The sequence below is a fragment of the Durio zibethinus genome, chromosome 20 (genome assembly GCF_047325235.1).
Source record: "Durio zibethinus cultivar Kanyao isolate XHJ-2024 chromosome 20, ASM4732523v1, whole genome shotgun sequence".
Classification (NCBI taxonomy): Eukaryota; Viridiplantae; Streptophyta; class Magnoliopsida; order Malvales; family Malvaceae; genus Durio; species Durio zibethinus.
This window is the reverse complement of record NC_143181.1, coordinates 4,705,941-4,846,440: the sequence shown is the minus strand read 5'-3', so window position 1 is coordinate 4,846,440 and position 140,500 is coordinate 4,705,941. Positions and strand designations below refer to the sequence as shown.

General features: G+C 32.4%; 16 protein-coding genes and 2 pseudogenes across 30 annotated transcripts in view; 11 read left to right on the top strand and 7 right to left on the bottom strand.

The window, feature by feature from the left end:
• Positions 1–2,246, top strand: part of LOC111315596 (aspartic proteinase-like protein 1) — a 5,098-nt gene extending 2,852 nt beyond the window's left edge. The window contains exons 8-10 of the mRNA XM_022917438.2: positions 430–490; positions 603–674; positions 1,773–2,246. Coding sequence (XP_022773173.2) covers positions 430–490; positions 603–674; positions 1,773–1,999 — 360 coding nt within the window. The 3' untranslated portion in view covers positions 2,000–2,246. The remainder of the gene's footprint in view (positions 1–429; positions 491–602; positions 675–1,772) is intronic.
• A 7,291-nt stretch (positions 2,247–9,537) lies between these two features.
• On the top strand, positions 9,538–10,963 carry LOC111314959 (Heavy metal transport/detoxification superfamily protein). 2 transcript variants are annotated; one of them, XM_089749386.1, is made up of 2 exons: positions 9,538–10,128; positions 10,261–10,963. In XM_089749386.1, the coding sequence occupies exons 1-2, from the start codon at positions 9,975–9,977 to the stop codon at positions 10,575–10,577; spliced, it is 471 nt and encodes a 156-aa protein (XP_089605512.1). In that variant the 5' UTR covers positions 9,538–9,974; the 3' UTR covers positions 10,578–10,963. The 2 variants fall into 2 exon arrangements, with proteins under 2 accessions (XP_089605512.1, XP_022772313.1); XM_022916578.2 differs by having other exon boundaries at positions 9,555–10,128; positions 10,282–10,963.
• A 3,078-nt stretch (positions 10,964–14,041) lies between these two features.
• On the top strand, positions 14,042–17,493 carry AGL104 (AGAMOUS-like 104). Its single transcript, XM_022916576.2, has 12 exons — positions 14,042–14,346; positions 15,216–15,269; positions 15,371–15,403; positions 15,522–15,540; positions 15,721–15,782; positions 15,915–15,942; positions 16,040–16,101; positions 16,210–16,309; positions 16,402–16,452; positions 16,559–16,665; positions 16,787–16,976; positions 17,099–17,493. Exons 1-12 carry the CDS (start codon positions 14,162–14,164, stop codon positions 17,246–17,248), a joined length of 1,041 nt encoding a protein of 346 aa, XP_022772311.2. The 5' UTR covers positions 14,042–14,161; the 3' UTR covers positions 17,249–17,493.
• Positions 17,494–24,433: 6,940 nt separating this feature from the next.
• Positions 24,434–25,327, bottom strand: LOC111315593 (uncharacterized). The gene is made up of 2 exons (XM_022917437.2): positions 25,165–25,327; positions 24,434–24,846 (listed from the first exon to the last, which is right to left on the bottom strand). The coding sequence occupies exons 1-2, from the start codon at positions 25,255–25,257 to the stop codon at positions 24,712–24,714; spliced, it is 228 nt and encodes a 75-aa protein (XP_022773172.2). The 5' UTR covers positions 25,258–25,327; the 3' UTR covers positions 24,434–24,711.
• A 5,230-nt stretch (positions 25,328–30,557) lies between these two features.
• LOC111315133 (uncharacterized) lies at positions 30,558–34,253 on the top strand. The gene is made up of 2 exons (XM_022916726.2): positions 30,558–30,694; positions 33,531–34,253. The coding sequence occupies exon 2, from the start codon at positions 33,583–33,585 to the stop codon at positions 34,108–34,110; it is 528 nt and encodes a 175-aa protein (XP_022772461.2). The 5' UTR covers positions 30,558–30,694; positions 33,531–33,582; the 3' UTR covers positions 34,111–34,253.
• Positions 34,242–47,892, bottom strand: LOC111315592 (acetyl-CoA carboxylase 1-like). 2 transcript variants are annotated; one of them, XM_022917436.2, is made up of 32 exons: positions 47,428–47,892; positions 46,285–46,663; positions 45,672–45,878; positions 45,427–45,588; positions 45,156–45,248; positions 44,969–45,064; positions 44,647–44,820; positions 44,156–44,249; positions 43,872–44,059; positions 43,709–43,759; positions 43,587–43,626; positions 43,361–43,485; positions 43,159–43,275; positions 43,013–43,087; positions 42,878–42,934; positions 42,643–42,747; positions 42,391–42,477; positions 42,066–42,257; positions 41,805–41,993; positions 41,103–41,213; positions 40,912–40,998; positions 40,632–40,808; positions 40,305–40,382; positions 40,080–40,202; positions 39,625–39,894; positions 39,200–39,540; positions 38,626–38,863; positions 38,178–38,530; positions 37,856–38,069; positions 37,188–37,364; positions 34,845–36,998; positions 34,242–34,756 (listed from the first exon to the last, which is right to left on the bottom strand). In XM_022917436.2, the coding sequence occupies exons 2-32, from the start codon at positions 46,660–46,662 to the stop codon at positions 34,700–34,702; spliced, it is 6,810 nt and encodes a 2,269-aa protein (XP_022773171.2). In that variant the 5' UTR covers position 46,663; positions 47,428–47,892; the 3' UTR covers positions 34,242–34,699. The 2 variants fall into 2 exon arrangements, with proteins under 2 accessions (XP_022773171.2, XP_089605530.1); XM_089749404.1 differs by having other exon boundaries at positions 47,725–47,882.
• A 12,153-nt stretch (positions 47,893–60,045) lies between these two features.
• LOC111314957 (FCS-Like Zinc finger 5-like) lies at positions 60,046–61,736 on the bottom strand. The gene is made up of 2 exons (XM_022916575.2): positions 61,171–61,736; positions 60,046–60,381 (listed from the first exon to the last, which is right to left on the bottom strand). Exons 1-2 carry the CDS (start codon positions 61,566–61,568, stop codon positions 60,222–60,224), a joined length of 558 nt encoding a protein of 185 aa, XP_022772310.2. The 5' UTR covers positions 61,569–61,736; the 3' UTR covers positions 60,046–60,221.
• A 5,696-nt stretch (positions 61,737–67,432) lies between these two features.
• Positions 67,433–68,806, top strand: LOC111314956 (protein DOWNSTREAM OF FLC-like). Its single transcript, XM_022916574.2, has 2 exons — positions 67,433–67,714; positions 68,305–68,806. Exons 1-2 carry the CDS (start codon positions 67,561–67,563, stop codon positions 68,628–68,630), a joined length of 480 nt encoding a protein of 159 aa, XP_022772309.1. The 5' UTR covers positions 67,433–67,560; the 3' UTR covers positions 68,631–68,806.
• Positions 68,807–71,161: 2,355 nt separating this feature from the next.
• Positions 71,162–75,370, top strand: LOC111315590 (2,3-bisphosphoglycerate-dependent phosphoglycerate mutase 1). The gene is made up of 10 exons (XM_022917431.2): positions 71,162–71,292; positions 71,389–71,573; positions 72,294–72,556; positions 72,845–73,068; positions 73,293–73,411; positions 73,549–73,705; positions 73,852–73,953; positions 74,054–74,173; positions 74,981–75,044; positions 75,140–75,370. The coding sequence occupies exons 3-9, from the start codon at positions 72,295–72,297 to the stop codon at positions 75,023–75,025; spliced, it is 1,029 nt and encodes a 342-aa protein (XP_022773166.1). The 5' UTR covers positions 71,162–71,292; positions 71,389–71,573; position 72,294; the 3' UTR covers positions 75,026–75,044; positions 75,140–75,370.
• Positions 75,371–76,767: 1,397 nt separating this feature from the next.
• Positions 76,768–81,068, bottom strand: LOC111315591 (uncharacterized). 4 transcript variants are annotated; one of them, XM_022917434.2, is made up of 6 exons: positions 80,746–81,068; positions 79,557–79,648; positions 79,252–79,428; positions 78,744–78,842; positions 78,027–78,269; positions 76,768–77,406 (listed from the first exon to the last, which is right to left on the bottom strand). In XM_022917434.2, exons 2-6 carry the CDS (start codon positions 79,629–79,631, stop codon positions 76,978–76,980), a joined length of 1,023 nt encoding a protein of 340 aa, XP_022773169.2. In that variant the 5' UTR covers positions 79,632–79,648; positions 80,746–81,068; the 3' UTR covers positions 76,768–76,977. The 4 variants fall into 4 exon arrangements, with proteins under 4 accessions (XP_022773169.2, XP_022773170.2, XP_089605528.1 ...); XM_022917435.2 differs by having other exon boundaries at positions 79,557–79,669; positions 80,746–81,013; XM_089749402.1 differs by having other exon boundaries at positions 79,557–80,665; positions 80,746–80,921.
• A 651-nt stretch (positions 81,069–81,719) lies between these two features.
• Positions 81,720–90,033, bottom strand: LOC111315589 (uncharacterized). 2 transcript variants are annotated; one of them, XM_022917429.2, is made up of 9 exons: positions 89,626–90,033; positions 87,416–88,876; positions 86,273–86,461; positions 85,939–86,034; positions 85,687–85,849; positions 85,211–85,343; positions 83,344–85,110; positions 82,413–83,209; positions 81,720–82,296 (listed from the first exon to the last, which is right to left on the bottom strand). In XM_022917429.2, exons 2-8 carry the CDS (start codon positions 88,773–88,775, stop codon positions 82,757–82,759), a joined length of 4,161 nt encoding a protein of 1,386 aa, XP_022773164.2. In that variant the 5' UTR covers positions 88,776–88,876; positions 89,626–90,033; the 3' UTR covers positions 81,720–82,296; positions 82,413–82,756. The 2 variants fall into 2 exon arrangements, with proteins under 2 accessions (XP_022773164.2, XP_022773162.2); XM_022917427.2 differs by having other exon boundaries at positions 89,929–90,033.
• Positions 90,034–94,889: 4,856 nt separating this feature from the next.
• LOC111315587 (uncharacterized) lies at positions 94,890–99,299 on the top strand. Of its 6 annotated transcripts, none has more exons than XR_016330720.1 (5): positions 94,899–95,258; positions 95,715–95,960; positions 96,493–96,579; positions 97,862–98,058; positions 98,561–99,299. XR_016330720.1 is itself a non-coding variant. In XM_089749400.1 (3 exons), exons 1-2 carry the CDS (start codon positions 95,169–95,171, stop codon positions 95,937–95,939), a joined length of 315 nt encoding a protein of 104 aa, XP_089605526.1. In that variant the 5' UTR covers positions 94,890–95,168; the 3' UTR covers positions 95,940–95,960; positions 97,862–99,299. The 6 variants fall into 6 exon arrangements, 2 of the variants coding, with proteins under 2 accessions (XP_089605526.1, XP_089605525.1); XR_016330719.1 differs by having other exon boundaries at positions 98,182–99,299; XR_016330722.1 differs by having other exon boundaries at positions 94,890–95,258; positions 97,862–99,299.
• LOC111315588 (putative beta-D-xylosidase 7) lies at positions 97,204–100,825 on the bottom strand. The gene is made up of 6 exons (XM_089749401.1): positions 100,280–100,825; positions 99,606–99,905; positions 99,301–99,470; positions 99,092–99,189; positions 98,162–98,926; positions 97,204–98,044 (listed from the first exon to the last, which is right to left on the bottom strand). The coding sequence occupies exons 1-6, from the start codon at positions 100,688–100,690 to the stop codon at positions 97,455–97,457; spliced, it is 2,334 nt and encodes a 777-aa protein (XP_089605527.1). The 5' UTR covers positions 100,691–100,825; the 3' UTR covers positions 97,204–97,454.
• A 907-nt stretch (positions 100,826–101,732) lies between these two features.
• On the bottom strand, positions 101,733–105,877 carry LOC111314954 (putative beta-D-xylosidase 7). Its single transcript, XM_022916573.2, has 6 exons — positions 105,469–105,877; positions 105,070–105,369; positions 104,546–104,715; positions 104,311–104,408; positions 102,620–103,381; positions 101,733–102,489 (listed from the first exon to the last, which is right to left on the bottom strand). Exons 1-6 carry the CDS (start codon positions 105,865–105,867, stop codon positions 101,900–101,902), a joined length of 2,319 nt encoding a protein of 772 aa, XP_022772308.2. The 5' UTR covers positions 105,868–105,877; the 3' UTR covers positions 101,733–101,899.
• A 6,864-nt stretch (positions 105,878–112,741) lies between these two features.
• Positions 112,742–118,947, top strand: LOC111315586 (putative WD repeat-containing protein C2A9.03). Of its 3 annotated transcripts, none has more exons than XM_022917425.2 (10): positions 112,742–113,059; positions 113,196–113,349; positions 113,460–113,627; positions 113,747–113,833; positions 117,245–117,379; positions 117,472–117,582; positions 117,673–117,764; positions 117,850–117,955; positions 118,048–118,134; positions 118,220–118,947. In XM_022917425.2, exons 2-10 carry the CDS (start codon positions 113,200–113,202, stop codon positions 118,631–118,633), a joined length of 1,350 nt encoding a protein of 449 aa, XP_022773160.2. In that variant the 5' UTR covers positions 112,742–113,059; positions 113,196–113,199; the 3' UTR covers positions 118,634–118,947. The 3 variants fall into 3 exon arrangements, with proteins under 3 accessions (XP_022773160.2, XP_022773159.2, XP_089605524.1); XM_022917424.2 differs by having other exon boundaries at positions 117,245–117,388; XM_089749398.1 differs by lacking the exons at positions 112,742–113,059; positions 113,196–113,349; positions 113,460–113,627; positions 113,747–113,833 and adding an exon at positions 113,849–115,363.
• A 348-nt stretch (positions 118,948–119,295) lies between these two features.
• Positions 119,296–120,115, top strand: LOC111314953 (putative WD repeat-containing protein C2A9.03; annotated as a pseudogene).
• Positions 120,116–122,221: 2,106 nt separating this feature from the next.
• On the top strand, positions 122,222–122,732 carry LOC149513069 (uncharacterized). Its single transcript, XM_089749321.1, has 3 exons — positions 122,222–122,233; positions 122,357–122,562; positions 122,615–122,732. The coding sequence occupies exons 1-3, from the start codon at positions 122,222–122,224 to the stop codon at positions 122,730–122,732; spliced, it is 336 nt and encodes a 111-aa protein (XP_089605447.1).
• Positions 122,733–127,552: 4,820 nt separating this feature from the next.
• LOC111315585 (ethylene-responsive transcription factor RAP2-4 pseudogene) lies at positions 127,553–129,547 on the top strand (annotated as a pseudogene). Its single transcript, XR_016330718.1, has one exon. The product of XR_016330718.1 is annotated as an ethylene-responsive transcription factor RAP2-4 pseudogene (transcript).
• Positions 129,548–140,500: the final 10,953 nt, after the last annotated feature.

Below are 140,500 nucleotides of genomic sequence, written 5' to 3'. Positions count from 1 at the left end.
TCCGACATAAATTGTGCATGTGTCAAATTTTGTTACAATTCCTTTGTATGAGGGATATGTCCCCTTTCTGAGTTTGTACTTCTTCCTTATGATTATTATACGATGGGAACAGAAAACTTACTTAAACTTCTTTTTGATGCAGAATAACAAACGTTAAGTGTAACAGAATTTCCCCTAGACGCTTCCTATTACTTCTTACCTTTTAGAAAAATTTTTTTCTTACTTCCAGATTTGTTTTACTGTAATTAGGGTGGTTTTTCTCTAAAATCTCCTTGGACATTATCGACAAATTCATCTAATTCATGTTGCTTCCATTCATTTATTATTATCTTTCAGATTTTTGGTTTCCAAGCACACTCTAGGGTCTGGGCTAGTCCTAACATTCTAAGTTTTGAAGGAAGTATAAATTGTCTTGACATTGTTGTGCAGGGTTTTACAGTGTTCTGTTTAACTGTATTACGCGGAAGCGATGACTTTGGTATCATTGGACGTGAGTCTACTCTCTGTCTTTCCATATTCACCTGTATTTCTTTATGGCTTTGCTATCTTCATGCCTCTGTGTGTGTATTTTTAATGACACTGGATCAACAAATGTGTTGCAGAAAACTTCATGACAGGCCATCGCATTGTTTTTGATCGAGAAAATCTGAAGTTGGGTTGGTCACATTCCAACTGTAAGTAATAGAGTAGATCTTTCCACCCTTTCTATTAGCTATTTCATTTGTCCTTTTCTTTTTTAATGGCTTCTTGTTTATCTTGGGTTTACATGTCTAGATCTAGATTGAAGAATTTCTTTGTTACTAGGCATAAGAGTTGAAATTAGTGAGATTTCATCAATCATGTTCTGGAAGAGAAATCGGCTTTCCCTCCCTTGTAGTTTTTAAGATACTAAAGCTCTTGTAACGACCAAAGCAGCATCTTGTGGAGCAATACATTCTTCTTCTCGTCCAATGATTGATGAATAAACTCCTGATCAATTCTCTGCCTTCATATCCTTTCTTGCTTGTGAACCACTTGTACCATGCCCCACTCCAATCTCTGCAGGATAAACAAATGATTGCGGGGCTTGTTCTTTGGCATTAAAAATAGAGGGTTATAGTCAGTTCTAGTCAGGATAGATCGTGCACTTAATTGTACTACAACTGATTATTGATGAGTAATGCCCATGTTATATCTATTTAATTTATTATTTGGAAAAAATGGTGGCCTACTACTAAGTGACTTATTTTTATGATGTTTGTCATTTTCTGCATTAAGGTTATTAACGTATCTCAGTCTCAGAAAATATTGAACTGAAATTTCATATTAGAGGTGTTATTTGTTACTGGAAAATTAAGTTGGAATAGGATTTATGGCAGACATTGTAAAATATCAGTAACGATCCCACAGTTTTCATTCATCTAAGAAATTGATGGTGCTAAGTAACAGACTTGAATTGTGGATACATATACATGTATTTATATACATAAACATATACATAAATATATATATTTCTGTATAATGTTACATTTTAAAGGTAGCAATAACTTTAATTATACAGGAGCAGTGCAAATCATTGCTTTTTGTGATTCCTGTATTTTAATATTTTTTATACTTTCCTATTTTACATTATTTCCTCAATAATCATGTATTGATCATATTTTCTGGTAAGAAGCAACATTAGAGTTTGTCTACAGTTTTCCCTCTTAAGCTCTCAATATGCTAAAGCAAGTAAATGTTCTTTGTTCAACTTCATTATTATGTCCTGAAGTAATCCCAAATTGCATCGGCAGGTCAAGATGTGAGTGACAGATCAAGCGAACATCTCACGCCATCTCCCAATGGTGAATCTCCAATACAATTGCCGACCAATGAGCAACAGAGCACCAATAATACACCAGCAGTTGCTCCGACAGTTGCAGGAAGGGCTTCCACAAAACCTTCTGTGGCTTCACCACTGCAAATTCCCACCGTTCTTTGCCTACTGAGTTCATTGCTACTGCTAAGGTGTTTACTTTAACCATTAGTATTTCTCTCTTGTAAATCCTCCCAATTCTTGTCAGCTTTACCAAATTGCGAACATTGTTCACTTTTTTTTTTCTTCTTTTAAATTTATCAAGCGGGGTTGGTAGTAAGAGCAATATTTTGTTCAGGTAAATCTACTTCAGGCTTATGTTTGCTTTCATTAGTATTAGTTTACTGATGCTGAGTGTACACGTAATTGCTGCGAAATTCTTCTGATCCAATCCATCTTTGTCTTTTTGGAATTTGTTTTTAGTTGAGGTTGTAGGTTTAAAGTTGTATTAAAATGAAAAAATCTAGTAAATTTAATCCATGATATGGGGAGTTGTTTTTAATATCTTGTAAAATCTTTTCTTTTGAATAGAGTATTTAATAATCGTCCAGGAGCATGTTTTGTCTCCAAATATGACCAAACAATCGTCAAAAAAAAAAAAGTTTAGGATGTGGGCCGACTCTTCCAGGGTTAGGCAAATCGTAGATTTTAAAGAAAATTTATATTATATTTACAGATTGTTCATTAAGATAAATTATTAAAAATTATTATAGCAAAAATCGAATTTAAACCTATTCAATTCTTACAAATTTAACCACGGATTGATAATACAGGAAATAATAATTTGAGGTTGGCATTATCGACTCTGTTTCTTGTCAAAAGCAGATGTGGTCCCTTTGATTTTAACATTAAACTTACTCCCAAAAAGCTGGCTATGGATAACCCATAGTGTAATTATCAAAATTAATGCAGGAAAAGAAAAGGAAATTGAGCATGGTGACTTTGAAATGGTGTTACCACCGAAGAACACTATCAGAAACCCTGACCCATTTCTTTTCTTTGGTAACCGGAACAGAGTAATAATCAGACAAGAGAAATGAAATTATGAATCTTTCATGTCAGCTTCAGCATGTCTGAGCTACTGTCCTTCCTCCACAAAATCGAGCTTTTAAATGGTAAGGAATTGTGGAAAAAGCTGCCAAGAAAATAAAGTTGTAAAGACAAATGGTAAGGTTGGATTATAGGTGTGGATAAAAACAGAAAATTTGTCCTTTTTCATTATCGACTTCTATGAGACTGTCATTTCAATTATTGAATTTTCTTGCAGTGTGGGTCCTTCTAGTTCATCATACCAAAATGAAAGGCCACCATTTCTCAATTATTGGGGGGAATATGGGGAAAAATTGGACTTATTTTGGCTTCATCTGACAGACAATGGTAATATCGTGTACTTGTTATATTAATTTCGCTTTTTTCATTAAAATCTTGACTCCTAGGATCTTAGAAAGTCATCCCATTATAAATATGATTAAGATTTTTTTATAAAGTTGAAATAAAAATAAATAGATATTAAGATTTAAATTTTATATTTTTAAATATTAATTTTTATACTATTTTTTTTTTGGCCTCTAGATAGCCTTTGGTGGTGGCATGTGTTCTAGGGACATGCTCTCCCTGACCTTCTCAACACAAGGAAAACTACTAAGGGATGTTTAAAGTTTTACAAATAATATTAAAATGACATGAATAACTACATCCACTTAATCAAAACAGGAATTGTATAAAGGTTTGATTTCAAAAAAAATGATTCTACGTCTAAAGAGAATCAAATGTAAAAGATTGATCATACAAACAATCATTGTCATACTTAAAGAAGTCAATTATTTTAGACTCTCAAAAAAAGTAATTGATCGTCATTGGTATGGAGTCGGTTACTTTGATAAACAAATGCTAAACTTAGATTTCATATAAAATAATAATCAATTGTCATCTTTAAGTAATCAACTGCTATAATTAGAAATCAATGAAATCGAATCAAACTCTAACACAAGCGATTGCTATTATTTGATAATTTTCTAAAAAATAGTTTGAGATTATAGCAATCAACTATTAACAAAAAGGAGTCAATTGCTCTATAAGATGTCATAATTGGAACTTTTTTGAAAATTAAAAGGAATCAATTGCTTATTCCTATATGGAGCAGTGAATTGCTCATGTGTCAAACACTTTTTTAAAATTGAAAAAAATCTATTGGTTTAAGGAAGAGTTGAATGCCCTGTTTTGAATAGTATTTTTAAAATTGGAATTATAAAGGAGCAGTCGATTACCTTCTTGGTGGAGTTGATTGCTTTACGAGAAAAATTATAATTTCTTGAAATATTAAAAATGATTTCTCTTGGAATAAAAAAATCAATCAATTTAATAAACCAATTTGTCTTTAATTATTCAAAAAGAAATCTTTTCAATAAAAATTACAACTTTAAAATTAAATCCCTATAAATGGAAATTGTTATGAGTTTATTTAACATAATTTGAATGTACTTTTCTTCTTGTCTTTAACATTATTTGTTACAGAAAATCTTGTTAAAGACAAAATATTTTCATTTTTTATCAAAGAGTGTTTAGTGATTTGGTTTTTTTAATGCAAAGTAAATCAAACATAGATTTCATTGTATCTTAAATGCTATTTAATTCAACCTCTTTTACAAATTATAATTGGTAGAGACAAAATAAATCTTAAGAAAATTGACATTTGCAACATATCTTGAAACCATTTTTATTTGTAATTGAAAGTTCCATTTGTTTTATTCAACTTGCAAAAAAGAAAGGCTAAAAGAAAATCTCAAGTTCAAACATGAAGTACATATTGTTTTGTATTTTTTGAGCCTTGTATTTGTTGGGATATGGTTCACATGTGAGTAAAAAATCTTACATCATTAGGAAATCTGAATGAGATATCTTATATATGCATGAAAAACCCAAGAACCTAATAGTTTATGTTTTTTGGCTCAAGTGATGTCTAATATGTATGTATAAACTTTCTGGTATGCTCTCATAGGCTCCAAATGTGGTTTATCTCCTTAACAAGTAGTATCAGAATAAGAGTTATTTTGAGAAATCGATACAAAAGCAAACCAAGACAAAAGTAAATTTTGTTTGAGATCGTGGAGGGTGATACCTATTCCATGATAAAATTGACAGTATCAAATTATTCAATTTGAAAACCTATGATGAAAGATCATTTATACTGTAAAGATTTGTATGAGCTGGTATTAGGTGATTCGATTAAATCAACAGATATGAAAGATAAAAGCTAGAAAAAGTTAGATAGAAAAGTGCTGGCTACAATAAAAAAATAAGTTGATATCAGTGTGTTCCATCATGTAACGCAAGAGACAGATACCCACACTATTTGAGAAAATTTTGATAGCAATGTGTGAGAGAAAAATAGGTATGAATAAAGTTATACTTGTTAAAAAGCTTGTAAATTTACAATACATGGATGGACGATCTATTACAGAACATTTGAGTGATTTTTGAAATATATTTAATTGGATGACTACTATGAAACTTAAGATGGATGATGAAATAAAGGCGTTATTTTTTTGGTTCATTGTCAGACAGCTAGAATACCCTAGTTATGATTGTTCTTAATTCAACTCCTGATTACAATGTGACATTAAAGATGATAAAAGACAATATGCTTAATGAAAAAGTAAGGTAAAAAGATGTAAACCTTGAGAATCAAGCTCTAGTCATAGAGAATAGGGGTGAAAACATTTATAGAGATCAGAACTCAAAATATTGTAGTAAGTCTAAACATAGATCCATGTCCAGAGATAAAATGAAATGTTTTCATTGTGGTAAAGCAAGTCATATAAAACAACACTGTAAAATTTTAAAGCAAGAACGAAAAGATGAGAAAGATAAGAGTTCAAATGATAGTAATGTTACAACAATAAATTCAAATAATGATTTAATTACTTTAATTTATACACATAGTGATTATAATCATGTTGGTGATCTCAACATTGAGTGGATAGTTGATACACGAGAAGCATATCATTGTGTTCCTAAGAGGGACTTGTTTATAACTTACAAAATAAAAGATTTTAGTTGCACTAAGATGAAAAACAAGAATGTTTCACAGATTGTTGAGATTGATGATATTGTTGTACAAACTAGTATAGGCTGCATATTGACTTTGAGAGATGTCAATATATTTCGGATATGATAATGAACTTGCTTGCTATTAATGTCCTTGATAAGGAAAGAGATGATAGTCAATAAAAAAATGGACAGTGAAAGCTTCTCAAAGGATCTATGGTAGTTGTAAGAGAAAAACTATGTTACACAATGTATAAGACAAGGATGCAATTAAACGATAACCAGATAAATATCGTTGAAGATGATGTTTCAACAAACTTATGGTACATGAGACTAGCACACATAAGTGAGAAAGGGTTAAAAGTTTTAGCAAGACAGTCTCTTATTCCCTTGACCAAAAGTATGTCTCTCGATTCATGTAATCATTGTTTGTTTGGTAAGCATTGTGGAGTTTCTTTTCGTAAGAGTTTTCAGAAAAAAAAAATTAGAATTAATTTATTCAAACGTATGTGATCCCATTGAGATTGACTCATTAGGTAATAGTAGATATTTTATTATTTTTATTGATAATGCTTCATGTAAGACTTAGATGTATATATTGAAAAACAAAAGCCAGGTATTATAGTATTTTTAAAAATTTCATGCCATGGTGAAAAGGATGACAAGATTACCCTTAAAGTATATTCAGATTGATAATAATGAGAAATACACATCCAAAGCTTTAAAGAGTACTGTTCAAAGTATGAGATGATAGAACCTAAAACACCATAGCATAATAGTGTAGCTGAAAGGATAAACTGTACCATTGTGAAAAAAATTAGATATTTGTTAAGGATGGCAAAATTACCAAAGCTATTCTGGGGTGAAGTAATCTACATAACTTATTATTTGTTTAACAAATCACCATCAGTTCCTTTGGGCTTTAACATTCCAAAAAGAGTGTGGATAAGAAAAGATGGTTTATACTCTCATTTGAAAATTTTTGGGTATAAAGCATTCATGCATGTGCCGAAAGAGTAGAGGTCAAAGCTTGATATTAAAGCTACATAGTGTGTATTTATAGGATATGATGATAAGGAATTTGGTTACAGAGTATAGAATCTAGTGAAAAAAAGATAATAAAAAACAGAGATATGATCTTTCATGAAAAAAAATATAGCAGGCCTTAAAAAAAATGAGAAAACTACACGGATTACTGTTGAGTGTGATGTTTTAACACCGACAAAGATTCCACAAGAAAAAGCCACAAATGATGAAAATGAGCAAAAAATAAAACTTAAGGATATGAATAAACCAGTCACAATTAATGATGAGCCAGATGCAATCAATTTTCAGTAAGCGAAGCAATCTGTTGGAGAGATAACCACACTTAGAGCCTATGAGAGTAGAGTATACCAGAATGTTCATACATACATATTGAACACCGCTTGAGCTCAAAAGCTTAAGCTATTAGGTTCTTGATTCCTTCATGCATATATAGATCATCTCATTTAGATTTTCTAATGATGTGAAATTTTTTACTCACATGTGAACCATATCCAACAATTTCTCTCGTTCACTTGTGAGTTCTAATCAAGTTTCACATCGGTTCTTCCATGCGAGTAAGTCCTATCAACACCTTATTTGGGCTAGGCAACTTCCTCCTTTGGGCTAAGCAACCTCACATTTTTAGTGCGCTTTTAGGCCAAAGTCCAACATTCAATCTAGTTGCCCGGTTTGTCTTAGTGATCCCTTAAATTTACACTTCAGATTGACTCAAAACATCGTCCACTTGGGTGTTTTGCTTTATATATATTATCATAGACTTGCTACATCTAAGTCGAACTTTTTAATACCGATGTTTGAGCACATGGAGTTGATGGATGTGGTCAACCTTTAGTCTGCCAACAATCTCCCCCCAGCAACACCATTGGGACTCAAACTTACCGTAACCTTAGCTCTGATACCATTTGTTAGACCTGAAGCAATAAACACAACAATGTAGAAGCAATATATTGCAATAAACCCACAACAATAGACAATAATCAACAATAAAAAAATACAAAAAAAATAAAAGCACACTAAGATTTTTGTGAAAAATCTTTCAGTGTAAAGAAAAAAATCACAGACCACCAGAAAAAACTTCACTATCAAATAATAGATATAAAAAGTTCTTCTCTAACTAAAACTAAAGCTAATCAACAACTAAAAAGAGACAATCGAAAAAATTTCACTAAATAAACGACTCAATAAATACACACTAAATTTATTCTTAGAGAGCTTCAAACATGATCTTCACTGTTTAGAATGTAGAATTTTGAATTATAAACCTACTGATAAAATTTCAGCTCAATCGATCACGCATTGACTTTCATTCAACTAATTCTTTTTTTTCATTTTTTTTCTATTTTTTTGGTTTTTTTTTCTTGGTTTGCGACATCAATTTAAAATAATTTTTTTTATTAAGTAACTAAGGTTTCGTGTAAAAAAAAAAACCAAAGCCTATAATCTTTTGATTTGATTAGTTCATACCCAATTATATGAGAGTACCTTATTTTCTTAAAAGTATTATCTAACATAAAGTACATAAAACAAAATTTTGCACCATTAAGTGAGGAAAGCTTCCTCGCAAGATGCAGATATGCTACTGGTTAACAGGCTAAGGATTAACAATAATAATTTAGTGACCTTGGGAGACAACTTCACTTTCAAGAACTCGAATTTATGGCCATGGTTTACTGATTGAAATTGCATGACAATCTGGGCCTTATCCCAACAACTTCGAAAGGAAGAAATTGATCAGGATAATGCTACTCCATAATTCGTTTAAAAAATTATAGGAAATGTATGGACGCCTTCATTTTCACACGGAGGGGGAGCTTTTTCGCTTTAGAGTTGGATTAAGAAAGGTAGTAATTTAAATGTTCACCCTTCAAAGCTCGCTGCCATGTGAGAGGACAGTGAAATCCATTTTCAGTTTTGTTTGTTCTTTCCTTTATGTTTTTTATCCTTTTACGCTTAGTTGTTGACTATTTTTTCTACAATCCCACCGCCCAATCAAACCCCCAATCAACCAAGCAATTTCATAAGTGGACAATTGCTAGTGACCGGATTGTGTAATTTCTCTGCAACGTGGCCATGGATCATCCCCTAGGAATCTTCTAAGTCCACTTGTCACTCCAGATCTTCTCACAATTGGCAGCTGTCACAAACCCATATCTTGAGCATTAAAAAATTTAATTTCGTTGAAAAATTAAACACCTAAAATTTTTCTTAATCTTTTTTTTTTCAACTTTTGATGCATCTCTTTCTAGCTTTAGTGGTTGGTCTCTTTAATAAAATGTTTATCGATAAAGTGTGAAACTTTTATTATTAGTAGTTAAAGTTTAAATCCTTTTAATTTCAAATAAAAAACGTTTACTGGTTTACTCTCTTCTTAATTAATAACCCATTTTGGAGACAAATCAAACATTTACTTGAACCCCTTTAATCCATTTTCAGGCTTTCACACAACTTTTTCTCAGAAAACGTAACGAGATATGGCCGATAAAAGAAGAGGTTTACTATTAAGGATTTGATTTTTGATCCTATATAAATATATATATATATATATATATATATATATAATAAAATCAACTAAACGGTGAACGTTAAAGAGAAGACATTTGAAGCATTTCACTTTTGTGTATGTTCCTCTATAAGAGCAAAGAGTCAACGGAAGGGAGAGAGAATCTGATGTGTGTCCCAAAGGAAATTTCATGGAGTTTCTAAGAAGAACCCACTTTCCAATATCTTATACTAGTAAAATTAAAGCAAAATCCCCCTAATTATATTAAGATTTTTTTTTAACTTATCTTTCAAAGCCTTCTACTTTTGTCACGCTTGACACTATAAATCCATACAAGCTAGCCATGGCCATGACGACCAAGAGTGAGTAGCTTCTTACTTCCACCCTAGCCTTTACGCTTCTCTCTTTGCATTTATTTTATGTCCATTTGAGACGAAACAAGTGTGAAGTAGTCATTTTCTTCAACCTAAGACAGACCTATCTTAGTTCTTTGGATCAAAATCATTCAAACCCTTCCGACCCTTGCCTTCTCAAAGTCAACTCAAAATGGGAGTCGATGGCACCTTGGAATACATCTCTGATTTGCTTAGCGTCGTGAAGAAGAAAAAGAAGAAGCAAACTCAAACTGTAGCTCTTAAAATCAGGATGGACTGTGAAGGTTGTGCCCGTAAGGTCAAGAAAGTCCTCTCCGGAGTAAAAGGTAATAAACCAAACTATCACTTATATCATATGATTGATGAACAAAAATGTTTAGTCCAATGATAGTTTGGGTTCGAATTTCTTGAACTCAAACTAAATATAGTAAAATTTTCTTTTATGTTTTGCTTGGAAGTTTTCAAAAAATTTTTTATAGGGGCTAAGTCTGTGGAGGTGGACTTGAAGCAACAAAAAGCAACCGTGACGGGTAACGTGGAGGCAAAGAAAGTCCTGGCCGCGGCTCAGTCGACGAAGAAGAAGGTGGAGTTGTGGCCTTATGTCCCGTACACTATGGTGGCAAATCCTTACGTGGCTCAAGCTTATGACAAGAAGGCACCTCCCAATCATGTCAGGGCGGTTCCTGTCACTTCCACCATCACTGAAACCATCATGGACGACAGCTACACCAACATGTTCAGTGATGAAAACCCTAATGCTTGCTCCATCATGTAAACAAGAAGAAATTAATAATAATAATAATAATACTAATAATAATAATAATTAGAGGATTGTACAGTTTTACAACATTTGCAACATAATCTTGCTGTTTATTTGATGCCTCTGTGTGCTTATCCTTTTGCACGAGGGCAACAGGTTTTTTTTTTTTTCTAGTTTTTTTTCCCCTGTTCATTGAAACTTATCATTCACCAATAAGGAAGAATTATGAGAAAATAAATTGGAGCCGGACATGTTTGGCAAAGCTGGCAAGATTTGATTATGGAAACCACACTGGGATTTACGAAATAGGTTTTCTTTATTGGTTATTTGCTATTTTCATATCCTGTTTGCAGAAATATGGTATACTTAGATAATAATATAAATAACCTTTCTTTGATCCATTACTATTCGATATATATTCCAAGTAATTAATTATGAAATTTTTCTTTTTGTTTTTTTTTTTTTTTTGGCTAAAAATGAAATTTTAAATAATTCATTAGATTGTTGGCAACGAAAGTCTAAATTTTTTAATACATATATTTTATATATTATGAATATAATACTAAGTTCTTTATTTCTTTAAAAAAGAGTGACACATTCATCCCTAATTTTTTTAGAGGAAACGGATTATTCTATTTCAATTGCATAATTTGAAAGATTTTTAGTGTACCAAAAAATTTATAGTTTTTTTTTTTTTTAAATTGATAATTAAAACACGTGAATATGTAAGTATAATTGCTAATTATAAGGAGATGTTCAATTATACACTTCTTTTTGTGCAAGTGGCAAGTACAAATTAAGTCATATATTTCGTGTTTCTATTTAAAACCCATTTCCACCATTCCACTTTAGGCATATCCTTATAAAATTATTTCAAAACTTTGCGTTGGTTCTCAAAAATTTTCCTTTAAAGCTGAGATTTAATCAATTAATTTTTGGTACACATATAGAGACCATTTGAGTTTGCGATATAATCTTCTTTTATCTTATAAATACTTCAATTTAATGTAATATCTACTAATTGAAATCTTAAGTTTTAACTGCTTAAACATCATATCGTATATAATAGTACTTAAGAACTTCGCTAACTCAATTCTAATCAAGTAAGATTTCATTAATTTCTATACATAATAAATCTGAAATGAAATTTATTAACTAAGTTGGTAATTGATGTTCTTCTATTTGCAAATTATATTTGTATTTTAATAAACTGTCATGTTATCACACCAAGTTTCCAGTCTTATGTAAAAATTATAGTGATTAAAAATATTTAAGGGGATATCAAAAACTTTATTTTGAATCAAATCTTCTCTCTTTCTCTTATTTATATTAAAATTTTACTCTCACGATGTAAAAAAAAAATAGATAAAATGACTTCTATGCATTGCATTTAATAGTAATTCGTAGTGGAATTAGGTTGGGTAACTTGAAGAGCACGTATCATCTCTTAAAAATTATTACACATACGGATAAATTTCTAAAGAGATAAAAGCTGAAAAGCAAGCAGGATTAGGAATTTCCCCAAAGAATATTATAAATTAACCGTAGCCCAATTGCCTCCTAGAACACCGGAATTCAAGCACAAGGAATGAATTTCAGGACCGACCAGGTTGACAATTTTGAGATTCATAAATTCACCTCCATCCGGTCATATCCAAAATATTTTACTGCTCCTTGTCGCGGGATATACTAAGGATATAGTATTAAATTTCACCGACTTATTGAGTAATAGGTTGAATTTGTAACCATATGACTGTTATAATAAACAGTAATTAAATAATGAATGTCATGAGATTCCACAAAGTTAGTTGCTGCTTGAGCACAATGCTGCATCTGCATGTGTTTAAGACTTGAAATACTTTTTTTTTTTTTTTAAATTCTCGGTTAATGGTTTGAAATTTTTAACTTATAGAGAAGTGTTAATGGTTTTTGCAGAAATAATTTTGTAGCTTTATGCTTAATTTGGATCATTGGATGGGTTCAACTCACCTGTCATTGTTCACTTGGGCCCCTAAAACATCATTGAATCCTTAGATAAAACCTTATTATATATGGTTATATAGCATGTAGAATGATTTTTTTTTTTATAAGATAGTTATTCTTGAATAGAGCTTTTCTTTTACCAAAAGCACTAACCTTTTAACCCATTTTACCATAAATTTTTTTTTTTTTTTATGTTATTCAAGGGATATAAAGTAAGAATCAATTATATTAACCAATCAATCAATACCATAACATGGAAACAATCCCTTGCATGCTTTTTGCTGCCAACTGGCAATTAGGAGATTGACATTTGGCAGATTGTGATTGGTTCGGTGTTAACATTTGGGCTTAATTTGGACTTAATAGTAGGATGGATATGGGATGTGTATCAGTTTTTGAGCTTTTGGACTGGGCTTTAAATTTGTTCCTAACAATTTTAAAAATGGGTATTTGTGTTTAAATTTTTTGAATGAAAATTATTATTTTTATCATATAATTTAATTTAATATTAATTTTTTGCAAACGAATTAAAAAAAAATTGATTCAACGGAAAGCGGGGAATCATTAATTCCTAGTGTTGGATTAAACTGTGCTTTTAAGCTGATACGCCCATTTATCTTCGTTGGGCCAAAGTGCAAAATACTTATCGTTGGGTTTTAGGAAGACGAAAGCCATTACAAGTCTTTTTTTTTTTTTTTTTTGGGTCATATTTGATATATAATATTATTAATAAAATAAAATTATAATTATTTTATATTATATTTAATTTATATATAAAGAAAGAGATAAAGATTGTAAGGAGAATTAATATTCTCTTCGCATAAAATTATTCATTTCTCTCAAAATAGAGAAGATTATTTTTAATCTATAAGATTAAACTTATATATTCAATTATCCCTTAAAAATTATATCAATAATTTAAATTATATAAACTTTAAATAAAAATAATTTTGATAAATAAATAAATTAGTATATTTTAATTTTTACATACATTAAATACAAAATAAAATGATATTATTTAATCTAATCTTATTTTTAATATCATCTTATCTTATCCTAATGTAATTTTATGAATCAAACATGATTTTTAATCACTACATTAAGAAATTGAAGATTATAAGACGAATGATTTTAAGACTAGAGGCATGACATGAACATTGACATGCACGAACATGGTTTATATATTATAAAGGCTGAATAACACCAAAATTCGCCGTGACCAACAGCCTCAAACACTAAGGTTAATCATTGCAAAGCAGAAAAAAAATGTGCCACCTTTTAATCAGCCATTGAATTATTTCCTTTCAATCTATGACCCCTTCCCTCTCTATAAATCCTTTAATATCTCACTCTTAAATCTCTCCTCTCCCATCCATTTTTAACCATTTCCCCCTCCCTCTCTCTTTCTCTCACACATCTAACCACACCCTTCTTTTCAGGCATCTCTTGTCCATGCATTGACAATATATAGGCAAATAGCAATTCATCATCTCTTAGATTTTCTTGTTCTAAAAATAATAAAACTAGAGTGTCTTTTGATTCCAAATTTTCAAAAAAAAAAATTTTTTTTTTTCCATTTTTACATATAAAATATTTAGGTGACAGAAGATCAAGAGATGGGGCGTGTTAAACTGGAGATTAAGAGAATAGAAAACAACACCAATCGGCAGGTTACCTTTTCCAAGCGTAGGAATGGGTTGATTAAGAAGGCTTATGAACTTTCCATCCTTTGTGACATTGATATTGCTCTTATCATGTTCTCTCCTTCAGGCCGAATTAGCCATTTTTCTGGCGGGAGAAGGTGACATTGATATTGCTCTTATCCTGTCTTCTTCATGTTCTATCAGATATGTTGGCTATTACCATTTCTTCATGTTCCACAAATTTTTGTTTATTTATAACTATATATACTTTGCTAGATTTTCTTGAAAATGATTACTCTTCAATAATATTTGAATGATCTCCACACCAATTCATGAAATATTATTATCAAGTAATTCCATTTTTTTTAGTTATTTGTTAAATTAGATATTGCGATTTTTTTAAGAAATATAGACAATGTACTACAACAAATAATACTTCTTTTCCTTCATTAATTATTTTTTTAAAAAAAGTTAATGAACGCCTGAATTGCTTGTAGTTGAGTTCTAATTAATTAGCAGAGACAAACTCACCTACACATATTTGCTTTCCAAAACAATAACATTAACTATTAGTATTGAAAATAATCCCAATGGAACCAAGATTTCAATTAATTAATTCATGAACCATTTTTAAAAGATGAAATCCAACAATTTTGATTTTAAATCTCATGATTTATTATTTTTTTATTCATATGTTGCGACCTCTTTTATAAAAAAAAAAAATTTCTCAATCCACTTGAGGCTAAGTGCATGCGAGAAAAAATTCATGCATGCTGATGCTCTAATAAACTCAATTAATTAGCTTTTTTTTCACATAACTTTTAACTGTTAAAAGCCTGTAAGTAGGACCTTTGACTGCAATATTGAACACCTTGTCTTCTCAAAGATAGGATAGAAAGTAGTAGCTCATGTTAGCTTACATTTTTCATGTTTTCCGTTTTCAAATTTGTTGAACTATAAGCATGTAGAAAATTTTTTTTCCCAAGGAAAATTAGTACAAGTCTTTAACCTTTTCCATCAAAACCAGGATCGAGGATGTCTTTACGCGATACATTAATCTCCCAGATCGAGAAAGAGAACAGTACTGCTCTTAACCATTTTATAGTATTATACTTATTCTGCTGGTTGTTTTCCATTTGACATGTTGATTTGGTAACATCTCCATCAATTTATCTGTTGCAGTGCTCTAATTTTTCCTGAACAAATCAGACATCCGTATGTCCTTAAAACCCTTTTTTCTTACAGTTCAATTTTTTCTTAAAACTAGTAATTCACTGTTTTTTTTTATGAAAATGACTCACCTTATAATACTTATTCAATGTTTCTGTCGCAGTGACATCCAAAACAAAGAGGTAAGAAAATGACTCACCTTATAATATGGTGTCAAATTTTCTTCATCTGCTTTTATAGAAAAAAAATTTAAGAGAGGGGAGAAAAAGGAGGGAAATGCATGGAGAAAGATAATATGTTCCATGAAAATGAAAATTATGAAATGTCTCTTCATGGAATTCTTGTATTTTGTATTTATGCAGTATTTGCTCAGGATTCTCCAGCAGCTAAGAAGTGAAAATGATATTGCTCTTCAACTTGCCAAGTTTGTCTGCCTTCTTCTCTCTATCTTTGAGTTAATTTCCATTAATTTTTTATTTGTAGGATTTTTTTTAATTAAATTATCTAATGGAGAAAAGTTTTTCTTTTCTTTTCTTGGATTTGTTCCCCAAAACAGTCCAACATCTTGTAACTCTGATTTTAAGGTATCATAAACATTTCTGTCTCTTATAATCTTAATGTGTGTTTTCTTCTTCTTTTTTTTTTTTTTTTTATTTATGTTTGTTAATGTTTTCATTGCAGGAAATCCAACAGGAAATTGTTAGGTTACAGCAACAGCTTCAAATGGCAGAGGAACAGTTAAGGTATTTCAGAGTTTTTTTTTTTAAAAAAAAAAAACCTACAACTAAAAACAGAACTGAAGAAGATTAACATATCAAGTTTGGGTTAAGTTACCGATTCTTCAAATACAGGGCATATGAACCTGACCCTCTCAGGTTCACATCCATGGGGGAGCTTGAATCCTGTGAGAAACATCTTGTTGAAACATTAGCAAATGTTGTGCAAAGAAAGGTTGGAATTTCACTTTATTATTATTTTTTAGCTTCTGTAAAATTTTCTTCTTTCTGTTTTTTATATGAAATCCCCGTACCTTTGCTTTACAGGAATACATACTGAGCAACCATTTATCTTCATATGATCCATCTCCTATACAGGTAATTTTTCTCGCAGTAAAACAAATGAAAACTTTGGTAACTTCAAATTTCAGACTTGAAATCAACAATGTGAAAATTATGAATTTTATTGGATTGAATTTGACAGCAAGGACTGCCTCCATCTTTCGAAAATGAGGTTGTGAATTGGCTGCCTGATAGTGGTCAAAACCAATCACAAATCTTTGATGCTTCAGCATCTTTAAATCCTCTCAGGTACAGTGCATTTTCAGTTCTAATTCTGTTATTCTTGCTTTTATTTGAGTCTGGAATAAGAAGTAAACCCACATCCCAATTTGTATACTATACTTATCAGTATATCTTGTAATAAATTTAGGGATCTCTCATCTACTGTCTACGATCCATTGCTGCAAGGAAGCATCTCAAACGTGGATCCACACAGCATAGGAGATCAGTGCCATGTCTCAAATCCAAGTGGCGAAAATTTCCCACTCTGGCCTCAGCCTTTTGCTTCTACAGGGCTACAATCCAGCCCTCTGCCACAAACCTTATATGCCCATCTTCAGGTTTCCTTTCTAATTGCTAAATGTTCATTAATTTCTTGCCAAATACAGATCATGTGAAAAGCTCCTTAATATATAAATACTTCAACTTATCAATATCTAATTATATTTGTTGGAATTAGCAGCATGGTATGGTGGGTCAGGAAATGCCAGAAATGATGCCAAATGATCAGCGGATGGAAATTCCAGGGAACAGTAGTTCACATGGTCAGAGAGCAGACAATGAAGGGTCAAATTATAATGAGAACAGAGTTCCTCAACTCAATGGGCAATGACGCAATGCCTTGGCTCCATTCCCTTGATGTGCTAACCTAAAACGACCTCACCTTAATTCCTGTTGTAATATTCTAAACCTAGGCTAAGCTTCCTTGAGATAGAAGCATCCTATGTAAATGTACCATTGAACACACCAATTTTTTTTTCTTAAATATATTTTGCATATTATATTTTCTAGATATATAATTGAAAAAAATTTTCATTCATTAAGATAATATAACAGTTGGTAGAATCATTATTTGATGAAAAAAAATTGAATTCGAGATTTACCTTAATTGATTCATGTAATCATTTTTTAAGTTTCATCTATCATGTTTAAAATTTAAATTTCGCATTTACACCTTTTTTTTTAATCTTTAAATTGTCAACTCCTTTGTAAAAAAGAAAAAAAAAATAAACAAAACTATGAAATCTAAAAGGGTTTGTTTCAATTGCATATTTACTCTTTATATATTTTTTTAATTTTTAAATTTTACTACCAATGCGTGTGATTTTTATTCTATTCTAAGCTCAATTCAACTCAAAACATTATTCTATTATATACATAATAATATATTAGTTCTTTTTATTATAAAATTCTGGTTTAAGGCTCACTGATCACCATTATTGTATCTATATTAATTAAACATCTTATTAGTCCCTTGTCTTTTCTAAAAAAGAAAAAAAGAACTAAACGTTTCAAGTTAAAATTTTCAAACATCAAAATAGAAGGAAAAAAATCATTGCAAGGTTATTGCAACAATTTAAATAAATAATCGATATATACGGTTATATAAATAAGTTTATATTTAGTATATTATCACATTTTAAATATTATCGGTGAATCGGATGATGTTATTTTATTAATTAATAATTTTTTTAAATTAATTTTTTATATATTTATTTTAAAAGTTAATATTTATTCATTAATAAGTTGATATCATTTGACTCATTAACAACATCAAATATAAAACCTATATAAAATAAAATCCTTCTTTCTATTTTTCAATATTATTAATAAAGATATGGTTAATGGCTGGGTGCTAAATGATTAAAAAAAAACCATTAAAAATCTAATTTTCTGCATGTTCAAATGCATTGATTAAATCATATGAAAATAGTTAAATAAATGGGTTAAATACACATTTGTTCTCTCAATTAAATCATTTCCATCACATTGGTTCTTAAAAAATAAAAATCAAGACAACCATATACGAATGCATATAATACATATCAACCATAATATTTAGAGCCACATTGTGATTGATTTCCACATTTATAATCTAATAAGATGAGATTTAAACCTAAAAGTTTAAAAAGGTTCTAATTTCTTTTTTACCATTGAGATAATTAAAACCTTCTAATCAAGAAATGATATACTAAATTTGAAGAAAAGAAATATTAATAAAACTAAATTTACCTTTAATTACATGACAAATCTAAATAAATTAGGTATAATAACGAAGCTAGAATTAACATTGTTTGAATGAATGTCAAGATTAAGAAATTAAGATTAATTTTACTTGATAGAAATTATGGAAAAAGATAAAGATTAAAAATTTATTAATTTAATGGCGATATTGATTGTTAATGATTATAATTTCTCTCATAAAATTTACTTATTTTTTATCTTTTATTATTATTCATTCTTCTTAAGCCATTTATCCATGGGTGCACTTTTTGGAGGCTCGTTTCAAACTCTTTTACTAAAATCTAAACTATAAAGACTATAGCATATAAAAACTAGTGGACCAAACTCTTTTCTCTACCTAAATTAAACTAATGGTCAGAAAATTAGAGTGAAGATAATCAATAATAAACCTTAAGATTAATTCCTAGCTTTTGCCCTAAAAGATACTATTAATGGCCTCCTTCAAAATAACCATTTTCTGCCCCATCAATTAAAATTAAAATTTGAACCATAATTATCGACTGAGTATTTGTTTAAAAGGTAATGACATGTGATGCAGTTATGAAAGATTAACTTAGTTGTCTGGATTTTAAATCAATTCATGGTTAATGACTGATTAGTAGGATAAGAACATAATAAATTATTTTGGACCTCCCGAAAACATTAGAGGGCTTTAATTTCTTTTCCAAAAAAGGAATATTCAAATTTAAGCTAAAATAAAGTTAGGATCGAAAAAAATCATACATTAATCTTCTGTTCATTTACAGTGGAAGGATTGTAATTATCATTTTTTTAGAATGTATAGAAAATAATTCAAATGTCATAATATAATATAATAATAAAATACTCAAAACGATACAAATAATTTTTTTGAATATAAAATAATTGAAAATTGTATTTAACCGATTTTAACGGTTAACATATAAAAAAAGGTTTTAATATCGTATTATGTTACACAATAATCATAAAAAGACAACAATAATTTAATGTTCAATTGGATTGGAGAGAGTAAAAGTTTTAGTATAATAAATGTTCTCTCGTTTATTCCAACTTTCTTATTGATGGTTATCAAAGACTTATTATAAAGAGAATGATAAAAGCGAGTTTTGAAATTGGATAATTTATATAAATTATATGATTGATCTTCACAAACACGTGTAAATTTAAGAACTAATTATAAATAAAGAAAATAATTTGTATTAATTTTGAAAGAAATCGATCGTCAATAGCTAAGAAATACTAGTACGGGAAAAGAAAAGAAAGCTTAGAATACCCTAAACTTATTTTCGTTTAGAAGTTCAATAAATAATGCTCTTTCGAAATGTGTATATGTCATGCACTTTAAGAGAGAGTAAATAAGGTATTTTAATCTTATATTGGATATGAAAAAAAAGTTTATTGAAATATAAAAGAGTTCACATCATCTCTTTATTGTGAGTTATTTTTTGTGAGATAAAATCTTAAAATTAAGATAAGATTAGAGCGAAAAATAGTGTGAACCATGACAATTAAGTTGATCTGAAATGTCCGATGAGTGCATGTCTAGATTTTGGAATCGCATGAGCTTGGAGGTTAAATCTTAATCTATGACAAGTGATATCAAAATAGACCTTAAACTGTTTTACCCAAGCCTCGAAAGAGGTAAGCAGGGTGATCAGTCTCCGTAATTAGAGCTTCACAAAGTTGGGTAGGGGAGACAAGATACTTTAATCTCATATCAAACATAAAAATGGGGTTACTGAGATATAAAAAGGTTCACACTTTTTTGTAAGATTTTTTTTATGGAACAAAATTATGAGATTAAAATGGAGTCAAAACAGACAATATCTCACAAGAATATCAACTTTAGATTGATTTAGGATGTCAGATGATTATATACCCAAATCTTTAAATTGCGTGAGTCTAAAAGTTGAGTCTCAATCCATGACATATACAACATAATATTATTTATTTATTTCTTCTATGAGGAACATCTTATAAATTTGCTGATGATTTTTTTTTTTTTTGAAATGAACTTTGCTGTTGCTGATGATTTTAGAATATAGCATATTGTTTCTAAAATTGATGTTCTCTGTCCAAAATGCCCTCAAAGTAAAGAACTCTGCCAAATGACTTCAAAGTTCTACAGTGGCTTCAAGCAAAAGTGGCAAAATTACAGGTCGAATGTGAAATTTTCCCTGCATAGCAAACACTTGCCGAAGCCCAACGTTTCTCTTCTCCTGTAAAAGCAAGCAACCTTCTCCAATTGTGCACCACTCACTACTCAGATAAGCCTCTCTCTTCTAGTTAGTTGGGTCTATTACATTTTCCCTTTTATTTATGGCTAAGCCATTGGTAACTGACGAGGAGAGGTCTCGTCAAGAGCAGCAGCGGCCAAATCATATGCGTAGGCTCTGCATCTTGCCTGACCTTGAATTGCTCTTTTTGCCTTCTAAACATAATTATTTTCATTTCTATTTTTCATTTTTTAAAAAACAAACCCTTTTTAGTTCTCCTTTAGATTTTTTTTTTTTTTTTTGCATTGGTTTGATAATAAAAATACTTGCACTGATGATGAAGCAGATGAAGAGAATGGAGATGATGGAGATTCTGACGATGAACTTGATTAATTCATAATTAACTCTTAATTCATACAGTTCCTTAAATCAAAATTAATTTAATTCTTCTGCTTATGGCTTTGCATGGTGCCATACGTGAAACAGAAACAGGATAAAACGAACCGTCTTGCTCAGATCTTTATTAACCAGGAACTAGCAATTGTAATGAACCGTTTATTTCTCTACCCCACCAAATATTCCAATTTTCCTTTTTAAATCTTTTTCACTTTTCATCTATGTTATTTTACTTCTAATTATGACATGTTTCCTTTGTTTTTTGGATTTCTATTTCTTCCTAACTGGTTCTCTTCAAATAGGAAGGAGCTAATATTTTTAAACAAATAATTTGTTACTTGAGCCTGAAGCCAAAAAAAAAAGTTTTAACTCAAAACCCTCTTCGTTTTTTCACAGGAGCTTCGACGCGATATCCTTCTAATTTGGTGTAGAGCTGCAAATCTTGTAGAAGAAACTGGAGTCTGTCCTTCAAACCCTAAACCTACTATCCTAGCCTACTTCGCTCTAACAGGGAGATCCGGCCGAGACCTTGATTGAAACCTTTCTGTCATTGGTTAAAAGTTAATCCACAACAAGGAAGAGATACAACTTGATTGAAACATTAAAAAGGCCACGAAATCTTGCATTCATGGGCACATTTTCTTGGAGGCACTGTAACGTTCGCAAGGCTAGTTGGATATGTTTTCTAGGTGTCTATATTAGAGAAAAATTGCTATGCTGGATCTGATATTTTTCATGATTTCTGGCATTAAATTCTTATTGTAATTAACTGATTTGGCATGTTGCGATATATGCCTTGCTTGAAGTATATTAAACCCCTAACAGCTCTGGTGTTTGATGTGCAGTTTGGATGGCACTGAGATCAAGGCCGAAGAGGCCCTCTGCTGGGATTGTGTTAAAAAAGGGATAAGATAAGGGAAGAAGTTGTTGATTTCAGTTTGTCTCGGTTTAAAGTTTCTGTTCACTCAGTGTTTCGAATTCTTAGAACAGGATTTTAGATTACAAGGCAATCATTTCCTGGATAAATTAAGGTGTTGATCATCTCTCTTGTTTTTGGTATAAAATGTATTTTTAGAGACAGCTATTTACAAATAAAAAGTCATTATTAGGTGAAGTTTCCTCCTATAAGTGACCATGGTTCTCTCTATGGAATGTTTCTTACTGCACATTGATAATATTCGAATGGCAATGTTCAATCTTTTTATCAAGCCAAGCTACCATCCACATGATAAATAAATAAATAAATAAGAAAAGAAAAGAAAAGAACCTTCATATTAAAAGCAATATCTGTCACTGCTGAAGTTTTAAGAAATAATAATGACCACTTAAAACCTCCAAAAGGAATCCGAAATCAATCCTCTAACTCTTATAACTAATAAAACATGATAAAATTCACATTATGCAACGAAAATGAGTTAATCGATGTTATAATACCAAAGAGGAGGAATCCACTTGCACTAATGTAACTTTTATATTTTTTTTAGATCATTGAATCAAAATTACTAAATTTAAAAAATTTATTTTGATTCAAATAAATTATAAATTTAATTTTAATCATAATATCCAAAATAAGTATAAGAGTTACACTAATCTATACCTTACTATTAATTTGGGGTTTATTAAGTGTATTTGTAAATTTGGGATTTCAAACTCTCAAGTTTTTGTAAGGTGTCTTTGATTTTAACCATAACACAAATGGATCTTTAAATCTTGGGTTTGGGTCTTGGACATGGATAAAAAGAAAATTTTATCTCCTATAAGTAAAAACCCTTCATTAATTGATTGTAGAAAACACTATGCCGGGAAATGATGTTTCCCCTCACGATTATGCCATATTTCTCAATTTTATATACGCATACCAGAGACAACTGCCCTAGGGATACATCTTATAATACTTAGTCAAGGACATGAACCCTATGACATTCCCCAATTTCAATTTGTTCAATACTCAAGAGTTGCTTTTGTCATATCTCAAAAAAAAAAAAAAAAAAAAGAAAGCTGCTTTGTCTAGCCATTCTACCAAACCTTTTGCCCTCTAGTTTGGCTTCTCTCTGGGCGTGGAGCAATTTTGCAAACCTATTAGCTACAATATTAAAAAGGAAAATTAACAAGCCCTCATGCCAGATGCAATTTTGCAGGACAGGTAAGTACACCTCAAGATTCAAAAGGAAGAGACTTCTAACGAACTGACAAGGTAATTGATTATTTACAGTTCATGAACTTACCTATATTAAAATTCAGGGACAAGGAGTATAACAAACTTCTCATATTAATAAGGTTTAGAGTACACTTTATTCATATTACAATACCGTTGCAGTTAAGTGCATAACCCCTTCAAAAAAAAAAGACAAGATCTACAATCCAGGTTTTTATACACAATTGCATCACCAAATGCTGTAACAAGCACATGACATAATGTTTCTGCTTAATTCCTTGGATTGTTCTGCTTCACTAATTAGGGTCTGAGAGGAAGAATTCTGATAGGTGTCAATGAAAACAGGTACAGCTTATATAAAAATCTATTTCATCACCTCTTCTTTCTTGCCTGAATCCTAGGTCCGCCTATATTTCTTTTTGATAATTGAAGTTTGGATTTGAACCCTGGTCGCTGAAATGAAGAGTCCAGCACTCTACCAACAGCCTCGTCTGTTCGTAGGACCGCCTATATTTCATCACCTCTTATTTCTTGCCCTGAATCCTAGAATCGCCTATGTCTCATCACCTCTTATTTCTGGCCCTGAATCCTAGAACCACCTGCTAGCTGCCAATCAGCCTAATCCTGATACTCCAACCTCATTCATCTACCACCTGCTTTTTGTGTGTATGGACACCTTCATACTTTTGCAGAACAAGAAAATGAAATGAGATTTCTTTGAAACTAAAATGTGGTGCTTAGATCTGTTAGACATCTGATGGCAGTTGAATACCATCGGATATGCTTGCCAAAAGCCATTCAACATTTCAAGTATGAATTAAGGAAACTAAGCAGCTGGCTTGCTGAATTAGCATTGGATCCGGAGGAAAGTTGTAACTATAAATTCCTACAAATGCATTAAGATCATTTGGCATGATTAACTTCATATGAAGCTAGGAATAACGATCCAAAATACAATATCCCAAAACCAGAGTCTATAATGAACACAGCAATCAAAAGCTGTATCAGACAAAGAGTACCAAAAGAATTCATCAAAAACATGGCAATAATCAATTAATACTGATAGTTTAAGTATTAACAAAGTTAGCACACCAAACCAAACAAAGGGAAAACGGTAAAATGACTTAAGATACACTATCAACGATGTAACCAAGAACCAGAAATACTTGTTTGTTTCCATAGGACCAATATTTCCTTCTCTTGAAGAAACGGAGCCAAAAGACTTGAAATTTGAGGGGCATCAGAGCCTTTAAACAGTATGTCCTGCTCAAATCAACATTACATGGTCTTTCCTTGAAACTAACCTTAATATTGAGAGTTATCAAACACCCAAGGCTCGTGCAAGAAAAGCTCCCGTCCATTCATTTGCACCGTCCCGGCAGCTATATCTTCGGCACGTTTCCTAGCTGCCTCAGCTTTCTTAGCTGATGCATCTGCATCCTGAAAATCACATGAATTACAAATTTAAAAAACCTGATTCATACAATCGGACAAACAATAAAAAAATTAAGGACATTGAACCTTTATTTTCCAAAGGCTGTGGCCACCAAAAAGATTTCAGATTTCAATGGTAAATGGAAATAATTCATTGCTTAATTATATTAGCTTTGAGGGAAAAATGCGATTTAATTGAAATTAAGTGAAAATTTAATAAGAAAGAGACAACTATATAAAACCCTAATTTACATAAATCGTTAGAAAGAAAAATCAACGAATAATATAAAAAAAAAAAAAGAGGGACAGAAAAAAAAGAGAGACCTTTTGGCGCTTCCAAGCGAGGAACTGGGATTCCGTAATTGGATTGGTCCTTGATTGTTCGTTCTGTTGCTTTTGTTCGTCTTCTGCTCCCATTTTTTCTTTTCTTTTCTTTTCTCTTCTTTTTCTTCTCTCCAAAAACACAACCCAAAACTTGCGTTTAGTAACTTTAGTTGCTGAGAAGAGGTACGTTAGCTGGCTTGGTTTCAAACGACAGCGTTCCGTAAAATATATTACGTACGTACTTTGTGTTAATTTTATTTTTTTTTCAAACAATAATCTATTTAATTTTTTTACCAAAAAATAAAAAATCTCTTTCTGTTTAAATTGATCAATGTATTAATTCAACTGAAAAACATAAGATTTTAATTTGATTTTTGTGAAAGCTATTTTGATAGTAAAAACATCAATAAATCATATGAATGCAAGAAAATATATTATTATTAAAAAAATTAGGGGGCATGCATAGATTTACAGACCTAAGAAAAGTCATGTATGGGCAAGTTCACTGAACTTTATCATTTAAAAAAAAAAAATTATAATAAAATTTTCGTAATTAAACTTGCGAAAAAATCATTATCGAAACTTGTTCAACGAAGGATCTGTAAATACATTAATAAAACATCAAAAGAACGAGGATGCCTCCGTATTCCGAGTTCCTTCTAGTTCCAGGCGGACGTGACGATCACTTCGTTCTACTTCCCAAATGAGTGAAACAATCGGCGTATTAGAATATTCAAAAGCCTACGTTATTAGCATATATGGGTAAAAATTAAAATTTGTTTAATTTTCTCCTGTTGTCGTAAAACCCGTCCAAATTCTACTTGTCAATATATTATATTATATTATATGCTTTTATTTCCTGCATTATTGAGTTCTTGATATCTTCTCTTGAACAAAATTTATCGATTAATTTTTTGAGCGGGCACCACCATCCTCAACGCCATCAAAGCAACGTACTGTCGATAAAAGCACCGAAGCAAAACTTTTTTAAAAAGAACTTCGACTATGCCACTTGGTTGTTGGTGAGGTTCCTTATGCATAGACAAGAGGTGACAGCCAACACTTGACTATCCCTGATTCAGGTCCAAAAACAATCCAGAGCGTTTGTAAGGCTATCAAATGTGTTGTTGGGGGTCCCGTATCTTAACTCAATGGACGCCCTGGTGGCCGCATCGCTCCCAGGAAGTGAAGGCCAAGGTAAGCCTGATATTCTCTTCGGTGACTATGGATTCACTGGCAAACTGGCTCGTACATGGTTTTAAGAGACCAGATCAGCTTCCAATGAACTATGGAGATATCCCAATTAGGATCCACTATTTCCATTCGGTTTTGGACTTGAGACAAAGTCCCACCACACAACATATTAATAAGCAACATGAGTTATAGCTGAGACAAGTCAATTTTCGAACGGGCAAAAATTCCCAATACCATAAAGTCACGAAGTTAAGGTTGTTATGGGTCAACTGTTAATGTAACGATCTATATTCAATGAATGAAAACTGATCATTTACAGTTTGCCAAAACTTTCTCAACAAAAAAATGCAATGGCTCTAAGATTAATTCTTTTCATTTCTTCCAATACAAAAGTTTGATTTTGTTAATCAAAATTCTGCTAATTCCACTCGTTTCAAAAGACACAATTAGTGACTTCTTGCTTGGTCGAACATCTGCTGGATGTGATGTTTATTTATGAACAGAAGGAATTGCATGGAATCGAAAAGTGAGAAAGGCCACCTGTGGACGGTAATAGGTAATGCATAGTGAATATTCGTTTGTTGATTATGAATCCAATTCTGTGCATAGTTAAGACAAATACAGACAATCTTCTCCTATAAATGCACGTGGATATGCACATGCACCAAATGCATCGACAATCTTCTCCTATAAATGTGCTACTTCACTCAGCTTTAAAGTATCATCCATCTTCGAGAAAAGAATAGCAACAGATCTTGCAACTAGATGAAATGTGCTTCAACGTCAAAAGAGAACTCACGGTAGAAGAACTGCAAGAGATACAAACTAGAAAGAAAGCAAAGCATAAGTAGAATGAGAGATGGAAGAGAGAAGAAAAGAAAGAGAACGAGCAGAAGAATAGTTATCAACTACGACATGAGATGAAGAGAAAAGAAGAAGAGCAGAAGAAGAGGATGAAGAAACAAGAAGAAGAGCAGAAGAATAGTTATCAATTACAACAGGAGATGAAGAGAAAACAAAGAGAGAGGAAAGAGAAACTTAATCACAAGGTGAAGAAAACATGATCAATTGATCGTGAGTCCTGCAGTTTTCTTGAATTTTTTTTTTTTTTACTTCACTAGCCTGTAATCATTTTTTTTCTGATAAAATCGTTCATTCTATATACTCATTCGTTTTGCAAATTAAGCTAATATAGTATTTTTGGAATAAAAGAAAAATAAAAAAAAGACAAAAAAAAATGCCTTGTTACTCTCCCACTATATTATTATTTCCTTATACATACATATATATATATATATATATATATTTAAAGTTATCAAACCAACAAATAATAAGTTTAATTGATTAAAATCCGTCTTTCTCAACGAAAAAATTTTGAATTTGAATCATGTCGATGATCTTTTGTATGAGTTATTTTTAATACACAACTTATAGTCATTTATCTTAATTTATCATATACACATATTATTTTAATATAAAAAATTGAGTAATCTATCTACTTCTAAATTTTTTCCTACAAAAAAAAAAATTATCAAAATTGAAATCTTGCCAATTTTTTTTTATTTGATAATGATGAATTTATTGCCAAAAGCTTATATTATAACTAAAGTTAATAATTAATTTGACGTATCAAATTAATCTAATAATTTTTTTGTCAACGAAAATTATTCTAATTTTTTTAAAACTAAATTTTGGGTTTTTATTTGTTTTTCTATATTAGGTTTAATTTAATTATTATTCAAATCACGAGGCCATAATTTTTTTGACCGAAATATATAAAAGTGATCAGTCCGAAAATAGGATAGTAATATGCCAACTTAATAAGCATAAATATTTTTGAATAAAATTATTGTAAATTGGGACTCTTTTGTGGATTAATTACTTAATGAGGATATCTTTTATATAATTAATGAAGAAATCTTAATATGTTACAAGCTAGATTTAATTATAAATAATAAGAATATTTTTTAATTAATGTGCCAAACAACTAATTAGAATGAGCTGCTTACGGTTCTTTTTCTTAAAAAAAAAATAAAATATTGCATCCATGCACACCATGAAATAAGTAAGGAAATGGTTTCAATCCGACAAAACTTAGAGATGAAGCTTTCTAAATAAAGTAAGTGAAGTTTTAATAAAAACAATTCAATTAAAATTTTAATAAAAAATTTAAATAAATAATTTAATAGAATTCAATAAAAAAGTCAATAATATATATATATAAAAAACTATTAAAAATATCATTTATAATTCAAATTTAATTAATATTTATTCTATAATAAAAATTCTATCAAAATTTTTATTAAAAATAATTATCTAAAAATATATCAAATAAATTTATTTAAATTTTTTTCAAAATATGTAATTCGATTCCTGTTTTAAATTTTAAATTTTATTTAATCATTTTTAATTAATAAAAAATTTCATAAATTTTACTAAAAATAATTATCTAAAAATATATCAATTAAAATTATTAAAAAATTTTAAATTTACACACTTAATTTATGTAATTCAATTTTTGCTTTAAATTTTAAATTTTATTAAATCATTTTTAATTAGTAAAATACTTTATAAATTTTACTTAAAAACTTTTATGTAATTCTTTCTCATTTCAATCTACCCAACCAAACATGTTATTACTTGGGTACAGTCAAGACGGCATTATCCCTCCAAACGTAGCGGTCACGTATGAAAAAAACAAAATCAACAAATTTCCTTTCCCTTGTCCTTTCCATTTCCTTCCTACTGTCGGTATGCACACAAAACTAACCCTTTTCTTACAACATATGATTCGTGTAGTCAATATTTATTGTCTATGTCTATGCTACTTTAATAATTGGGGAGAAAATACAAGGAATTAATGTTTGTAAAAAAAAAAAAAATGCTCCTTTCTAACAATTGGTACGACAAATTTTAATAAAACAAGATTTCTTCATATTTATTTGGAATATTTTATAAATTATGGATATTTTTGGTTAAAAAATTATAATTAGATAAAATAAAATAATATTATATTAAATAATATTATTTTATTTTATATTTGATATTTGTAAAAATTAAAATAAAATAATTTATTTATTAATTAAAATTTTATTTTTAAAATTTATATAACTTAAATTATTAATGTAGACATTAAATTATGTCCAAAATTTTCGGATAAATCAAATTGGCTCTCTATTTTTATTTTATAATTAAATATTAAAATGCAATAATATTAAATAATAATATGATAATAATTAATTAATCAAAAAAAAAAAAAAAGAAAAAGACAGTGGTGCCATGCGCTGCCAAAACCCACCCGCTGCCAAGACCCACACTTGCCCCTGAGCACCCATTCCCTAGTCCTCACAAAATACACCCCAACACCAGCCCCTTCAGAGAACAGACCGTACCACCAGGCATCAAATTAGAGCACTGGCCAACCCTCGTGCACGCCAAAGCCACGCACCAGGCTTTCCTCGGGGCACCAGCGCATGCTCCAGGCACTACACCAGAAGACTCGGCCTTCCACCCAGCCAAAGCCTCGCCCAGGCACCCGCGACAGCCCCAGCCTTTCAAATGGGTTCCAGCCCCCTTCATCCTTCCACCTAGTCCTAGGCTCCCAACAACAAACCAGAAAAGCCACACAACCCTGCAGCACGAGAGGCACAATCCCAGGCCCCGGACACCCAGCGAAGATACCCCCAGAGCCCTCGGCACCCTTCATTCGCACCAACATCAAGCACCAAATTGCACCCTCACCAAAATCCCAACCAGTCTCGGACAGACACCGTCACAGGCACACCCGTGCAACCCAGCCCCAGGAACCAACAGCGCCCAAGCCACCTTGTAAAGAAAAAATAAATAGTCAGGTTCTACGAAACAAAAAACAACAAAAAGAAAATGTTTTCGTCAGAACTTCAAAACCCTATCTACGCTGGTTGAGGCTGCTTTCCACAAAAAGGAGGACGGATTTGAGCTCAAAAGGTTGAAAATAATTTTAAAGAATTTCAGGGAATTTTTTGGCTATCGGCGAGGATCATCGGCGACACTGCAACATCGGCCGGCACAGTGTTGACTATCGCAATCTGGGCAGAGGGGCAGCCAGCGAGGGGCTCTTCATTTCAGAGATTTTAGAGAGAGAGTTCAAAAAATGAATAAAAAATATTTTTTGGGGTTTTTGTAAAAAATCCAAAACGACGTCGATACAAAGCCCAAATCCGCGTTTTGACCCGACAATCAGGCCACTCCCCTCAGCACCAATCTTAGCCGATCCAGATGAATAGCCAGTGAATTGATTTCAAATCGGCTAGAACCTGTAAACTGCCCCAAACTGCCGTAAGTCAACCCAGATCAGGTGAATCAATCAGAGCTGTTTCGTTGGTTCGATTCAAGTAAAAAACAACTTTTTTTAATTTTCTTTCTGAATTATTTTTTTATATTATTTTTATTATTATTAATATTTATGAGTATAAAATTATTTTTAAAAATTTGTTAGGATAAATATTTATTATTTTTATAATAATAATTAGTAAAAAAAATAATAAATAATAAAAAATATAATTAAAATTTTTGATAATTTCATTAAAATTTAAGATAAATTTTATAATAATAATAATAATAATGACGACGATGATGTTGACCATCGCAATCTGGGCGGAGGGGCAGCCAGGGGCCTACGTTTTAGGGAGAGTTCAAAAAATGAATAAAAAATTTTTTTGGGGTTTTAATAAAAAATCTAAAACGACGTCGATTCAAAGCTTAGATCCGCGTTTTGACTCGACAACCAGATCACTCCCCTCAGCTCCAATCTTAGGCCGATCCAGATGAACAGTTGGTGAATTGATTTCAAATCGGTTAGAACCCTGTGAACTGCCCCAAACTGTCGTAAATCCACCCAGATCAAGTGAATCAATCAGGAACTGTTTCGTTGGTTCGATTCAAGTAAAAAAATATTTTTTTTTATTTTCTTTCTAAATTATTTTTTATATATTATTTTTGTTATTATTAATATTTATGAGTATAAAATTATTTTTAAAAATTTGTTAGGATAAATATTTATTATTTTTATAATAATAATTAGTGAAAACAAAAAGATAAATAAAAATAAATAATGAAAAATATAGTTAAAATCTTTGATACTTTCATTAAAATTTGATGAGGATATTTTTTAAATTTTTTAAAAAAATAAGAAAACTAATAAAAAATTAGTAAAAATATAATAAAAAAAATATTTTTATCTGATAATGAAATTTAAAATTATTTTAAGTAATGATACTTACATAATTTTTAGGTGAAAAGATTTTTTTAAAAATATTATCAATGTATTGAAACATTTATTAAAAAAATTTAATATAATAAAAATTCTCTTTTTTTATCAATAAAGCAAAAATTAACTAAAAAGTTATTAAATAATAAAAATAAAATTAACTAATTTGTTAAAAATAAAATAAAAATGGGAAAAAAATTTTTTATCTAAAAACGATATTTTAAAAATATTTCAAGTAGTAATGCTTTACGAAATTTTTAGGTGAGAATATTTTTGAAAATATTATCAATATATTAAAATATTTATAGCAAATTTTTAATATGATAAAAATTTCTCTTTTCTTTAAAAGTTTAAATAAAAAATCAATAAATCAATAAAGTTTTTAAAAATAAAATAAAATATATGCATCAACATATTATTATTTGTATTACATGTATGATTTTGTTTTTACAAAATGTAAATACGAGCCATCGATGATGAGATCCTAAAATATTTCGATAAATGATACCTAAGAAATCTTTAGGTGAGAAAAAGTTCTTTTAATGTTATCAACGTATTAGAACATTTTAAGAATTATTTCAATAAAACGATTATAATTTATTTTTTTCGAACAAAATAATAATAATAAAAATCAAAATTTCAATAAACAAAAGAAATCCAAGAAATTATTTTCAAACACCAAAATTAAAATTGTTTTTTTATCAAAATTAAAAGATAACATATAATTAATTAATATTACTTTAAACAGACGTTATAGAAGTACTAATCTTTCTCAACACGTAATCGATTTTCAAAACTATTTCACAGACCTTAAAATTTTTTTTAATAAATTTTAATTAATTTTAATATTCTATTAAAATGATACATTTTAATAAATGGTCAATTATAGTTAATAAAAAAAATTAGCAATGAATCTGAATTTTTTTTAAAATTTATCAAGTAGCTCAAAAACTGTTACGAAAATTTATATAATTTTTAAAAGTATAATAAGACATACATTTAATCTCGTAAGTTAAAAATAATTTTTAATATTTTGAAAGAATTGAATCATTTGATACAAAGAAAATAATTAATTTTCATTGTAATTTTATCATTTTTTTATATACAAATTAAATATAATATAAAATAATTATCATTTTATCGTATCTATTATATTATATATCAATCATGACCTCAAATTATTTTTAATGAACGATTTGTCAAGTTTTTTTCCATTTTAAATAGGATTAGCTTGGTTAGGAGTCGAGTGAGTTATAGTCTTAATCAATTGTACCCAAAAAAAAATGGAGGAATTTTCAAGGAAGAAGAACACGAAATTATATATGGAGAGAGTATATAGTAATCAATGTATATTGTCTATATCCATTCTATTAATTTATTTTCAAGGAAGAACAACACGAAATTCATATAGAGAGAGAGAGAGTATATAATAATCAATGTCTATTGTCTATATCCATTCTGTTAATTTATTTATGAACCATTAGTAATAAGGGAGACAACACAAGGAAGATTTGTAAAAAAAAAAAAAAAAAAAAATGCCCATCTTACATTTGATTATATATTTCTTTGATATACCTCATAAATTATAAATTATTATTACTTTTAATGAACAAAAAAAAAAAAAAAAACCCTTCTCCTATCCTATCTTACATTTGCATATATATTTCTTTGATATACCTCATAAATTATGCATTATTATTACTTTTAATGAACAGTCTTTTTTTTTTAAGTCGGTTAATTCTTTTAGGAGGAGAGTGAGTCAAGGTACTCTCGACCACAAAAAAATTGCATGAATCTTCGAGGAAAAACGCGAAATGTAATCATATATCAATGGATGTCGACATTCAGTGGACTAACAGTTCTTTTTTCTTTTTTTCTTTACTTTCAAGAAACAAATTAATGGTCTGGTCATTTATATATTCAGGTGGTCATCCACAAAGTACAAGAATGACATATCAATTCATCTTTGAAAAGATATGTTGCTAATTTTTCAACCCAAGCTATCTATCAAGGTGATATTTGAATTGACGAAACAAGATCATCAGCAGAAAGCGAAGGAAAAAGCCAAAGAAGAGAAGAAAAAGAAGAAACGAGAAGAATGCGAGAGGAGGAAAGTGGAAGAGAAGAAGAGAAAAGAACAACAGAGAAAGAAGATGGAAGAGAGGAGAAAGACAGAAGAGAAAGTCAAGGAGATGAAGAAGAAACTGGTAGTGAAAGAGCAGAAGAAGAAACAAACCAAGCTGTCTATCAAGGTGATATCTGAACTGAAGAAACAAGATCAGCAGCAGAAAGAGAAGGAGGCCAAAGAAGAGAAGAAAAAGAAGAAGAAAAGAGAAGAATGCGAGAGAAGGAAAGTGGAAGAGAAGAAGAGAAAAGAACAAGAGAGAAAGATGGAAGAGAGGAGAAAGACAGAAGAGAAAGTCAAGGAGATGAAGAAGAAACTGGCAGTGAAAGAGCAGAAGAAGAAACAAACCAAGCTGTCTATCAATATTACATTTCTATGAATCTGCCAAGCATTTGTTAGGTTGAATTTCTGGTTGGCCTTTGAATCTGTAAGAACAAAATACTCAAATTCTCAACATGACAAAATATATCAATATTATATGTCAACTGGATGAAAGATGAATGCGGCATAGGCAACAATAGGAACATGTACCTGCTTAATTTATTGTCTATGATAAAAAATGTCACAGCCAAATCAGCAATAAAATATAGCACACTACCCTCAGAAGCCTAATGAATTTGCATTCACAAGCAGAATAATTATAGTTTCCTACAAGTTATTACAAAAACAATTAATGGTATATGCAAAGTTTCATGAGATCTGCAGCAAACCCATCAAACTGGCCTACCAATGCGAAATGAATCTAACACTATCAACTTGGACCAGCTAAATTTACAATTGCAAAAGCTACAAACTAGGCCGAGGAGTCTGCCATCACCTCAACTTCTCATGAAGCTTCATGTAGCTGACAGAATCATAAATAGTAGGTGAATTGTTGCAGAGTTCCACGCCAGGTAAGGTATCAAGTTAAGTAGCACAAGAGTGAGAAAATTGTAGGATCTTATTCGTATTAATTACCAGCTTCTTAATCAACCGATCACCTTACGAAGTTCATTAACAATTTCTTTTCTGCTTGATGGCTCCATCTGCATTGGATTAAAACAATCATCTAAAGGTTCCTAGATATATAGACAAAATGCCGTAAAAGCAAGAAAGGATAGTCGGATGGTTTACCTTGCTTAGAAGGGCTGCAAGACCCTGAGGTAGAGCTTGCATATCTGAAGCTGAATTGCCAATATTTGTAAGCTGAAGCAATACCTTTTGGACTCGCAGCTCTTGTAGCTTCTCACTGTAATTTCTCAGATCATCCTTCCATGAAAAGAAAGCTTCATCATTAACCCAAGCATCCTCTCTTCCCTTTGCAACATTGGAATCTAAAAACCATTTCTTGATAAAGTCTATTGCAGATTTATGAGACAGTTGTACACCAGCAGCATCTTTTACAATTTTGACCAGAGAACTCTCAGCAAGTCTCCGGCGCAGTCTTCTATAGAAGAAAGACCGTGACCGATCCCAGTCCACTACTTCTTTTATTACCCCTTTTGCAGCCATCCTCAGAGAAGTATCATGAAGTTCTGCAAATTTAGTGGCTATCTGGGTGTATACTGGCAAAAGCTGCTTCTCACGGGATCTTATTTGCAGCTGCAGAGAATCCACTTTTGCATGGGCTCCACTGCTCTTGGCTTCCTGAAGTTTGGCCTTCAGACTTATAAGTTGTTGATCAAGCCTGCCCATGCACTCTAGTAGCTCCTTCGTCCTAAACTTAATTTCAATCATTCCTTCAGGCTCAAGGACATTACCCCTAGCAGTGCGCTCAGCATACATTTCAATATGATCTGAATTGATCCGGCTGTCCACAACAACCCATGCCCCACCACGAAGCTCACCCATCATGGGAATGTACACAAAAACAGGTTGTTTGTATGTTCTAAGATTCTCAACGATGGTTGATCCAGCCTGAAGGATACCCTCAAAAAGATCCCTTTGCCCACCCGAAAAGCCTCTCCAATTGGCAAGAATGAAAAGTGGAAGCTCTTCCCTATTGAAATCCATTATTGCTTGAGCCGTCTTTGTAGCAGAATCTGGAAACCATACCTGTCCAGCTTGAGGGACAACCCTCTCATGGGAATCAAGTTGTCCGGGGTCAGCAGGGATAACCTGCATCACCGTCTGTGTCTCAACAGCAACTATTCCTACAGGGATTCCTCCAAGCTTTGCCCTTCCTGTCACAACTGTTCTTGCCCAACCTTCCAGTGTCTCCACAAAGCTATCCCTGTCGAAAATACCTCCCTTCCAGTTCCCACTGCCATCTAAAGCACCACAAATAGCGGCACGAGGATCACATGAATTTTCCGGGAGGTACTCCACAGGCCTTTCTGGAGGATCTGATGAATTTAAAATGGGAAGTGGACCACCTATATGAGGAGGAATGCAACTTAGCCAGTTTAAAATAGCTGACACCCCTTCGAGATCATCGGAGACAGTGAGATGGACAACCCCATTAGTTGCCATGATTTTAGGTCCACCAAGTTGCATGTGGGAGCTGTACACCTCACGACCAAGAAGTTTGTTCAATGCAGAGAAACCAGTCAAAATAATGGGTTGATCAAGTCTTTGTATGCATCGCATGCCAAGACGAGCAAGATAAGCACCAATTCCCACAGTTCTACCAGTCACAAATGTTAGGGTAAAGGTTTCCTTGTATGCTCTAGAGTATGCACCAGCAATGGCCCCACTACCTGTTAAGTTCTCAACCCCCAAACCATCCTCCTTACCAACAATAGTATCTATCACCCACCTGCTCTCTCCACACGCCAGCTTCATCTCATGTGCAATGACAGATGATCCAATCCGGGCATAATCCTCTGGAGTTAAGTAAACGTACTGAAAACCACGCTCGGGGCTGGATTCATCAGACCAACCAACTTTAAAGCAGGCTTTGACTTCCTCAGCTACCCCGATACGGGCACCAGAGTTAGCAGCCAAATAAATTAGAGGCAGTTTCTTAGTGCAAGCAAGATCAGTTACAGCAAGAAAGAATGCATCCTCTCTTGGTCCAAAAGAACCAGCTTTGAAGGTCACATCATTCGCAACTATCAAAATTGTTCTTCCAGAAGGGTACTCAGGAGTAGACATTTCCATACACCAGGCTACCATGCCAACATCATTGAGTCCAGGCTGGCGCTCAACAGGAACAAGGGGAGTACCCCAGTTACCTTTTTGGTCAGCAAATACAAGCTCCATGACCTTAGGAAGAAGTTTATCTTTGGATCTTTTAATACCTGGGAACTGGGATGCCCATGACCGTTGCAAGGCTGTCTCAAATGCCTGCAATTAGCATCATAGTCAGTAATATAGCTTTTATCAGCTATGGATTGTTGAGCATAAATCAAATGCCTGCAATTAGCATCATAGTCAGTAATATAGCTTTTATCAGCTATGGATTGTTGAGCATAAAAAAGGAAAAGAACAAGCAAAGTAGCCAATACGGCTGTATGCCCTTAGCACTGTGCTTACCAATGGGAAGTCGTAGCAGTAAGTGGTATTGTTTTTCCTTGCCATTAGACGTTTGCGGTCAAGAACACCCAAAGGCTGATAGTGAGCATTAACTGGTATACCATGCAGAGGACCGCTTACAGAGAGTGAATGGTATACAACTCTGTGTTTGCTAGTATCTTCTAGTTCTCGGTATATCTGAAAGAACGCAGCCATGTTATTTCATTTTACCAATATTCGTCCAAATTCCATTTTCGTTGAACTTCAGGTTTAGACTGGTTCTAGCTCGATAGTTATTTATAGTTCACACACTATACAGCTAGATATCTTTTGGCTACATTTATGCATTCTGTTAATCGATTTAGGGAAAAAAGTGATATTTTTTTCTGAAACTACATATCTCAGTATGTAACTAAACCAGCAAAAGCACTACATAAAAAAAAAAAAAAAAAAAAAAAAAAAAAAAACCCAAAAGACAAACAAGAAACGCTTATTCCTCTGAATTTAACCATTTTTGGTTGTCATCAAGATTTGTCCAGTATGGTGTATGAAGTCTCTGCGAACTAAAAATGTTGCTGGTTGGAGAAAAAATTTTCCTTTTTTTTTTTCTCACTTCCAGAGGAAAGCACTACAGCTAGATCCTGGTGGAGAATTTTTGAAGCACTACCATTTACCAGATAGAAACTTACATGTATGGTGCAGGTCTGGCCAGTCACATTCGTCACCACAACTCTCCAAGCACCATTTGCTTGTCCAGAAGATGCCATCCAGAGCTTCACTTCCCACTCACAAACACCTAATTTATGCATTCTTACACCAACAAATGCATGAATATCCTCAGCCAGTTCTTCTAAGATTGACTCTACTGCAGCTTCTTCTTGTCCAGCATCTAGGTCAACTCTCCTGGTGAAATATCTCAAATGTAAGAAGATATATAATATGTTCACCGGCCATGCAGAAGGGAGAGGAGGAAAAAAAGAACAACAAATTTGAGAATACAGGCTTAATTACTTGGGATAAGGCACCAGATCATTTATATGTTGCTCTCGTAAGATACAAAGAAACATATGTGCGTGGTCAGATTTTAGACTAGCATTGTGCACGTTAAGTTCCAACTCCTCCATTGCAGCCATTAAGGACCTCAAAATGCTCCTTGAAGTAAAAGACATAGCCCATTGACTATGCATCATTTCAACATCATGTCCCCGATAAGCTGTCAGCCCATCATCTGTCATGGGTTGCCTGACAAGCGTTCTGAGGAACATCCTCTGGATTGGCAGTGGCTTGTCCACAACAGTGTATAAGTGCCATTGACGGTCACGTGAAGGTGTATACGGTATATTCTGGTAACCTTTAAGCTTATCCTGGATTAAGAGTTTATAACTATTAGATCAAACGTGCATAGTAATTTTTTTCTCTTAGAAAACAAACAAAGGAGCAGAAGTTAAAAATAACAGACCAATTGCAGGAATATGGATAGAGGAGGTTCTAGATGACGCAATAGAGGTTCTTCCTCGTAATAAAGCTTTTCGGTTGACCAATGAAATGAGTGCCTCATTGGTGTTCGCCCTTCATCTCTCTGTATGATACAGCTGATGACTCCAACACCTGCAGAACGTAGACTTGACCCTACCTCTTTATCTTTAAGTATTTTTGCTAACTTATTAATTCTCTCTTGAGCTTGATCCTCATCGCCACTGCAAAGAGCAAAAGTAGAATGCTGGATAAGAAAATCTATGATTCTGTACCTACATTCAGTTAGAAGCTTTTGTCTTCAGAAAACATTTTTATGAAAATAAAAAAAAGGATCAATCCAGTGTGGGATTATCAAAAGTTTGAATCTATATAAAACCAAAATTCATCCCATCCTAGTATTATCAGAGTGGATTAACATATATACACTTGCCTTTGGATTTTATTAAGTTGTATAATTTTATGTACTACAAAATGACGATGAAAGCTCAACCTTACACAAGAAGAATTGTCAGTTCAGCTACAGATTTCAACACAAGCAAAAGTTCAGAAGACTATACCTATCCTGAAGTAAACTCATCTGATTGTTGATGCCCACCAGTGCAATATGCATCATATTACCAAAGGTAATTGGTTCTAGAGATTCATTTGAAGTTGCTTCATGAATGTTATGAGTTGTTTCCCTCAATGTTGCATTGATAATTGCAGGCAAAAATTGGAGAGATTTAATTATAACCATGGCTCCCCATTTCCTCTCACTACGTTTCTCAACTAATGGTTTATGAGACATTTGTTCTTCAGACACATTCTTTCTCTCAATATGCTCTTCTAAGAACTCCCAGGAAGCAATAAGACCAGATCTATGCCACTGCATCCGGACACTCCCCTTTACAAGATAGGGCTGATGAAAATTACAAACAGTTAAACGAGTACGTGATAGTTCCAAAACACCATAAGATAAAGGTTGTGAGTTAAGCCCCAATACCTGGTATAGCCTCCGAACATAAGTCTCAACAACCCGCCTCTGAAGGGTGTGATCACTATGATCAAACAGACCTACAAGAGCATCTTCAACAGCTAAAGGAACACCAACGAGATCCTCCATTCTTTCGTTAATGGCACTTTTCCTCTTGGGAGTGTCCATAGTTTCGCCATCCTCAGTAAACATTTCTAATTCAGAAAGGTTTCTAGCAATGGTGGAGCGAAGTTCACTTAATTTGGTTTGTTCCAGTAATTGACTTGCCTTCAGTGCCAGCTACATACACAAATTCAAAAGTAAGCCTCCAAGAGAAACCATCAAATATCCTCCTCCAAGGCAGAATTAAGTGAATTTTGGAAAGCCAAAATGATGAATACAAAGAACAAGATATTAAAAAACTAATCATTGTAAACTTATTACTTAGTAAATGCTCAAATGAGTAACCTAGTGCAATAGCAAACCTCGGAATAACTTGTATGGTTTAGTGCAGAGAATCTGATTAGCTGATCTCTATATGCAGCAGGGTTGGGATATACCAGTTGTTCCAAGAGTCTGAGTATAAGTTTATTTTTACTCTTGACACCCTGGAAGCCAAAAAACTTGCACATCATAAGTACGGAATAATTTACAATAGGAAAAAAAAATAACAAACAATACAAAACAAGCTGGTGTTACAAGTCTGATACCTGATGAGATAGCACAATGTCCACAACCTTCAAAAGATCTTTCTTATACTGTAGTCGAAGACGTTCAATCACATCAGCCTGTGATATCGCATTGAAAAGACTGGTTTAAACATGCAAACAAACTAACAAACATTCGAAAATATGAAGATGCAACTGGACTTAGAATTGCAAATATGATGTTCATGATTTATGCATCACATTGATGTCTTTAAGACTTTGAAAAAGGGCAAATTGGATTGATCTTGTCAATACAAATAATCATGACAAAGATATATACACTACTGTATTACATTATGATGAACGTGTGTTCCTTTAAGACAAAGTTACCTGGATGTTGTCACTGAATAACTCTTCAACAGATAGATACTCTTCAAAAAGGGACCGCACAATAACACGGGCATGGCTCTCTCTTCCACCCTCATAAGACTTCACAAGACTCATCAATGGCTCGATAAGCCTTTCCAGGGATCCTCTTTCTTTCTCAGGACAGGAGGATAGATGGGACTGCAACCAAAGTTGGTGCCCATAGTGTTTAACTTTCCAGAGGAACAAAAATAGAAACAAAAGGTGGACTTCAGAATAAGGATTTTGGGGTAAGAGGACTCACTTCTAGGACTCCTTTTAATAACTTGGCAGGAAAGTCAATATTCTGGGAGCTTGAAATCACTTCAAACCCCTTATACTTTGATTCCAGCTGATACAATGGCAATAGTAACAGTAAAATCAGATCAAAAGATACAAGTATAAAGCCACTATCCGGGGCACCAAAGCAGCGATAAAATCCAGATATATATTTACCTCGTTTTTAAGATTTTTGGGGAGCCTGGTTGCCAGAACAGACACACATTCTTGCCATTGGAGGAAAGGCAGCTCAGGACTGTCAAGACAATTTAGCAGGCTTTGAACTACCTGTAACACATGTAAAACCAATTGTTATCATGAGTCAAATTTCCAAAATATCCAAGAAAGGCTCAGACCTTGAAGCTGAGCCTTTGTTATGTGTTCTGTACGGGAAAAAGAATGATCTCCAAGACAAGCATTTATCCCTTCCTTGAACGTTTTAACTCTTTCTTTGTTCTTTTTATGGACATTATTAAGACCATTAGACCGTTTACAATCTTTGCTAATATCTTTTAATATTTAATTGTTCTTATGTTTAGTAAACATTGTTGAAAGCAAATAACTATAGTTTGAAATTAAATTTTATATTTTTCAGCAAACATTCTTAAAAGTATTGATAGATATTATAGCATATCAATTATTGAGATAAAAATTTTCATTTTGAGTTATATAGTTTCTTTTAAGTTTCAATATATATATATAACAGTTGCAAAAACTTGAAAGAGTTAAAAGTTAAAACATACACCTATTGTTTTATTGCTACTTAATTAAGCACGCTTCTTAAGTTTAGAAAGGGAAAACCACTAAGAAGAGGTTTGCTGGTTCCTGGTGCAATTTAATCCTTATGACGAGCTTACTATGGGGTAGAGAAATACTTACTTCATCAATATTATGCTCATAACCAGCAAGAATCATTCGGGCTGCATTTAAACTTGCCGCACATCTTTGATGAACTTTGCCAGAAATCGCAGTGGGAGGCCCCAATACAGGGAAGCTCCCATGGAATGGTTCAGCTTTCCTAACAGCTGAAGGATCATCCAGATCAAGCCTAGCAATAAGCTCACCAGCCTACAGGATCAATGACTTCCTAAGTTTCACAAAAATATAACATTTATGTTTCTCATATAGAAAATGATTTACCTGCATTGCTTGACCTTCAGACATTTTGATTTGAATAACTCCTGAAGCAGGTGAAAGAAGAGGCATACACATTTTCATAACCTCAACCTCTGCATATGGTGTGTCAGCATCTACATGACTACCATCAGAAACCAAAAACCTCAACAGCTTGCATGGTGTTTCTGCCACTAATTTTGATGGGTCATGATCATTCTGGATAAAGAAAATTAACATAAATAACCTCACGGCTTAATCTTGCGGGTGAAAGGAAAAGGGTGGGGTTCTTCTTTCACTTTGAGCTGGAAGGAGGGAGTTAGAGCATATGAAAGAAAGGAGTAAGTGACACCTGTAGCAGGCAAGTCCTTCCATCAATTAAAAGGCGAGTACCAGCAGCTTCTTCCTCTGCATAAATGATATGACTGTTTCCATCCAACTGTAATAAATAGAAACTAAGCATTATGGAGAGCCAGAAAACAGAGAAAAACAGTTATAATCGCAAGCCAGCAATAAGAGGTTCTAATAACTGAAAAAGAAATAAACAACATAAGCAAAACATGTAAAACAATAATTCTGAATATTTTAGGGGAAAAATGTTTGCCTGCATCAATAAACCACCATCACGTAATGTATGTATCTCTGCCTCAATCTCTGAGTCATTCATTCTCAAACTATAACTTCCTGGTCCCCCCCTAACCAAGTCAATCTGGGAACATTTTTTTCAAAATGTTAACACAGAATTCTTCAACATGATAGCCAAAATCTCAAGAAGTTCTTGAGAATGATAAACAAGACCCTTAAAATGGTGGTAAAGTGACATTATCAAAAACTGATACCGTGTATTTGCCTCCTTCAATGTTCAAGGACACTTGAGAATGCACAAGTGATATGTGCTGCAATCAAGATCGACAGACTTCAGTATCTTAACAAAGATCCTCATAAAGAAAGGCAAATCGGGCTTAGCAGTGTACCTTAGGAGGGATTTGACCCTTTTCAAGATAACCAACATAATCTGAAACCATAGCTGCACTGCTGGCTGATGCTTTCTGAGATAAACAGAGTGTAAAACACTTTTTTTTTTTACCAGTAAAATGAATTCTAATATATGAGCACTTACATAGAGAGCTCCTCCAACAACTGAGAGATACCAAGGAGGCCTTTCTGCTCTAACTCGCATAGCAATTCTACTGTCCAACCAACCTGTGTGGATTTTATTTTCTCTGTAATCTGAAGCCTGTAAGCCATTTTAGCAGTTAGTAGTTGGTATTCGTAAAGTCATAAATTTCTATAAAAAAGGATGGTTCAAGTGATAAACCTACATGTAAAAGGTCAATTGTGTAATCAACATTTGTACGAATTTCTCCACGGATTTGAATTTCTTTCAAGCCAAGAACCATATTTGCTATAGCTAGCACTCTAGATTCCCCAAAAGCGAAGACATGTCCTGAGAAAAAATGATTTTTGTGACAAATAATTTATATGCATAGAGGATGTCTTCTCTAAATACATTCATAGAAAACAGAAATTTATTAGTGTAATACTTACCAAATTGAGAATCTGAAAATTCGTGAATGCCTCCTCCTGACTGCAAATTATTATTGCAATCATTATTTTTATAAGTTTAAGGTTCTATCAAGCAATAATTTTGCCCAAAAGTAAAGGTTTACCTTAACAGAGAAGTAAGCCCACACATTTGGCTTGCTTTTAAAACTCAACTCCTGTACAAAGTCATGTAACTCAGTACAATCATAAGAAATGAAAAGAAAAGGAAGTGAAAAAGAGAAATGAGATAGGTGAAGTACAATTTTTTAAGAACCTAGTTAGTCCAACCTGAACTTTTCCACTGGTAGGTTTAAAACCATCATCTGGATCCTCACTTGTCACACGCACAGCTACACAGTGACCTTTCGGCCCTGTTGACTCTGCCTTGTCAAAATCGAAACTAGTGGCAACAACAGATGTTTTTCTCCAAGAATCATAACCTCCACCATGTTCCATTCCATAGAATCGGCGTATTTCTAACCAAATGAAGCAAACAAACACAAATATCAATTACATGAATCAGATGACTAAGTAAACAAGGTCTGGAGAAATAACGGATGCTGACATCATACCAGGAATTTGCCAGAGAGGAATACCCATCCCGACTGCAACTTGGGCAGATGGTAGATTTACTTCAGCAATCCACTCAGTGACAGGGTGCTCCACCTATTGGAATTAATTTTTAAATATTGTCAATATAAAGAATATGCAGAGGGAAAATCTGTTTGCCGTGTAAAATCACAAGATTCCTCCTAACAGGTTCACACCAAAACAAGGCAAGAAACCACCAATCATGTCGTAGAAATGTTAAATCTCCATATACTTTATGGTTGTAAACCGAATACTTTTTAAAATGGTCCAGTCAGCCCAATACTGTTTCTTAACTACCAGCTAGAATTTGTATTTTACATCACCTTCAAATGCAGATACGATTAATATATTGCACAACAGCACCAAGTGGATAAAACATATTGAAAAAGAGAGCACAAATATGATTACATGAATGCCAAAGCTTAATCCATATGACATGTTCTAGAGCTGAGGTAGAACCTTTATGTCATACCTGTAACCGAGGGTTGAGCTCTAGAAAGTAGTACTCGCCAGTGTCCATACTGTACAGATATTCAACAGTAGCCGCTCCAACATAATTAACACATTTAGCCAACCTTCTAGCTGCCTGCTCCAGCTTTTTGACTGTCTCCAATGGAGCTACAGTAATTGGACCTTCCTCGATAATCTATGTCACATAAAGGACCATAATGTTAGATCTTGTAGGGAAACTTTCCTCAAATATAATGCAACTTAAGCATAAACCTCCTTTTGGCTGAGGGGCCCATTTGTTCCAAAAACTAACATTCAATGTAGCCTCTAAGAAACTAAATTACCTTCTGGTGCCGCCTCTGAACACTACAGTCACGGCTATGCAAAGCTGCAACATTCCCATACTGATCACAGAGTAACTGAACCTCTAAATGCCGGCTCTAGTTAGGGAAAAATATTCCGTATGGTTTGTCAGAAAAAGATCTATACCCCTGCCACTTCATTGAAACCAATTGTAACAGATAATCTCACCTGTGAAGCAACTTTCATTATAAATATAGGTGAACCTGGAACTTCACCTTGCACTTGCTTGAATAGTGCCCTAACTTCATCGTCATTATGAACCTAGAAAGTCAACAGTACAAGGCATGCAAAAGTTCAGACCAATTCGGATAATATGAAACGTATTTAAATCAATCATACTTTTACCAAAATATGCACAGTAACTTTAAAGGGGGATTATCTTAAAGAATTGGATAGTTAATGGTTAGAAAATCAAACTATTCTCATGAATGAAGCAAACCTTTCTTATGCCTTTACCACCACCACCCCACGATGCCTTGATCATTGCAGGATAACCAACAACTTGACAACTTGCAATTGCTTCCTCTGTTGTATAAACGCATGCTTTACTATATATTTCATCTGGAATAGAAACTAGGCAACTTTCTGCAGGAATTTTCACCTGGAAAACAGTAAGGTAGCATTGTGCATGAGAAACTGCCATGGAAAAGGACAATTTTAAACATTCAACAGAAAGATAATTACATGAGAACCACTCCAAGGAAGGGTGGGCACATCTGCGGCCTGAGCAATCAATGATGAACCAATCTTATCTCCCAATGCTGCCATAGATGCAGCTGGTGGCCCAAGAAAAATGATTCCCTTCGCATTCAGTGCATCAGGCAGCTCAGGGTTTTCTGATGCATGACCCCAGCCAGGCCAAACAGCATCAACATGTGTTATCTCTGCCATCTAAGTAACCACATAATATAATTTGTCAAAAGATATAGAATTGCAGCATTTTTCATATAATTAACCATAACTATGTGGGGAATTAGCTCCAATGAGCCTTAAGTAGCAAGAATAAGAGCACCCTCTTCTAATTAATTTCTTTCCATGTCCTGGGACTATACAGTAATGTTGTGATGCACAGCTTCTAGACCACTTAACATGCAAACCTCTTTTACCAGCCATTAGCCACTGTGAACTCTTGTGTTTCAGAGCCATCTAGAGTAAAATTAATTAGTTACAGCAAGGACATACTAAGAGTGGTCAAATTCCTTTGTACTTAAAAAAAAAAGGCTTCTTGGAAGGGCAACACATCAACAAAAGAACAACTTGGAAGCAAGTAAATGTTACAGGAGTTTACCATACACACCTCTACAATAAGCTGCACATTGGCATAATTATTATTATTTGTCCCACCAGGAACTTCCACAAACTGATCCGCAATTCTAATATGCTCTGCATTGATTCTCATGTCCTCAGGAGTGGCCATGGCCACCAACAAGATTGCCTTTTCTGTACCAAATGTCTCATAAGCCCATGTCCTAATACTACGTATAAATTTGACGGCTGCCATTCCATTGTTTGCAATTAAAATACTATGAATCGGCTTCTTCCCTCCAAGTGCAAAACAGAATTCATCTACTTCACATATTGTAGCAGGGCTCCTTATTGGCAATACCCCATTTACATAACCATTGTTTCCACGCCCAACCCCAGCCATAGCTGACCTTCTTTGGGCTTCAGACATGCTGTATATCCAGAAATCAAACAACAAACAACGATGTGGATTCAAATATCAATTGATAATGCAATGAAATTGTACTCATTCAGTTTGTTTTTAACCAATTCAAGCGGATAACTATGGAATAATAGCAGTCTAATTCTGAACTGAGACTGTAAAAATTGATGTATTTCCTTAAATGGATCAATAGCTTAATCAAGAAACAACTTATGGATTGAACCCCAACCAAAATGAAATTCTAATAGAATTAGCAGAAAAGAATGAACCGTATCTGTACTAAAGCTCTGTTTGGATGCACATAACAGAATTTGATATGATTAATACTTCAAAGTTTTTCCTTAAACTCGTAGCTTACTTTAGTGAACATGGTATCAAAACAATTAGAGTTTAGTGCCAAAAATAATAGTTTACTCATTGGTGATTCCAATTCCAGTTCCAGGAAACAAACACGGCCTGGGAGTAAAGTTCCCCAGATGCGGGATCACAAAAACATTTGATTTAAACAAAAGCACTGCTTCAGAAAGCAAAAAATACTCATTAAAAACCCTCCAAAACTTCAAAATTATTGTTTTCAAATCTTTCTAAAACTGAAACCTCAATCAACAAAACTACAAACCCACCCTCGAAAAAAATAAATTCTCAAACTTCACAAAACAATAAAACAGATCCCAAAAAAAAAAAAATTCCCAACTAGAATTCCACTTCTTGGCTCAAAAAGAAAGAAAGAAAACCAATACCCAGTTCAGTAAACGACCCAAAAAAATGACAAACCTGACAAAAAGAACTTCAACCCGGGAAGGTTGGGATCAAAACAAAGTCTTTCAATTTGCTATAAAGGTATGAAGCATAATTCAATTTTTCTTTGGTGAATGAAAGCCGAAGAGAGAGGATCAAAAGAGAAGGCAAAAAAGAAATGTTAAATGTGTGTCTGAGTTTACATGCAACGCAATGTTAGGAAATCATTAATAGTTGCAGTTATGTGTTCGCAGAGAGTTAGGTTTGGGGTTAGCGGAAGGCGGGTCTTTTTCAAGAGGTTTTAACGGCCTTTTTAATACCTACACGTCGTACCTGCCCCTGCCACAACCCCCTCTGAAAGCTCCTTAGTCCTTAACCCTTTTTCTCTTTGAATTTTTTCATCGTAGATAGATTGGAGTCACTTCTAGCTACCCCATTCTTTTACCTTCCCTCTCCTTTTCAATACAACAATTGCTTTCGTTTTTGGAATTATTGTCCATTTTTTTGGGTTAACCAAAGTCTTCCTTTATTATAATAAGACAACAATATATGTATGTGTTGAACAGTTGAAGGATCTGTTACCAATTTTCATCTACCCCGATTGGAGTAGGCGTGCCTTGACTGCGCGTTGGGACTTTGGTGGTGTTGTCGACCAACCCTTCTCTTCTAGTACAATTTTCAGTATATTAGATTAGATTAGATGAGCTCACATTTCTTGTTTCGTATATAGAATAAAACTATTTCACTTTTACCTACAAACATAAGAAGAGAAATGAGGGATGACAGCTTTTTACCATTGACATGAATCAAACCCAGATCTTAGAAATTACTCCATGTTCAAGTTTTTTTTTTTTTGGTCATTTTGTCTCCGTTTTGAAGGTATGGTTAAATGAGAAAGGGGAAGGGGGATATTAATTTTGCATGGAGCTTCCGGTTGGTAGCTAGGTCCATCCATGCACTCCTTGTTCCCTATCACATCATTAATATCATATTCATCATTTTTCTTTACGCAAATTAAAATTTAAGGAAGAAAAATTGCTTCAAAAAAGTTAAATGGAAGAAAATGAATTGAGGTTGGCTGAGCTAATCATGGCGTAAACAGAATGATCATTTAGGATAGCATGCTTTAATTAATTAATTTAATGTAGGAACTAGTCGTCATTCGTATTATTTATGAAAGCCCAGGTTGTGAAAACAAAAAGGTAAAATATGGTTGAATAATTTCATGTAACATGGAATTCTATTTAATTGCTGATTGTTGAAATTTCTAACACGTTCACAGTTTCTTGAAAATGATGGTCTGATCAGTAGAGAAGTAGGAGATACAAAATGATTAGTGATTTTCACGTGATGAACTCGCAGTCATCTCTCTCTGCCTGTAATGTTTAGATGCTTCACAGTTCAAGTCTTGAAGATGTTCGAGTAGGAAACAATAAAGATTTTTGGTATGTATATGGCTTCCATTGGTCTCTCTTCATACATTTTTGAGGTCTCATTTTGGCCCTGCGACTAAAGACTTCATTATTACACCCATAACAACACCTACGCTCTAACTTACATTTATTCATTGTGCTTTGCTGGAAGCCTGGAACCATCCATCACTCTTTGTTTAACAAATAATTTCTGAAAGTAAAAGGAATTCCATCTTGATTACTGAAACTGATAGCTCGACGTTTTGTCAACTAATCATGACACGAGTGTTGATCATGATTTGGGATTGAGGGTTTCTTGTATCTTTTCTACCAAAATCATTTCTGAAATCTGGAATACAAAGAATTCTTGAGGATGTGAAAGCCCCGTCATTTCAGAGCTTAGCATTCAATAGCAGACAGCATAGCCAAATAAACCCCATCGCACCAGATTTTCTTTCGTTCAAACGTTCAATCCCTGACATTTCTTCATACTTTGCATCGCATGATGGACGGCTGGGCCCTGTGCATGACCATAATAGGAAACTGTCCTTTCTCTTTGATAATGACACATGCTCATAATACGAAACTGTCCTTTCTCTTTGATAATGACAAATGAGTCATAAGAATTTTCTCACCATTTTCGGCAAAATACTTTTAACAGCTAATTAAAAATATGCACATCTAAAATTATTATTGATATGCAAATGGCCGGTTATTTTTTCAAATTAAAATCAAATTCATTACCCTATATGATTCAATATTGAATTTTATTATTATATTTTAATTTCATTATTATATTATTTTATAAAAAAAGTAAGAAAGTAAAAATGTTTCACAATAGATTTTTTTTTAAGGAAACAAAAATACTACAAAAACTCTTATTAACTTTTTAAATTCCTCAAATAAAATTTTATCTTTATATTGTACGTAATTGAGTCCTTAACATATTATTTTTATTGTAAGAAAATCACTAAAATCCTTTAAAAATAAGAGTTTACTTAAATTAAAATAATATTTTAGAGACTTAATTAGACAAAATTAATATTTTAATCATTTAATTAAACAAAAATAATAAATTAAAGGTTACAAAAAAATAAAAAGCTTATTTTTTAAAATAAAATATATTTTTTTAATATTTTAACCACGTTTTTAGTCTTTTACCATCCTAAGAAAGCATCCTTTGGGCCTGATTGTTTTTATAAATCCTAATGGGCTATTGACCACGCCTCTCTGAGACATTTACTGGGCCTGAAGGATTTTACCCAAAGGTGATTGTCGGCTACTCGCTACTCGGTTATACTCTACAGTCTCCTACTCGGGATTTCTCTCTTGGGCAATTATTTTGTCAGAAAGCATATTTTTTAGTTTTTTTTTAATTAAATTTATTAATAAATCAAATTTATTCAATTAAAATATTTAAAATAGTATGTATTTATTCATGATTAGTTTCCACGGAATCATGTTTGTAAGATAAAAATATTAAGAATATGACTTTAAATTTTAAGCCCACCAATAATATAACTTATATAAATGTAATTTTTTACATTTTTTTTAATTTTTAGATCAAAATTAAATTTCATCTAAATTTATCTTAATTTTCAAAAAAATTAATAATGTTAACCTTTTTTTATCAAAATAAGAATTTAATCGAATGAAAATAAATATTGAAAAGATTGATTAATTGTAATAAAAAAATAAAAATTTTGATTTTTTTTTAATCATAGTTCAAAAAATTTTTATATCCTTTAAGTTTATAAAAAAAATAAATAAATTATTAATTATTATATATATATAGATCATTTAATCATGTTTGTAAGATAAAAATATGAAGAAAATGACTCTAAATTTTAAGCCCACCAATAATATAACTTATATAAATGTAATTTTTTACATTTTTTTAAATTTTTATATCAAAATTAAATTTATTACTCATTTGAAACAAAAGAATATTTTTAAATTTTAATAATTTTTATTTAAGAATAAAAAAAATTTTATTAGTGTAAGTGAATCCCTACTTAATATATTTTTATGTATTTAGTAAAAACTAATCTTAGTGATTGATGTATTTGGTAAAAATTATTTTTATCTACCGAAATATTAGGTAAGGATTAATCTTAGACATTGAAATATAATAGGTAAGGTTTAATCTTGATCATTGATGTGTTTGATAAAATTAAATCTTGACAATTAGATAGAATTTGAAGGTTATAAATAGGTGTTTAATTTGCCATTTGTTTCATTCACCAAGTAAATAAGTAGGTGAGGGAGAATGCAAGAGGAATAAATCTTTATTCTTGTAATTTTTTGGGGGTTTTTTTTTTTTTAGTTTGTTTTCGGTTTCGTTGATATATGTCAATTAAAGGTAAGTGATAAATTTTTTGTGATTGTAATAAATTTTCACATAATAATTTTGTATTTAATGGCTTATCATTTTTCTCTTATTTTAAAGATTTCACAAAAAATTAATTTAATATCACAACTTTGGCAAATTTTCACATAATAAATTGTGTTTAACTGCTCTTAATTTTCACAAAAATATAATTTAATATAACAATATAACAATTTTTCACATAATAAATTTTGTGTTTAACTACTCATAGTTTTCACAAAAAAAAAAAATATATTGAATGTAACAAATTTGGCTTTTTTTTTTAATTTCTAATTTATAATTAAACCTCATACTCTATTATTTATCTGGTTAAATTATGCGCACTAATAACATGTCAACTAATTCAAGGGATAATCGATAACAATTTTAGAAGTTAATAAGAAAGGATAAGTAATCCAGGTTAACAATTTAACAAAATATAATTACTTAGTGTTATTTTATTTATTAATTCTAAAATTTATCACTTAGATTGATAAATTTTTTTTTATATATTCATTAAAATCAAAAAATATTTTATAGTCAATAAATAAAAATTAATATAAAATAAAACTAAAACTAATATTAAGAACTTTCTGAGTTTAAAACCTAAAAGACAAACAAATTAGTCTAAATGATATAATACTAAGTACAGCCAATTAATCTAAAAAAGAAAGTGAAGAAAATAAATTATAAAATATAAGAGAATGAAACCATATTATACTGATGAGTACAAAGAAACAAGTTGATAGCAATGAGTTTCTTTATTGGCCGATGTTAGTGTCACGAGTCGAGACTTAAGCTTTAAACTCGCGCGATTTCGGGACCCGGAGATTCACCTTTCCGGCGTCCCAGATCAGTCTTCCTGCTAAGGTTCACACCCTTGTGAGGTATTATCCGTTCTGGCCCCCTCCTGATCTCACGGTTTTGTCCTACAAAATGCGCCTCTCAAGGTGAAGATGGTGTGAATCTTTTTATACCCCAGGAACCCTCCTATTATGTTCGATGTGGGATTCAGGACTCTTTCTTAGGTCCATAACTTTTTTTCGCACCCAACCTCGTGACGCCTTCGTCACGGAGGCTGACCACCCTGCCTGCCTCCCTTGAGGTGCTTGACGTGATCGAACGATTTATGGCTGGCTCTAAAACTACTTATCACGGGTCGAGACTTAAGCTTCGAATCCGCGCGGCTCCGAGACCCGGAGATTCACCCTTCCGGCGTCCCAGATCAGCCTTCCTATCACGGTTTACACCCTTGTGAGGTATTGTCCGCTCTGGCTCCCCTGACCTCACCGTTTTGTCTTACAAAAGACGCCTCTCAAGGCGGAGATGGTGTGAATTCTTTTATACCCCAAGGATCCTCCTATTATGTTCGATGTGGGATTCAAGACTCTTCCTTAGGTCCGTAACACTAGAGCATGGTTAGCAACTTTCTTCATAACGTGATCTAATAAACCTGGAGTGATACGTGCGTGTGAATTGAGAATTGAAAATTGAAAATTGTTAATTCCAAATGTAAGTGAACCCAAGATAAGCTATCAAAATGCAAAGGTCAATTGCAATTCTAATTAACCTGGTGAGCAAAAAAATTGAACTAAAATGTGTGAACTGAGAACTAAGAAAATAATAATAATAAGAAATGAATTACATCATGTGGTAAATTTCATCTAAATTTATCTTAATTGTCAAAAAAATTAATAATGTTTAACTTTTTTTTATCAAAATAAGAATTTAATCGAATGAAAATAAATATTGAAAAGATTGATTAATTGTAATAAAAAAATAAAAATTTTGATTAATTTTTTTTAATCATAGTTCAAAAAGTTTTTATATCCTTTAAGTTTATAAAAAAATAAAAAAATTATTAATTATTAAATATATATATATATATATAGATCATTTAATCATGTTTGTAAAAGTCAAAACCTCTATCACTCATATCCAAGAATAATAAATTTTTTAAAAAAATTTAATTCATTTTCTTATATAATTTGGAAATCAAAATCAAGTCCAACAAAAAAAAAAAAAGAAATTAATCCAAAACCTAATCATTTAATTAAAGAATTGATTTTAATATTTAATTAAAGAAAATTAAATAAAAGCTTTTTCTACTTTTACCAAAGATTATAGAGGAGCCAAACCAGAATGCTAGAAATTCGAATAATGAAATTCAGCAGTCAAGGGTGAGAAATGAGTAAAAGAGAAAAGGTCATTTAAAAATAATTAATTTTTACCTTTTTTCCTGTAAATCTTATCTATCTCTAAGATTTATAGAGAGATTTCAAATTAAAATCTCTAATCTTAACTTAAAATATCTCATTGACAACAAAAATTTTTTATTCCAAAATATATAGAAAGAGTAATTTTATTCATAGACAAAGCATGAAAAATTGTCTTTCATAATGGAAGGAAAAGCGAAGAGAAACATTTTCATTCAAGCATGACGTAATGTAGCCACAGCATAGATGTAGGAAAAGCATATGAGTGGACATTTCCCAGCCTGTGGTGGCTCATTGTGGACCAGTGCCCCAGCTCACCTGTAATGATTTGGACATATAGGGACATCAACTGTCTTGGCATGGCCTTAGACTGCCTTATGTATACGACATGGGCCCTATCATCGAATTTATGGACTTACATGTTGGATGGGGCCTCTTTTGTTTTAATAGAACCATCCAAAATTTTCAATAATTTTTTGATCTCTTTAATTAAAAAATTTATATATTTATCTCATATTTAATTTATATTGATATATTAAATACAAAATATATTTTTATTTTTTTAAATTCATATAATTTTTATCAAAATTTTAAGTACTTAAAAAAAAGGTACCCAAAATTTAAGCTGTTAACTATCAAGGTTTCTTGGGAACTTGTTGACCTTGAGATGAGAGGGACCGTGCCCAATTGCCTATAAACAACAAAGGTTAACTACTTTGAAAAGTATCAGAACCCAAATTTAAGGTGAAATTATAGGTTCAATAAACTTCAATGTTGCATTTCATGTCGGTTAGGTTTGGTCCGTGGCCATTAAAATTCCTACTCAATCATATTGTAGGGACAAATATGGGCCTTGGCATTCTGAGAAGAGCCTGTCAGAAGAAAAAAAAAAATTTAATGACACTTGAAACCTACAGTTAAATAAAAACATAGGTACATTCACGAAAGTTAGCTTTTGGCAAGGAAAGTGTATTTTTAAAATTCGATTTTTGCAAAAATTATTTTAAGAGTGAAATCAGGTGATATTAAAATATAAGAAGATCATTTTGATGAAACATTAAATTTAAATACATTTTCAATAATATAAAAAAAATAAAAAATACTTTACTTTTCTATTAAGGTAGGGTCCTCTCCATCCATCAAATTCATTATGGATTTATGGTTTTAAATATTGGACAATGAAAATCTTCTTATAAGTCTCTGGGCAATAAACATTTTATTAAATCAGTGTCCCTTTTGCATCTTGTGAGATTACTTTTATTAGTGTTATATACACATATATATATATATATATAAAAAGTTAATATAACAGAAGATCATCTTATTTTAAAGTATGTATATATTGTTAGATTTGATGATTCATATTTTTTTTATAATAAAAATATTAAAATTTGTATATTAATATCGTATTTTATATTAAAATTATATCATAATTTGTATCGATATAAAAATATAAAATATATATTTTTAATTTTATTAAATTCATATATAATTATTATTAAAATTTTAAATTTTATTATTTTAAAATTTTTTATCATATTTATTTTATATTATCATATTATATTTTAAATTATCAAATTTATATACTATTTCAAAAATAACTTACAAATCATTCAAAATTATTAACAACGAAATCTAACTTAAATCTTACAAATAAAATATTGATCTTTATCCATTCAACAAACTTGAGTTGGTGCTACCTTCAATTATAAGAAGGAAATAATAAACTTGTAAAACGGTGAGCACTATCTCACAATCATGAAATGATTACTTCAATTAAGGCTTTCGTTGTGAAGTGGGGAGTCGACGAAAAACTTGGAATAACTCTTTCAAAACGGGAAAGGTCCACAGAGTGGTCCAAAATGGTGGGTCGTGGCCACACAAGTGGGTACCCGAAAACAACAAGGCAATGGGAGGGAAAAAAAAAAACTAGGGTTTGACATTGACAATAAACCTTGCATATTGCCAGTGTTTAATGATTAGGTGTAAAAGTAACGTAAATGGTGTTGGCTTTTGAGGCCATCCATTGGACCCCGTCATTGTTTGGGAACAAAACAATAAAACTAGTGCGACGTGTAGCTAAGCGACAAGAAATTGAATTCCATGATTTTGGAATCCGAGTAATTTAATCACCAAGCCCCGAATTTAGAGACTTTATATATAGGCTAGGATTGGAGTGTTAGAATTTAGAAATTTATTATAAAAATTAATATTTTAGGGGTTGATAATTTTCGATTTTCTTTTTTTTTTTGAAAATTAGAAACAAAAATATATTTGATAACTTGCTTTTTTAAACTGAAAATAAAGTTTTAAAAAGTTTTTAAAATTATTGAAAACAAAAATAATGATTTTTCAGATTTTTTTTTAAACAATTTCGGCACAGTTACATAGTACTATTCACCCATTCTGCTACAGTGCCACTACAATACTATTAGCGTTCAAAATTTTTGCTTTTGCCTAGATTCGAGCCTCTTCCATTTAGAATACAAAAATTTTAATCATTTTTTTTACATGTTTTTATTTTTATATTTTTAAAATAAAAATATTATATTCAAACATCTTTTTTAATTTAATAAATTAAAAATAAAATAAAAATAAAACAAAACATAAAACATAAACACACACAACAATATCAAATAATCCCTTAATTCATTGGATGGTTTTCGTTGGCATTACATCTTGCATTTATCAAAATCAATAGTATCCAATGAATTTGAAGAAAGGGATTCAAATCCAACGTATCTATTTATCATTAAATAAAAAATTCATGTGCATTGGATTTTTATGATGTACAAATGTAGATTCTTGTTAAATATAAAAAGATAAAATTTTAATTTATTGAAGATTAATGAATTGGACAAATAAACAAATCTTCATTCACAAAATTCATTGGTATTAATTATTTTTGACAATGTTTGAATGTAGATGTAGGCATGGCAGGAGCGTTGGTAATAACAAAACAAAATTTTATTCCTAGTTTTCAAGCTAGGAGCTTTGAAAGAAAATTCGTAGCCAGAGAACAAAGCTCGTGGGCTTGGTTGGCTCTGACCCCACTCCACAAATTATGAACTACTTGGAGTCAGAAACACCGCACAACTGATTTTTTTTTTCTTTTATAAGTGAGTTGACGCCAGTTATCGGCGTTTGACTAAGACACATGCCCACTTGCCCAAGTGGTGTATTAATTTTAAAAACAGCTCCATTAGTGGCGGACTGATTTTTGAGGCCCATTCGTTCGTCAATATTGTCAAAAATTAAAAAATAATTTTTTTTTGATATTTTAAAAATTTTCTCATAAATATTTTTTATTAATAAAATTAATAAATTAATTAATAATTATATTTATATATTATATGTAAATACTAAAAAAAAAAAAATCTGAAATCCATGCTTCATTGTTTAGTTTAATGTAATTAAGCAATTGAGAATAAAGAAACTTTCACTAAAGGTTTTTGTGGGGAAGGTAGTCTGATTATTGTGCCATTGGTTTCCAGATTCTTAGCAGCAGGAGGAATTGGTGTAATTTGTGTCGACGACACACCCAAAAATCTCTTACAGCAAAGCAAAACAAAAACCAAAGTACCAAACCCTATTTCCCAAGCCTATGAGATGAGAAATTATAGTACATTAATCTCCCAAATGTTGTCTTATTGGATAAAATTTATATTAAATTATCTAAATGAAGTTTGTGATTTTTTTTAATAAATAATTTAATAAAAATTTAAATCGATAAATTGATAAAATTTAATGTAAAATTAATAATATATAAAAAAAATTATTTAAAATATTGATTATGATTCAAATTTGATTGATACTTATTTAACATTAAAAATTCTGTCAATATTTTTACTAAAAATATCTATTTAATAAATATATCAAAATTTATAAATTTTTTTAAAAATTTTATATACTTAATTTATGTGACGAGATTTTTTAATCTATTAATTTTGAATTTTGAATTTAGATTTTATTTACTTATTTTTAATAAAAATTTTCACTAACTGTACTTATAAAGCTTTATATAAATATTTTCCAGTCTTGTTAAGGATTAATCAAATTGCCGCTCCATATAGTCTCTAAGCCTTTATCTTCAAGAAAAGAAAAGAACATACTTTCTAAGGTATCCTACATGTATTCGATAATAATGCAAGTAATGCAATGTTTTCAACTTACTACTTATAACAGTATTATTTTAGCAGCTAGAAATGCACACACACCAGCCGAACACATAAAGTAAAAGCAAATGTATTGGTTTGCATGTATGAATGTGATTAAAAATACGAGAGTATCAAGTGATTTATATTTATAAGGGAAGAGAGTAAAGCAAAGGATATTCCGTAGAAAGGATTAGACATTATTCGATAGCTTTTACTTCTCTTCCCCAAGTGGCCAATTTGATCTAACCATTGACCCTTCAAAAGAAATTTAGCCATATCTTTTCTCACCTGTGGGTTCTACACTTTATGTGTAAATTTTATAATTTATTGATTTTAATAATAATTGCTATAGAACCCTACAAGCTCAACTTATGTAATTATATAGATCTCATGTCATGCATTGGTGTATAGCTATTTGCATACGTTTAAAAAGAGGAAATAAAATAAATTTATGATCACTAAAGTGAAAAAGATATGCAATCACCTTAAAAAGTAATATCTAATAAATTTGATTTTAATTTTAATATTTATAATTTATTTATCCTTAATTTACGACTTCCTTTATATATAAAAAGTTTAAACATATAACACGCATGCAATCACCTACCAAATTGATTAAGAATTTGTGTGTGTTACAAGAAGTATTTAAAGTTGTATTTGTTATATTTTAATATATATATATATATATATATATATACATCTTTACGCACACTAGTAGATTCATTTTTTATATGAGGATGTTCATGGATATATGTCAAATTTAAAAAATAAAAAAATTTAAAAGAAAATTTTTTCTGGACATCTTTAAAATTTTTTTTTGTGACACTTCTAAAGATTGAAATATAAGAAATTTTGAAAGAAAATTTGTTCATGAAATTTTTTTATCGATAAAATTAATAAATTTGTTCATGAAATTTTTTTATATATATTATAAGTGAATATTTTCGACAAAAAAATATTGAATCTACCGTTGCAAACAAATGCATATATACTTTTAAAAGATAAAATCTTAGAATCTCATTTAAAAGTTTAAATCTTTTTTGTAATTACCATTAAAGTTTAAGTAGTAAAAAAAACTTGGAAAAAAAAAAAGAAAATGAAGGAGTGCATGTATTGTAAAGAGTAGGTCATCTTTTTTTTTTTTTTTCAAGTTAATTTATTTTTAAACTCTCACTATTTTATTACATATTTAATTAAATAAGTTATTACGTGTTTAATTTTTTTTTAAATTTATAATTTTTAAATGTCAACTAATTTAAAAATTAATCTACGAAAATAACTTATCTGTAATTAGCAGAAAAAAAAAAAAAAGGGTATGAATAGGAAGATGGCCCTTTTGGATCGATCCCAATTGCAACTTCATCGGAGAGCCAAAGGCTATATATAGCTAAGGTATCATTTTCCGTTTTTCACCTATCATTTCCCCATTTTAGTTCCCTATTTTTTCGTTCTCTTCGCAAAATTTAGAGAAGAAAATCCAGTGGAGTAGATTTCCTCCAAAAGAGTTAAAATTAAAAAAAAAAAAAAAGAAGCCATGTGGAGCCACCAGCTGGGCCCACGTGACAAAAAAATTTGTGGGGACAATTTCTAGTTAATTGGAGTGGTCCCACATTCACTGTCCTCGAAGCAATCAAACGGCTCCCCGTCCTACATTCCAACAAATGAGTCTCTGTCCTTTGTTTCATTTTTCTTCCTTTTTGTTTATTATTATTATTTTTTCATTTTGTATTGTCCAATTTGGGACCCACGCCATGCAAAGCTGGCGTGGCCACAGATTCCCCTCTTCTCCCAAATTCCATGAGCACTACTCGTAATCGTGTCACATTAACAGAATAATCCTTTTTGGGGTATTATGAAAATTATGAACAAAATTTAATTTCACTTTTCTTTTTCTGTGAATTTATTTTCACTTCTTTAAATATGACCTCGGTAACTAATATTTTTACTTTTGTTGATGAAGTAAAAAATGTTTAGATTTTTTTATATAAAAATGATTACATTTTTAAAAACGATTGAATGAAAATTTTTTTTTGTATATTTAAGAAACTCTTAAAAAAATTATAATTACCAATGAGACCTTGATTGAATGGCAATGACGAAATTTTAAAATCTTAAAATTTTAGATTCAAGTTCATTGAATGTGAATTTGGTTATTTAATTAAATTATAATTTATTAATTAATTATTTTGTGATGTAATAATTAATTATATGAATATAATATTTGCTTATAAATTTAATTATAATATAATTAAAAAAAAAACTATAACCAGGTGTTTCCTGAATCATGATTCATGAATCAAACCTTAGAATCAATAAGAAAAAATCGAAAATTTTGAAGAATTTTTTCAAAACCAAATGAATTAAGTTTATAATGACAGCCATTCTTCTAAGACTGTGAAAAAAAGGACAATTAATGGAGATCAAAGAAATTTTGTGAATCTGTTATTTTGCTTCCATTGCTACCAAAAGATAACAAGTGATAAAAACACGCAAGGACGAAGTGCAGATTTCAATTTCTTTTTCTATAAAGTTTTTTTTTTTTTTTATTCACATGAAATAACATGTCCAAAACTTGCCACATTAATTAGCATTACAAAGTTAAACTTGCATAATATTAACTCCTAGTACGATGGAATTTGAGCTTGGTAAAATCCTTTTGGGCCACGGTGATTATTATCTATACTGCGGCAACTGTCTCGTCTTTGGTGGAGACGCCGGATCTGGTGGCGGAAGAGCCCGTGGCTTGCTTCTTGGATGCTGTCGAACATTTCTCTCTTTTTTCATCTTGGTTTATTTGATGTTGCCTGCACTCTAGGCTGCAAAATGCTCCATCACCCCTGCAACAAATAAATAACTTGCATCATGAGTCAATTGCAAAGTTAAAGCTGTAATAATTAATCAGGAAAGAGATCTATTTAACTTCGATTTTTCAACAAATTAAAGTATAAAATTCTGAATTTATTTAAATTCAAAGTTTAAATCGTTCGATTATACAATTATTTAAAAAAAAAAATGACATCCACAGAATTTGAGATTAAAGTTTCATATTTAAACTTATTCTAGATTTAGTTTATGATAAGCTAGTAACTAAAGAAGAATTATGGGATTCAATTGGCAATTACCATACAAGGTTTTAATTGTAAAGGAAGGGTGTTAATTTTGAAAAGCTGAAATTCCTTATAATTTGTAAGTTTCCAAAGAAGATTTCGAAAATATCAAAGAAATGAAGAGAAATTGAGAATAAGATGTATGCAGTAACAAATAAAGACAAGAATGGGGGAAGAGTCTGTGTAAGAAAATAACTTGAAATTCCTTCCTATGTCCAAACAAAAAAATCATTGGCAAAAAGAAAAATTAAAATGGAAAATAAAACAAAAACTCCCTATATCAAATTGTCTTTGAGAAAGAGAAATCCAAAGAAGCCTAAGAACAAAAAAAAAATTGAGTAATGAAAAAAAATATTTTAAACCAGACAATTAAAAGTTCCTGACAACAACAATCTAGACTTGGTCTAGAATTTTCTTTCTTATTAAAATTTTCTCAATTAATTTACCAAAAATATACCAATAAAAAAAGAAAAGAGAAAGGGGGAGATAGGAGGATCGTTTGAGGGAAAAAATTAATACCTATACATGTAGATATCACGGCCAGGAACAAGGCGACGTCTGCAAAGACCGCAAGACCTTAAGAAATGAGGGGTTTCCATAAATTCAACTGAGTGCTTTCTATGAACTCTGGGTGATACCGTCGCCAACAACCGTTGATCTAACCCTTCAAGGCTGCTACCACCACCATCACCAGCAACAGAAGCTGCTGCTGCACCACCACCACCATTAGCCTGCATCTGAGGACCCCCAAAGCCACCAAGAAGGCCAGCAGCAGCCAGCTGTTTCTGGTAGTTGTCAAAAAGGTTATGTGGACCAGACGATGGAGCTTCAGCGTTGCTTGTGTTTAGATCAAAAGTGATCTCTGTCATGCTTGTTGTTCTCTTCATTGGTGGCCTAGGCCTCTTCCCTAGCAACATCTTACTTATCTTCTTCTTCTTCCTTTTTTTTCCTCTACGGTACTCCTCGAAAGGTCTCCAAGGAAAAGCTTGACAGAGCTGAGAAAGTAAGAGAGAAACAATAGAGGAGTGAAGAAGAAAGGGAGATGGGGCAGATAAAAGAAGAACCAGAAACCGAGGAATTAATCTGAGCCGTTCATTCTTTTTGTTTTTCATTTCCTTTTCTTGTTTTGGGTGTTTGCGTCATACATGGAAAACCCAGGTCATACTATGTACTATTAAATTTAATAATACGTATTTCGCCAATGACAGCAGTCAATTTCTATTACTTTTAACTGCCAATTATTTGTTGACATGTCATTTTTCCTATTTGGTTGGGGCCTCCTCAAATCAGTAAGTCATAAAATAATTTATTGCAGCAATGTTAGACAAAATGATTACCATATATAAGGAATGTAATCATTACATAGCCAATTAAGGAAGAAAACTTATTTTGAGAAAAGTAGTATTTTAATTTTCTTAGCAAAATTTACACTTAATTTTGTGAAATTTTAAGAAATTTTAACAGGATGCAAAATCATATGCTCTGTACCAGCTGAAGTCTAACAAATGCTCTCTCTCCCAGTATATTGACTCTTCATTGAAATGGTCATTTGTTTCAACTTCCAATGCCAGAGAGGCTGCTGCTTTCTGCCCACGATATCATAATCTCTGGCCTCTGCTAGATATCTGTATGTTAGTTGTACACTGTCTATAATTTATTTCGAGAAAGTACGTCTCATGGACGCTGCAGGTGGGAAGTAAAATTCTTCATTATTTTAGTCGTAAATTGTGTTTTCACTTTTTAACTTATCCATGCCTTGTTTGCACTTTGCAGACTGTTTCCCTTCTGCCAATGTTACTTCCACCCAAGCCTGCTCGACCACCACGTCGGCCTGCTCTGTTCCGTCAAGTAAAACTTCGACCATATATCCTCCAAAACCCCTGCCATCCGCTATGAGACAGGTCCTCCTATAGCTTCCATCACCGACTACAAACACAGGAAAGAAAAGAAGTAAAAAAAAAAAAAGAATTAAGACAAAACTCTCAATAGAAAAATATTAGACTCTAACAATATAACAATATTGATATAATTTTTTTAAAAGAATGCTTAGACAAAATTATACATTAATATTATGCAACTCAGTGATTTACAGCATCCGTGACAGTGACAAGAAATGCGTTCATGAAGTGGAAAGTTGGGGATCTGCGTAGGCTGGATTATGAGAACATTTTTCTTAAAGCATTTGGTTCTTTTATTGTGGAGAGAATATGCCAGACCCAGAAATTTGTAAAAGAAGTAGTGTATATTCTTGTAGCATATATATATATATATAACTTTTTATCATGGTAGGATAACTGTTTTTGCTTCAAATCGAGATTTCCAGCACCTAGTTTTGAAGATATATAATATATATAATATATATATATCAGTTTGGGGAAGCATATGAAATATTTAAATAAGATTTTGACTGGATATTTGGCTTCCAAGACACAGTTGAAATCTTCAACAGTAGTTTCACACTATATTTAATTTAGAGTTTGATATTATATGGAGTCCTTTCCACTCTTTCTTTCAAAAGGAAAATATTATTCTCAGCATTTGTAACATGGTTGGCATTGTTTTCTTTTAAAGTGAACCCACTTTTTCTTCAACATGATGACCTATGAAAGAGATGGAAAGTGACACAGAAAGAGGACATGAAACAAAATTATAAGAATCCACCCATCCTGGTTTTGTGAAGCACAATGAAATGTGAGCGTGCAAAGTGCCAACTCTGCCTCTCCCAAAATGCTGATTGTTTGTTGGTTTTTAAGTTTTTAAGTAAAAAGGGCTTCACTGCTTTGAGACCTGAGGGTTTAATTTAATCAAAGGTCAGAGTTTTCTGCAAGCACTAATTTAGTACTTCTTTTCCACTTTCTTCAAAGAAAATAGGAAAAGGCTGTACTAATGTATTTTGATATCTTAGCATGAAGATCTTCCTTGTCTCTCCCTGCCTACCAAGCACATAAATAGTCTTTATATGAAAGATCATACAATAAGAATTATTGCACTTAGTATTAATTGATTTTAAATTAATATCATTTTAAAATTTACAAAAACATTTTGAGGTTCAAACTAAAATGATGATTAAAAAAACATTTGTGAAAATTTTTTTTTTCTGAGATTCTAATTGCGGTAGAAGAATATGGATCAAAATGAAATTCAATGTACTACTCAAATTAGTTTTTAGGAATCCAAATATAAAGATAATAACGGTTCAATCTGATTCAGATTTAATTTGATTTTTTTTAATATTATATACTATTATAAAAAATTAAAATTCGATCTAAATCTGAACTAAATCTTCATTTGAGTTGAACTAAATTAAATTAAAATTTATTGATTTAGTTTTATTTGATTTACCAGTTTTTAATTTTTTATATATTATTTTAATATAAAATTTAATATATTTAAATAAATTTTGATACAAAATTATTATTTTTATTTTATAAAAATTTAAAAAATATATAAAAATTAAAAATATATATATAATTCGATTTAATTCGATTTTTTTTTGTTTTTGACATTTCGATTTGAAATCTGATTCGAACTTAATATATATATTTAATATATGAATTTAATTCAAATCAAATAAAAAAAATTCTCACTAAATTAAATATTACGATTGCGAATCAATTTTTGAAAAACTTTTTTTTAATGTAATGCCAAAAGCTCACCCTTTGCGGAGCACATTACAAACATCATGTCTTGAGAGGCAGTAAACTTGGTCGGAATAAATTTGCTGAATATTAGGCTGACATGCAGCCTGCTAAGTGATAAAATGATTTGGACCTTTGAGCAAGAGAGAGATTGATTCATGGCTCAGTTAAAAAGAGGTTTTCCCGTTTTCTGTACATTTCCCAATTCTCTGCTACCATGCCTTTCCAATGCAGAAAAATATCTAATGGATGAATCAAAGATAATGATTGCTAGATGCAGCGATTACTTTGAACTGAGGAGTTTGCTTCTGGGGTTTGAACACATTTTAATTAGTGGTCCATATACTTGACTTGAGAAACAACACATGTGAACAGCTCAGTTGAAGTTGAGATATCAATATTTGTGTTACAAATTCTTGTTTGCTTAATAGTTTTGCCAGTGAAATTGTTAAGCAACTTGTGAGCTACGTTTACTCTGTCTCTAGCGGGCGATGATATGTTCGCAGGGCGTCGTCACTTGCTTCTACAACAATGATCAATTATTGTTTGGCACCCATCATTACAGAAACAAAAATCTACACATTTTCTTCGATATGTCTCTTCCTTTTCTTTTTTTTTTTCAACTTTTTAAAAACCTCTTTATCTTATATGCCACCCGATGTTATATCAAAATGTTAAAAAATATATATAATTTAAATTTTATAAAAATTATATATGAATTTGATAAAAATAAAAAAAATTATTTTCATATTTTATATGTATTAAACATAAAATAAATAAATAACTATTATCATATTTATCGGTTTTAAACAATTAACGAGTAATTAACATTGAAGAAGAAAACCTTTACCATAATTACATGGTATTGTTTTAAGCTATGAATATAATCTCCAGTAGTAGGGCGCCCAAGAACAAAACAAAATATCTTCATTAAATCATAGAATGCAGGTCCTACAGTACTAGGGATATGTAGATGAAAAAATTTGACCAAAGGAAGGGAAAATCTAAGAGGTTACCGTGGGATGAGAAATAAATTTATGTTGTAAATTAATAAATGGTGTCTCCCACTGATATGGACATAGACGAAGAACCTATGATGCATTGATGTATGCATAAAAGGTTAGGATGTCACTACATTTTTCTTCCATGGATTCCACTCAAAGCTTGATGATTATTGATTTTTATTTGTGAGGTGAACAAAAAAAATGCAGTTGTGCACACCCCTAATAACGGTGGACACTGATCACAAAAATTCATACAAAAGAAACAAAAAAGTCATTTAAAATTTGTTGAATTACATATGACACTAGTAACTAGACACATTTAACCAGGTTCATGTACAACTAAATTCATGAATAACTAAATATGAATAGATAATATGAAGAAGCAGCAATTAAAAAGACTCTCCTCCATCACTGTTAGCTTTTTTGCCAATTCATCCCTGTTGTTCACCGAATTGTTTCCAGGTTCTTAAATTTATTTTTGTGACTGACTTGTGAGAATTTCAAACTTTTCCATGTCAAGTGCTTCCATTTGGATCCAGCTACGCAGTTACTGTTCTTCCTGCTAAGCCTTAAGTTGGGCCCCTTTTGTGAATCCTAATTCTCTCACTTTTTTGGATTATAGCTCACAAGAAAAGGACTTGATGACCCAAAAACATTAAAACTAACCAGAAACAAAAACGAGCACACCCACAAAACGACATGAAACATGAATTAGTGTGCTAGCTCCAAGGTACAAATTAATAAATTATGGGGACATATTGTACTCTTTATAGTGCAATTATATACCATAGAAAGAGGACCATTTTCAGCTTAGACAAAGAAGAAAAGAACAGTTGGGACCAGAATATATAGACAAAAAAAATATGTATAGAATGGTGCATGTGAAATATTTTTATTGAAAGTTTTTTGAAGAAATTAATTAAAAATGATATAAAAAAAATCAAATAAGAAGCACGTACATGTGACACTATATCTATATAAAATACTTATGTTGATGTATTTATAATTTACATGTAAACAAAGGCTATGATACCTAGGGATGGGAATTCAATCCGACCCCGGCGGGTTTCGACCCGATCCGACCCTATGAGATCGAGTTTTTTTTTTTTTTGAATTTCGGGTTTCGGGTCGGGTTGGGTAATGTTAAGAAATAATCGGGGTCGGGTCGGGTTGGGTTTTAGGCATACCCGACCCGATATTATTTAAAAAATTATTTTTTAATTAATTTTTTAATTATTTATTTATATAATAATATTTTTAAATATTTATATTTAAAAAATAATATTTTTATTAATTTCGGGTCGGGTCGGATCGGGTACGGATTATATAATATCGGGTCGGATCGGGATCGGGTATGAAAAAATAAAAAAAATTCGGGTCGGATCGGGGGTCGGGTTTATTGATGATAAAGTCGGGTCGGGTTCGGGGTGAGCAAAACCCACCCCGAACCCGACCCGATGCCAACCCTAATGATACCTATCAATTAATGGATTCAAAGCCCATGTACTCATGCTCACTGGATTTTGATGCCCCTTTTATGGAGCAGCAGAATCGGATTTTGTGATTTATTAATGTTTATATAATAGTAGTCCAGTCTCTTTCTGGGCCATAGACCAAACTCCGAAGGAAAAAAACCATCACTTTCCAGGCCTGTCTCTTTAGGAACTTGGCACTCGGCCTTAACCTTTAAGTAAAAAACCTGGATTCATTCGCCTGTTAACGGATGAACAAATGTGGACTGGCTCACGAGCGTGATTGGTGGTGGTAATCAATGAAAAATTATAATGCCGTCCCATCCCCAACTTTGCTTCCCTTGGCAACCTTCTCAAAGACACCATGTGACCAGCGGTAATTGCCAACTGCAACCAATCACGACCTCAGTTCTATCCTCTACTCTCTCCATGTCCACTCTCCCCTCAACTCTACCAATAATACCTCGCCACATCACCACACTAACCCCATCCATTAGCCAAAACACCCCTTAGGTCTTCAATATTACCAAATCAACACCATTGTTTTTACGTGGCAACCAAAAACAAGAAGTTTTACGCCTTATCCACCACACACGAAAATACTCTCTTAACGCGGCTTGGGTAAGTTCATTTATTTCAATGTTTACTTTTGTTTAATTTCCTTATGTCACTCCACTTTATCATCATTCCCTCTCTACCCTTTTTTATTTGTTGCTGAGAATTTGATCTCCAAACCGTCCTTTCCATTTCTTCATTTCTTTCTCAAGAAAAACCCAGCAAGGAGGTAGAAAAAATATGGCCAAAATATTGTTGCTCATTGCACTATGTGTGCTCCCAGCTCTGGTTAGTGCTACACGCATGGTGAAGAATCCATTGGTGGTGCAAGGACAAGTATACTGTGACCGTTGCCGTGCTGGTTTTGAAACCCCTAAAACTAGAAGCATGGCTGGTACTTTTCATTTCTGTCAGACTTCTGTGTTATCTATGTTCCTATGTCAGTTTTTGTGTGTTATGTTGGTGACATTGTTTGATCTGATGTCTTAGCTTTTGAACTGGTAGATCTGTGAAGTAGTTTCAGGTTTTTATGTTACATGAGTGCTAGTAAATAAGTAATGTATGAACCCTAAAATAATGGAAACAACCATGACTTGATGGACTGATGGTCGATTATAGTTTTTTTCACAAGGGAAAACCGCAAAGTTCAAATCTTGAAAAAACGGCAAAGAATAATTAGCCTAACAATATGAAAACTATAGGTTTTTAACTAGAATTTCAAGAACAGACCAAGAATCAGCCTTTGTTAATCAATAGGCGATTCAAAGGTGTAAATTTTAACAAAAAAAGGGGAAAGCTTTATGGTTCCAAAATGATAGCATTGCTCATAGTTTTATGAACCCAAAAATGTTGATTCATGGAGATGGAACATAGTGTTGTCGTTATCTGATTAAACTCCATTGGCTGTTGGTGTTGTGGAAACTGAATTTAGTTTCCACAAGATTGTTGCTTTGAATTTTGGTTTACTGGTAATGTGCTTTGTAGGTGCCAAGGTTAAGGTGGAATGCTCTGACAGGAAGACCGGCCAAGTTGTGTACAAGAGGGAGGGATACACCGATTCAACCGGACAATACAAGATTGTTGTGTCTGAGGATCACTTGGATGAGATCTGTGATGCTGCTCTTGTGAAGAGCTCCCAGCCCGAGTGTGCCAAAATGTCACCAGGTCGTGAACGTGCCCGTGTCATCTTGACCAACTTCAATGGCATTATATCCAGCACCCGTTATGCCAATGCCATGGGCTTCATGGTTGACGAGGCTGAAGCTGGCTGTGCTGAGATTATGAAGCTGTATCAGGAGGAAGATGAATAGAGTATGGTTTGGAGTTATTTTCAAGTCCGAATGACTAGTCAGCATATGAATATGATGTTGTCTGCTATTTGTTAATTGAATTGTTTCGTTACTTCTCTGTTTAGAGGACTTAATAACTTATTTTCTTTGAATTCTATTACTAGTATAAAAATATGCTACGGCTTCTATCTGATAAATATTTTGGGTAATTGGTGTTCTTTTTCCTTGATGAATCTACCTTAAAATAATATCCTTCTCTGCCAATGCATTTGATTTGAGCGAAAAGCAGAGAAGTCATTAGTTGTTTATTAAGTTCTGTTCTTAAGGATAAGTGTCAATGTGCCGCTGATTCTTGGGTTCGGTTTCTTAAGGTTGAGTCCCAAGCCTAGATGATATTCGCGTATGGCTCTAGCCTTGAAGATGTTCAAATTATGGGGTGGCTTGAGTGGACTAGCTAGATTAGCTACATACTGGAACCAAACGCGGCCTGCACCTGCCCCAGCCGAACCTATTGACAGCTCGAATGGTGCTAGCCAGGTTATATTTTAAGCCCATGCTTGATGGTGGCTTTGAGAGCATGGAATCGAATCCAACTAAAGGGAATGGAAATTGATTCCTTGATTAGCATATAAAATTTCTATAAGCATGGAAACAGAGGATTGCTATTCATGGTTGAATGTTGACGCCTATTTCCGTATTTTCCTCGGTTGAGATTGGCAAAGAGAAGCAAATGAATGAAAGAAAGTCGTCATATCCAATGACCAAACAAACCACTGTACAGGATGGGCTGGAACCGATGTCAACGCAATGGGCTCTAAATGTCAATTTGCGATTTTGGGCTTTGATATAATGTCAAAAATAAATAAACAATTAAAAAAAGGAGTGAAACTCAAGATAAGATAAATTTTTTTACAAGGTTAAAAAACAAATGAGATATACATTAGCTGTACGCTTGAATTTAAGTTAAACTAGTATAAGATTGAATCTACAATAAACTAGGAGATTCAATCTCAACTTTAATTAGAATAAAATTTAAAATCATATCTAGTAAATTTTTTTAATTAAATCAAATGAGATTAATTTAGTTTTTTGAATGATTTGGATAAATCAATAATTAACTTAATTTTTTTAATTGAGCATTTGAATCTTAGAAAAGGGTCAGGATTTACAAGGTAAAAGAAAATTATCCTGCCTTGGTAACCCAAGACTCCTTGATTCAATGAACCTTGAGAAAAAAAATTTATATACCAACTTCAATCGAAGCAGAGAACAATGCCTCGGCATATTCTTTCAGACGCCAGCAAAAATCATTAAAACTTGAAGTTTGTGCCGCATACCAAAAACATGAGATGACCACCCATTTTTGACCTTGGAGGAGAAAGTCAGACCTCAAATTTTGAAGGAAGAGTTGGTAGGTGTGGCTTTTGGTCTGAAAAACTTGCATCACACATAAGCACGTGCAAGATTACCAAAAGAGAAGGTGGCAGAATGGCGAAAGGAGTTAGGTGGTTTCAACTTGAGGCCTTGAAGGGTTGTTAATAATTTCTTTCCTAAGGGCTGATTTGCAAAAGTAGCAAAATATTCGGTGTATTAGTATTTAAATTTAATTTTTTTTTCATAGTTTTTGTTGGTAAACTATTTATAAATTTTAAAAATAAATTGATAAAAATTTAATAAATTCATAAATTCTAATTAAATTAACAGTTTGTTCTAATTTTGAAAATGAGATGATTTTTTTACTTTAAAATTTTTTCATACAAAAAAAAATTTAGGCTGAGGTATAATATTTTTTAAAACTTTTAATCTATTTTTAAAATTAATTTTTATCCATTTAACTTACATAATGAAGATATTAACTTCTAAATTTTATTAAATTTGCAATTTGAAAAAAAAATAAAAAAGCTAATAATTAATTTAATTGGTTATGGAATTATTGATGTTGCTTTCTATTTGTAGTCATATTCGGTGTAGATATGATCCAAATATTAAATTATCCACAGCTTGTTTTAAATCAAAGCCTTTGATACTTTCATATCTTGAAATTCAATCTCCAAAACTAAACAAATTGTATTAAAGAACTCCACAAATTGAGAACTAAATTGAGAAAATATTTTGTGGAAATAATGAACTGCTAATATGTTTTGAATCAAAGTTTGTCCATAATACAAATAATTCAAGAGTTTAAGAAATCAATAATTAGTCTAAAGATAATCATTAATTCTTATAATAATTTGAACTTTGACATTGTCCATAGTGAAAACAAAATAATAAAAACAAGTTGTATACCTCAAAGTAAAATTAAAAAAAAAAAACAAAACAAAACAAAGAATGAGGTAAAACAAATCCATAAAAATCAAATAATTTAAAACAAGATATAATATGAATATATTACGAAAATAAAATTTAAAAATAATACGATTTAAAAATTATAATGATAATTTTATATAAATTTTAAAAATAAAAATTTTATATTTTATATTTTTATATCGAATTATAATATATAATTTAAATATAAAAATTAATATAAATATTAATATTTTACGGGAATCGTTATATCTTAAAAAAACCCTATAAATTTCAGTTTTGTTACGAGAAAAAGGGTATTTGTCATTAAGCTGTTACAAACGTGACCATATCTGAAGAAAAAGAACAGAACAGAACAGCGACGACAACAACATCAACGGTTGTTCCTATTTAACCTGAGAGTTTGCATTTTTATATTATACTAAAACAACTCAAGAGTTTCCGATCTTTCAAATTTGTTTTTTTGTCTCTTCAGATTGACATGTAAAAGCTGCGAACGCTTAAATAAACTCTACCTCCTCTCCTTCTCCGTCAGCTTTTCTTGCTTTTTTTTCCGTGTAGTAAGAAATACTTCCCTTATATTCGCATTTTTCTTTGCCTCGGTTTCTTCGCGGTTGGCCTGTATAAACTCGAGGTCAGTTTTTTCGTGTACCCAACAAGGTAAACACCCTCTTTTCCCTTCGTCCGGCATTTCATTTTTGGTTTCCGGGTTGTTGTCTTTTAAGGTTGGTTTCATCTTGTTCATCAATTTTGTCTCATTTTTTGGATTGGTGTTGTCCTGAAATTTTACTATTGTTTATTTGATTTATGGAAGAAAATCCCATGTGGGTAATGTTAAACTTGAGTCTTTGATTGGGTTACACATTTGATGCTTGGATCTGTCAGATTCTTTTCAATATAGGGTATTTGCTAATCAATGTTCTTATGATCGACTTCCTGACAGCCAAAAAATTTTGTTCTTATGATCGACTTCCTGGCAGCCAAAAAATTTGTCTTTTTTTTTTTTTTTGTTTTCTCTCAAAGGAATAACTTTCCTGGTTTTTACTGATGGGGTAGTGATCCTAGAGAGGTAGATTATGTTTCCTGAAGTTGTTGCCTCTCTTTTAATGTCGTTGGAGCTTGTTAATGATCTCAATCTGCCTTAAGTCTGCTTTTAACTATTGATTTAGAATGAATAGAAATCCTTAGAGGCATAATCATAAGTAACATTTATTTGCTCTAGAATTCTTTTGCCTTACGGCAATGGACGAGCAAATGCATTATTCTTGTGCGGAACATAAGTTTGTCAAAAATGAAGACTTTCTCCTGTATATTTCTGCTTCATTTGTCAAGTTATAGAAGGTGTTCTTAGATTAGCACTTGCTTGTCTTGAATTTTCAGAATGGCCAATACTATGTTGCACCAAACAGTTGGAACTCTTCAGCTTCTCAGCGATTCTGGAACTCATTGCAAAGTTGGGAATAATTCAGTAAGGTTGCTTCCCAAAGGTTTTAAGGTGGAAGTTGGGTTCTCAGAAAGAGGGACTTATAGTTCTGGACAGAGGAAATTCAGAGTTATTCAAGCCTCAGCTTCTCAAACCTCTGTTGCTGATCCTGTTTTATCTCCCTCAAATAATGGCACCCATGAATCTCGCAAGAAATCAAGTAAGCCATACCATCCTAGACATAGTTTCATATTTAATTAGTGAATAATAGACCGATTCACTATTTTTCTTCATTATTATAAGCTCAAACCAACAGCATCTGTTTAGACTTTATTCACTAGTTATTTTAGGTAACAGAAATCCTAATTTCTCAAAATTGCGGTGGCAGACTGCAAATGCACATTGATTCCAACTGATGCAAGTGATTTGGTATTTCCGTGTAACTTGGGGAACAAAGTTGGGTTCATTTTTGGAAATCTTCTGATTATTTTCCTGATATTCATTGCAGATGAAGCAGCTTTGATACTGATTCGCCACGGTGAGTCTTTATGGAATGAGAAGAACCTGTTTACAGGTTGTGTTGATGTGCCATTAACCAAGAAGGGAGTAGAAGAGGCAATTGAAGCTGGCAAAAGAATCAGCAACATACCTGTCGACATGATATATACATCGGCACTAATTCGTGCACAGATGACTGCTATGTTAGCCATGACTCAGCACCGCCGCAAGAAGGTAACTTGAGGAAAAATAAATATTATGGTAACTAAAGTTTAGGTGCTAATGACTGCTTGGTGATACTGAGCACCTGCTTTGTCATCATTGGTCATTAATAAACTCATTGACGGGGTTAAATGGCTTTGAAGTTATTTAGAATCCCTTATTTACTTACTAAAAGTCCAGGAGAGGTGATTTTATCATTCTTTGGTTTATTAGACTGAACATTGACCTGTTGGCAGGTGCCAATTATCATGCATGATGAGAGTGAGCAAGCAAGGGCATGGAGTCAAATATACAGTGAAGACACCATAAAGCAATCAATTCCTGTTATAGCAGCTTGGCAATTGAATGAAAGAATGTAGTCACTTTTTTTCCTCTGTATCAAGAAGAATGAAGTCATATTGTTCATGCTTTTCTGATTGTCCTCTTACCGGCTGTCTCAATTTTTCTCAATCCTCTTTCATAAATGATTCATGCACTATTCTCTCTGTGCAGGTATGGAGAATTGCAAGGTCTCAATAAACAGGAAACCGCAGATAGATTTGGGAAGGAAAAAGTTCACGAGTGGCGTAGAAGTTATGATATACCTCCACCCAATGGCGAGAGTTTGGAAATGTGTGCTCAAAGAGCTGTTGCATATTTTAAAGATAATGTAACTTCTATAGCTGGCTTTATCTGATAACTAATGATTTTGATATTTTATCATTTTGTCAATCTGTAAGGCCTTAGAAAACTTTACAGATTCAAGTTATTTTATATGATTTATTTAACACAACACAACGAATATATGGTTTGCAGATTGAACCCCAACTTCTATCTGGAAAGAATGTCATGATTGCTGCCCACGGGAATTCATTAAGGTCCATTATTATGTATCTCGACAAATTAACCTCCCAGGAGGTATGACCTTTTCTTTGTTCCATTCAGGATGTTTTTAATTTTCCTTGTACTCTTGTTTTATCATTAAGGCTATATTCATTCTTTATTCTTTATGAGATAGGTTATCAGTTTAGAACTATCAACTGGGATACCCATGCTTTACATTTTTAAGGAAGGGAAGTTCATTAGGAGGGGAAGTCCAGTAGCGCCAACAGAGGCTGGAGTCTATGCTTATACTAGGGTATGCAACTTCCTCTCAGCATTATTCTTCATCTGTTATGGACCTATGTACAAGCCCATTTACTTTTTCGCTTTTATATATATGCTTTTTTGCTTCATGAAGCATGAAATTGATAGTTCAATTCAGAGTTCTAAAGTAGTTAATAGACTTTGGGAATGTTTCAATAGTCCATGCTTTATAAATTTTGGAGCATGAGGAATAGCCTTGGCACTTCTATGCAGAAAGGAAGGTATTGTCTGTATCAATGTATAGATATGGCTATCACCATCTATAAATCATGAAAGCAGCTTGGTTCTTTTGAAACATCTTATAGCTGTTCAAACTGGTCATGCACGTTAAAAATTCTTCCATCATATGGTATGTTTTCGGGAATTGCCAACTCTGTTGTCTTTTAGGTAAAAACTTTTTGGGTCATAATATTATAATAACAATCATTATCCCTTTCTCTTCTTAACATGTATCGGATACTCTTTTGCTCGAAACTAGTAGCTTATGATGCTGAAGTAAAATTCTACTTGTTTCTTGAAAACATGATTATGCTTGGAAAAATCCTGATTGACATGGAAGGAGATTTTCTGGTTGAATTCTTAGGGTTCACATTAATCTGGAAATTATTCTTTTAATAGTCTGTCTTACCCTTGGTACTGTAGGTCTCAACCTGAAAAGGAAAAAGGAGAATACTTGCAGTAGAATTAATTATTACTCTCTATATCCTCTTGCTTTGAGGGACTTATTATAACTTTTTCACTTGGAATTATTAAGCTTAATCAAGAATACTAATACCTGTACCAACTGATTTTTTTGCAGAGGTTGGCTCAATACAGGCAGAAATTAGATGAGATGTTGCATTGACATTACCTTTAAGTATTAGGTAACATCAAATTTTCGGGCTTTTATTATCACTTTCTGTGTATTAGCCCACATTCCAACTCAAATAGTTTTCCATTTTTTTTTTCTGTTTTCCAGGGGCTTCTCTTTGCATTATCAGCTACATCTATGACTGTTTTGGTTATATAATGTTGGACCAATAGCTCAGAAGGTTAGCTACCGTCCCGGTTGATTTTCATGTGGATGCGCTAACCTACTAGTTCCAAGTCCCTGCCCATGTCGTTATAATTCTGGTTAGGTGTCTCTTTCAAAGATTTTGAACATTCAAACCCTGTAACAGAAATACAGAAATAAGAAAATTTTTTGTCAGCGTTTACTGTGTTTAAAATGATTTCTGTCATTTGTCCTTTGTATTGAGAAAATATGGACTGAAAATTTGCTTTCTTATCGAATTCTTAGTATTTTCTGTCATTGTAACAAGTTGATTAAAAGCCAACAATTTTCGTTTAAAATCAACCTTATTGATGGTGACTGCTGGATGATAGCAAGAAGGAAACAAAGTCTAATGCCTCAATTCTAGTCATTGGGTTAAATACTTATCTAAGCAGTTAGATACTTTTGTGTCCTCATATTGCATATTCTCTCAAAATATTTTCAAATGAAAACATGAAATTGATGCATTAAATCGGAGCAGATTTTGTTGCCATAGCCAAATAGGGATGGACGAGCCGAGACAAAGCTTAATTGATCATATGGTGCTTTCTGGATGTAGATGATATCTATATAGACGGATATATAACGTTTAATTCTTATATATATATTGTATAATGAAGTACTGCATGAGTGATATATAAGAATCCAAATCTATGGAACCACTCGTGTTATGGTCTTATGTTCTTCATGTAGCAGTCAGACCGAATGACCACTTTGCCAACTGCAAAGGGCTACAAGCCCACGTAACCCTTAAAACTGGCCTATAGTTTGGGCACAATGAGCTCTTAATATCTATGGTCCTGCTAGTGCAAGGCTAAGGCCCCTTCCAGAGAGTGAACTGGCCCTTGGGTGGGGTTGGGGCTATTTATTTAAGCCTTTGTTTCCCACGTGAAGGTGAAAACCAGTTGTACATTCAACAATCTGTTAGTAAAATATTACCTTTTTAAATTGAATAATCAAAATTTAAGATAATCTCAATATATATATATATATAAAGTAATTCGACAACCTTAGTAGCTTAATAATAACTAGGGATATGCATTATTGCATCCATATTTGAAGTAAATCTTTATGTCAAATATTAAAACATTAAGAATATGTTTGGTACATAAAATTATAATAAAATAAGATAAAATGATATTATAAATAAGATTATATTAAATAATATCATCCTATCTTGTGTTTGATATATACAAGGATTAAGATAAAATTATTTATTTATTAGTCAAGATTATCATTTCTCAAAGTTTATACAATTTAGATTATTGATATAATTTTTAAAGATATAATAAGATATTTAAGTTCAATCCCATAAATTAAAAATAATCTTCTACTTTGGGAGGATTGAATCATTCTATACCAATAAGATGATTAATCCTCCTTTTAACTTACCCCTTTTCTCTAAATACAAAATAAACATAATATAAGATGATTATCATCTTATCCTATCCATCATCCTATGTACCAAATATGAACTAAGTTCTTAGCCTATGCTGCAAAAACTTTCAAGCTAGTCAGTTCTAAAATAGATCAAAGAGTAAACTTGAAAAGGATAAAACAAAACAAGTTCTTATCAAATACATTAAATTAACTGAACGGGGAAATCCATTCGACAGAAAAGTTCAAAAGGTCAACGATACAAATTGAGGAGCTTTACTTCATATTTCTCAACTAAAACAGTAAAACAGTTAGCATGGCCGCAGACAGTCAGATCATCGTACCTTATTACCTCAACCACGACAGGTTCAAGCTTTGAGTGTCCTCTATCTCTCGTGAACTTCACTAGAGCCATTATCACTGCCCTCAGCAACCAAGACACTTTTATTGGGAGAGAGGCCTTTTGAATCTGAAACATGACTCGGGGAACCGCCTACCTTGCCATTGTCAGAAGCATCAGAATCAGAGTCTAGATTGATAGAATTCAAATCAATGGGAGATTTTGGCATGGGTTCTGGTGGAGCTGCTGATTGAGGATTTCCACTTGTCCAAAATGTGGGTATCCTCTTGTCGTCTTCCTTCATCCTCTCAGCATACTGGTTGATGTTGAAACCTGAATCATCATTTCCGCCAAATGCAGACTCCAGCTTCTCCACATCAAAAAGATCCTCCATTATTTTCTTGGTATTGAGATCATCAGAGTAAACAAATTTTACTTTGTTTTGAGTCTTGGGCTCTAGAAATGGTTTGACCACCTGCGAAGGAACAAACTCCCAAATATCAGTTTAACCACACAAATAAAGCATACACTAACATGATAACAACACAAGTGGATGTCCGTAATATAACACAACTACAGAACAAAACAAAACAAAAAATGGCATTGAACACCAACCAGAGATATCTCAAGGCCAGACATAATCAGTAATGTAAAATAAGGGGAGGGACATTGCAATGACAAGAGAATCAATACCAAAAAAAGCTTGCAAAGAGCTGGATCTATACGCTGGAGTAAATTTTAAATTGCAGATTTATATTGACATGAAAAACAATTTATATAGAAAAGCAACCAGAGTGCTGAAATGTTTCAACTAGCCTTGGCTGAAAACCAAAAGGAAACACATAACTTAAGGAATCATAAAAGTAGTAATCAGGATCCCTTCAAATCTGCAAAATCTCTGACTTAGAACCATGTATCCAAATTCCATATAAAAATATAAGCCATCGCACATGCTTAAACATAGATTACTGTGCACTGTGCATAATTATTTATGCATATTTCTGAGAGACATACTAAGAACCTCACGGATATAATTTTATGTTCTTAAAAAAAAGCAGGAGAAAAAGAAGAGGAAAGATGGTTAAACTGGGTTACCGCCCAGAATGGTTCGAAGAACTTGGGTGGATTGTATAATATTGCCACGCCTAGACGTTCTGGATAATGCTCTTGTAAAACATGTGCTGTTTCCCGTGTCACCTTCACTGATATATGTGACATGTTGAAACCATTGAAATCGATCAACCAGACCATCTGCTCCTGGTCTGGTGGAAGATTTAAAATTGCATTCTCCATACAATAAACCAAATACCTAATCTGTCCTTTTGTTGATTTTGAGTTCTGCAGTCAAAACAAACTTAATTAAGTTATCAAAGCTAACCAATTCGAAGCTAAGTAGTGTGCTTTTGAAACTTGAATCTCAATGGCTGATATGATCCCAAGAAAATGGAAAAAAAAAAAACAAGTTTTCTTTTTTCTTTTCACTCATAGTTGCTTCATGGTCAACTTTTACAATAATACAAACTTACTAATCCATAAGACAGTCAAACATGTCAACCGCCTAAATTACTAATGGCTTAAGAGGTAGTGGAAAATCCTATTATTGGGACAAAACGGGACACAGCCATGACCAAAAATCTTAAACTGATTGGGATATATCTTATATATACATCTTTTGTTTCTTTATTTTTTCTCTGATGTAGGATAATCTTCACACATGAACTCTAACACCTTTCACCCAAAATTGTTTCAACTTTTATGTAGTACTGGATTTACAAATTGCACAGATATAGAGGTACTGATGTCAGGTGGAACCTGGAAACTAGGTCTCATGACAAGAACTGTTCTTCCATGCTTGTCTATATAATTTGATCTGTAGATCTTCCCTGTCTCAGCTTCATGAGCAACCTCTTCCTACATAATACAAAAAGAACAACCTTGTAAAAACACCACATGGAAAAAGAAAAAAGTTTGACCTGAACCAGCTATTTATCACACAAAAGGACAATGGTTGACCTGCCAAGTGACCAGAGTTCAGCCCTAATAAGTATATTGGACTCGGGTTACTCTCTAAGGGTTAAATCCAGAGGACTTAAGTTCCTAATTCAATGAACCATTCTGAGTGCATGAAAACAAATGCAAAAGAATGCAACTGCTAAGAAAGATCATCAGGCCATTGATTGTCAATTTCCTAGTACCTCAAATTTCAAATAAAATGGAAAACCTGTTACAAGCATACGGAAAAGGTCAAAAATCCTGCAGCCATTTGGTACTTCCTATTCGAAACTACAGAGAATTCATAGGAGAACGAATTGTAGCATACCCAGCGAATCTCTTCTGGTTTGTATTCTGCTCTCCATTTTAAGGTTTCTTTCAGCATTTTAGTTGCCTTTTTGGCATTCCAGTTTCGTGCCCTTAAATATCTTGCGATGGCTGCATCAGAACAATAAATGGCCAACTTCTCAGGTAATGGTCCTATCAACCTTCTTATCTCACTAATCTGCAAATATCAAAAGGTTTGAAAGCTTTACTCTCCACAACATCCAAGTAGCTTTTGCTTGCTTCAACTCTCGAAATCTATGATAGGTCAGAAACTTGGAATAGGGGGATCATATAAACAGAAGATACCTTTGCCTGCTGCTCTTCAGTTGTTAGAGACTTCTCATAGCCATTTGAAGAGGATTTCTTTAAACCCGCACTCATAGTTTAATAGATGTCTCCTGTATGTTAACAGTGAAATACTGCAGAATTATATTATCATCAATCTGAGTGTCACAACATCTACATTTTGTGTTTCAATTCAAGTGCAAGCTTGTGTAAGAAAAGGCAGAACACCAAAACCATTATCTTATTTTCAGTAGAAAATGAGAAATTGCATAACTTCTCCCACTAAAGCTGAATAAAACTTATCGTATTGCACTTTTTGGTATACATGAAAAGTGAATTCAAAATTATCAAATATGTTGAGGCCTTAGCATATATTTATATGTCGCTTCACCATATAGGTTTGTCAATCCTGTCTTAAGTAACTATTCATAACAAAAGTTAGCATCAGACTGCTCTTTAGTACAGCTTTTCTACATCAGTTTCTTTTTTTTTTTTTTTTCCCTTTTACTTCCTTTAAGAAAACCATCTCTGTCAGAGTGTGAAATAGCTGATCAGATTGCAGTTCTCTTGCCAGAGATAGACAAATTGAACCATTTTTAGTTTATTTTCTTCTTTTCTTTCCCTTTTAATTGAATCCAGGAATTGTTCTGCAAGTTCTCCTTTGGATCATAGTAATTTCTACCATCATAGGAAACAAGATTATCGAAATTAGTGAATGATCTGTTTGATCAACCGACTTTAACCACACTTTACGTCAAAGTGGACTGCAACGATGTAAAACCAGATTACAAACCCAAAAACGTTGGGACGTTGTATGAGCTAAACAACTGCTATAGCAAGACATAACCACCTAGATATTACTATAGAATTCGATCCATATTAACATAAACTTTGCTTAATTACACCCCAACCCCTTTTTCTTCTGTTGGTCCAACAACACAACAAACCAAAGAAGAAAATAATTAATGTCGCAAAGAAGTCCGCATCTGGGATTGAAAAATTCAACTAAAACATTTCCAACCAAACATGGGCATAGGGTCCAAATCACATTAACTTCACTTTGGAGACAAATTTAACCCATAGATTGTTTTCCGAACGGCGTAATATAAATGAAAAAGAATAGAAAATTTCTGCAGTCCAAAGTAAACAAGATGTCAAGATCCAAAGACCAAAAAGTAAGATGTATTTATGGTAAAAACGAGCAACTAACCTGACAGATTCAAGGAATAATGGAATGAGGAATGGATCTTCAAAAGGCAAACCAAGAGAGACAACTTCGGGGGGTGCAAACTCAGATGGTAAAAATCATAGAGAAAGGGTCAACCCCTGAAAGGGTATCCCTTAAAAATAGGAATAGTGAGGTTGGATGATTGCTTGGATTGTTTTGATGGAATATTACTTGGATCAACCCATATGCAATCAAGAAACCGGGAAAATTGGGTTTCCTTTAACCCTCCCTTTTTTTTTTTTTTGGTTTTATTCTATGGTTTTGGCTGGTGCATTTGTTTTCTACCTTTTAGAGAATGGCTGTCCAAATTAGTAGAATTTTTATTATTTTTATGGTTTTGGACTTTGGCACACCAAAGTAGAATTTGGGGCCCTTTTCTCTGTCTTTATGGCTGGTGAATGTCAAAACTAACCTCTGAGATATAAATGAGGGCAGAATTGACCTTTTAGAGCGGGAAAATGTTTGGAAAACCAGATGGAGTCGAGGACACCATCATCATAAATGTTTTAAGAAAAAATGAAGATTAGAAAAATGGATTACGGATGCCTTTTGAAGACATTCGGATCCCATCGGATTCAGACCCCTGTTTTTAAATTTTTAGTTTCGCGTTCGAGTACTTCCTTTCTCTTATTCGGCAAGTTTGTTGAGAGGCTGATAAATTATCAAATTTCTGGGTTTCTTTTTTCATTTTTTTTTCTTTTGACAGCAGAGCTTAGAAGTTAGAACCTTCAGACAAATTCGTTGCACCCAGCAGCTTTTCTACCCATTCGGTAAGGAATACAAAGGCACGTGCCCGAAAAGTGAAAGGACAAATTGAGTTTTGAGTTTTTCGTATTGTTCAAACTTCTAAAATGATGGTAAACTAAAGCACGTGATGTGTTAATTACACTATACATTGATCATCCCAGATGGAGAAAATGAAGGGTGAATCATCATTTTAACGAGAGCAGAGGGGATGAGTCCCAAGAAAGAATTATATGATTCCACAGCTGAAGGTGTATGTACAAAGTTAACGTCACAATTGCATAACGGAAATTCTGTACTCTTCTTTCTTCCTTCTCTATACAGAATTTTGGAGGAAAGTCGGTATTCCTACCTCAGACAACAAAGAATATAAACAAGAACAAAAGAAAGAATATTCAGTTAACCGACCCGTATCTTGGAGACCTCAAAAATAAGTCACCTTAGTGTGCATCTGCATGTTCAAAGAATGCACGCTGGCAGCTTTCAACCGTGCTGATCCTACATAACCTGCAGAGCAGACCCCTTTGCTAGTCATCTTCGAGATTTTGCAAGAACTAGTAAATTTAATGAATGAACAAAGCATCTTTCGAATGTGATCCATCTAAATGAACACATTCCCGAACAGCAGAGCCAGCCAAGTCTTAAGGAGTGACACAAAATGCACAAAAAACTGGGATGACTGCCCAACCGTATCAATCAAAGGTTTCATCCAAGAAATGGCAGATTGGATAATTTGCTCAGTTATCAACCCAAGAGGGCAGAACGATCCTTGATGCCAGCATTCAATTCCTGGATTACACGTCATTAATTATACGTAAAACACCATAACGATCACATATGGAATTTTAGATAAAAATTTAAAATTTATTCAGTCCAATACTTTAGCCTAATGATTTATTTTTTACCTTTGAAGCCTGCCCCAAAATCATCCACCTCCTTGCAAGAATCGCAGGAATCAATATGGCAGAAAGATTTTCAACAAAGTACCCAGGCTTTGAGCAAAACTTCATTGGTGCCCCTTACAAAACCTCTCATCTTGTTCATCTTGGGGCAATTATTAGACACAAGTCTGGCACCAACTTGTCACGAATTGTGTATAGCTTAACAGAATATAATCTCAAGAGCTAATGCACTCAATCCTTGTGGAGCCAAGAGCTCTTCACAAACTTCAATCACAAGGATTACAAATAAAGTTATGCTCCAAGGCTCTTCGCTGCACACAAACAATTTTTAGAAAAATAATCAACCGCTAGGAATCTTTTTTCCCCACAGCACCAGCAGAATTTTGCTTCTTCTGTATACCATATTGCCAGGCATCTCTAGATTTATCACCCGACTGATCAAAATCATCCAAGGAAGTCTCCATTGGTGGCTTAAATGGCCAATAATTCCCATTCCTAGAAATTACTGATGTTCCTGACTTGTCCTCATCTTCTGATGGTGTTCCTGACCTGGAGTCCATGTGCATATCTAATGATCTGTGTCTTGGTCCAGCAGACCTTAAACCTCTCATATTAGAAGCCTTACCCTGTGATGCAGGGTAACCAAGTCCCCTTGGCCCTGAAAAATCTCTGGAGAGTAAGTCTTTAGGGAAGTCCTTGGGGAGAGAATCCATATCCATATAACAATTCCTGGCTTTGGCATCAGCAATTAAGGCTGCCCAGTCATCAGATTGCACCAGAGCATTGGCATTACCCATAACCTGTTCAAACAACAATGTCAAATCCAGAAAAAAGAAACACACACATACACCCACCCACAAACAACATCAAGCAGTTGGAGGAGGATCTGAGCAACAATGTAATAGCATAGAAGACTAGAAGAAATAACTCATACCCACAAAGCCCTTCTAGCACGAGTAAGAGCAACATTCATTCGACGAATGTCTGCAACAAAGCCCACACCATGACTAGAGGCCCGGACACAAGACATAATAATAACATCACGTTCCTGGCCCTGGAAAGCATCTACAGTATTAATATATAGATCCTTCCCTTCCTCTGATTTTATAACACTTTCAAACTCACGTTGTAGGCATTTTAGTTGCAGCTTGTACGGTGTGATTATACCCATGGTGATTTTGGGCACACCGAAAGATTTTAAAGTTTTCTGTAGATACTCATACAAGCGCAAACAAAACACTGCCTCATGCACATTTTGATACGATACAGATCCACCTCTATGGGACTCCCGGCCATGGGTAATATCATAGAATAAATAAGGTTTAAGTAAAGGGTCCTTGTAGTAAGCCTCGTCAGGTAAGTTAGAAACACTTTCACTATCAGTAAGACGTCCTTGGTAGAAGTACCTAGAAGGAAAATCCCTAATTTGGGGATGCATCCTATATTGCACAGACAACAACATAGTTGGGCATCCTGCTTGCTGGAACCTTTCAAAAAGGCTTCTACTGTATAAGAGGGTCCCAGCAGCCTTGCTAATGACTGTTGCAGGAAGCTGCTGGGGATCCCCAACAAGTACGCATCTTGCTGCACCAAGAGAAAGGGGAGGAAGAACTGCAACTTCACTGGCTTGAGCTGCCTCATCAATGACAACCATATCAAAACCATGCGTAAGGCGAGAGAACAACTTACGACCACTACTCGAAACTGTAGTGAAAACAATCTCAGCCTCATTGGCAAAGCTCGCCTCAAGGTTAGCACGGGCTTCTTCTAAGTTGAAGTTACTGCCAGCACGGAACCTAGCTTCTAAAATGAGAAGGCGAGACATCTCAACTAGAACCTTATCTCTGTTTTCAACAACTGCAGCCAGGTTCTGTAACAGTACATCTCGGTTCTGGTCCCGAGCAACAAGAATATCAGGGTCTACACCGACAGATCCTTGGGACCGAACAGCAGCAGCTGTGGCAGTAAGTTCCCTCTGAAGAGTAGCTATCTGCTGAGATAACATACCTTCCCGAGCCCTTAAAGTGTGCATATGTCCTAAAATTTCTTCACGACTCTTGAGTAGAAGTTGTTCAGTTCTCCGCTCAACAGAAACTGCCTGGGCAGCCCGTGTTTGAGAGTCTACCCCAACTCTGGCCACATCAGGACGGTAGATTTTCATCTCACCATCAATAAATCCTCGACCAAGAACTCGAGCAAGAAGCTCATCAGTTGCAGCATTAGAAGGAGCACAAACTAACATTCTGGGTTTTGGGCAGAGTTTTGGAAGGGTGCGGAAAAGATTCTGGTCCATGTTCTGAAGGACTTCATCAATCGAACCCATTGCAACATTGTCAGGATTGCTCTCATTAGCTTGCTTATAGCTCTCAGGTGCTAATTTCTTAAGCAAAGAGGTATAATAGTGTTGATATTGAACCAGATGGATCACATTTAGCATCCCCCAGACTGTATGTGTCTTACCCGTTCCAGGAGGCCCTTGAACAAGTGTAAAAGGCCACGGCTCCTGCCTCTTTGTTACCCCACTACTTGTTCCAGCAGCTGTATGCGTAGCTGCCCACTGGATTGCTGCAAGCTGAGGCCCATTAAAGGTCCTACGCAAATAATCAACAAAATTTGGCGTGAAGCATTCAGGCATAGCAGGAGTTTGCTGCTCATATTTTGGAAAGTGATCTGGACTTGGTTTAAGGATTGCAGTTTGCATCTGTGCATAAGAGAAACTTTGTTAACCCTGGCAAGATATATCAAGCAACACGAATTACATCTATCCACGTAAATCTTTAAAAATAATATTAAATAAGTACCTGGGAATTAAGACGACAAAATGCATGCAATGCCACATACTCACGCTGGGTAGTTGCAAGAGATCCAAGAACAGTTAGATACCAGATAGCCCTGGGTTGAAGTTTCCGCAGAATGTGATCTTCATCAACCTTGCTGTAAAAATTAATATGTTATTTTAACATTAAGAAAAACAAAAAAACAAAAGGGAAAAAATAATGCTTATGAAATTTGCCCAAGCTTATGGGATAATCAAAAGGAGTTAGGCTCCTTTCCACTATTTTTCTGTCCATTACTTTCCAAAATAACTTTAATCACCATTCACAAGTATGACTTTCACAATTCATAGGTAGGTCCTACAAATGTGAATGGTGTTGATAAGTGTCTCAAAAAATAATGGAGGGGAGCCAACCCAATCAATAGCAGCACAAAAGCCTAAGGATAAAAGTGCACTCAAAACTGCACAATATCAATAAAGAAGTGATATTTCTCTAATTACCCATTTGAATCATAGGAATCCCCAACATAAAAGTGAAGGATTGCACCAAGAGGCTCACGAGTATCAAGGGGTATGTGTCGCCTAACAGTACCAACCACACGTCCAGTAACCTCAGCCTCATCATCTTCCTCGATTGAAGACGTGTTGGTTCGTTTGGTTCTAACTACAAGATACAAGAAATAAACATTTCTAAGATGAATATGAAATTGAAATTTTCCAAAATAAAAAAAAAGTCTTATTCCAGTATCATACCTGAGCCGGGCCTCGGGGCCGATAAAACTGCAACGTCACCCTCCTTAAATACCCACTTGCACTCATTAGCAGGAAGAACTATCACATCATACCATCCTAAACCAAAAAAAAAAAGGAAAATTTCTTCCAATTAATAAACTAGTGGAAATATTTACTCTCAATCCCACTAATAATTGACCTTGTTTCTACACTAAAACCAAAAAGTTATCCAGAATCAAAATTCCAAACTAACATTGTCAAACTTACTAAACCCTGTTACCTGCAGTAACTACTTTATCAAATATGATATAGACTACAAAGATGTAGACTACGAATAGTAATCAGGCACTTTTACCTCTTTCTCGCCTTTCAATGTTTTTGATACGGACCATTATATGTATATCTCTTGAAGCTGATTCAGCTAACTCTTCCCATGTGCTGTAAAGTTGTGCACGGCATTCCTCAAAAAGCAAAGGCTCAAATACTCTGACATATTCTTCTACAGATTCAAACTGTCCGGGAACGCACTGGAGTTCAGTATCCTCTGATACATAAAGTGATAAAATTAATTGCCAAGCACACAGGCTAAAAGTCCAGATATAAATTTAATAAATCAACAGAAGGAAAAGATAAAAACAAACAACATAGAGATGAAAGAAAATCCAAGTTAACCCTCGAAACTAAGAACACTATCATGACACTGTGATTACTTCCATATTACCTGAAAAAATGAAATGCAATCTAGGAGCTGCCAACCAAATAAGTCAAAGAAAAAAAAGCGGGACCTTTCTTCAATTCCTTCAGAAAATCAGTCATGTCACTTAAGCAATCCATGAACAAATCTTCAAAAGGTCCCATGCCAGAAAAAAAGAAAGAAATATATTTTACAAAGCATTAACTAAATATACATTCTTTTATAGTATTGTATATCAATGGCTTCAGAAATCCAACGAAATGTTAGGGCTCAATTTAATAATATTCAATTTCTAAGGCTTAGCAAATAGTAGAAAATCAAGAATAAGTACCCAGAGAAATCTCCTAAAACATGCATGTGGCCAGCAATAAAAATTTCAATGGCTGTTTATTCAATTACAAAAATTTCCATTAAATACATAATTCCACTTCAAGGAGCAATAAGTAAACTAGGATACACCACAGATATGCCACATGAATAGTCTCTGCGATAAAAATTCTCTTCAGAAATAACCAGATCATGAGAACTATGCTAATAGATATTGCAGATAAATCAGTAAAAACAGTATAACTAAAAGCCAGCTTTCAGAATAAAAATATATATCTCATCACCTTCCATGTCCTCTGTGCGTTACCATTCTCATAGAGTAATAATTGAAGGGACATGGATAACTGGCATGAGAAAAATAATAAAAAAAAAAACTGTAAAAGCAAGCAGTAGGAAAAAAAAGGAATACGAATATCTGGAATCAAGAAGTTTAGTAGTCAAAAGCTATTTTTAAATCTGCAAAGATATACATGTTACCTGGGTGATGCCAAAACTTTTCATTGGTCACCTCTCGTATAAGACGTTCCACAGATGTGTCTTGATACGAGGTACTAGTAGCAGTTGTCTTTTTAGAAGGAAGATGTTTCTTGTTTACTATCTTTGCTTCCATAGAACTTTGGCTGATTGGAGCTGGCTTTCTATTAGAAAACTGTAAATTCTTAAGCTGCCTCGAATCTATAGGTTGTTTCCATGAACTCTGTCTTGGAATGAGTGGTAGATGAGCCTCTGAAAGATCAGTGTCACTATTTAACCTTCTCGGCCTGGCAAGGAGTCCAGAATTCGTATCACCATTACATTCAGATATAGGATCAAATGACTCCACTACAGGATTGCTTCCTTCATTACATGGTAAATCAACTTGCTTATTATCCTCATTTATTTGCTGACCTTGCTTTTCTCCAACACGTTCACCAGGTGGAGGAATAGTACGAATTTCTTTTACAGTACGAGTAACAACTGGCGTTGGAAAGTTCTGCCTTCTTGGAGTAGAAGTTTTTACAGGGCCAGCTTGTTTGACATCTTCCAAATTAAGAAACATGGTCTTCCTATTCCGTTTCTTTCCCAGCATTGCTTCTTTCTGTTGGTCTATCTTCCTCTTTCCTGGATTATTTGCACACTTAAGTGCATGACTAGCTTCAATACCTTTAACTTCTCTTTGTTTTGGCACTAAGATAGGTTCTTCTTGACCATTAATGAATATATCACCTTTACCATTGCCTTCTGAATTTTGGACACTATTGCCTTTCTGATTACTAAGATTTTGATCTAGTCTTAATGGAGAATGACTGTTTTCAGCAGCACTGACACTTTCAAGAGTGACACCTGAAGCACTAGAATCCATCACTTCCTGTAAACCTTGCTCTTGTGAAGTTTTAACCTCTTCATGCAGTCTATTATTTCCATATGCATCAGCAGAACCCTCAGCATCAGACCATTCACCTTCTTCTCTTTCCGCAGCTTGAGAATTTGCAAAACCCGAAACAAAGGAAGCTGCTACATGAGCTTTTGTCTCCCCACTGTTATTTGACTTCAAAGAAGATGATGCCAAATTGGGATCCTGATCTCCTGACCTCTTGGGTTCAACACTTACTTCAAGGCAAGGAGAAGCTTTAGGCCGAACAAAAGGCTGAAAACCCGAACCAGATGATGCATGTGAGAATGCATGGTTATTTAAAATTCGTTGCGAAGCTGCGGCTGTCACAAGCAAGTCAGAAACATGGGGATTTGTAGATGGAAGTGCCTTTTGTGGCTTTAAGCAGGTAGCGCTATCACTCTCCTCATCATCTTCGGCTGGGGGTTCATTAAGATCAAACAATAGTCTTCCTCGGGAGCCCATTTCATATATAAATACATACAAGCTGTATGACTATTCCAACAAAATCTATCGGGGTGTACTTGTGTTATCGTTTCAGCAAAAAATGCATATGTGATACCAAGCTGTACATATAGTAAAACATAATCAGTGTAACTAATAAACATAACTCTAAAAGCAAGGTAGCTTAAGCAAACAAAATACAATTAATTGAACACAAGTTTGCACATCTGGTAAGAAACAAGATGCTAGATTCGAGAAACAAGGGAATTTACTTGCTAAGCATCCATCTAAAAAGTATACAAACCTTGAATCATGAAACAAAAACCAAAAGACAACCAGTAAGACTGCCAAATCGACACATCCACTTGCATACACATACTTTTATTAATTAATAAACAGTTCCAAAAAAGAAAAAGAATCCCCACCAATGTACCATTATTATCTATTTACAAACAATATGCAACAAATCATTCAAAATAATGCCGAACAAAAAAAAATCACAACAGAACAAGGGCAACAAGATTACTTTCGAAGGGGCATTTAAACTCAATCAATACCAATCAACAGTGTATAGTACTCAAATTGAGTAAATAATTTCACTTAATTGGATGCAATGAGAACATTACTAAAAAAACTGAATAACTTCACCCGCCCCCAATCATAACTAACTTAAAATTTAAAAAGAACTCCAAACGAAACTTAATTAGAATCATAAGATCCCCGAATTAGACCTAACCTAAGTTTAATCTCGATAAGCAGATAATAGTTTAACCGAATTAACCCTCATATCACCGCCAGATCGAAATCCCTAATCCAATAAAAAAAAACCTAGGGCTTTAAACAAGCAAAAAAAAAGAATCTAAACACTTACGTTCCATTTTCTTTCTTTTCAAATCCGCGAATTTTAGAAGATCCATAGCCTAAAATCTTTCGCAGATCAAAATAAGAAAACCTAATAACGTCTTAAAACACGTCAAAGATATGTTTATCCAAACAATGCATTAATCCAAAGGTCAAAGTCTCTGATCTTCGATTCAACAACGTCTAATTCCATTCCTCCAACAGTTTCTCGATATTCGAAATATATAAATCCCAAAAAAATAGAAAAAAAAAATCAGTTGAGACAGAAATTTCCCTTTTTATAATTTTATTTTTATTAATATTTTTCTTTTACCTCTAGAGAGCTGCAGAGAAAGTAGCGAGCCAAAGAAAGAGAGATTAATAGAGAGATTGAGAGAGAAAACGAGGGAGTGTTCCTTTTCTATTGGAAATGGAATGCAAGATCTGAAGGGAGAGAACGGGTTTATATAGGAAAAAACGAGCCCATTTAGCCGGTCGGTTTTTCTCCGTTCACGGTTTAATTATTTCCCCGTCATCATTTCATAAAAAATCAACAAAAAAATCCCACGCCTTTTGCCCTTTTTTCTTTTTTTTTTTATTTTATATTTTATTATTTATGCATCCGATGAAACTGAATTTACGCAAACCATCCTAAATAGAACCCGACATACTGGGGGATCCTAGGTATGAATTAGGGGTAATGTTGGGAATTAAAGAAAAGAGAGGATTGGTTGATTTAGCTGAGTGGCTTGATTTTCCGTGTAGGAAACTCACAGGGAAGAATCTTGTACTTTAGTGAGCTAGCGGACGCTGATATTACTTAAATTTTGCGGGGTCCAGGGCGATTCCACATGATCTTAGGGACAATAGTGCCTGGGGAGATATTAAGAAATTGACACGTGTTTCGTGACGAGAAACTGCCATTTTTGGTTTCTTGAGGGTTAATTTCGTCAATCCGAAGGCGGAACATAGGCAACCTAATGCAGTCCCACGTGCGTTCGAAGGCGGACGCGTGGCCATTCCTATCAAATGACAACGAGGACAAGTTTTTTCCGGTTTTTTCTCGTGTGCGAACGATGGTGTCCTTTATTTACGAAACTGCCACTACTGATTGGGTGGTGGGCGTACGTGAAGTTAGGCGCGTGGGAGAGTTGAGACTCTTTGCTCAATTAGAGGAAGTACAATTCATATTGATGTATGGTTTCTTTTCTCTATTCAACTACCAATTTCTTTTTTTCTTTTTTTTAATTCATATTCATGAATGATTCATGAATATTTCAGCGAAAAATAAAATAATAAAATTATCAAAAAAAGATGATAATAAAAGTTTAATGGTCATGAATCATGACTCATCAGCCATGACTTTGGAAGTTGTAACAACAAAAAAAAAGTGACAATTTTTAATGCATGTCAATCGAAATGACTATTATATCCTCATACTCATGCCAAATGTTTAGAGAATCATTAGACTTTTTTATATCAAATCTTGACTATTAATAGTAAAAACTTTTACTTGCAACCATTGATTTACTTAAATGAAAAGTTTAAGATTCAAAATAATACATAAAGTACGGAGATTATATGCCTGTATTTGAAAAGCAAAATAAAAACTTAACTGTTTTGCAATAGAAAATTTTTAATAATAATAATAATTAATGCGTATGGCTGCTTAAATAACTTAGAGATTGAAATTAACAAATTAGTTGATGTTGATGGCTAAATTTTAATATCCACGCAAGCAAAGGATTGTAGATAGTTTTTTTTTTTTGTTAGCTTTAGTTGAATAAAGTTGAGTTAGATTCGATAAATTGGCATGCGATATTTGAATTGTTTGAGAGAATCTAATTTATTACTATCATCATAGTCTACTAGTAAAATAAAATAAAAATTCACAAAAAAAAAAATCAAATATTTCAACGGCTTCTAGAAGACTTGTTCTCTTACATATATATATATATATAATTTAATGGTAATGAAATAATAAATTCTTTTGAGGTAATGTATTAAAAAATTAAATTTTAACTTAATTAATTCAGACGTAAATTTAAAAAAATGATATTTAATATATTTTAAATTAAAATTTCTATAATCTTTTTAATCGTTGTACCAACAAATAATAAATTAAAGAAAAATTGCCTTTTTAAGTTTCAAAAAGGAATATAAATTATATGCATTTTCGTATTTTAGTATAAAGGCAAAAGAAATGAATATGTGCCAACCTATTTCTATTTTTGCAAGTGAATTGGAAATAAAAAGGGGGTATTTTGTAACTTTACAAGTCGAAAGATTAGCAACTTTTGTCTAGTAGATATCAACCAATAAGAAGAAGATACGCGTATTGAAATTCACAAGATGTATGAAAGAAAGAAAAAAAGAAAAAAACAATATGAACAATAAAAAAAGAAATTAAAGGTAAATTTGTAAATAAATTATTAATTTAAGTTAAATGGATATTTTCCTTTCATATTTGAAATTATTGATTTAAAAAAAATGAGCAAATTCATTTATTTTTTTATTTTGCTCTTATAAAATAATTTTTTCTTTCCCATTTTTTCTTCCTTGCCAAACACACTGTTAGTTAAAAAAAATTTATAAAAGTAAAAAGTAAATAATTACGACACACATCCACTTAACAGTTAATTTTAACGCTAAAGTTAAAATTACAGTGCGTGCGTCGCGTGACAAAAATAACCGTAGTAAATCTCTCGTCCACGCTCTGTTTGGAAAGCGTCTATTTCATGTGTAGTATTTAAGAATTTTATTATATTTAACAAACAAACCTTTAGCTTAACTTTGCGGGAGAATGACAAAAAACCCTAGCATTGCCATGCGAGTCGGGTTTGGAGTTGTCATTGACTCGAACGAGTTGACTAGGCCAGCATCATCCATATGATAGAACCAGTACAGTTTTCCGAGTCTTGAGCCTAAATTTAAGCCCTTAACTTCCCTACAATTTCAAGATATTTAAGTAAAAAATCAATCACATCAATGAAAAACAAGCTTATATAAAGAAAATTTACAGTCGGTTCTTATTTTTTACAATTTTTTCCATCTCATTAAACATGTGATATAATAAAAATATCTAATTTATTGTAACTTTTTTATTAGAATTTTGATTGAATTTTTACACGTTAATTAATTATTCGTATTTTGTAAATTCACGCATGAGTTGAGTGATCTTATTTATGAATTTATTAAATAATTAATTTTTTATAAATAGTTTGGTCAACAATAATGAGGTAAGTTGCGTTACTCTTTGTATAAGTTATTTTATTAAAATTTAATAAGGTTTTGGATTATATGGTGGAATGAAAAATTTTGTCAAAATCTCAGTGCTGTTTAAATTAATTGTACTTGTTATATTTTGATGGTCATTTCATTAAAAACTTTGATAGTTAAGCTTAACATTTGAAAATTCAACCAATCACATAAATATCTATAAAGGTATAAAAAAAATGGTACCGAACAAGTAACACATTCACAATTTCATTTTCTTTGCATTTTTTCTAATCAAACCTTTTCCCTGATTCTCTTTCATTTCCTCTTATTTCTTATACTTCATTGATTCATCGAAAAGCTTTTCAATATTTTATGACTGTTATCTATGTGACATATCACATTTGTTATCTTATTCAATCTCCAATATATTCCTCAACTATGAACTAGAAATTGCATTAAAAGTGCTAAATATTTGTTGATGCAATATAAATAGTGACTATTATATATAAATAGATATGATAATTCGCATTATCATATAATATAAAATATTATATTCGCATCATATTTTACATAAAATATATAATATAATTTTTTAATTTTATTAAACATATTTATGATTTTTGTAAAATTTTAAATCGTGTTTTTTCATATTTTTATTCATATTATTTATATATTATATTTTTGTGTTATGCTTTAAATTATTATATTTACATACAAATTAAGCAGCTAAGCTCCTATTTATTTTATAAGTTTATGAAATTTCGAACTGGACCAAAATTAAGAGAGTTGGTGAGATTAGCCTTTGGTAGCTAAGAAACATAGTCTCACCTTGGATCCCAACGTTTTGAGTTGACTTTAAAGTCTTTGAAATAACGTCTTGATTCTAATTATGATAAATTACAAATTTCTTCGTTTAAATTTGATGTCAATTTGGATTGATATTTGCATTATGAATTCTTGCAATATTCAACTTTTAGAAATTATACCCACAATCAAATTCTATGGAATTTTCAAATAAGATGATTGGACGAGTATAAATGTTCGAATTCGTAAATTTTGGTCAAAGTAAAAAAAATATATTGAAAATTTGATATTAAAACAATTCAAGGTCAACATATTATTTTTATAAAAGAAATTAAAAATTAAAGAAAGAGTTATAAATGCTAAATTTTAAATTTAAAAATATTATTTTTTAAAATTTATTATAATAATTATATAAAACAATTCAATTAAAATTCAAGTTTAATTATCCCACTTTATGAGTATATCTTATATATTCCATTTTTTTTTTAATTAAGTAGAGATACAAGAGCGAGAATATAATCCCTTCCATAAGTCCATAGAAAATTAAAGATAGAGATATAACTGTGTAGACCTAATTCGATTTGGTTTCAAAAGTTTATAAATAGAGTAATAATGGTTTGGATTGAACTTCATTCAATTTTTTTTGAATAATATATAATTTTTAAATTTTATTTGAATTAAATTTTTACATGATTTGATATGAATTAAATTTTATCAATTTAATTTTATAAAAAAATTAAAGATAGGTAGATAACAATTAATATTAGATTCGATTCGATTTCAAAAATTCATGAAAAATAAAAAATAAAATAATAACAGTTTGGATAAATTTTTATTTATTTTTTTAATAATATAAAATTTTATGATTTTTAGATTTAATTCGAATTAAACTTTCATACGATCTGATTCAAACTAAATTATATTCGGTTCATTGGTTTTAAATTTTATTTTTTTTATTTTTTTATATTATTTTTATATTATTTTTATATATTTAAATAAATATATAAAAAATAATTTAAATTTTATAAAAATAAAAAAAATATAAAAACTAATAAAAATGTATAATTTGATTTAAATTAAATTTTTTATTAATCTTTTATTTTTAATTTAAAATTTAATTTTACCCTAATATAAATATTTAATATTTAAATTTAATTTCATCCTAATTAAAAAAATAAGCTCAATCCGACCAGTGTGAATTGGGCCAATTTTCCAACTAGTCATTCTTTTTAACTCACCCCTTTTGTGAATGTCGATAGAAAGTTGTAACTCACCAAGTATTACTGCTTATACAATGAGTTCAAAGGTCAACAACAATAAAAATGGCGAACACCTATATGGCTATATAGTCATTCCTTAGAAAAAAAAAACCATTGAAAATGGTAGCAGTTGCCTGTAGGTCTTTGTTTCCTTCCTGTAATAATAATCTCTGCTTTCGTAGTATATGAAGAGTGGGTCTGATTTCCTTCTAGCGAACTGCTGCCAAACACCACCGACCATCCCCATGAACATGTCGGGAACGAAGATGCTTCGCCTGACGATCTTAAGGTTATGATGGTCGCCAACTTGCTCTTGCTTGGCTCTGAAGTTGGTTTTGTCAACCCCTATTTCACAGAATATTTCATGTCCAAGTTTTTCAAGGTCAAATTTTTTTCAACCCTGTTTGCTGTAAGCAGTTTGAACTTTTAAAAAAACTTTATATCTCATGCATTAGGTGAAGGTGGTTATATTTATTAAATTATTTTCTGGGTTCATCGAATTCTTAAGGGAAATGAGAAATTTTGTTTTGAAAGATGACATGACCTTGCTTGGCTTGGAGGTGAGGTAGTTGCTATTGATTTATAAATAACAGTTATTTTTTGTTTGAAGAATAGAGAGATATAGGAATTCTGAAATCTCTGTGACTTTAAGTTCATTTGAATAAGACTTTGTCTGATTATTAAAATTATCGCTTGGTTTTGTATTTTTTTTGTTTGCTTCACAAAGGAAAAAACAAGTGGCAAAAGCAACAAACAATCAGTGGTTAAAGTTTTGTATTTTTATTTAGAAAATTTTGAAGTAAAAGATACTGACATTCTTTAGTAATAAGCAATGCAGAAATCTCTCCAGATTTTGAAGCCTGATATGCTACTAGTCAAAGGAGATGTTTCTGCAAACGGGTCAGAGTTGTCAAGAAGTAAATGGTTATCCGTGTTTCATCACTTTGATCTCATGTTGGGACCGTTTCTTGACCCCCCTTTACATGTTATTCTTGGTGAGAGGGATGTTGGAGAGTGTAGTGACCTTGATGCGAAGTCTGTTAATTGGAAGTTAAGGACATAGTCCAGCTTCAGTAGAGAGCAGGTAAATATATTTTTCTTATCGGTCTGCTCTCTATACTAGGCTTGTGTATCATGGATTTCATTTTAGAAAGTTTCCTTCTATTTTTTGGAAGAAATAATTTCCTGCATGGTAAAAGTTGCATGTTTGTGATAGAGTTTGGGTTGAATTGGAAGTTAAGGGCATGGTATTGAACCTACCGTCTTATAGACTGAACCTTCTCCTTTCTACTCCCTGGTTGATCATGGGTGAAGACCATCTTTTTTTGATGGGATCATGGGAGATGGGATGAATAATACAACAACAACAACCTCAAAAAACTAAGCCTTATATCCCATAACTTTAGGGAGATGGGATGAATAATGTTAAATAAAAAAATTTAAGCAAAATTTTACTCATTTTCTGAGATATGGATTAGCATGGTATTAATTCATCATGTCAATAGAATAAATACTTCAGACGCTTTTCTGGGATTGGCCCGTATGATGAATTAAAAATGTATTCACTAGCATTTGCCAAGCATTCTAATTAAAAATTGTCATTTTTTTCCCTTCAGAGGCTTTTCTGGGACTGGCCCTTATGATCTATCACAGACTGTCCCGCCAAATGCTAGTGAATACATTTTTCATTCTCTTAAACCTAGGTAAGCTTCTGCTTTTGAATCTGCAAATAATTTTCTGCTCACTTATCTTTGCACTTTCTATTGTAACCTAACGGCATGTATGCTTCCTCCTATTTATGCGATTATTAACTGTGGTTGAACTTCAACTACCAATAATTATTTGTTTTCCCCTTTGTTGGGCATAATGGTATGTTTGGAACAAGTTTAATGCCTTTTAGAATGCATCTTTGGAGGATTACCTGTTGACTAACTACATTTTGTTCAAATTGAGTATCATATAATAGAACTCATTATTCCCTCTAGGCATCTTTGATGTTAGATATGGCTACTTGAAAGTAATGATGATAAAGTAATTATATTTTAAACTTCTGGCAGTGAAGCAAATTTACACCTATATTCCTTGTTATTGTATCAAATACATTACAATTGAAAGGTTTAAGTTGATGATTTTGGAGTACCTCCCAAACATTTTATGTTGTGCATTATTCACATTGGAGACATGGCTAACTATATTCACATCAGTGTCACATTTCACGTTTTTACTGGCCTAGTATCGCATCAGCTAACAGACTTGTCAGAGTTGGTGACTTAACTACATAATCTAAAATCACATTTTGTGGGTCACTGGAACAAAATTTCTGTTTAGTGCAAAATAAAAATTTGATGAGTTCAAGTGCCATTAGTTTCATAATTTCATTTTCACTGTAGCTGATTGTTATTTATGAAATTGAAATGCATTGATTTGCAACTAATACCTGAAGGACTAAGGTGTTTAGGGCAACATTTATTTGGCTAGTGCCTTTTGGAATTTCCTATATAGTGATGCTTGGCTTGCTGCCTAGTTAGGGACCGTTTATCATCAACTGGGTGAATTTGCCAGTCCCTGCTCCCCTTGTTTAGATGACGACTCTGATCTCATACTCTTTGTTTTCCATAATCAAGAAATAAAAGCCTTCTTCTATAACCATCAAACCATCTTCATTGGCTCTGCTAAGGTGCTGGCAAGGGCTAAGTTCAAATTCAATTTCAGCCTTCTCTCCTGCCTTCAGATTCACACTCTGGAATCCAATCAATTGTTTCATGGGGTTCCCTTTTCCCACCCTTGAATGCCTAACAAATAACAACACTGGATGCTTACCTGCCATCTCTCCAGAGTTTTCAACTCCAACTTTGACTGTAAACTTACTCTTCTCACAGAGTTTGGTGCCCATCTCTGAAACTGATACAAATCTGATAGGATTGGACTTCCTGTTAATATGCTCACTTGGATGCTGATTGAAGTAAAGCTTTTTTTGGGTCACAGAGAGGAATTTGTAAGAATAATTTGAGTAGCTGAGCCCATAGCCGAAGTCAAAAACCTTTGGGCCTTGGTAGAATCTGTAAGTGCGGCCAGGGTAGCCTGAAGATGGTTCAGCACGCATCCTCATGTCTGTCATTGGTGTTTTGGTGAAACTTTGTGGATACCAAGTAACGGGCAATCTCCCTCCTGCATTGAAACAGGTATTGTAAGTCATTTATCTATAATACTGAATTGCCTCTTCCAGTTTTTTATGTAAAGAAATGGAATTAATTTTATCCTACAAGCTTTACAACTGAGGGTTACCTGGGTTATGGTCACCGAAGATGATTTCTGCTAGTGCAAGTCCCCCAGCTTCACCTGGATAACCGGCCCACAAAATGCTTCCAACATTCTGGTCATATTTGGCAAAAGATACATCTACTGGACCTCCGCAAAGAAGCACAAGAACAACAGGCTTCTTTGCAACTCTTGCAATGCTAGTGATGAGTTTCTTTTGCTTCCCTGGGAGCAACAAGTCCAGACGATCAAAATCTTCTCTCTCTTCAGTTTGATCAAGTCCCATTATTAACACCACCTGATCTGCTTCTTTTGCTATTTGAACTGCTTCCTCGATTAAAGCTGAAGAACAACTTATTGTGTTACAACCTGGGTGATACCTGGTTTTCTTAACATACTTCTGCAATGCTTGTAATGGTGTAACAGTTTTGCAAGGAGGGCCTTCATAGTTTCCAAGAAGTGTATGTGGAATATTTGCATTGGGGCCTATTACTGCAAGGGACCTGGTTTTTGCTCTTGAAAGAGGGAGAAGTCTGGCATGGTTCTTTAAAAGGACAATGCCATCGCGAGCAGCATCAAGGGCTAGATGTTGGTGCTTTTTGGAACAGACTTGGTTGAAACCAATGTTGCCAAAAGGCTGTTTAGCTGGATTGCCGTTGAAAAGCCCCAGTCTCATTCTAACAGAAAAAAGGTTCTGAAGGGCTCTATCTATCTGGGATTCAGGTAATTTATTCTTTTTGACAGCAGATTTGGTATGGTCCTGCAAATACGTACCACAGTTGACATCCATTCCTGCAAAGTTGTGATTCAAAGTTTGGTTTAGCATAAAGAGACAACATTCTGTGATCTGCTTGCTAAATCCCCAACAATGACAATCATAAACCTTTTGGCTAATCATTACGTTCAATGCTAGAAGTCCCTCTTAAACTGAAAACATGTCAAGAATGAAAGCATTACCAGCTTTGAGGGCATAAGCGACTGCATCCTCAGGTGATTTTGCATATCCCTGTTTCTCGTACATATTTTGGATTGCATCACAATCTGACACAATATACCTAGTAGTTTTCAACCCATCAATGCAAATAACATTAATTCATTTGTAATGTATCATAATAATAATCCAAGTGATTTGGCTATCAAGTTAATGGAATATTCACTTTCCTTACCCTTGGAAATCCCATTGTTTTCTGGCTGTTTTGGATAAGAGATTGTAGTCTGCACAGTTGGGGACTCCATTGACACGATTGTATGCACACATAATCCCGCTGGCTCTTCCCTGTTGTATGCAGCCATAGAATGAAGGCTGGTATGTATCTGCTAAATCCTGCAATGTTACCTGAAGCAAGGGGTAAAAAACGAAGGACTCTAATCAGAAATGAACCATCGACATGAAATCTACCAAAAATACTAAAAATGAAGATAAAAAAAAGAACAAACAAGATGGAAAACTTGTCTTAAAGTGTGGACTTACATTAGCATCAAAGACAAATCGACTGACACCCTTCCAGTTGTCCAAGTCATATGCTGTGAAGTGCTTGCAGCAGGCTGATGCTTGAAGATGTTGTCCAAGCTTCCCTCCTTGGAAAGAGTCTCCTTGAACCCCTCTCACGAATGACATTGCATACTTCCCTGAAACCAGTGGATCCTCACCCGGTGTCTCCTGCCCTCTTCCCCACCTTGGATCCCTATATATGTTTATATTTGGGGCCCAAAATGTCAGCCCTCTTGCTTGTCCAGCGTTAAATAGTGCTCTAGCTTCTCTTCCGATGACCTATACTCCATTATCAAAAAAACAATGTGAAAGCTCCAAGCAACAATCTTTCCAAATATGAGTAATTACTTTATCTTTGTGTAGGAGCCTATTATTTTATAGGTCAAATTGTACAAATAATCCATGTACATGAAATTGTAAATTTCAATTTAATTGGTAATAGAGTTAGTTTTTCATTGTTTTTTTTCACTAATGTGTATGTTGAATTGTTGATGTAGACATTGACTCTAATAAGGTGGCATTGATGAAAGATAATATAACATTTTTCAAAAAGTTTGAAATCTAAAAGGAATGACATGAATTTGTTTGGCATGGACCAAAGACTTTGGGTAAATTATCTAAACAATGTATGGTAGTAAGGAGTTGAGACTCACTTGACCAATGCGATACCAGAGGTGGGCATCAAAGGAAGCAGCAGTAAGAATGACTTGAGGAAAACTTGTGGCAGCTCGAATCTTCCCATTGAACTGGATGCCATAGGTGGAGTTGGAAACAAAGGCGACGCCATGTAAGGCTTCGGACCACCACTGGTAGGCAGGGATGCCGAGTCGTGGAATTGGAGGGGCTGTGTTAACTAGCTGTGATATTTTTTCATCAAGTGTGAGCCTAGATATTATGTCTTCAACTCTTTGGCTGATTGGCAATGTGGTATTGCAAAAAGGGTAGAGTTTGGATGATGGGTGAGAAGGATCACAGGTGACCGGTGGCTCAGCTGATTCAGCCAAGAGAAGAAGTGAAGTTAAGAGAATGAAAGATGAGAGATTGTAGAGCTTTGGGAGCTTCATTTTGTAAACTTTGTCTGCCTTTACGTGTGGATACTAATGACCGGCGGCCAAAATTACGATGAAGTAACCCCTATGTTATAACAATTATAATGTACCTAGAACATGATCCAAAGGATATGCTTCATTAACGACAGGATCCAGACCAATCGCCACAATTCTTGTAAAATTATGACCAATAAACAATGGTTGGATTTTCCTCATGCTTCATAACATGATATAAAAAAAGACTTGATCACATTGAGAACTGAAAAGTAAACAAGAAATTATAGTATATGATAATTACTTGATGGAGGATTGATTCTATATTTTTTGCAAACTACCACATGACATGGCAGATTAAAAAATTAATGATTTCACCCATCCTTAGGTTTACGCAATCAGCAATCACATGGTTCTTTCTCTTGTTAATGGATTTTTCTCTCTTGTTTAGCTTAATACTGTATTTAGTATGATTCTTTGAACTTCGAAAGAATGCTAATGAGTCAAAACCATAATGGAATATGTTAAATCTAGTTTTAGGATGATTGCTAAAGGAGTTTCAAAATTCTTGGGACAGGCATGGCCCTCTCCTGCTTTGATGTGGCACCACCAGAGAAAACGACTGTAGTCTCTGATTCATCTCAAATGCTCAAGAAATCGGATCCTTCATCCTTCATCCATCACCATCAGATCATCTTCATTTGCACTACTAAGATGCTCGGCTCAACTCAAATTTAATTTCTGCTCTTGCCCCTGCATTCGGATCAACAATTTTGAATCCCACCTATTGTTTCATTGGCCTCCCATTATAAGCCTTTGCTTACCTCACAAACAGCAACACCGCATGCTTTGCCCTATGTTAATACCCTTCCACTACTAATGGTGAAAAAATTTAGATGAAAAAGAATTAATATATATATATATATATATAATATCAATTAATTCCTCAATAGAAGGCATCTAAGAATTGTTTGGTCTGGAAAATCTCAATCTTGGTACAATTTGGAAGATCATGTTGGCTTAAACTGAAGATTGTTTTTTCTGAAGGCCACCTTAATAAATGTTTTGCATGCATAGTCTGGCCTTCTGCCATATGTTTCATTCAACCAACAACTAGATACAAAGTAGAATTAAAACAAAGCTTCTTCCTAAAAATACATGATGGATATTAATATCTTATGTACTTGATAAATTATTATCGGAACTTGTGGCCTGTCTGGCCCACATGTATCAAATTACAATAGTAATTGGGTGCTTATCATCTCCTACAACCAGGAAATGTATTCCTTCTTCCATTACCATCAGACCATATTCATTAGCCCTACTTAGATGCTCACAGGGGCTTACCTCAAACTGAATTTCAGCCATTTCCCCTGCACTTAAAATCACACTTTGGAATCCAATCAATTGTTTCTTTGGCCTCCCATCTCCACGGTTTCCTTGCCTTGCAAATAGCAACACGGGATGCTTACCTGCCATCTCCCCATGATTTTTCACTCCAACACAAACTATAAACTTCCTTTGATCGCAGACTTCTGCACCTAGCTCTGAAACTAGTTTGTATTGTACGGAATCTGAGGTCACAGTCGTACGTAAACTTGAAGAATGATTCAAGTAAATACTATTTTGGGACGCACGGGTGAACTCATAAGAATACTTTGAATAACTAATGCCATAACCAAATTCAAAGACTTTGTCTCCTTTATAGAATCTATAGGTGCGGCCAGGATAGTCTGAAGATGATTCGGGCCTCATCCTCATGTCTGTCATTGGTACTTTGGTAAACTCTTGAGGATACCAAGTTACAGGTAATCTTCCCCCTGCATGGCAACATTTAGTGAACCATCATTAATCATAACATTTCTTTAGCAATCGACAGCATCAGTTATTTTGCATAGATAGAAAAGAAGCACTTTTTCTCTAAGCAAGGACATGGTGATGGCTTGTTACCTGGGTTGTGATCACCAAAGATTATTTCTGCAAGTGCAATACCTCCTCCTTGTCCGGGATAACCTGCCCAAAAAATGCCACCAATTCTCGGATCATCCTTGGCAAAAGAAACATCAATTGGACCTCCAGAAAGAAGCACCAAAACAACCGGTCTCTTTGCAGCTTTTGCAACACTAGTGATGAGTTCCTGTTGCCTCCCAGGAAGCAACAAATCAACACGATCAAGCTCCTCTCTTTCTTGAGTTTCATCTAATCCCATCATCAACACTACATAATCTGCCTGTTTTGCTATGTCTACAGCTTTGTCACTTGCACCAGTAGAACAAGAAACAGTATCACAACCAGGGCGGTAAACAGTGTTCTTAACATAGCTCTGTAATGCTTGCAAAGGAGTAACAGACTTGCACGGAGGGCCTGCATAGTTTCCAAGAAGTGTTTTTGCAGAATTGGCATTAGGGCCTATTACAGCAAGGGACGTGGTTGCTTTTGGAAGTGGAAGGAGTTTTGCATCATTCTTTAAAAGGACAATGCCATTGCGAGCAGCTTCAAGTGCTAGAACCTGGTGCTCTGGGGAGCAAACTTGGTCAGTCCCAATGTTGCCAAAAGGACGTTGCCCTGGATTTCCATCAAAAAGGCCTAACCTCATTCTAACAGCAAAGAGATTATGCAGAGCTCTGTCTATTTCAGATTCAGGCAGTTTTTTCTGCATTACTGCTGATTTGGTATATTTCTGCAAGTAGGATCCACAGTTGACATCCATGCCTGTAAATGTTTGTCAAACAAAAACATAATGGCATCTATTTGTTTTATCCACAAAATTTTCATGATTGAAATGTTAAATGGAATTCACGAGCAGTATAAATCCATCAACAGAAATGAAACAAAAACCATTTTCTTGGGATGCAGTAGTTTGTTTTAATTAAATTTCATTCTATTCCAATAAACTAAGGTCTTTGTGAACCAAAGTCAACAATTAGTTCATACCTTCCACCTTATATATTACCTCTTTGTTGTCTTTCCCATAAGAAAAACAAGAAACAACTTTCATAAAATGCAAGTGTTCAACTAAATCACATTAATCATTTATAAATAAATGCTGTCACAATTAGCATTGGCCTCATAAAATCTCATTTAGATTGCATAAATTACATATGACAAGTATCACCTTTTAAGTTTTTTTATGATGCTTGTCATAGAGATTATCAAAGATGAATTATCAAAATTTCATCACATTCTTTAAAATCCTATGCTACACGTTTTCCATAGAAGTATTTCTCGCTACAATTGTAGGTGCAGAAAATGTTAGAAGACGAGTGCCAGTAATATTCAATTTTCCCCTCTTGGTAAGGAACTGCATCAATCTAAGCGTACAGAAGAATTAAAGAAGACAAAAGTCTTAGCAGGCTGCCATGGGCACAAGCCGCACATACTGTAATAGGCTATGAGCCCACAGGATCACGATTCACAGTGGTGCAATATCTAGGATCCAAAATCGTAGACATACTGTAATAGTGTGATGAGGAAGAAATTATTGGTAGTGTGTGGACTTTGCAATTATTAGAACTCAAATTCTGATACCCTCAAATACCAAAAAAGACAAAATATGAAAATACACGGACAAAGATAAAACTAGGCACATGTTGCTGCAATGCTACATAGGATAATATTACAAAGGCTGAGGTCCCGCATACCAGCTGTAAGAACATCAACAACAGCATCTTCCGGTGATTTGGCATATCCTTGAGCATTATGAATGATCGCGACTGCATCACAATCCGATGTGATATACCTGATTAAAATTTTCATGCAGTGAATAGAGTCAATTAGAACTAATAATTTATTTTAACATATTAAAATGTCATTGGGGTCTTGACAATTGACAAATGACAGGAAAAGAATACGCAGCACTTTATTGATATAAATTACCCTTTGAAATCCCATAATCCTCTCGCTGTCTTGGATAAGAGATTGGAATCTGCACAGCTTGGGACTCCATTCACTCTGTTGTAAGCACACATTATGCCGCTTGCTCGTCCATCTTGTACACAGCTCTGGAATGGTGGTTGGTATGTGTCGGCTAAATCTTGCACAGTAACCTACAAATATCCAAACAAAAAGTGTTAACTGCAACAGCAAAAGTTAAATACTGTTCTGGATGAGAGAGTTTGTAACATTAGAGACTAAAGTCGCTTTTACTAAAGTGGAATAACAACCGCATTTTCCTCCACTATAACAACTGGCTTCAACTGTAAGTCTTCTCCTCTTTGTCAAGGAAATATGAGTATTGAACAATGCCCATGAATCAGGGTAAAACCCGATAAAGCGCATGCTTTCTGATCAAATATAAAATTCATAACGCTCACCTATAAACTAGGAGGAATCTTTGAAACAAGCTCCAAATCCAAAATGCATATAATCATAAAAATAAAACAACAATGGCTAACACTTACACGAGCATCAAAGACAAACCGGTTCATACCCTTCCAATTATCCAAATCATAAGCCGTAAAATGCTTACAACAAGCAGAAGCTTGAAGGTGCCCATTGAGCTTCCCTCCTTGAAAGGTGTCTCCTTGAATCCCTCTTACATATGACACTGCATATTTCCCTGTAACAAGTGGATCCTCCCCTGGGGTCTCCTGCCCTCTCCCCCATCTGGGGTCCCTGAATATGTTAATATTTGGTGCCCAAAATGTCATTCCATAAGCTTGCCCTGCATTATATATTGCTCTTCCTTCTCTTCCGATCACCTTCATTAACATCATTACAATTAATAACATATCAGCCTTACAAAAAGTTCAAAGTAAACGATTAAATAACTAAATTTTCATTGAATTGACTAGACTTACTTGGCCAATGCGGTACCATTGATAAGCATCAAAAGAAGCAGCAGTGAGGATGACCTGAGGGAAGCTAGTGGCAGCTTTAATAGTACCATTAAACTTGATCCCAGGGCCTACACTGGTAACACCATGTAATGCCTCGGACCACCACTCGTAGGTTGGGATACCAAGCCGTGGAATTGCTGGAGCTGAGTTAACAAGTTGAGAGATTTTCTCATCTAATGTCAGCCTGGAAACAAGGTCCCTAGCCCTTTGAATAATGGGTAGTGTGGTTTGGCAAAAAGGGTAGTTTTTGGTTGATGGGTCCGATGAATCACATGAAAATGGAGGTTGAGTTGAACCAACATGGACGACAAGTAGAGTGAAACTGATTAAGCAAACCAAACAAAGTTCTTGCAACATCATTGTGAGAATTGAGTGGTGGTGAAGCTGAGAGTACTTTTTAAGTTCAGTGAGAACTGAGATGTTGTCTCAGTTTGTTCATTTGTCAGAAATGAATGACCTGATTGCCCTTGCATTATACATTTCTAAATCGGTTTTTTCGGGTAAAAATGTAAAGATAAGCATCGTCCTGCCATCTTTCTTTATTCCACTTTTGGCTTAGGGTTAAGAATGGTGGAAACTAGGTTGTTAACTGGACCTTTCTTTTGATTGGTGAACGGTGAAGTAAAAGGTTTCCAAAGTGACACAGAAATGTGATGGTTTTAGAACGAAGAATTTAACTCGAGAAGCATTTCAATTCTAATTTTTTTATTAATTTTATAATTATTTAATCACAATAAAATATTATACAAAACATCATCATTTATAAATATAAATTTTATTCAAAATTTTAATAAATTTGTTAAAGATATTTTTAAGTTTAGAATATAAATCGATTATCTCCGCAACAAATAATTTTAAGTATTTTTAATTTTTAAATCGACGTATAACATCACATCAAATTACGTTATTATTTTATTTTATAAATTATTTATTATTTATTTATAAATAAAATCATTCAAGTATTATTAATTTAATTGAATTTTTTTTTATATTTTGATCTTTATTTTGAATATTGAAATACAAACATTAAATAATACATTTTATTTTTGTTTCTATTCACTTTTTTTTTTTGTGATTATAAGATTTTAACCACTAATTAATTCAACACTAACAAATTTATTAATAATTAATTATAATATAATAAATATAATTAGTATAGGTGAAATTGCATTTTGTTCGATTCTACTAAGGGATTCGTGAATGGATATCTTGACTCGAGTAGTGGAGTTGCTTACTGTTACAAGGAAGAAGAAGAAGAATTACTATTTCAGAGGATCTTCATATAGTGAGAAATTCACATGGGGCGGTTCCTTTTGCACATACTTTATTTAAAAAGTCAATAATCCAATTTAGCATTTCATTGACGGCTAACAGCATATGCATTATTATGATTATCCTTATACGACAAATAATTTTAAAAAGAAAAAAAAATTCAAATCCTGCTCAAAAAGATTATGTAAAAAGCAATTGAATCAAATATGATAAGTATTACCACCATTTGATCTTTTAAAGAAAATCAATACCTACCATCTCCTTTTATACTAAAATGTAAGAAAAAAATTCAAACCCAATTTAAAAAATAAAATTATTTATTAATTATTAAATAAAATATTCGTATTTACACAGAAGATATTATTTATTTGTCATTGAACAGGGCTTAGATTTGTAGACATGGGCTTGAATGTATGTGGGGTGATCTGCTTCAAAAATGCCATTGATGGGGTTCTTAATTAGTTGGTCAGATCCAGCCAGCCCATGAGAACGTTGTGCGGCTGCTGGCACTGGCAGGCACTTCACCTTGCAATAATTTGTTGCCTTGACAATGTGAAAATCTGGGATGAAGATAAATCATGAAACAAATAAGGCAAGCAATTAAAAGCGGATTGTAGTTGCATTAGTGGCCAAATATTCAATTTTGAACCTCAAAAAAAGACTTGGTAATTAATCTGGTCTACTGGGACTGATGTAAACAAGAAGATTTAACAAAGTAGTCACCAAAGTTTTATTGGATTGTGCAATCTGCTATTAGTACTATACATGAGATTTTGAGATCGAATTTTACTTATAAATATTTATTGAGGTTTTCGAATGTATAATTTATAATCATTTATTTTAAATTTGATATGATATATTTTATCATGATTTAAATAATTAAATAATTTATTTATTTTGAAATTTTTTGTAAAAAAATATATATATATGTGCTGTAATTTATAAAATTATCCTTATAAATAATACTTTCTTACTAAACCCATCATTACAAGCAGCTTGTAGCCGACATATTTTGCCATAATTTATCCTTTTTCTTTTATAATTAATTTAAGTTATCCTATTGTTCATCTCACTTTCCTAATTCCCTACATTTTTCTACACAACAATAGTGGAATGTCGGTCATTAAAAATGACAAAAAATACTTGACGAAGTAATTTAGTATATACATCAATGATTAAAGAGTGATTATGGTCATTGATGTACTAAACAAAATATTGTTACCAAGATATAACTTGATATATATTGATCCTAACTTATTTTTCACGTCGTATTGTACATTTTCATCAAGAGGGGACGCATGATTGATCTTTCCAAAGAAAGGATAGCCCACCGCCCACCACCAACTAGTAGCAAGGGGGCCAATGGGATTCCAACAACGTTGGCTATCACAAAAACACTCGTGACTCGTCCAATCTACTCCATACATCCCTTAGCCCCCCCTTTTTTCCTTTTTTTTTTTTTTGTTGGGGGGGGGGGGGGGGTGTTGTGGTTTGTTTTATTTGAACAATTCTAGGGAAAATCCAATTCTGATGGTGCATGACCCATCCGATGCACAACATGACAACAAGCACAAGCACGGGCACTTTTTTTTATTAGGAAAGTAATCGATTGAATTCAAATTTATATAATATTAAATTCATAATATTTAAGTTTTAGTTTATTTTAAATTGGAGATTTAAAATTTAGTTTAAATTTGATTAAGTATTTTTTAAGTCGAATTTCATTTAAGATAAAAATTAAATTATTCGAGATCATTTGATTATATTTATTTAACATGTAAAAATAAATTTAATTTTTATAATCAATAAAAATTAAGTATTACGAATAATCAAATTATATATTAAGTATATTACGAATAAAATGAATAATTATTAATTAAAATAATTAAAATATATTAAAATATAAATATTCAATTAAGTTTATAAATTATTTGAATCAGATATTAAAATATTTAAATTTAATTTGTTTGATAAATTAAATTATTTAAATTCAAACTCGATTAGATAATAATTAAATTAAATTTCAATTTTATTTAAATTAAATCTAAATAATTTATAAATATTAATATATTATTTACACTCTTAACTTTTATCAAACAATTTTGTCATACACAAACAGTAAATTTCGTCGTAGAGTTTTATCATTTCGTGGGAGTGCAAGAGTTTTGTCATAGAGTTTCCTTGAAAAGATTTTTTATTTAAGTTTATTTGATCGATGGGAAATGAAATTGAGAGTGAATTTTTGTTTTCATTAGAATAGTTGTCAATCACAATCAAACCTGGCTGGAAACTCTTTCTTTCCATGAAAAATAGAAACAAGAAAATAAGAGATGATTTCTCTGCAGAGGGATTACTATTTGCATATTCTTTGTCTTCTTCTATTCTCTTTCAATGGGTTGCCCACCTGATCTAAGATGGATATATGTGAAACAAAATGCCCCCTATTTGATTGATCCCACTTTGATAATGGCTTAATGGAAAACAAGTTTTTTCCTCCTTTCAACATCCCTCCCTCCTAGTTCTTATCTTTCAATAATTTTATTTTTCTCTTATCAAACCTAGTGTTTGAAAAGGAGATTACCAACAATTTAACATTGTTGACATTGAATTTCAGGTTCTACAATGTTCTCCCACCCAACTACCTAAGAAGGGAGAGTCACGTCAAGGTAAAAGCTACGGTCCTGAAATTTATCTCCCCCCATCATTACCGATAACAAAAAAAAAAAAAAAGAAAGAAAAAGTAATTAAAATTTTTTCCAATGGTGGAGTAGCTTACATGCGCAAGTTCGAAGATGATATTCTTATGTATTGATTTTTATAAAATTTGAAAAGATTTGATTATAATATATTTAATATTAAATTTTAAATTTTTTTATAAAATTAAACTTTTGTGATTTTTAATGTAAAAAAAATAAAATAAAATAAAAATTTTAGATGTTAAAAAAAAAAGATATAATTTTTTAATATTAAAAAAAAAGACAACAAAAAAAAGACAGAGGGAGTAAAAATTTTGACAAATGAGATTTGATAAATAAATAAATAAAGTCTGTTTTTATTAGGTTTTGAATTCAAATTCAAAACACCATCGGCTTGAATTATATAAAATATAATTTATATTGTATAAGGGTATTATAGTGCAAATATTAAAAATTATATTACACTATTTATGTTTTAAAATTTAACAAAAAAATTTATCTAGACATGTTTGGGTTGTATCATTATTAATTTAAGTGAATCATAATAGAATTTGAAGTTTTAATTATTGAATTAAGTTAGGCTTAGACAAATATTTAAGATGTTGATATCATGTTTAGATTTGACTAGACTTATGAATACCTAATAAAGAGTTATTCTATTTTTTTTATATTTTTGGCAAGTAATATGCAAAATAAGAAAATTAAATTAATATAATATGAGATTCATTTGATTGAACTCATATGATTTTAATGATTTAATTGAATAAAAAAAGTATGATTAAATAAATGTGTATTTAGGTAAATTTATATCTCAAAAAGAAAAACACACACAAATAGACATGCAAACTAAAGGTAGAGATCATAGATGAAGAATGAATATGCTTTTGTCACCTAAGCTAATTCAAATAGGATGACATTGATTTCACCTTTATAAAATGAATTCAGCGTATATGGTATGCTAGTAATAAAATAGTTGAAAAGTAATTGTTTGTGTTGAACTTTGATCTTAGAGTATTTTTGAAAAAAAAAAAGACAATTAAAGGCAAAGATAAAAAAATATATCTATGTTTGCACTCTACAAATTAGAATGAGTGAGGTTGAAATGTCGAAAGAAGAGTAGTAAAAAAAAATTATAACTATAATGAATTTATTTTAATGACGTTTAAACATTCATATTTATAAATAAGTCATAAGAGAGCATTAGTAGATAATAAAAATGTGACTGAATTGATATGATTAGATAATGTATAATATAAAATTTTAAAATTTAATTAATTTAAATTTGAATTAATTTTTTAAAAAATTAATTTGATTTAAATTAAAATTTAATTGTTTTTTTATTCATCAATTTTTCTAATTTTATATATGATTTTAATATAATATTTTAATAGATTTAAATAAATTTAGATATGTTATCTTATAAAAATTTAAAAAATATATAAACATTAATAAAAATATATAATTTAATTCAATTTAACTTTTTTTGTTTGTTCACTTTTTAATTCAAATTTAATATATACATTTAATATTTAAATTTAATTTAAACTAAATAAAAAATATTAATTTGAATTTAACATTATAATTTCAAATTAATTTTTGATTTTACAAATTTTTTCTCACCTTTAACCATTGCCCGACGGTTCTATCTTAAGGTGAAGTAAAAACCTGATAATCTAAAATATTAAAAAATTATAAATGATATATTATGAAAATTATAAAAAAAAATGATATAATTTAAAATTTTATAACAAATAAATATATGAGCTTAACAAAAACTAAAAAATTATTTTATATTTTTTATATCAATATAAATTATATTATATAAATTTTTATGTAAAATAAAATATAAATATATAAATTATTAATATTTGATACAAATTATCAAATTTTAATAATTGAAAAAACAGGGATCCAGAGGCCAAGACCCCACCCAGGCCCCTGGGTTGATACCATTTGACCGACCAAAATGGACCAAAAGCCAGAAGGAAAGCGGTGGACGATAACCCCTCACCAACCAAACCACGATTGAACACTAACCCTGGTTAAAACTTTTTGCTTTTAATTTATTAAAATAGATAAGTCGAGGGACCCCTCAGCTTGTAGGCCACGTGTTAGAACCGGAGAGTGCTAAGCTTCTGGAACTCGTGCTGTGAGCCAACACGTGGACACTGCAGTGAGGATAATGGGCCTCACGAATTGCCAAGTTTTATTTAATTAAAATAATTAATGATTTTTATCATTATAGCGCGATTTAAGGTAAGTTATATATTACGAATTTTGCTAATGAGTTTTTAAAATTAATTATATTATTTACAATAATTTTATATAAATGAAGTAATTGATAATTTTATTTATGATTTTTAAAAGTATTTATTTAATATAATAAACTTAAAAGGTAACACTATATACTAATATTAATTATAAATCTCAAACAATGCCTATTAACGTTAATTTATTTGATTTTATTAATAATTTTTTAATGAAATTTGCAAGATACCTCCTAAATTTGTTAGGAATAGAAAAGCCTCTGCCAACTGAGATTCTGACAGCTGTCGGCGGAAATTTGTCATCAGGATTAGCAATTTTCCTTATGCATTTGATTGAAGTCAAATACAATTAACATTTTGGGAACGAATTTACAGAACTGTCCTTTTTCGTGTAAAAATGAGAAAAAAAAAATGAAAAGTGAGAACAAAATGCTATGGATATGAATTTACACCGTGTTCAACGACAGTGGTTCTTCATAATGGATCGCAATGGATAATTTATTAAGTGTTCGTTTGAATTTTATTATATTTTTAATGTAATAAATTTTAAGTTATTATATTATTAGTTGAATTTAAATATTAATTTTAATAAAATTTATTTAATATAAAATTTTTATTAAAAATTTTTAATTATAATTATAATAATTTTTTAATCATAAATATAATATTTTTTATTATTAATTTTAATTTTATCAAAATTAATATTATCGTCCACCTAAATAAAACTTAAGTGAAAATTTTCAAATAATGAAAGAAAATGTAGGAAAGGATTACATGAAACTTCAAGGGTAGTTTGGGAAAGCTAAAAAGGTTACTAAAAGAGATGAATTTTAGCCCTTGAGGTTTGGTGGATGAGGTTGAGAGTGGACCCTACAAAACGAACGGGATTCCATTCTTTAATTGTTTTAATTTTTATTGTTGGGTCCACAGTCACACAACCCCGCTGCCTGGGCCTTCCGCTTCACCGCTATAAGTAGCGGGATGTGGAGAGACGGCGTTGCCGTTTTCGCAAAATCGTCTAAAAATTTATTCTACTTCCTTCCTGATTCCTTTCTTATTAAAAGTTTTTTTCTCTTGTTCTTCGCTTAATCTTCACTTTAACGAACCTTTTTTAGATTCTTCATTCGAGTTGTGGCTGTACTCTCGGTCCTTGAACTGTTTTGGTTCTTTCTTTCTCTCTGTTTGGTTCCCGGGAAAACTGTTTTGATTCCCGTTCTTTTTGCGCCTTTTATTTTGTGTTTCTCTACTCTTCCCGTTCTTTTTCTTTTTAAAAGCTCTTTGTGTCATTCGTGATCTACCGTCTACCATTATTTGTAGGTAATTTTTTCTTTATTCACATTAATTCTTTTCAATTTTCAATTTTACCATTATTTATAAGTAATATAGGCGTTTAAGGCTCTCTCTCTCTCTCTTTTTTTTGACTAAAATTTGTTTAACCTGTTCCTGACTGTAGAATAATGGAACACTTTCAAAACGACGATCTCGAATACGTTGTCGATGACTACTACGACGTTGACGATTTCGAACACGACGATCCCTTCGCCGAACCTGAGCCTCAGAGAGACACCGCTGAATTTGACTCCGACTTTGAAGATGATTTTGAATCAGTACTTTTTTTTTCTAATCTTTCACGATTATTCTTGATTCTCACGACTTAGATTCTAGAATCTGTAATTAAAATGTTTTTGCTTTAATGTTTCTGGTTCTTTGGAAACAGAGTAAGCCGCAAACGGATACATCAGCTGTGGAAGCAAGAAATGGAAAAGATATACAAGGAATTCCTTGGGAGAGGCTTAATTTTACTAGAGATAAGTACCGCGAGGCGAGATTGAGACAGTACATGAACTATGAGAACCTCTCTGGTTCGCGCAAAGAGTTGGAAAAGGTCAGTTTCTATATATCTTGCTAAATCTAAAGCCTCTTTATATCTATTTGTCTCGAGGGAGTGGAATTGTCTCCAAAAATTTTGTGCTAAATAATTAAATATACATGTTGTGTTGACAGGAGTGCTTGCATGTAGAGAAGGGAAAGGCCTTCTATGACTTTCAGTTTAACACAAGGCTTGTCAAATCGACAATTGTGCACTTTCAGGTAGACGATTTGCTCATTTACCTTCATTTTTTACTTTTGATCTACTGTTTGTTTGCAATTCCTATACCATTTTAAGGGAGACGCATTGCATTTCTTTGTGTTGAGGTTTCCACTCTTCATCTTTTATGAGAAGTTTGTTCAAAGCAGAATTGGGTTGATTTTTAAAATGTCATGGGTCGGCATGTTCAATGTTTTGAACGCATATCAATTTTAAATTCATTCTGCACATAACTTTTTCTTTTCCCATTTTATTAGAGTCGTGAATCTTGAGAGTGTTTAAAATTTTAAATTATGTGTTGATTTTTTATATTTGGCGCTGTTTGCTGCCATCAGGTTTTCCACATACTGTTCTGCATCATCGTAACTTTGGTCTTGGTGATCCATGTAGTCATCCTTTGCAAATGGTTTGAACTTCAATTATTTGCGTGTTGTTAGTCTCATAGTTTTTCAGGTCCTGTTTTCATATTACTACACTTTATCCTTCATATTTTATTTGATTATTGCTCTGTGCCTGAACCATTCATTGTAACCTGGAAGGTATGCTTAGAGCTGCTCTGTGAGACCTTAGTCTTCAGTAGTTTTTTTTTTCCCCCTTTTGTTATAAAGGTAAATTATATGGCCTTATAGTTAACTTGGCAGGAGTCTGCTAATTTTAGATTGATAAGTTCTTGAGATTTGATTAGGGTCATATATGCTGTATTTTAATTCCAATTTGACTTAAAAAATTTTTGGACAAATTTTTCTTATTCTTCTTTTAGTTTCAAATATTTTGATGTACCCCATTTGAGGCATCAAGATGGGGTTTGTATTCACATGAATCCTTTTTGTACAGATTTGTGAAGGATGCTTTAGTTTATACTTGCACATGCTAACGGTTGTACATGTAAAAATTTAAAAGCAATACTTTCAGAGGTACCATCCTGATTATGGGTGTTGATGCTTCATGGCTGTGGTATGACTTGGGGTTTTCAAATTTTATTAACAAATTATAGTTGTAGAACTTTACTTTTGTAGTTGTTCTCAAACATGCACAGATTCACATGCTATGAAGAGTTTAACCACACACTTTCACAGCCCACTCCTGCATATGCTTACCCAAGCCACTGCTTCAGTGTCCTGCATCATCTGAGCTCGTGATATTGACGAGTTTTTAACTATTTCTGGGACCTAGTCTTTTGTGGGTATAGAGTTGCCATGGGTTTTACATTTAGCTACACTCATCTGAACAAGGTACTAAGACATCTACATCACACTTGTTAAGAATCTAGGTGTTGATTTATCCGACTATCCATTAATTTAGAGTCATTGGCATTTCTTTGGATTATGATCTCATCTTTTCATTTAGATAAATGGTTTATTTTTTTATTGTTCCTGTAATTTGTTGGTTAGAAGCATATTTTATGTTGCCTGTTAATTATATGAATTTAACCTGTGGCATTTAGGAATGCTATTTCTCTCTTATTTCAGCCTTCAAAGCAGGTTGGGAGTAATTCCTGAGCAGCCGGCTGCTAAAGATGCGTTGTTTATATGGTATGATAGAAAGCATCTAAAAGGCCTCTGAAGTGATTCCTGTAATTTGAGTAGACGGCATGTCCTGCACTTAAAGGGCGAATAACACTTAATTTGCTGGATTTTTTTTAAAATTATTAAATGCATTCATAGTTATAAGAACTGTGTTACTTTTATTATTGCTCTTGAGGGACGATCTGCTTGTTTAATTCAATTCATTTACTTGATTTACTACCATGAGATATCTTCTGCATGAGTAATCCAACTTGCATTACTTTACTTGATTTACTGTCCCATGTTATTCTTGGATGCTCTCCTTCAAGCGCATGCTGAAGTTTCCCCTCAGAATTTTTTTTGCATATTCTTTCTGTAATCAAGTTAGAGAACTGGTGCCATGTTCCGAATTCAGTTATCTTGTTGTGACTGAGCTGTGTATTTTATTTTTGCCCATTGGCTTTTGAACCTCAGTTGGGGGGTAAACGTGTTTATTGGATCTGTTTAGATCTATGCATTGGTGGTGGTGCTATGTAGTTTTATCATTTTTGGTTTTAACCTTCCGTCCCTTTTTCCCCCTTCTTTGTGATAGAGGTCTGGACTTGTAGGTGCATTTAAATAACCTCATTTAGGTTCTTGAATAGATGCTAGATTGTGGGGGCCCTAGCCAGGTCACTCTCAGTAACTGTGCGGTAATTTCTTTGTATTATGCTTCGTAGCAATTAATTGGCATAAAAGATATTTCCAATATCTTTCGTCATTTTTGTTTCTTGTGGCAATTTTTTCATGCGTGAGCCACTGTGTGTGAATATGATTTCTCTTTCCTTTTCTATTTCGCAGCATATGCATTTGTACTGTTTGTTTTTGCATGTGATCCAAGGGAATTCATGTTATATCATATTTTCATGTCGTTGTGTTGAGTCATATTTTTAAGCTATATAGGGTGAGTTCTGACTATTTTTACCATCCTTAGCCGTGGGATAATCTTTCTGCATTATTCTCTTGATTTGCACAAGAAAGTCAATGGTGCTTTGTGCCTCTTGTGCTCTACTTACTAATTCTAAGTGATGTTGAGAGTTTCATGGTGTTGAATTATATTTTTATAGCTAATATCTGGTCTGTCCTGATTACTTAACCATACTGAACTGTTTATAATATTTTATGCATTACACTATGTCGTATTATAATCTTAACACAATTTTCTATTTCTCTCATCATTTTTGTTTCATGTGGCAAATTTCTGCATTACAAACTATTTGTGAATTTTTTTCCATTTATTTCCATAATGGGTATTTTGAGGGAAGTAAATGTAGCTTGAATTTTGTATGGGACATATAAAGTCTACCAAGGATCACGTTAATCGTTTTGACATAGGCATTTGTAGTGTTTTGTTTTGCATGGGATTCGAATGTAATTGTCTCCTATCAAAATTATTTAAGTGCATTTATAGGTGAACTGTAATTATGGCCCAACAAATATTTTTGTAGTGACTATTTTCAAATTTTAGCATTGCGCACAAGAAAATCAATGGTTTGTCTTTCCTATCTGTAACCAGTTTATTCTAACAATACTGTTGAGCATTCCATTTGTTTGAGTAATTTTTTGATGTAATGACGTCGGAAGATGGAATTGCGACTATAAATTGTTTTGGTCATCGTATTGAGTGGTGAAGCTAGTTATAGTCTGTAGTTAACAGGAATATACATTTTTGTAGGCGGAAGGATTACGTGGAAGATGTATGGTCTTCTATACTTCCACATGAACAGACATGCATAATGATTTACTAATTTAAGATTTAGTTTTAATGTACTTTTTAGGTGCAGATCTAATTGTTTTATCTGCTTTCGTGCATTGCAGAATGCTGTTATTAGTTTATGGTCATGAGTTTAATTTATTTTTATTGTGCAGCTGAGAAATCTGGTGTGGGCAACATCAAAGCACGATGTATACCTCATGCAAAATTACTCAGTAATGCACTGGTCATCACTGTTACACAAAGGCAAAGAAGTGCTGAATGTGGCTAAGCCAATTATTCCCAGCCTGGTTAGTGAGGTGACTGTGATTAAATTTGACTTCTGCAGTTAACTTTCTTCAGAGGCCCTTGGCTTAAATTCTTTCTTTTGATTTGTTTGTAGAAACGACCTGGATTGCTATCTCAGCAACTCTCTAGGGTGCAGATTAGCACTATGGCGGTTAAAGAAAATTTATTGGTGGCAGGTGGTTCTCAAGGGGAGCTTATTTGCAAGGTATGTGTTTGGTTCGACAGAAGTTCATTGATTTGATATTTTATTTGCAATTTGGCCTCATTTTTTTATTTTATTATTTTGTTTGTTCAGTATTTAAATCAACCTAGGGTGGCATTCTGCACAGAGTTAACTACTGATGACAATGCAATCACCAATGCGGTGGATGTGTACCGTAATCCTAGGTGAGAAATACTGATTCTCATATGAATTTTGGACAGTTTTGATGACATTTTGGATGGCAAGCAACTAAAAATTTTTATTCCTCAGTGGTGCAATGAGAGTTATGGCTGCAAATAATGATGCTCAAGTCAGAATTTTTGATGCTGAAACTTTTGCTAGCCTTAACCGCTTCTCATTCGACTGGTCTGTCAATGTAAGTGCTAGCCTTTTGAAGCCTGCTTTAGATTTCTATTTGTCATCCTCTTTTACGTACTTATTTCCTGTATGGTTGTCTGCTTTTTCCAGAATACCTCTGTAAGTCCAGATAGCAAGTTGCTTGCAGTCCTTGGAGATAGTGTGGAGTGCCTGATTGCCGATGCTCAGTCTGGCAAAGTATGTCATTCTTGCTCGGACTCTACATAATTGGTGCATTTTGATGTTCAATTCTTTCTATGTCTAATTTATTTGTATAATGCAGGTCACAAGCAGCCTAAAAGGGCATTTGGACTATTCATTTGCTTCAGCTTGGCACCCTGATGGGCAAATTCTGGCTACAGGTAATCAGGACACTACTTGCAGATTGTGGGACATAAGAAACCTATCCAAGTCCCTTGCTATATTGAAGGGAATAATGGGAGCAATTAGAGCTGTCAAGTTCACATCAGATGGTCGGTTTCTGGTCATGGCTGAGCCAGCAGATTTCGTTCATATCTTTGATACGAAGTCTGGGTATGTTAATTACCAAGAAATTGATATTTTTGGTGAGATTGCTGGAATATCTTTTAGCCCAGATACAGAATCTCTCTTCGTTGGTGTTGCTGATCGCACTTATGGCAGCTTGTTAGAGTTCAACCGCAGGCGATATAACCAACATTTAGACTACATCTTGTAGAATGTGTCAGTCAGTATCCATCAGAGGTAGATTATTGTGAATATTTAGCACTGGATTGGATTACAAAAGAATCCACAAAGGGAAACACTGCCGCAGATGTGTTTTTCTTTTTTTTTTTTTCCTATTTGGAACTGGATGGCTGTAAATGTTAGGTGTCTGTCGAAGTGTCGTGCTAAAACTTGGGTTCCAGTTTTTTTGACCAAAGTCAATGTTTAGCCGCCAACTCCGTCACGTGGGGTCTGAGATTATTGGCTTTTCGGCCAAGATTAGGTCATTGATTGTTTATACATTTTAATTTTAAACCCTTCATTTCATATGCCAGCGCTAAATATTTTGAATTCATGGTTATTAAGGGCTAGCTAGCACAACTATAATTGGCGGAGAAGCAGCTCTAGTCACTGAGATCAATTGATACCCTAATCCAGAAATAACTTCTTTGATAGGAATGGTATTTTTTTGCGTAAATTTTTGAACTACCAAGTATTGTGGATGGCTGATAAAAAAGACAAAAAAAGGATTACATTTGAATCTTTTTATATTTGATATTATCATGATTTAAATTTTGATTATTAAAATTAAAAATTTAATATTTTATTAACAGATTACATAGGACTGCAATATTACTGAGCTCTTTGTGAACCAGACTGACAAGAAAAAGCTACCTCAGCTCACATTTTATTCATCAATAAACCTGTGATTAGATTTTTTTGATTAATTATCTAATGAGTTTGACAAGCTCAAATTATTATTATTTCATCACTTGACATCCATAAATATAAACCAGAGTCCGAATTGGCTTCCGCTACCCTTTGATATTTGATTTGATTACAACTTTTTCCAGGCAAAGTAGATGAAACCTTTTAACTTTCTTAGCATTTACTTTGAGAACCTTTTTTCGTTTGCAAGACAGCATTAGCTGCCTTGTACATACCAAAAGATTAGACTGCATCTAATTTTTCCACTTGAAACTTGAAAGGAACTCATAAAATGACCTTCTTAAACCTAATAAATTAGCCCTCCTACATAGTTGGGCGGACCAAAGGAAAACTATCGAGTTTAAACATTTCTATTTTACTTAATTTTTTTTTAGAGCAAAAAATATGTGAGGATTTAAACTTCAAACTTACTTTGTACTTAATTTACTATATATGTTTTCATCAATGAAAACTAAAGTAAATATAGCTGAAGAACATGGACCTTGCTATATTGAAGGGAAGAATGGGAGCAATTAGAGCTGTCAAGTTCACATCAGATGGTCGGTTTCTGGTCATGGCTGAGCCAGCAGATTTCGTTCATATCTTTGATATGAAGTCTGGGTATGTTAATTGCCAAGAAATTGATCTTTTTGGTGAGACTGCTGGAATATCTTTTTAGCCCAGATACAGAATCTCTCTTCGTTGGTGTTGCTGATCGCACTTATGGCACCTTGTTAGAGTTTAACTACAGGCGATATAGCCAATATTTAGACTCCATCTTGTAGAATGTGTCGGTCAGTATCAATCAGAGGCAGATTATTGTGAATATTTAGCACAGGATTGGATTATAAAAGAATCCACAAAGGGAAACACTGCTTCAGATGTGTGTTTTTTTTTTTTTCCTATTTGGCTATAAATGTTAACTGGGTTCCAGTTTTTTTTATCAAAGTCAATGTTTAGCGGTAACCTCCGTCACCTGGGGTCTGAGACCGGAAAACTGTCCTGAAAATGACCCATGCAAAACCCAATCAAGAGCGCCCAAAATGTTGAGGATTGTCATTGATGAGGGGCAAGAACAAAGTCCAAGCCTTTGTGCAGGAAATTGACGGTGACCCCGCTGTTGCATGTCGGCAAGTTTTAATTTGTAGTAGGATTGGGAATGACGTATGGAAATCTATCTGTAATCTTCCAACCTCGGCCCAATTTATTACAAGGCTCAACTGCATTGTCTCCTATATGAATCGTTCGCTAGATTTACACCTAGGTTTTATGTAGATTGGCTATCTTTGCTTTGCAAACACTAGAATTATAGTACTAGACTAGATTCGTTCTAGTAATTAACAGCTTGGGTCATGATCAATTTGGTCATTGGGTTTTTCGTCCAAGGTTAGGTCATTGATTGTTTCTTCATTTTAATTTTAAACCCTTCATATCATATGCCAGCGCATAATATTATGAGTTCACGCTCATCAAGGGCTAGCTAGCTCATCTACAATTGGGGGAGATATAGCTCTAGTCACTGAAATCATATACTATAATTCAGAAATAGTTTCTTTTAATCGGAATGATTTTTTTTTTCCATAAAGTTTTGAACGAAACTAAAAAATAAGGAGACATTTGAAATTGGAATAAAATAACATCGAAAATAGAATAACAATTTCAACCAACCAAACTTACTATAAAAACATATTATAAAAGTGAAGAACATGGATAAATATTAATTAAGATTAGGATTAAATTTTATCGTATTTTTTTCAAGTCAAAAACATTATTTGCGAGCATGAATGAATTTTCTACCCAGGCATGCAACTTGCCCTTTGAGCTACTAGGTATTGTGGATGGTTGATAAAAAAGAATAAAAAGAAAAGAAAACCTTTTAATTTTTTTTATACTTAATATTATCATGATTTGAATCTTAATTATTAAAATTAAAAAATCAATATTTTACTAATAAATCACGTTACAATTAACAAAAACCTTCTAATATTGTTCAAATTTTCCTATATTTTAATGCAATGAAGAGGACATTATGCATCTCGACCCTCAGAATCCACAACCTCCCGAGTTGCTCTAGCACATATCAATCTCAATAAGCCATTCCCGTTCACAACTTGATCATACCATAATTAAAACTTTCTTCTTAGTTTGCGAAGCTAAAAGTTCTCAAGGTCAGAATTCAAATGCACGCACGAAGACTGCAATGTAACTGAGCTCTTTTTGAACCAGTCGAAGAAGAAAAAGCTACCTCAGCTCACATTTTACTCGTCAACAAACCTATGATTTGATTTTGAGATTAATCATCTAATGAGTTTGAACAAGCTCAAATTATTATTATTTCACCACTTGACATCCATAAATATAAACCAGTGTCCAAATTGGCTTCCTCTCACCTTTGATAGTTGATTCGATTACAACTTTTTCCAAGCAAAGTAGATGAAACCTTTAACTTTCTTAGCATTTACTTTGAGAACCTTTTTTCGTTTGCAAGACAGCATTAGCTGCCTTGTACATACCAAAAGATTAGACTGAATCTAATTTTTCCACTTGAAACTTGAAAGGAACTCATAAAATGACCTTCTTAAACCTAATAAATTAGCCCTCCTACATAGTTGGGGGGACCAAAGGAAAACTATCGAGTTTAAACATTTCTATTTTACTTTTTTTTTTTTTTTTTTGTTACAAACAAGATGTGGGATGTAGTAAATATAGCTGAAGAACATTGACCTAAACAGAATATGGATTTTCCAAGAGGAATAATTTTTTTTTTTAATTTCCAAGAGCATTCTTAATTAATTCAATATAGTATTATGAACCAATTGTTCAAAAAACAGATCGGGATCTTGAGTGGGTGTCTAGAAGGACAAAGCTCAATATAATTTTTGAGAATTAGAAAATGGGCCCATGGGTATGGATGTTTGGATTGGCTCAGTTCTCAGCCTTAAGAACTCTAGGCCCACCACCCACGACCACCATGAAGATATGGCAGATTGTAGAACGTGAATACCCGAATCAAAACCGTGATTTCTAGCACCAAGAAATCGATGGACTAACTGTAGAACGTGAGGTTTTTGAAGGAATGATGAACAATATATATGGACTTAACAAAGCAATGGCTCTTCTGGGTCTGGTCCACCTTGGTCTTGGAGCTTGGATATCGTATATTTCTGGGTCACACCCAATCAGTGAGGTTTCGATTCAAAGTACCCTGGCATTTGGGTTCCCTTTTACACTGGCGTTTATGTTGCGTATGGACAATAACTCTTATTTTACTTTATTTTCCTTATAGTCTAAATTCACCACCGAAGATTTTGACACAACTAGAAGAAACAATTTTAGTTGATGTTTCAACTTCAAGAACACAGGTTCTTCTTCAAATAAATGCCTGTTTGAACAGGGAACATTGATCATCTTTATCAAAGCGTGGCAGAAAATATAAGGAAACTTGAAGTAATTTGGGGGTTGCCATGTGCAAAGTCGTTAAAAAGTTGTATTTTGGAAAATCCTCACCAAATCAGTTGAAAAATCGAGCCTAGATTGACTTGAAATTCTAATGACAATGACAAGAATTTCACTGTCTTCCAGAAATTCATAGCTGGCAACATTAAGAAAAAAACACACACATACATACGTACGTACGTACGTGTATGATCTACTAGACTGCTTTCTTGTCTTTCATACCTTAATTTTATGAACATGGAAGAAGGTTTTCACAAATGTTTTAATCAGTTTGAAGTTCGACCCTTGAATAAAAATCTTTTGTTTACAAGGTCTAGCTAGGAAGCAGACACATTTGCTCCCTCGACTCTCACCTAACCAATGCTTGGATGGATCGAGTTGCCGGGCACTAATCTTTCTTTGTTAATAAAATGAAATAGACATGACAAATGGGGAGAGGGAAAAATGTGGCTTGCAGATTTACTAACACAATTTCTTAGATTCTTGCACACATCTTCATTCTCTTCCAATTATATATAGTAATTCGTCCAATGAGATAAAGGGTAGATTTCTTGGTTTTTATGGGGATTTATAGACTTCAATTCCTTCTCATAAATCTCCAAGTTTATGAGATATGGTGATTGAACATGTTTATCATTGTTAATCTGATTTAACTCAAGCTTGGATCACCTTCTCATATAAACTCAATCTTCAACCTTGTAGTGCTTCTTTAAACTACTGAAATAAATCAAACTTAAAACAAGTCATATAATTTCAAACAGCTCAAAAACCAGTTCATGAGCTTTTTAATTAATAAATTCACATTCAATCCCCAACTCGATATCCTCCTCAATCATCACCACCCGGCCATGCCACTTTCTGAGTTGTAAAATTTTCAGAGCTAGCTCACTCCCAAGTATTTCGCCTGCAAAACAAATGGCTGGCCTGCCTCAACTCAGAATCCACATTTATTTGATGGGTCTACTACTCGTAAAGGGTACTAATAAACACAGATACTGATAGATACAGTCATAGTAATGAGACAATGGTCTTCATTCAACAAACCAATCAGCCATTGGTCTATATATACAAATCTTGTTTCCTAAAATCGTCGCCCAAGATAATTTTAAAAAGATTAAACACCAAACATGACTTAACCGACTAAAACAGGTATTACTTAATGACATCAACCCTAAAGGCCCATTTCAGAATTCTATGGTACTCATTTGAAACACGTAGCAACCATGAAAACGTTATGGTAAATTGTTTTTCTTTTCTCTTCCTTTCCAAATGAAAATTTTTGAATACCCTTTTCAATTTTCACGTGATTCTTTTTGTGGTATCAAAAGAAAAACATGTTTGCTAGCTCCCAAATCATAAAATGACTTTTGGTTGTTTCAAAAAGGTGTGTTTAGCTTGATCATGGCTTTAATCAGACTTTTTTTTTTTCTTTGGAAGTGGGGTTACAAATGCTAGGAACCTATGGATAGATGAAGAGATACAGCTCATGATTTGGACAGAATTGACGTTAGTGGGAATTTGCCAATGCACTTAAACAAGATAACTTTGACTTGGATTTGCGTTTTAAATAGTCAGAAGTGGAAATTGAGTTTTGGGTTGCAATCAAAGGACTAACACCAGCTAATTATTCATGACAAATTATTCAACCAGTATAATCAAAAGTCCAATAATTATTTATGACAAATGAGGTTCGACCTCTGAAGAAGTAACCTTTCGTCAAGTATTTTGCTTTCAGGAAGTTACATATACAAATTAAAGTTATAAGAGAAACACCACTTACATCTCCTCTCATTTAAACGTTTTTCAAGTAGTATTTCTGTGTTTTTTATTATTAAAATTTTTTACATAGTTTCATGTGGTAAAATTTCGTTCTCACATGAGTTATAATGTTAATTTTGTCACTTTTTTTTTTTTTTAAATTGTTTTAGATGATGCTAACTTATCAAATATTTGGCATTAAAGTGGAATAATAGATTCAAGCCCAGCTTTTGTTTTTTTGTCGTTACATAATAGAGTAAGATTTGAATGTGGGTGAATTTAACAATTATTATGGGTGGAACTTAGCTTCTCTCTTTATTTTTTTAATGATTTATTAAGTAGCATTTTTATTTCATGAGGAAATGCATTTAAAATTTTTTTTTACTATTTCATGTAAATTAATTAATTAATTAATTTTCCATAAATTTATCAAATCAATCGCAATAACAATGAAGAGATGAGTGAATCTTTCCACGGAAAGCAATGATTTTAGCATATATGATTTATGACTTATCAACCATACCTCTCTTTTATAAGGTGAAAATTACATTAATAAAGTTATTATGTGAAAAGATTGTTTTCTAACCTTCAATGGGAGTTAAAATTTAAGGCTTAAAATTTTAATTTCTTGTAAAATTGCCAAAATAAACAGAGAAAAAAAAAGGGTAAACAACCGTATTGATGAAACTCATGGTGTAGTTGAAATTAAGAAATTAGGTTGCATTAATCTTTAATAGAGTTTTTTTTTTCCCCATTTGAGTGCCCTATTTATTTCATCAATTTTGTCTCAAAATTTTTATGATAAATTTAAAATTAAAGTCGATCGATTCAATTAATTCACAAATGACATATTACAATGCGGCAAAAAATGATATATCACAATTAAACTAATAATTATATAATTTATTAAAAAAATATAAAAATTTGAGACAAATATAATAAAAATAAGACTAATAGTATTTTTTAAAAAAAGAATGACAAATAATCATCCCTACTATTTCAAGTTGAAATTAATGCCATTAAAACCTATCACCAATTAATAAAATAAAGTTGACATTACAATTAGGCATTAGTATGATGAGAGTGGGGTTGGTCTACCAATAATTTGTAATATATATAATGTAAATAAAACAATTCTTCCATCAAACTGAATCTTCATACTCTTTATTGTGCGGCCATCGTGCTTGTTAAATCATTAGTAATGGAGTCTAGCAGCAAATTTGCTCCATTTCTTATAATAAAATTTCTATAAAATATAGATTAAACAAATATGATTACCAATAGAGACAATCATTGAGTTGGGAACTCGGCATGAACTTTTTAAAATCAGTTAGTTTTTAATTTTTGCAAAAAAAAAAAAAATTCTTTTTTTGTAAAGTTTGAATTTAGGATGTTTGAATTAAAATTTCTAAGTTTTAAAAAATTCTTATAAATAACAATAATATTTTTAAAGGAGAAGCGTTGACTTGGGAATTGGTGTTTGGATTCCGGATTTCCCCACCCGACAAAGTCCGGGATTGTGGTTCAACTTTGTCCTAAACCCAGCCAATTGGGTTAACTGACTTAACCAACACTTCTAATTTCTAATCTAATCCATAATTATTGGCCCACAAACTACACTGTTGCTTTATTTCTAACAAAACGCTATTTTCCAAAAGCGTGACTGTTACATGCTCACACAACCACCACGATGAAGGCTTATGATTCACGAATATCTAAGTTTCACAACACGCGCCGCCACTGAACGTGAACTGTAGAGATAGGCAGACTCTCCGCCACAGCCTCTGCACGTGACTTGTTCGCCGTAAACTCAACCACGGTCACCCCAAATTAACCTCGGTCGAGTCATCAAAAAAAAAAAAAACAAAACAAAAATGTAGGCACTTAAAAATTCTGCGGCTTTGGCATTTCTCTTCGAAAGCAATGACATCCAGTGGAGGGGATATAAAATGATGACATCAAGGCATAAATTCTTAATCCGACGGTTGTCATTTAGTTTGGCATCATATTCTTCCAAAGTTTGGATGGGTTTATAAATTTAATTAACAAATTAATTATATTTTGGTACGTTTTCAGCATCATCAAAATTATATTTAATTTATAATAATTAGGATTAAACATGAGCATGGTGGAAGGTAGTAGGCCTTGAATTTGTGACATTGTAATAATAATAATAGTTAATGATAGAGTGCCCACTCCCTCCCCATCTTTCAAATTGCTTCATTTTCTATCCTAGTCATCTCCGTAGTCCAAAGAAAAAAAAAGTTTGGATTTTAGCTTTCAAGTTTGAAATGCTTAAATATTCTGGTGTGATACAATATTATTTAATTATTAATTATTATTAAAATAAACAATATTTATCAACAAATAATTGTAAGAAATATTTTGATTTGGTGTGTTGTTCTTATCAAATTTAGTAATATATCACATAAAAATATTTTATAAATTATAAATAATAACATCTCAACTAATCCCTAATCTAATACCCATTTCCCATAATATTTCATAGATCTAAACATATTCTTTTTTAAATATTTAATTTAATAATTGATACATAAAATTTTCTTAAATAATAATTTTTTATATTTAATATTATCTAATCAAAATTTAGTGTCATTTCTAACAAAAAAAAAATTATTATTCATTATTATAATATTTTTCTTTAATAAAAAAGAAAAGTAGTAAGGAAAGTTGAGCGAAAGCGAGAATGGTCAACAAACTCTGAAGTCTGAAGATAATAAAATCCGTGTCAACTACGAGTGTCCACCGACACCTGACGGTAAAAGAAAGGACAGCTGTCAGAAAAGACCAAGAATTGTGCACGTGTCACTATATTAGTGGTTACAGACAATTGATAATTCGAGTCTTACGTCAGGAAACGAGAACTAAGTACAGTAGAGAGCGACGTAAAAATAAAATACAAACAAGGTTAAATGAGGGGGTTAATCATGATTAACAGCTGTGATTAATAGAGTTAATTAAGGAGCTGAACTATTATATAAAGTGAAGGGAGATGGGGAGAAAAGCCAGAGCGAAGCTGAGAGTCGTTAACACCAAAAACTTGAGAGAAAAAAAGAGAGTGTTGTTTTAACTAAGTACTTTGAGTGATTCTGGTTTTTGTTCTTTAAAAATCTTTCCCCCCTTTTTTTCTCTTACACCCCGCTTCTCTGAATCCCTTTCTGTTAATCATCTGTCTTTGAAAAAAATCTGATTTTTGGGTTGATTTTTGGTACTTAAAAAATTGTTAGAAAGCAAACTTAGACAAAGATTTGTTCAAAAGGCAGGTGTTTTCAGAATCGAGATCCAGGTTTTTTTTTTTCTTTTTTTTTTTTTACTTTGTTCTTATAAAGTTCCAATAATTTCTCTTTCCAAGCTAAATTTTAGATTTTTTCTGTAGATAAAATCAGCTTAGAGGGTGATTTTTGGTTCCTCAAAGTTTGATTTTTAAGCCATCTTGGATTTCAAGGGGGTTGTCTATTTTATAAACCTCCTTAATCCTTTCTGGGCCTGTTCTTAAGTTTTGGTAAGAAACAGGTTTTTTTTTTTTAAATTTGGTCTGTTCTTTTCTAAGTTTCAATCTATTTTTGCTTTTAAGAGATGGCAGCTACGATGGATTTCTACAGTAGCAGGGCAGTTCCATCATATATGTATGGGGGAGAGTTGATGGAAGCACTTGAACCTTTTATGAAAAGTGTTTCCTCCTCTTCCTCTTCTTGCCCTTCCCCTTCTTCTTGCTCTTCTTTCTTTTCTCCTCCTCCTCTTCCTTCTACTTCTTACCTCTCTTTCTCTTCTTCCCAAACACAACCCAGTTTTTACCCAGATGATTGCTGTTACTCCATGACAGTTGACCCATTTTCAGGTCTCCAACAGCAGCAACAACCTCAACCTGATTCAACAATTTGTCTGGACAACTTAACCCAAGCTCAGATCCACCAGATCCAGGCTCAATTCCACCTCCAAAGCAACCAACCTAGCTATCATTACCAAAATCCCCAACCCGATCACGACAGGAACAACAACCATTTGCTCAGCTTTCTTAGCCCCAAGCCTGTCCCAATGAAACAGGTGGGTTTACCACCGAAACCCACCAAGCTTTACAGAGGTGTTAGGCAACGTCACTGGGGAAAATGGGTCGCTGAGATTCGGCTACCTAAAAACCGGACACGTCTTTGGTTAGGCACTTTTGACACAGCTGAGGAAGCAGCCTTGGCTTATGACAAAGCAGCCTATAAACTAAGAGGTGACTTTGCGAGACTCAACTTCCCTAACCTTCGCCACCATGGTTCCCACATCGGAGGCGATTTTGGTGAGTACAAGCCTTTACATTCCTCTGTTGATGCTAAGCTTCAAGCCATTTGTGAAAACATGGAACAAAATCAAAAGCAAGGAAACAAGAAAAAATCATCAAAGGAGACAGCTGAGAACAAAAGCAAGAACAACAAAGTCCAAGTGGCAGTGCCTGAGCCTGAGGAAAAGACAGTGAAGGTGGAGAACTCATCGTCATCCTTGTCTCCGGTTCTAACAGAGAGTGAGGGGTCAGCAGAATCTTCACCTTTATCAGATCTTACATTCTCGGATTTCAACGAACAGCCATGGCCTGAAGTTGTTTCTTCTTCGGAAACATTTATGTTGTCCAAATGCCCTTCTTATGAGATTGATTGGGATTCTATTCTAAAAGCCTAAAAAGAGTATACTTTTCATTTGCTGTAACAGTCCTTCTGTTGTTCGAGGTTCTTATTTTTGTGTATTTCTTCTGTAAGCTCACTGCAATGGAGTTTTTGGCAGTTGCAGTGGCGAGTGTTTTTAGGTTATTATGAGTCTGTGTATGGTAGGGTTCTTAGTATTAATTGTGTAAGCTTTATGTGTACAATAATTAGAGATCTCCATTGTGGTCAGCTCGTTTTTTGTCCTGCCGGACCAAGGGAGAAATTTGTCAGTGTCTATAAAAGTTGATAGCTCTTGTAATTGAATCTATTAAAGTTATTTATGGTCTTTTTATGTACTACTGTCATGGTTTTGCTCATATTTCTGATTGAACTAGAAGATGAAACTAAAATTGGTTAAAACTTTTGATGAAACTTGTTCCTAAGAAATATCATTGAAATTGTGTGGAAGATTGTTCAAGCGATAACTTTCCATCTATTGCTTGAATATTGACATCATGTAGTCTTAAAATCTACTTAGGTCGGTCAACAGTGAGAGGTTCATTTAAAAGTATCTAAAACATAAATTTTTTCATAATATTTTTGCTGGTTCTAGGAAACTGCTATTTACAGACAAGTTGCTGAAGAGTGAATTTTATGAATTTCGTCTCCAAGTATTTAATTTAATGATTAAAGGTATGTGAGGGAATATCAAATATTTGATTTTAAATTAATTTTTTAATTTATATTAAAATTTTGTCCTACTGATGTAAAAAAAAATTTGTAAATTTCTGGATATTTTATGTCTTGAAAAGTGTTTCAATCCCGAAATTGGCTCAGTGCTCACGAGCTTGGCACAAGGGGTTTTCTTGGCATCTTCAAACCAGCTACTATTATACAATATGTTAACACAAAAACGTTAGTATTACATTTTTTTATGTCTTTTACTATATTTTACTCAAATCATGGTGAATCTTGCAGGGGAACTTGTACCTTGGAGTAAAGTAAAATCTAGTATTCTAAAACTCTGTTCAACGAATCTGCCTGTGCTGAGCGCTGTGGTCACGTATATATTCTTAAGATCTTGTCTTACTCAAGAAAGGCTTTACTTTGAAGCAAAGCGTTTCCCAAAAGCTCCTTTCTTTTGATTGCTTTCCGTTATGGCTAAGGACTATGGAGGCACGCTTCATCATTTGGGTTCACAATCATGTATCTCACCACTTACACTAATTTCTAATCTCTACTATATTCCTTTTGAATGATCAAAATTATTTTGCAATAAAAGCACCAATATCTCCAACATAATCATGATTTAAACTAATAATCGCTTTTAACTCAAATTGAGATATTTTTAGATTTGAATTGATATTTTTTCCATCTCTTCTATGAATAAATGAAGATATAAAGTAGCACGTCGCATCTTCATATCTTGTCACACTTTTTCTTTGTTCTTTGCTTTTCACTATTTGTTCATTCTTTTCATAATGTGATAAAGAATAAGAAAAGAAAAACTTGAATTGCCCTGGCACAATGCGAAGTGTCAAAGTGTGACAAATCCTTTCCCGCGTGAATCAACTTTTACCTAAAGATTTTCATTTTGTTCATTTAAATTTTGTTTTTATATATATGTTGTTTCAAGCCTTCTTAGAAGCAAAAATCCTTTGAGGTATAAGGACAATGTGCCTCGTGGTTAGAACTGTCCACGAATCAGATTCTCTTGGATTAGATTTATTGAACTCAGTCCAGTTTGAGATATTTTAATAACTTTATAATTATTTTATTTTATCTTAAATTAAAATAGTAAAACATTAAGGTTAATATTAAAATTGCTCCAAATCTATATTGAAATATTTAATATCATATTTAAATTTAAAAAAATTTTAATATGACATATGATTTACGAATTTTATAATTAATATGATACTCAATTTTAATGTGATTAGCTAAATGATGATACATGATGAACAAACAACTTTTCAATTATCGATTAATTAATAGATTTATAATTTAAATATTACATTAAAAATTTTTATTATAATTTAAAAGTTATTTGTGATATTATACCAAAATATTAATATAAAATAATTTATATTAATAGCCCATTAGAACTTGGTTTTGACGTGTAGCCGTAAGCAAGAGATCTAAAATTTGAAATTTTAAGTTCAAATCTTAATGTATGTGAGTTTGATTATTTAAATAATTATAATTAATTTAATTATAATTTAATAGTTTATTATTAAATTAATTATATGAATATAATTTTTTTTATGATTATAACTTAAAAAAATAATTGATATTAATAAAATATTTATGCAAGGTACGTTTGCAAGAGTTGGAATAATATTGTACGTAACCCTAGTTTCCATTCTTCGCCCAATTGAACCATGTGGGTTTAGAAATGCGTACTTAGACCAATAGGAGACATTTTATGTTATATTGAGCTCTCAAAACAAGCCCCGCGGAAAAAGAGAAGAAAGATTTCTGGTTTACAAATGCACCTTCTTATAAATGAACGATGAAATCAGTCTAATTCAATCATAGAATGTGTTCAACAAATTTTCAGTCAGGATTACAATTTACAAAGAAAGCTAATAACTGAACAGGGTAAGTTTGTGGCAGTGATCTTCTCATTTACTTGGTTCGATTTTTCCCCCAAGCACCTGTTACTGGCTGATGTAAAAACAGCAGCAATTTCCCGCCAGCTTGATCATTCATCAACTAAATTACCCAATTTCCATCTTCTTCTTTGATTGCCTTTTGACCGTGGTATGACATATAAAAGAGTCTAAATATCCCCGAAACTGTGAAAACACCTGAATAGAAAAAACTGGAGCAGATAATCAACAACTCCAATCCAAGCAAGTGATTTTGCATTGTATATCTGTAAATTAAAAGCTTCCATAAATCCGTTCACAAAGCCATATTGTTGGAATTGAAGCTTTCTTGACTTAAATTCAGGGGAGAAAATTGCTAGGATTTAATAAAGATGTTGAAAAACTTGGAAAGACATCATCTGTTTTGATCCCCAAAATGAAAATCTTCAGTAAGAGTTTGTTCACTCAGTTATTGAGAGATGGTTTAGGAACTACCGTACAGAACATCAATATGAGCTTCAATTTTCATTTTTTCTTATCTTAAGTTCAAAGGCTGAGGATTTGAACTTGTGAATTGTGATGCCATTACAAGGAAAAAAAATACGAACAATATAAAGCATAAGAAACATATACATGCCGACATCCAGCCGTCTGTTGTACATGGCCAAGGTAAAACGATTAAAGAGAAGTTAGCAAGTACCCATCAGGAGCAAAACAATTCTCTTTAGGTATTTATAAAGGAAAATAAGAGAAAACTAATGAAAAATCAAATATGTGGAAGGTGATCCACAAAGATTAATTCAGCTTGTAAAAAGAGGGGTTTCTTTTTTCTTCTTAATTAAGATTCGTGTGGATATAGGGATGCATTTTAAAAATTTTTCAAAAAATAAATTAAACATAGACAAAACTTAAAGGTGTCTCTTATTGCATTATCAATAAATATTTATAAATTTATAAATTTATAAACCTTATCTTATTTTAATGTATTTGAACAAATGTTAAAGATTAAGATGTATATTTCTCTTATTATGGTGATAAAGTATGAAAGGAAAAGAAAAAAAAGGTATTACTATCTACCTTTACAATTACATTTATGTATGTAATTTTTTTTTTTAATTTGATTATATATTCCTATACACATGCACACATTTTCCTACTAGTTGAGTTTGATTAATTAGTGCATGAAATAAATTCCTTACTAAATTTCAATGACAAATTATTTTTTCTTTTCATATTTAGAGATGAACAATTGATCGATTCGAGTCTAAAAATTCAAAAGTTTACTTAATCGATCTCTTCTTAAAATATAATTGAACTGATTGACTTATTTTTATAACAAAAAATAATTGAATCGATATCAAATAGATCAATTTCATCAAAAATCGATTATTTTTATAATTTTTTCTATCATTTTTGAATAATAATTTTAAAACATTCACCCATTAAAATTCACCTTATAATTTTGCCACTAATTTCATATTTTCCATTTTTAAAAGTAATAATAAAAATATTATGTATGTGTATTTATATTATATATAATATATTTAAAATTTTATTAAAAAGATAAGTTAATCTAATCGATTTATTTATTAATTTTAGAAATCAAAAGTCAATTTAATTAATTGATTAAATCTATTTATTTAATAAATATTTATCAAAATCGAACTAATAAAATTGACGCGACAAATTTCAATGATTTCAATCAATCAAATCATTTTAAAATTAATTTATACTTATTCTTACATGTAATTACTTTTAAAAAGAAAACATTGAATAAATTTAAAATTCAAATTTCTTTACATGCAATAAATTAAATCTAATACATACATGATGAGCCTCAATTAAATATGAACGATAAAAAGAAGTATTACATACATGATGAGACATTATAAATTTGAATCGTAATTTTGTGTAAAAAAAAATAAATCTAATAGTAAATAATCTCCATGACCATGAATCTAACCCTATTTCAAGCCCAAAGTTTTTATGAACCGTGATTGGGCCAAAATGCTCTTCCTTTCAAAACTTTTTTTTTCTATAAAAGCCCAAAAAGAAAAAATCTCCATGACCCTATTTCATGCCCGAATTTTATAATAAAAAATAATTAGTTCACCACAATAATAAGTATAAAGGTAGCAGATTTTTAGATACATATTCCACAATTATATGCAGATTCGAGAATTAAAAAAGAAAAAAAATGAAAAAAAAATCCTATACCAGTCCTTCGAATTTGGAATGGAATTTTCTCAAGCAATTTATAAATCCAGTTGCATTAGAAAAAAAAAAAAATCAAAGTCCATTGGATCATTGGGCTAAATCACTAGTCAAAAAAAAAAAAAAAAAACTAATAGAGTAGAGACTAGTTGAGAGCGAACCACGAAACTTCAATTTTGGAATCAAAGTACTAATTATTCCCATAAAAATTTTCAATGAATGTAAAAAAGTGGAACGAAATTTTGGAATTTAATTCGCATTTTGAACATTGCTTTTGAACTTTAACTTGATTCTTTTGAAAAAAAAAAAATTGGCTTCTTTTCCTCTATTTGACCGACCACTTTTTTATTAGTAATTTTATTTCTTTTTCATAATAAAGCCACTTAAAAAAATTCTCTTTTTGATATATATAGATAAATTGCACCGCCGCACTTTGATACCATGACAAATTAATTAAAATATTTTTAAATTTCAAAACTTAATATTTGCAATTTTTTATTTTTAAAATCGAACATTCTTTAAATCTAAGAACATTTTTAGCCAATGGTTCTTTTAATTAATTAATTATTTTTTTTAAAATAAATTACATAAAAAGTGACACTTAAGATTTGTTTTATTATTTTTTGCCCAAAATTTAACTGTTTTTGTTAAATTTTAACAGTTTATATATAAGTTTTACCAAAATTTAACAGTTTTAAATATCCAACAACCCTCTCTTTTTTTCTTAAAAAGAAATCAACCAAAAAACTCAATAATTCCAGAAACTGTTCGAATCTTAGTGCATTACCATCCTTAGCTCACCATAGTCCAACCATCTTTAACCCTCAAAATCACTAGACCAAAACCACAAGCAGCCAACGGCTAGCACCCAGCACAACTACCCTATCCTATCACCATTTGAACCTTCTAGGCCAGCAATTGAATCCGAAACTACCCATAAGCCCCAGTTCCCAACAAGCATAAAACCCACCTACTAATGTACTACCAAATCCAACAACAAGCACAATCAAGTTATTACACAAAAAAAGAAAAACTCAGACACAATCAAGCGAAAAACCATTTCATATAGAAAGAAGTAATTAAAGAAAGGGCCACAATAAACTCAAAGTAGGAAAACAAATCAAGGAATATTAAAGAAAATCTTTTAAAGTCCAAGTTCACCAAATTGCTAAAAAGGCTGAATAGGTCTTTTTTGCAGCTTTTGGACAGACATCGACAATGATAAGATCAATGATAGGAGCAACTGCGATAGTGGTCGGTGACTGGTGTGATCTTGAGAGAATTATGACCCACGAGAAGGAAGAGCATGGGGAGGCTATTAGAGAAGTGAGATTCAGTCCCATGTAATTGGTTTTGAACCAATTAAAAGACATAGGTCTTAGTCTTTTTTGTTGCATAAAGCTTTAATTACTTAATAAAAAAAGGTAAATACTGTTTTAAAGTGAAAAACAAGATGGAGCTGAAAAACAAAGAAAATAAAAGGGAAAAAAGAAGCCAAAAAGATAGAGAGACAATAGAGAAAAGAAAGTTGGTTGAACATAAGTCGATCCACAATCCAATTGAGCTGAAATTTTATTAGCAGGTTTGTGATTCAAAGTTTTACATTCTGAATAGTGAAGATTGTGGTTGAAGCTTTCTAAAAACAAATCCTAATATATTTGTTGAGTCACCTACTTGACAAGATTTTTTTAATTGTCTATCTAGTTGTTGATTAGCTCTAGTTTTGGCTAGAGAAAAACTTTGTATATCAATTATTTGATAGTTAAGATTTTTCTAATGGTTTGTGATTTTTTTTTCTCTATACTAAAGGTTTTTCATGTAAATCGTGGTGTGCTTGATTTTTTCTTGTGTTATTGATTATTGATTATTGTATGTTACTATGGGTTTATTGCGATTATCATAATGTATAAATCCGTTGACTTATCGTTAGATATGGATTAGAGGAGTTGCCACCAATCTTTTTTGCTTAGGTGTGTTGGTCACCTAATTGAATTCGATCTACGAAACTAAATTTTAGGTTTGGGAATGTAATTACGTGTGAGAAAGCTTATAGCACCCCCACACACCTATTAAAAGATGGTATCGGTTTGATTTCAAATTACCCAAGTCTTAAAAAATGTTTATGCTTTTACCAAACTATTAAATATTAAAAATTAGTCTTAAAATTATCCCAATAGTTTGGTAGATTTTTTAAGATAATTTTTTCACTTTAGGAGTATTCATGGGGACTAGTATCCCATCCTGAAGAGGCTCCGTTGTCAGATTTATTAATTAATTTTTAATTCAATAAAAATCAATAAAATCTCTTAATAGTTTGATAAGACTTATTTTAAAACAGATCTCTCAATAGTTTGATAAGATTTTATTGTAAAAATATTTGTAAAAATATTTGAGAATTTCATTAAGTCTTCCAACAGTTTGATAAGACTTAATTTGAAGCAATCATTCAATAGTTTAGAAGATAAAAATTATTTTTTATCGATTTATGAAATTTTTCAATAGTTTAGTGGATTCCATAAACTTATTTGAAAAGATTTTTTTTTTTGTTTTTTAAAACTTATTTGAAAATATTTTTTTATTTTTTTCCTTTTTTAATTATTTTTATAGAAGTAAAATTTTATGAAATATTGAGCAAAAATAAATAAATAATAAAAATCGGTAAAAGTAAAGAAAAATTGAAAATAAAATAAAATAAATAAAATCAAAAATAAAAAAAAATGAAAAAAAAACTTGCGATTCAGATCGGTCGGCATGTGAGTCAGCACGCAATTTAACGGGTCATGTACGGATCCTGATCTGCCCAAAACGACGTCATGTTAGGTTAGTATGAAAGTCATGTCATACATTTTGGCATCTGAAACACCCTGCTCTCTCTCTCTAGCCTTGAAAATGCTCTGACCTCCTTTTAAAATTTAACTAAAAACAACATTGAAAACTGAAAAAATTCATCGATTTCTATAAAACTAATTGAAATCCTATCGAAAAATTAAACTTGTGCCAAAAAACTCATTGGCAAATTCAAATATTCATACTTCAAACCCAGTTTTTTAAGAAAAATCCCAAAAATCCATAGATTTTTCTAGATTCTCTCAAAAATCTTCCAGAAACTTAAACCTAGTCCCAAGAACCTAAATCTAAACCTAGAAACTTCAAATCAATTATAGAATCCCAAAAATCGAAATCCTAAAAAATCCTACTGCCCAAACTTTTCACCAATTTTCCTCTCCCCTCCAATTAATCGTGTCTTGTTCCTTTATTCCTCAGTTCAATTTATAGCCACTTTTAGGACTGATTTTAGGAATAAGATAGAACCAATCCTAGGCTTGAATCCTGGGATTGCCCGAACAAGATTTTAAGCTAGGTTTCAGCAATCTGTCTGGATTGAATTTGAAATCCCTGATTATGAAATAAAATATTTGACTATGTGGATTGAATTCAAATTTTCAGTTTCCTAAATCTATGATCACAAATTGGAAGAAAGGACAGAAAGAAAAATATAATAATAATAATAATAATAATAATAATAATAATAATAATAATAATAATAATAATAATAATAATAATAACAACAATAGTATAGTATAATATAATATAATATAATATAATAATAATAAATATGATATAATAATATAACATGATATAATAAAATAATAATGTAATGTATTATACTATGAACATAATATACTATAATAACAATATCAACTTAATTGACCTTAGACATAGATGAGTGTCTACAACTACCTCTCTTTGCATATTTTTGTTAGACAGGGATGATGCAAAGATCTAAACACCTACTCTATTTCAAGAGCCAAGTCAATAAGCAAAAATGATCGAGATTATGCTGCAAGTCAGAAAAAAGATTTAAACTGAGCCAAGATTGAGTGACTGAGATAAAATCATGAATCTGAAAATTGATTTGGACTGAGCCAATATTGAACGACTAGGATGAAACCACGAGTTTGAAAAATGATTTAGACTAAGCCAATATTGAATGACTGGGACAAAACCACAAATCTAAAAGATAAAGTGATAAGGATCGAGTTAAAGTAAAAAATGAGTAATCAAGACGAAATCGTGAATTAGAAAAATGATCTAGACTGAGCCAAGATCAAATAACCAGGATAAAATCGAGAGTCTAAAAAAATGATTTGGACTAAGCCAATATCAAATTACTGGGACAAAACCATAAGTCTAAAAAATGATAGTGATCAGGATCAAGTAGAAATCTAAGATAAATGATCGAGACAAAATTACGAGTCAAAAAAATGATCTGAACTGAGCCAAGATTAAATAACCAAGATAAAACCATGAGTCTAAAAAAAAGTGATCAAGACAGAGTCGATGTCAAAAATAAATGATCAGGATGAAACTACGAGTCAAGAATATGATCTGAATTAAGACAAGATCGTATGACCATGATGAAATTGTGAGTTTAAAAGATAAAGCAAACATAATTCGATCGAGATAAAAAATGAATGATCGAGATCAAACCGTGAGTCAAAAAAATAATTTGGATTGAGCTAAGATTGAAAATGAGTGATAGATGTTGATGTGACGATGGAAATGTATGTCTCATCTAGGATAAAAATGTGAACACATTGTGTGTAATGAAGTTTCAATTATGGTAACAAGGTTTTCAAGATTTCTCCATTTCATGTATTCCTTCTCAGCTCTTCAGCATCTCAGAACAAAGTCTGTCAATGCTATGATTATTCAAATAGGATATTAACGTTCAAAATAACGATTATTCAGATAATTTTGAACTCAAACTCAGAATCATCTTTTAAAAATACATTCCATTAATATCTTCAATCTTTGAACCAATCATCATTATTCCTAGGACTTTCTCCTGAAGTTGTTTTTTTGTTTTTTTGAGTTTTCATTTTTACTTAAATCGCCCTTTCAGGTTTTCAATTTAGGTTTTTTTTTTTTCTTTTTTTTTTTAAATTTTTTTGCACACATCTTGTTTATCTTTTTTTCTCATTTCTTTCTTCTTTGATCCATCAATGACACTTTGATCAAAGTTTCAAACAATTTAATGGTAAATCTGCCTTAATTCAACTTATGATTCTTTAAATCAAGAATTTATATTTGATCAAAATAAATTTTTAAGGGACATAATGTAAGCTAGGTGAGGGGTTATCAAGGAAATGGATAACATAGGCCCAAATTGTATTTAAAGGGTTATCAAACCATTAATTATTTTTTTATGTAGAGCTCATTGGCATTTTGCCCTAACAATTTTCTTTTCCTTTTTTATTTTTTATTTTTTTTATCATTTTTCAAGAAACTTGAGTACAAAAGGGCTTTGTCCTTGAAATTATTAAGGGTAAATAGACTTTTCGACTTTGCCCCTAGTATATGAGTGATCCTTGATTAGGATTCTTTAAAAAAAGTTTCAATAGACTCAAATAGGGTAGCAAAAGATAATTTTACTTTTTTTTAATGGATAGAAAAAAGATGGTCATTTCTCATCTCGAACATGAATAATCGTAATGAATAATATTTATTGATCAAGAGCAGACTTGTGAATGAATAATTATAAAGATCATGTATTGCATCATTTTTGAAATTTTTTACCAAATTTATCTTCTTTTTATTCAGCAATCCTAATGAACCAATAATCTCAATCTATCAATCAAATCATCATAAATGATGTTTTTAAAATTGAGTCATGAATTATCGTTATGACTGTCTGAATATTCATTATTTAAGATCAAAGAATGGATATAAGCAACAAGTATGAGAAGGTAAAAGTAAATAATGGAAATTCACACAAAAAAAAAGATCATAAAAATATATTAAACATGTCACTTTATTAAAATAATGAAAAATAAGATGCAATCCAAGTACGTAAAAAAATTCATGTTTTCAAGAAATTCTAAGAGGATAAGCAATTTCAATCAACCTTTTCAAAATCATGCCCTTGGATGATTGAGCAATGGATTACTACTGACATTAGATACTGTGTTTCCATCGATGTCGAAGTTAATTAGTCTTTCTTTAATTAAACTTTGTACCATGTGTTTTAAAGGGATACAATTTTTAATAGAATGACCAGTCACCCCATAATAATAGTCACAATAAGCAGTGGGATCATACTATTTGGGATAAAGAGGTTCAAGTTATTATGTAGGAATAGGAATAGTCAAATAATTTTTGTAAAGTTCGTAGTATAATTCTGTGTAGCTCATGGGAATAGGGTTAAATGTGGGTTTTTCCCTATTTCGTGATTCCTACACACCACTTGTTGGTGTAGTTGGACGAATAGAGAGCATGGCTATAGATAGATAAGAAGGTCATGTAGTTGATTGGTAGATTGCAGTAGAATCATGACTTACAATAAGATGATATGTGGGATAGATCGGTTGAGGGTAGTTTATGAATTACTATATTTTGAAACTCACAACTTGAGTCTCACTTTTCTTCTTCTTAAATATCTTTTTAGCAGCAGATGACTCTCTTTCTTTTAATTTATTATTTTTGATTGCATTTTCAATGATCTTC

Coding starts and splice junctions, on each gene's coding strand:
- LOC111314959 (XM_089749386.1), top strand. CDS start 9,975: ATGGGAGTCGATGGCACCTTGGAATACATCTCTGATTTGCTTAGCGTC. Junction 10,129..10,260: donor AGTCCTCTCCGGAGTAAAAG/GTAATAAACCAA, acceptor TTTGCTTGGAAG/TTTTCAAAAAATTTTTTATA.
- AGL104 (XM_022916576.2), top strand. CDS start 14,162: ATGGGGCGTGTTAAACTGGAGATTAAGAGAATAGAAAACAACACCAAT. Junction 15,270..15,370: donor CCAGATCGAGAAAGAGAACA/GTACTGCTCTTA, acceptor TATCTGTTGCAG/TGCTCTAATTTTTCCTGAAC. Junction 16,977..17,098: donor CCTTATATGCCCATCTTCAG/GTTTCCTTTCTA, acceptor TGGAATTAGCAG/CATGGTATGGTGGGTCAGGA.
- LOC111315593 (XM_022917437.2), bottom strand. CDS start 25,257: ATGGGAGCAGAAGACGAACAAAAGCAACAGAACGAACAATCAAGGACC. Junction 24,847..25,164: donor TCGCTTGGAAGCGCCAAAAG/GTCTCTCTTTTT, acceptor TGTGATTTTCAG/GATGCAGATGCATCAGCTAA.
- LOC111315133 (XM_022916726.2), top strand. CDS start 33,583: ATGTTGCTAATTTTTCAACCCAAGCTATCTATCAAGGTGATATTTGAA.
- LOC111315592 (XM_022917436.2), bottom strand. CDS start 46,662: ATGTCTGAAGCCCAAAGAAGGTCAGCTATGGCTGGGGTTGGGCGTGGA. Junction 40,383..40,631: donor TATTCAGTGACAACATCCAG/GTAACTTTGTCT, acceptor GCGATATCACAG/GCTGATGTGATTGAACGTCT. Junction 38,070..38,177: donor GATCTGGTGCCTTATCCCAA/GTAATTAAGCCT, acceptor ATATTTCACCAG/GAGAGTTGACCTAGATGCTG.
- LOC111314957 (XM_022916575.2), bottom strand. CDS start 61,568: ATGTTGCTAGGGAAGAGGCCTAGGCCACCAATGAAGAGAACAACAAGC. Junction 60,382..61,170: donor CGTGATATCTACATGTATAG/GTATTAATTTTT, acceptor TATTTGTTGCAG/GGGTGATGGAGCATTTTGCA.
- LOC111314956 (XM_022916574.2), top strand. CDS start 67,561: ATGGCCAAAATATTGTTGCTCATTGCACTATGTGTGCTCCCAGCTCTG. Junction 67,715..68,304: donor TAAAACTAGAAGCATGGCTG/GTACTTTTCATT, acceptor TGTGCTTTGTAG/GTGCCAAGGTTAAGGTGGAA.
- LOC111315590 (XM_022917431.2), top strand. CDS start 72,295: ATGGCCAATACTATGTTGCACCAAACAGTTGGAACTCTTCAGCTTCTC. Junction 73,706..73,851: donor TTGCATATTTTAAAGATAAT/GTAACTTCTATA, acceptor TATGGTTTGCAG/ATTGAACCCCAACTTCTATC. Junction 73,954..74,053: donor ACAAATTAACCTCCCAGGAG/GTATGACCTTTT, acceptor TTTATGAGATAG/GTTATCAGTTTAGAACTATC.
- LOC111315591 (XM_022917434.2), bottom strand. CDS start 79,631: ATGAGTGCGGGTTTAAAGAAATCCTCTTCAAATGGCTATGAGAAGTCT. Junction 79,429..79,556: donor CTGAAGAGCAGCAGGCAAAG/GTATCTTCTGTT, acceptor TGATATTTGCAG/ATTAGTGAGATAAGAAGGTT. Junction 78,270..78,743: donor TCATGAGACCTAGTTTCCAG/GTTCCACCTGAC, acceptor TTTTGACTGCAG/AACTCAAAATCAACAAAAGG.
- LOC111315589 (XM_022917429.2), bottom strand. CDS start 88,775: ATGGGCTCCCGAGGAAGACTATTGTTTGATCTTAATGAACCCCCAGCC. Junction 86,462..87,415: donor AAAGTTTTGGCATCACCCAG/GTAACATGTATA, acceptor TTTATGTATCAG/AGGATACTGAACTCCAGTGC. Junction 83,210..83,343: donor GTGCTAGAAGGGCTTTGTGG/GTATGAGTTATT, acceptor TTGTTTGAACAG/GTTATGGGTAATGCCAATGC.
- LOC111315587 (XM_089749400.1), top strand. CDS start 95,169: ATGATGGTCGCCAACTTGCTCTTGCTTGGCTCTGAAGTTGGTTTTGTC. Junction 95,259..95,714: donor TCATGTCCAAGTTTTTCAAG/GTCAAATTTTTT, acceptor TAAGCAATGCAG/AAATCTCTCCAGATTTTGAA.
- LOC111315588 (XM_089749401.1), bottom strand. CDS start 100,690: ATGAAGCTCCCAAAGCTCTACAATCTCTCATCTTTCATTCTCTTAACT. Junction 99,190..99,300: donor AAACAATGGGATTTCCAAGG/GTAAGGAAAGTG, acceptor GAAAACTACTAG/GTATATTGTGTCAGATTGTG. Junction 98,045..98,161: donor CTTCGGTGACCATAACCCAG/GTAACCCTCAGT, acceptor GTTTCAATGCAG/GAGGGAGATTGCCCGTTACT.
- LOC111314954 (XM_022916573.2), bottom strand. CDS start 105,867: ATGATGTTGCAAGAACTTTGTTTGGTTTGCTTAATCAGTTTCACTCTA. Junction 104,716..105,069: donor GGTTTGTCTTTGATGCTCGT/GTAAGTGTTAGC, acceptor GGATATTTGTAG/GTTACTGTGCAAGATTTAGC. Junction 104,409..104,545: donor GGATTATGGGATTTCAAAGG/GTAATTTATATC, acceptor AATTTTAATCAG/GTATATCACATCGGATTGTG.
- LOC111315586 (XM_022917424.2), top strand. CDS start 113,200: ATGGAACACTTTCAAAACGACGATCTCGAATACGTTGTCGATGACTAC. Junction 117,583..117,672: donor AAGGGGAGCTTATTTGCAAG/GTATGTGTTTGG, acceptor TTGTTTGTTCAG/TATTTAAATCAACCTAGGGT. Junction 118,135..118,219: donor CCGATGCTCAGTCTGGCAAA/GTATGTCATTCT, acceptor TGTATAATGCAG/GTCACAAGCAGCCTAAAAGG.
- LOC149513069 (XM_089749321.1), top strand. Junction 122,563..122,614: donor GGGTTCCCTTTTACACTGGC/GTTTATGTTGCG, acceptor TTTTCCTTATAG/TCTAAATTCACCACCGAAGA.